The sequence below is a fragment of the Lipophrys pholis genome (genome assembly GCF_963383615.2).
Source record: "Lipophrys pholis genome assembly, chromosome: 4".
In the NCBI taxonomy this organism is placed as follows: domain Eukaryota; kingdom Metazoa; phylum Chordata; class Actinopteri; order Blenniiformes; family Blenniidae; genus Lipophrys; species Lipophrys pholis.
In genome coordinates, this window is record NC_137637.1 from 15,087,780 (window position 1) to 15,210,842 (window position 123,063).

At 42.8% G+C, this 123,063-nt stretch overlaps 6 protein-coding genes across 19 annotated transcripts; 2 read left to right on the forward strand and 4 right to left on the reverse strand.

The window, feature by feature from the left end:
* Positions 1-27,616: 27,616 nt before the first annotated feature.
* LOC308108995 (potassium channel subfamily K member 15-like) lies at positions 27,617-32,040 on the reverse strand (the record flags this gene model as incomplete). The annotated part of the gene is made up of 2 exons (XM_080462326.1): positions 27,617-28,548; positions 31,758-32,040. The coding sequence occupies 2 exons, from the start codon at positions 32,038-32,040 to the stop codon at positions 27,617-27,619; spliced, it is 1,215 nt and encodes a 404-aa protein (XP_080318452.1).
* Positions 32,041-40,572: 8,532 nt separating this feature from the next.
* On the forward strand, positions 40,573-44,838 carry LOC308108903 (opioid growth factor receptor-like). The gene is made up of 8 exons (XM_080462210.1): positions 40,573-41,230; positions 42,568-42,630; positions 42,779-42,817; positions 42,911-42,965; positions 43,197-43,275; positions 43,350-43,416; positions 43,502-43,650; positions 43,846-44,838. Exons 1-8 carry the CDS (start codon positions 40,589-40,591, stop codon positions 44,231-44,233), a joined length of 1,482 nt encoding a protein of 493 aa, XP_080318336.1. The 5' UTR covers positions 40,573-40,588; the 3' UTR covers positions 44,234-44,838.
* Positions 44,839-45,657: 819 nt separating this feature from the next.
* Positions 45,658-65,249, reverse strand: dido1 (death inducer-obliterator 1). Of its 4 annotated transcripts, none has more exons than XM_080462019.1 (16): positions 65,140-65,249; positions 63,373-63,438; positions 60,868-61,871; positions 59,937-60,360; positions 58,775-59,113; positions 56,649-56,868; positions 53,778-54,342; positions 53,510-53,669; positions 53,291-53,407; positions 53,071-53,184; positions 52,655-52,808; positions 52,032-52,548; positions 51,646-51,793; positions 51,411-51,500; positions 51,133-51,328; positions 45,658-50,165 (listed from the first exon to the last, which is right to left on the reverse strand). In XM_080462019.1, exons 3-16 carry the CDS (start codon positions 61,716-61,718, stop codon positions 46,255-46,257), a joined length of 7,806 nt encoding a protein of 2,601 aa, XP_080318145.1. In that variant the 5' UTR covers positions 61,719-61,871; positions 63,373-63,438; positions 65,140-65,249; the 3' UTR covers positions 45,658-46,254. The 4 variants fall into 4 exon arrangements, with proteins under 4 accessions (XP_080318145.1, XP_080318143.1, XP_080318146.1 ...); XM_080462017.1 differs by having other exon boundaries at positions 58,775-59,116; XM_080462020.1 differs by lacking the exon at positions 63,373-63,438 and having other exon boundaries at positions 65,140-65,225.
* Positions 65,250-65,814: 565 nt separating this feature from the next.
* Positions 65,815-83,089, reverse strand: zmynd8 (zinc finger, MYND-type containing 8). Of its 8 annotated transcripts, none has more exons than XM_080461984.1 (21): positions 82,966-83,089; positions 77,777-77,850; positions 77,477-77,622; positions 74,423-74,644; positions 74,117-74,230; positions 73,630-73,695; positions 73,338-73,430; positions 73,167-73,254; positions 72,947-73,002; positions 72,767-72,844; positions 72,550-72,665; positions 71,291-71,790; positions 70,159-70,251; positions 69,829-69,984; positions 68,938-69,471; positions 68,347-68,847; positions 67,938-68,128; positions 67,658-67,738; positions 67,477-67,555; positions 67,162-67,401; positions 65,815-67,006 (listed from the first exon to the last, which is right to left on the reverse strand). In XM_080461984.1, exons 1-21 carry the CDS (start codon positions 82,977-82,979, stop codon positions 66,831-66,833), a joined length of 3,618 nt encoding a protein of 1,205 aa, XP_080318110.1. In that variant the 5' UTR covers positions 82,980-83,089; the 3' UTR covers positions 65,815-66,830. The 8 variants fall into 8 exon arrangements, with proteins under 8 accessions (XP_080318110.1, XP_080318113.1, XP_080318111.1 ...); XM_080461987.1 differs by lacking the exon at positions 73,630-73,695 and adding an exon at positions 81,967-82,075 and having other exon boundaries at positions 67,477-67,579; positions 82,966-83,053; XM_080461985.1 differs by lacking the exon at positions 73,630-73,695 and having other exon boundaries at positions 67,477-67,579; positions 82,966-83,058.
* Positions 83,090-88,301: 5,212 nt separating this feature from the next.
* Positions 88,302-116,918, forward strand: ncoa3 (nuclear receptor coactivator 3). 4 transcript variants are annotated; one of them, XM_080461980.1, is made up of 23 exons: positions 88,302-88,377; positions 102,961-103,028; positions 105,046-105,150; positions 105,317-105,477; positions 106,585-106,685; positions 106,903-107,077; positions 107,220-107,411; positions 107,560-107,646; positions 108,937-109,080; positions 109,650-109,797; positions 109,914-110,488; positions 110,593-111,566; positions 111,669-111,777; positions 111,903-112,142; positions 112,337-112,549; positions 112,642-112,759; positions 112,856-113,027; positions 113,164-113,529; positions 113,679-113,789; positions 113,871-114,138; positions 114,236-114,428; positions 114,526-114,787; positions 115,230-116,918. In XM_080461980.1, exons 3-23 carry the CDS (start codon positions 105,065-105,067, stop codon positions 115,239-115,241), a joined length of 4,707 nt encoding a protein of 1,568 aa, XP_080318106.1. In that variant the 5' UTR covers positions 88,302-88,377; positions 102,961-103,028; positions 105,046-105,064; the 3' UTR covers positions 115,242-116,918. The 4 variants fall into 4 exon arrangements, with proteins under 4 accessions (XP_080318106.1, XP_080318109.1, XP_080318107.1 ...); XM_080461983.1 differs by having other exon boundaries at positions 113,871-114,129; XM_080461981.1 differs by lacking the exon at positions 88,302-88,377 and adding an exon at positions 89,405-89,477.
* A 2,426-nt stretch (positions 116,919-119,344) lies between these two features.
* Positions 119,345-120,860, reverse strand: id1 (inhibitor of DNA binding 1, HLH protein). Its single transcript, XM_080461993.1, has 2 exons — positions 120,393-120,860; positions 119,345-120,185 (listed from the first exon to the last, which is right to left on the reverse strand). The coding sequence occupies exons 1-2, from the start codon at positions 120,753-120,755 to the stop codon at positions 120,150-120,152; spliced, it is 399 nt and encodes a 132-aa protein (XP_080318119.1). The 5' UTR covers positions 120,756-120,860; the 3' UTR covers positions 119,345-120,149.
* Positions 120,861-123,063: the final 2,203 nt, after the last annotated feature.

Below are 123,063 nucleotides of genomic sequence, written 5' to 3' on the forward strand. Positions count from 1 at the left end.
ACAGTTTGGTATATTTTTACGTTATGGCTGTAAATCCTGATAAAAGCCGCTCGCGATACAGTCATGTGCTCGGGACGCACCGCTGCTGGAGACAGACGACCTCCTCGTCACCCTCCGCCTCCAACTCTCAAGTGATTGAGGATAAAACACAAAGTCCACTGAACCTTTTTACAAATCTCTGTTCAAATATTTAATTCAGACATTGAATAAACAGATAAAACTGAACTTTATCGGTCTGCTGTGTCTCCACCAAAATGTCTCCTTCCCTCTCCGACACTCTGACACACGCTGACAGCCATGGGGCCTGTTTTTGCGCCCAGCGGTGTGCTCGGGTGTTTCCCCCACCATGATGTCGCTCTCCTCTGACCTCCACGGTCCGTGTACCTTCCGGCCATTCGATTTTCGTTTTGATGTCGGAGAACGAAAAACCGGAAACCATCCGATTTTCGTTTTTCGATTTGATATCGGGAAACGAAAAACGGGAGACAGCTCGTCTCCCGTTTTTCGTTTTACAATTGAAAATCGAAAAACGGAAATCGGACGGTTTCCCGTTTCCCAATATGCGTTTCTTAAACAAAAATCGGGAAATAAAATACGACCGTAATTCTTTATTTCTAGTTTGATTTGCCGGAAAACCCGGACCCTCCACCTTAACATCAGATTCTTCTTCTCCACCTCTGCAGTCACTGATCTCTCTGTGGCTGTCACACTACTTACAGCGGTGATGACGCGCTGCCGATTTCTTTTATTAGTGAAGACACTAACTGTGACACCAAATAATATAATTTTCCTGACTTCCACCTCTTCCATGAGTATTTCACTCTCCCTAAAATTCCTTTTCTTCATCTTTTCTGTCAGGATTTAGCGTCAAATGCCGACGATCAACGGGCCTTGCATTGATCATTTACGGTAGAAAGTGGGCGTGTTGAGGGCGGGAGATGAACTGCGCAACTTTCCAGGTGGACTGGGATCTATACCTGGATGTTTACCGCAAAATACTTTCACTCCGAGCAAAGCTTTTTTATTTTATTATTATTATTATTGATGGAAAGGTTTTAGAGGACTCTTCCTTCTTGTAGTCGTCAGTACTGTATCAACAATAGTTGCAGATTCATGGAGCAGCCAATCCCAGACAAACTGGCAGTTCTATGAAATGTGCACCTCATCCAATAATTCCTTTCAGAGCAGAACGATTGATTTCAAACAGTTTGGAGATGATTAAATCCTTTGCCAGATTCAACAACAGTTACAAGTAGGGGTTTTTTTTTGTGTGTGTTTACTAACGGCCTTGGACAGTCCTTCAAATCTCAGCTTGCTGACACAATAAACTTCAAAAACAAAGTGGGAAAATAGATTTACTTAAAGAAATGAAAGACAAGCTACTATTGTGGAGGCTCTGATTCACAATTGTTTGAATTTAGAAGTTAAATAAAATACTGCTTTGTAAATTGTCTATAACTGCTAAGCTGCCATGAAGCAGGCCAAAATAGTTTCCAGCAAAAAAAAAAATAAAATGAATCATGTTAGTTTTAAAAGCCTGCCATTCTGTTTGTGATCGTTGCTGTTCTGCATCACTGGCAAATTGTCTTGTCTTGAAAATGAGAAGTGGCGAATTCTTTCTGTTTGTTTCATAAAGACAAGTTCCTGGCACAACGTTTTCCCGGCTTGATTCTCCAATTTGTGAGGCTCAGTGTGATCTGGGAGCCAAGGCCTTTGTTTGATTTCTTCTTTTTCTCTCCAAACGTCAAACTGAGGAAACTAAGAGAAAAAAATGTTTATCCTCAAAGCCTTAATGCCTGAAGACACCATACTTTGACAGAGTGTCATTAGTTTGCTTCTTTCAACATACGTTTAACTGACAAAACCTTTCCAAAGTAACTATGATTTGTGTGTGATCGCATCGACAACACTGACAATAAGGACTTATAATCCAAACACTGTGTGTTGTCTGAACGTATACGATTAAATCCAGCAAGAATACTGTATGTCTAAAAGGAAACTCATCTCAAGGCTCAGCTGGCTCTGGTGAGCAGGAGGAATTTGATCAGAAGGCATAAGCATTTCTTTCCATTAAAAATTCGCCTTTTATCAGATGTGCAGCAAACATAAAACAACTCTGATGGAAAACGTAAAGAGCTTGAATAAAGTAATGCCGTCACAAATTGTCCATAAAATCTGCTTCACGACTCACCCTAAATTTGTACGATCTGTTTAATTTGCGGAGAGATTACTTCTTTAAAATACTGCATTTATTTCTATCCACAGTCTTTAAATTTATGCATTCTGCATTTTCACTCTCGGTTAATATAAAGTGAAGTCTAACCCATAACACCCCAAAGCTTGTTCTGCCGGAGCCTGGCGAGCTGAGCCAGTGTCGTATAGCTTTCAGCCTCAAAGGTCATTCACATTTACATTCAGTATAATTTGCGAGTTGTTTGCATCAGCATATTGTCCAAGCAATTAATGCTCTCTTCACCCATGCTCTGGAGGAAATATCCCCTGTAACACACACAGAGAAAAACAAGTATTCAAATGTCTTAAAAGACAAACTTTACTGCAGAGGTGCAGATATAAAAAAAAAAAGAAAAAAAAAGTTTTGGTTTCAAACTATATTTGAATCCATATTCATTTTTCCTCCAGATTTGGATTTGATTACATTACAAGGGGGCAACATCTGACAGCTGTTCTGAGGCAGACAGACTCTTTAAATTACAGGAGGCTGTGCCTCTTAAAATCATCTATATAAACAAGCAACAGTAGAACACTGGGACTAACCAATTGTATAAAAAGGTGGATTTTGTGATCAGAAACTAATTACTACAGTCATTGTCAACACTCCTTTGTCACATAAAAGCCCAGAAAGAGTGTCAATATGACTTTATACAGCAATTTACAAGAGCGGATATCATGCTATTCACAATTGCGAGGTGTGGGGGGAAATAAAATGCAGCCGGCTGAATGTATTTACAGCATTCAACTAAATAGGCAGGTGGGCTGAGAGCAGAAAGTGTGTTATATCAAAGCAGTGTGAGCTAAAATGACCTCGGTGACATGCTGGAACAGTGCGCTACTGCAGCAGGTCAATAGGAATGAAAAGGAGACACAGCAAGTATCAAGCTGAAAGCAAATGCAAGAATTTTAAATGAATTTCTGAACTGAAAGAGGAGGCAGGGTAAAATGCGTGATTGCAAATGTATCTGCAATTTGCTGAGAGAAAATCATCTTTTAAAACATGACATTTCCACCTCTCTGTGATCTGTGTGACGGCAGCACTTGATTTTTGAGAAAAGGAGAGTCAGATAAAATAACAGTTATTCTAAAAATTATGTTCCCGTACAAGCAAACCAAATTTGGAAGGAACAAAAAAAAAAACTCTCTCGTACGATTTGGAAACAAAGAAAATACATAAATGGCAATGATGTGTTGATTTGTGACGTGTATGTGATACATCTCAGAGGTTCTCCGAGTTTCAGATACTGAGGCCACCTGGAAAGAAAATTAACCAAGTAGTAGTTTTAAAACGGTTATTCTTGTCTTATTGTCTCCTTTAATTCCATCCTGTCTTCATAATGTCCATATAATTATATTAATGTAGTGTCGCTGTGACTCATTAGGTGGGCTGCTGGCACCGTGCAGGTCAGTCTAATAACTGATTCATTTCCAGAACTTACATCAGTTAGTTCAGGGCCGGACTGGGACTTATTCTCAGCCCTGGAGTTTGATACCTTAGACCGGCCCACGTTAGATCACGAGTTATTAAAATCATGTCATTATAATCTTACATGTGAAGTCTATAGCGCTGTTCTGTAAAGCCTTGTAATTCTGTTTATTTTTCTAAAATATTTCCAATTCATTGCAAGTAAGGGTTGTTTCATAATGAAAAGTTAGTTCAACACAAGTACACCAACAGTATACAATACATCTTTTTTTTTTATATAATTTCAGAATCTATATTTCAAATAAGTGTTAACAGATGTCCAAACCTTAAAAATGAAGCAAAAACTAAATATTAGATTCAAAATATAGAATTAAGAAAATGTACTTTCCTATAACACCATCATTTGTTTTTCCAAAGAAACATGACCCACCCTGAAACATGAATAAACCCTAAACAGTGCTCTGGTCTCTGCCACTTTGTTGATGACAATATCATTTTCCAAAGACATGAGGATTTGTTCCTCAGTGCCCATGAGCATGAAAGCCTCAAGCTTCTTCTGATCAAAGTGCTCCTGCATCTGTTTTTAATGGAATGTACTATTGAGAAACTTCTTGTAAGTAATGCTTGATTGTTCACACACTGATATAACAGCTCAGCTGTTCCTTCTATAGGGACGGGGTTAATTCCCTTCATCACCTCTGGCTCTGCTTCTGACACTAAATCATTTTTTGAAAATGATCTAAGTTCTCAGTACACATCTCCCCTTTTTTTTTTTTTTTTTACAAAGTTCAGGTCAGTTTCTTTAATGTCGAGCATCTCAGGACATTTCTCATATGGAGCAGGTCTCCATCCTACTCTTCATTATATTGAATATAATTATTATGATCCATCCTGTGATCAGTCCTGCCTGCTTGGTGCAGCTGGATCTGGTTTCTGAGGAGCCGAAAGACAACATTTCCCAGTTATGTGGCGTTGCATCATATTATTATTCAAATTATATAATTCTATGTTATTTGCCACAAAGCCACAGAATTCATTGACTTGATAATTAAATTGAGCAGTGGTTTGGAGGCAAAGTTAAACATCCGTTCCATCATCATTTGTTGTTTCTAACCATGAGGCTGGTTTTAATGACAAAGTTGCCAATCTGAACAAATTTTGTTGCCTCTGTTTCCAGAGCTTTCCTCGTTTTAATTCTAGCCTTCTCTGCTCCACCTTGTTCTTTCTATTCATCTTTCAAACCCACTGACCGACTGAACGGATGTGTTACGTCATCAGGGTGCGTCTGCAAAAAAAAGAAGCTGCCAGTGGCAAACTTTAAATAAAGTTTATTTTAAAAAGAAAGAACACCGGCCCTAGCATCCCAAACATCAGACCGGCCCACCAGGAATTGTCCCGGTCCTCCCGATTAGCCACTCCGGGCCTGAGGTAGTTGGAGGAAAACACTCGTTGATCTGGACGGCAGATTCATGAACTCATGACACCGAAAAACAAGAAGCAACAAAAGAGCTCAAATATCGGACCAGCATGCAGACTGCAGACCAAATGTGTGTAATGAGGACGCGCTAACATTTAAGCTCATACGTCACAAGTGTCCATGTTCACAAAAACTGACATGTCCCTTTCCTGAAAATAATGTAGTTTTCCTGTAGGGCCACTAGTGGGTGCTGCTGGTTGCTTTGGATTCAGGTGTGTTGAACCAAGGAGAGAGCTAAAACATGCAGGACAGGGGCTCTCCAGGAATAGGGCTGGGCACCCTCTTGCTCATTGTTTATGGTTCTGTTCTTATGTTTTAATCACGGTTTAGTTTCTACACATTTTATGATATTGAGGTCTATGTTTGAGTTTGTGCCTGGTTTTAGATCGCATGTCTCCGGTCTGTTCACGATGTCTCCTCTCATCTTTTTTTGGTTTTGTGACTCCGTCTTTGTGCTCCCTGTTTGCCTCTGATTGTTTTCACCTGGGTCTGATTGTTTTCACCTGGGTCTGGAGTTTTTCCCAGTGACTTGCACTTCCTCCTTGATAAAAGATCAGTTTTGGTTTGAAATTGTGTGTTTGGGTCGTGTTGGGTCTGCCACCGCCACCACGCCCCTCCAGTGAAGGCTATTTTATGTTTGACGAGTCCGCGAGCTCCGCACGGCTCTGTGCGGCCGAATTACGTCATTTCATGCTCATCCGTGCAACCATGTTCACGTGGACGTCACAGCTCCGTGCGCTTCCAAATTTTTCTGACTACACGGACGGACACGTGCTGCAAAAAAAGGCGGAGCTGAGGAGAAGGAGGAGGAGGACTGGAGACTTGGTTTTAAAGATACAAAAAGCATAAAGCTACACATCCACACTGAAAACACAAGATTTGGCTCATAGATGCCGATTTGCTGTGTCAGACTTCAACAGAGGGAAGATTTAATTGGAAACAATAAGTGTGAGGTCCGGTCCACTGTCACCTGCTGGTGTCACAGAGAAGAAGTCTACTTCTTCTGCTCTAATTTAATACTGCGGTGGAAGTGTGTTTGCGATGCACTGCCCCCTGCAGTTTGGGAGCGGGAGCCTCTAGCACGCGCTCTTCACCTGATTAACGACTGTATCTATGGACCAAGATCTGATTATTTCAGATCAAATAATGAAGTTATGTTTAGTTTTTTTCACATCTTCCGTATGCAAATCATTTGTTTGACCCCTCAACCTGCCAATAGACAAGAAAAAGGCACGAAAGCAACTTGCTTACCGCTTCACATAACCAGGATGATCACATAGGCATGCAGACATTTTAAATCTAATCTAATGGAATGCCAACACTTTCTTTAAATCATTGACAACATGTGGGGAAATCAGTATCATTAGCTCGCAGTACGCTACTTTTAATCACTCGGCAGAAGGATTACTGTGGAACGTAAACAGCTGCAGTAGTCTGAGCAGGATAAAATATCAGCATGAGTCACCATCTTCTTCTTAAGTGCAGGAATAATGACCTCAGAGGCAAATTTTGTCTAATTTTGCTGTGCAGCTGGTAACAAGCACAGTATTTTAGTGTAGAAGGTGAGCCTGCATGTAGGACGTGAGGCTGATACTAATCAGAACAAGGTATTCAAAATATGGCGCCGGATTCCAACAGAGGAAGACCTCTGGCTCTCACCTCTTTGTTTAATCACTCCTCTGAGGAATACACAGCTCTGAGCCAGGTTAGCTGCAGGCATGACACACACATGCACTCACACACACGTACGTGCACAAAGCACCTTCAGAAACAAAACCATCTTACTTGGGATTTTGGTGTTTCGCAGTTTTTGTAACCGTTTTATGTGGGCAGATGTTTTTCTGTAATAAGTGTCTTTTCAAGTCTAAGAAATCAACTCCTTTGGGTTCAGGGGCCCAATGAAATATTGTGTAGGTTGAACCAGTGAAACAGCAGCAGACAAAACTTTTCGAATACAGTTTTCTTTTGCACAACCAAATGTTTATCATTGTTTTCGTGCAAAGGAGCGGGAACACGGTGAAAAAGTTTACACCGAGTTTAATATTGTTTTCACAAAAAAGCTGAATTTCTTTCAGAAAATAAGTGCAGTGTCAAGACGATTACATTTTAGACTGCAGTCACTAATGCAAAATTTTGTAAAAAGTGTTTTTTTTTTTACTCTCAAATGCAGCATTTTGCAGCCTGCATGTTTTATAAAATCATAAATAAGGAAAGTGGCTTTCACTGCTGTATTGCTGATCTATCAGCTACTAAAACACTGCAGCCCCCATATGAATTGGAATCAGCAACAACAACAAAAAAAACCTACCATTCTCCCCTTTGTCATTTTTTACACTTTGCAAAGTCATCCCATCCACTGGGTCAGACCTTTTGGTGGGCTGGTTTTCACCCATGGGCCATATGTTTAATGCCCCTAGTCTACATAAAGTGGGCCTACCTACATTTTACTACCTGCGTTTACTCATCAGTAGTAAATGTCTCCCAACCTAATTCAAAACTCTCAGGCTGAAGCTGCTTTGTGATTTTGGGTGAGTGATAACAATAAAAGATATTATTGGTGGGTTTTGGAATCCATAGACATGCGATAGGCCTCTGCAGCGAGAAGTTTAAAAGCTCCTCGTATAAAACCCTGCAACCATTGGACCTGTTTCACTTCAGGCTTCAGACTGCAGCATATTTCATACAGTAATGCTACAAGGACATTGAGTCACACTGATGATGTGATATATTAGTGGTTATGTACATTCACTTTAGATTTGAAAGCTGACAAACATGAAACTAGTGACACAGTAAAGTTATCTTTCTCACCACATTACTTGCATAGAGAGAAATTAAATGCAAAAGGTTCAGCACAGCAATTATGTGGAGTGTCAGTGGATGGAGTTCATATCAAGAAATTTCCCTCAATACAGCCAACATCGACATATAGACTTCCTCCGACAGGCTCACTAACCACTGTGCTAAAGACCTGAGCCCTGAATCTCATTCTGTGACCTTCTCCTCTGTGCTGCATGTCTAATTGTTAAATTCAAGTCAAGTTCCCATGAATTTAAAAGCCCAAAGTCAGCATCCTCTGCTGAAAGTTGCCCGACCAACACAGCTCCCCTGCTTCTCAATCGCTCTTCCACGTTCTTGTTAGTGAGAGCGAATGAGTTAAAAGAATCTCTGCAGGTGGCAAAGCTGTTTAAGGACGATGAGCGATGGTGTGTCTTAAACCCATCTTTAATTCAGATGCCTCATGCCTATCTGGCGGAGGGAAAACAAGAGACTTAAGATACAAGATTAATGCTCGAGTGGGAGGCGTGCACAGCCAGTGTGAGTCACGCGGCCGAGGCATCATACACCAAAAACAAGCAGTAGATTTGCGGTTGACATGTCAAGCCATATCTATTGATTAGGCTGTCTGATTATCTTGTTGTGTTCATAAATCACAGCAGAAGACCTCCCATGTGCGCAGTTGGACTGAATTAATCCTGAAACGTGAATAGAAGATGCTGAAACGAATATTTCAGAGTTTGCTGTGTTAAGGATGCCTTGAAGGAAGAAAAAAAAATACAGAGTTGGAAAAAATCCACCGGGAGGGGCCTGAGGCAAAGCTGATCTATGAGCCCCCACTGACCCTGGCTCTTTAGTGTATTGTATCACCTTCAAAGGTCGGACTGAATATAAAGCAACGATCGCAAACTCACCCACCGCCGCAGTCTTGTCAGTCATTCTGTGTTCTACTGGCTTACAATCCATTAATATCACACAGGATTAAAAAAAAAAAAAAAAAAAATACATGGAGGTCTACCTCTTTATGTTTCGCACTACAATGTGATATTTTTGGAAGAAATTTGTAACATACTGTCAATTATACCAAAGCTGAACCGTGTCATGTTTTACAAATGAACTGCTAAATTTATCATTTTTGGCTCGAGGAATATTGCAAATTATACTACTGGCATTTTAATGCACGTTGAAGAGAAGTCAAAGTCAACAACAGCAGTGTTTCAAGGGCAAACACCGAGCGTATATCAAAGCAAAGCTGCATTAAATCCCACTGTCACTTTTAATTGGATAGTCGGCAGTGTGATCCTTTACCTTGTACTGCATCAGGTTACACATAAACTCCAGCAAAAGTATTTCCAGTGTAACATCGCAACTTTCTAAGCGTCACATCAGGGGTCAAAGAGCTCAGATATTATTGGTAGGCATCCCAGTGTCAAAGCACTGACTGTCACCTGCAGTCCACCCATGAATATCCATGAATGAGAAAGATATCTCAAGAACCAGCTATAGCTTCAATTAAAACATCCTGCTGACATTTTGAAAATGTAAATCCACCTGCTGGGCTTGGTGCCATTTTTAATTTGCCCTCCATTCCTACCTATGTCTGCGTAGCCAAAACAAGCGGAGGGGTTTTTCAATGTAAGAGGTTATTCTCCTCCTCACTTATTGATATTGAACCGACAAGAAGCTTCAGACTAAAAGCTTCCACCATGACTCTGAGAAATCAGGAGGCTGAGTGCTAATACTGTATATCACACTGCATTGAGAAAGGTTTCCTCTTTCCATCCAACCCAAACAACTACAGTTTGATAGAGTGATGATCAGGGCAGAAATGTGATATAAAGTGATAAATATACGATGTTATGTTTACATTGCGGGGATGGGGAGCTGATTGAGCTGAGGCAAAAGGGAACAATGTCAGAAAAAGTCATTTCAAATCATAAGTTGAAACCTTGAAGTGTCTATAGGATCTTGCTGATAAACCTTTTCTGTTGCTCGTGTGGTGGAAGTTACTGATGATTAGCTATTGATTACAATCATTCCTTTGATGGGAAGAATAAAAACTTGACTAGTTACTGTAAATAAAAACCAACTTGAAACTTGAAACAACATGGTTATATTATTAAACACACATTAGCTGAGCTGTCCACACCGCATGGCTGATCTATTCATTAACTTTAATTCAGTTACATGTGTTGGTTTGAGGAAGTTTCTAATACAGCATTGACAACTACAGTCATAAGAAAATAAGCAGTACACAGCTCGATCACATGGATTGTTTGTTTCTTTGGTTGTAGCGTCTCTGTAGTCTCGCTCAAGGACAGTAACACGCCAACGAGGGCTTCTGCTATCAGGTGCCCGTTTAACTAAAGAGAGTGAAAACATCCCATAGAGAATAGGGGGAAGTGTAAGGAAGGAGTGCTAAGAATCCGACTGTTGCTTAAATTAATTGAACGTACACGAGTTCCTCTGTTCCCCCTGGAGACTGCATGCCTCAGAGAATCAGAGAGAGAGAGAGAGGTAAAGAGAGCACATAATGAAACAAGTCAGAGCGTACGTGACAGGCCTGATCATTTCAATATTAAAACCGATTCTTGCTCTGCTCAGAAAGCAAATAAAGTCACATTTTGGCAATCACTTCGAAAACATTTTCTCCGGACCTTAAAAAAATATATATATTTTTTTTTAAAACAAAGAAATTTGATAAAAGTACCAAAGAACCTTTTTCTGAAGGACAGATTACGCTGCGTTTTTCTTTCCAGAGACTGCTTCATAATCAGTCTAATAATATGAATCGTGATGGCCTTTTTTTTCTCATTTCATAATTGTGGCAGTTGAGCACACCACCACAGAGGTGTTCACCCACACAGGCACGGAGTCCGGAGTTTCCAAAACCACAAACAGAAACGGGAAACTCCCACAGACACACAGCACTGTCTGTGTCTGCCGCCTGTCACACCGTGTCTCCGGGCGGCTCCTCCTTTATGAGCAGAGAGGTGAGGCACACCTGATTCGCATCAGGGGCTCAATCACGTCTCTGCCACAACGATGTTTGAGTTTCTTTTTCACCATATCCACGATACGCTATTTTATTTCACGCTATCTTATCGACTATGGATGCAGCAGATTATGAATTTATCTGAAATATACTATGGTCAACATTGTGACCACCTGCCTAAGATTAGAAGCAGCCACTTATAATCTGATGCCTTTAATCAGAACTAACATCTTCACCGCTTTGTGGACGAGATGTTCCAGCTGCTGATGCTGCCTAAAATTAAACCGCACCACCATCAGGTGCAATGAAAGAAACAATCAGTGTTTGTCTGGACGCATTAATCCAACTGGGGATTCAGATTCAGGTGACGCTTTTGACAGTTTATTCAAGTCGAAAGCGGGCAAGGTTCACTGAACGTGTGATCAGTCAGACATTAAACAAGCAAGGGTGCTCCAAAAACAAGAGGTCAAGAAATCGGGCAGGAGTCAAAAACAGACCAACAATTAGGCAGACATGCGTAACAAACTGGAACGCAAACCAAACGTGGGACAATGACACACGACATTGAGACATTGAGGTCCTGTTTACATATTTTGGGTGAGTCTGTATTAGAAATGCAACTTCATTTTCTGTCCATATGAATGTCAGGGTAGTCGCCGTTTTTAATGTTTATAGCTTATTGTTCTCTCCATGCACGTATATGTGGTTTCATTACAGAAACAAACAACAGCACCCTCTAGTGGTCCAACACGAAAACTACATCATTTTAAGCGTTTCTGGTGTTTCTGTGAAAACCGACATCATTTTCAAAACGTTGTGGTGTAAACGGGAAGCGTTTGTAAACCGAGCCTGAGTTGAATTGACAGATGTACAGAGACACAGGATAGGGTCAACAAAACCCTGCTGGCAACAACCAAGGAGCATAATCAACGAGGGCGGAGCAACCAGACAGCAGAAACAAGCATAACTGGAAACGCATGACCGACAATAAAATAAAATAACAGGAACAAGAAATGAAACCATGAGAAAGAAGGTGGAAACAAACCATGAAAAATAGTAAGTCAAACAAAATATAAACCCAAAACCAACAGGACCATTATTCACATCTGTCAGTGATCATAATGTTATAGTATATGTTGAATGACTATTAACCTGTTACATTATCATTAAAATATGTGCTTAAATAACATAGACTCAATTATGAATATGATATACAAGCACTATACTATATAACCTTCTAATCCACAGTCTGTAAGAGACAGATCTGGTAGAAATGTACTTTATTTTTGACAATAATTGAGATACCAACACATTAAAGCATTAAAGAAGCAATTGCATGCAGTAATGAAACACATTGAGAGGAACAAAATGCCTGCAAGTCACGTCCATTATAAAAACGATAAAGTGGGATGATGTAATGCAATAAACTCGCTGACATTTTAAACACAGAAATGTCAAGAAGGTACCTCAGACTGTCGAAGGTGCGATTGTTTGTCTGTTTGACTTTTACCCACCCAGTCTTTTTCCCATCTGTAATCAGTGGATTGTCTTCATGCTGCTGCGCTTGTTGGTGTGTTTATCTACCTCCTTTTTGTCTAGTTAAACCGCTCCGTACTTGGTGCTCTCCCTTATCGCGTCCCATATGTTGGGATCAGCAGTGATGGACAACAATTGTTGCCCCGCGTTCGGCTCTTGCCATCGCAAATACAACTTCAGCTGCCAAACTAATTTACTCCTGCCGCCAGCACTCTTCATAGTTGCCTTGGAAACAAAACTTGTGGTAGCTGTTCTCTTTAGCGAAAGTGAAGTAATTGATGCATTATATGCTAATCAGAAATAACAGTGTGGGTAGGATGATGTGGATGTTCACCCGGTTGGCATACCAAGCAGATGCAGATGAGCATAAAGCTGTCTCTTTCCTGGGCAGACCTTTGATGATGAATGCCAGGCGCAGCTCTGCTGATGGAAACGTCTGCTTCCTGCTCAGTAGACCAGCAAAGACATAGTCTATGGAATATTAAAATCATTATATCTGAGATTGAAGAATAAAATGAGAGTGTTGCAGGCAGGAATTGGTGCTGCGATAAACAGCAGTGATTGTTCAAAAGGAACCTTTTTTTTTTTTTTTTCCGGACTGGGATTTTTCAATCGCTGCTTTGGTCATCACTCATATTCCCCTGTGAAGGTTGAAAGAGAAGGCTGTTTGCCGTTGGACAATGGATTTTCGCACTGAAGTAGATGGTTACTTTAATTGGTTGTGAGGCTCAATGAGGGCCTAATAGAGGGACATATGCACATGCCGGTGGCGCTATCACAGTAAAATCGCATACGTTTTATGCCACCATATTATTCAAAGGGATGAATAGAACATACTTTTTTCTTATAGATCGTTTTGTGTTTGTCGACAATATATATGGGAGAAAATACGGCAGTGCCTCCTGATACAGCAGCGGTGCTTCGGGCTGCTCGTAGCTGACAGGAACGAGAAAAAAAAAAAAAAAGGCAAAAAATGGTATAAAACTGAAGTGCAGTATTGTAAATTATTCAGTGCAGGGGCCATGCAAAGATCTGACTACTTGCTCATTTAGGAAGATTAACAGATGTGGCAAATCACTCTGTTGTCAATCTATTCCTCTGCTGAGCTACAGAACTATGAATAAATTGGGCTTCATATCTCTAGTGGGAACTATTCTTTATGAGAGTCCTCTATTCCTTTCTTCCCTCCACAGTCCATCTAACAAAAAAAAGAGGATATATTTGTTATCTAACAGCACGGCGGGCAATTGTGTTGCGTTCTCTCTCTCTCTCTCTCTCTCTCTCTCTCTCTCTCTCTCTCTCTCTCTCTCTCTCTCTCTCTCTCTCTCTCCTTATCTTCACTCATTCAAATTCTGCTCAAACAGCAACTTTAGAATCACTCTTACTTACAGGAGGATTCCAGCTACTGGAAGTTCTTTGCAGAGCTGCACGTAAGGTGAAAAACTGCTGGACGGGCGATAAGTGCGACCTGCGCCACAGCGGGCTACAAAGCCATTGATTTAGTAACAGAGACCAACATCTGTGTTGTTCTACGTTGCCGGGGCTTTTTGCACGCCATTACTGTCACGATAAGCTTTTTTGAATTCCACTTTATACAAGGTGTCCTCTAACAGGAGATCACTCCGGCCCGGATGAGGACCCTTTCACACAAACATGAATCCGCCACTGGTTCCAGCGTTGGCTTCATGGTCACAGAAATACAAGAGGAAGAGCGACACTTTTCACTACCTATTACTCGAACATTTTCTATCGTGCCTCACTCCATCTCCCACCCACTGCTCAGACAGGAAGTCGTGTGCGCTGAGGAGCTGTTTCCTTGCTCGATGGTACAATCACGGAGGAAATGGAAAGCTGCCAACCTTGATAATTTTACATTCCTCGCTTCCAACAAAGGACTAAATCACTGGGAAGGATTCTCTTCGAAAGCTCCCGTCTTAAACTGCTGTGGTGCTGCAGTGCCTTTTATGGATTTCACATTCATCTCAAAAGTACAATTAAACAAGAAACAAAAATAAAGTCAGCACTACAGCTTTCCTGTGAGACGGCAGCGCTTTGAGATGGTAACTTACAGAGAAAACTAATGTAACGCTGATCTGTGTAGGACACAAACAGTCACAATATTAAAACACTGATATTCAGTGAGGAGAAGTTACGATTATGTTAATATGCCAATATGTGTGTGAAACTATAGATCAGCTGCTCCACCTTGTGTGGACCTCATCCCACACCGTAGCCGGAGCCGGAGTCTGAGCACGTCTGACGGAATTACGTCAATACGTGCTCCGCTCGGACATTCAGGGATTTCAATTTCACGACCCCCCCCCCCCCCCCCACACACACCCCGAAACCACCTGTCATTGAGCAGTAAGTCAAAACTAAACAAAGAAACAACATGACGTGGAGCAGGAAAAGCATCAGTTGAACGCTGACTGGACTGAAAAGTTTAGTTTTACAGTTGCAAGAAAAAGTATGTGAACCCTTTGGGATTACTTGGATTTCTGCATAAATTGGTCATAAAATGTGTTCTGATCTTCATCGAAGTCACATCAATGGACAGACACAGTCTGCTTAAACTAATATCGCACAAGAAGTGATAGGTTTTCATCTTTTTATTGAACACAACATGTAAACATTCACAGTGCAGGGTGGAAAAAGTATGTGAACCTTTGGATTTAATAACTGGTTGACCCTCCTTTAGGCAGCAAGAACCTCAACCAAACGTTTCCTGTAGTTGCAGATCAGACCTGCACGACGGTCAGGAGGAATGTTGGATCTTTCCTCTTTACAAAACTGTTTCAGTGCAGCAATATTGGTGGGATGTCTGGTGTGAATCGCTCTCTTGAGGTCATGCCACAGCATGTCAATGGGGTTGAGGTCAGGACTCTGACTGAGCCACTCCAGAAGGCGTATTTTCTTCTGTTGAAGCCATTCTGATGTTGATTTACTTCTACGCTTGGGGTCGTTGTCCTGCTGCATTACCCATCCTCTGTTCAGCTTCAGTTGGCGGACAGATGGTCTTAAGTTTTCCTGCAAAATGTCTTGATAAACTTGGGAATTCATTTTTCCATCGATGACAGCAATCTGTCCAGGCCCTGAGGCAGCAAAGCAGCCCCAAACCATGATGCCACCTCCACCATATTTCACAGTTGCGATGAGGTTTTTGATGTTGGGGTGCTGTGCCTCTTTTTCTCACACACATAGCGACATGTGTGTTCCTTCCAAACAACTCAGTTTTGGTTTCATCTGGCCACTGAATATTTTTGCCAGTAGTGCTGTGGAACATCCAGGTGCTCTTTTGTAAACTTCAAACGTGCAGCAATGTTTGTTTTTTTGTGGACAGCAGTGGAATCCTGCATGGTGTCCTCCTATTAACTCCATTCTTGTTAAATGTTTTGCGTATTGTAGATTTGTCAACAACATAGTCAGCATGTGCCAGAGATTTCTCTAAGTCTTTAGCTGACCCTCTAGGATTCTTCTTCACCTCACTGAGCGTTCTGCGCTGTGCCCTCGCAGTCTTCTTTACAGGACGACCACGTCGAGGGAGAGTAGCAACAGTGCTGAACTTTCTCCATTTGTAGACATTCTGTCTTACCGTGGACACATGGACATCAAGGCTTTTACAGATACTTTTGTAACCCTTTCCAGCTTCAAGCAAGTTAACAATTCTTGATGGTAGATCTTCTGAGCTCTTTTGCGCGAGGCATGATTCAAATCAGGCGATGCTTCTTGAGAACAGCACAATCAAAACAGGTGTGTGTTTTTTTTATAGGGCAGGGCAGCTTTAACCAACACGTCCAATCTCATCACATTGATTGGACTCCAGGTCGTCTGAGTCCTGGCTCCAATTAGCTCTTGGAGAAGTCATTAGCCTAGGGGTTCACAGACTTTTTCCACCCTGCACTGTGAATGTTTACATGTTGTGTTCAATAAAAAGATGAAAACCTATAATTTTTTGTGCAGAATTAGTCTAAGCAGACTGTGTCTGTCCATTGTTGTGACTTCGATGAAGATCAGAACACATCCTATGACCAATTTATGCAGAAATCCAAGTAACCACAAAGGGTTCACATACTTTTTCTTGCAACTGTATATTACCGGCCCATGCTTGAGCTGCACGCAGACCGGAGCCGTCAGCAAAGTGGATCATCTAAAGCGGCACTTCAGCTCTCTGCATGCCGCCAGCTTTAATGCCAACTACCCTCCAAAATGGGACAGTCGCAAAACAGAAATTGAAAACACAACGTGATACAAGCCCTAAGTGTCTACGATATGTCGGCATCGGCAAAACTCAGCGCAAAAGCGGCATCATCGCATGTTTCATGGAACCTTGCCGAAGCTACAAAAATGAAAAAAAAGCACAATTAATATGGTTGATGAAGTTTTAAGTCACGACGAGAAAAGCAAGAAGAAGGTTGTGGAGCTGTTAAAGGTGCGTTTACACAGAACGACGACAAGTTTGGCACGAATCTCAATTCCTGACCGCGTATGACGAATTTGACCTGAATTCTACGCTTCAGGGCCGAGGTGTCACGACGTCACGGACAGTCGCCACCTTTTATCATGAGTTACAAGTGAGAGCAGGAAACTGTGGCGGATCATCACGAGTCATTACGCACCATCAGCATTATTTTCCCGCGGTGTTGCAAACTCAAGTGCGTCTCGTGGAGGCGGGTGTTCGCCCAGGGTGTAAAACTAGTCAGGTCTGCGTGGGAGATACGTTTTGAAAGGCGGCCACTGATTGGTTCATTATTCTCTATCTCATCCTGATGCATTCAAATGGCGAAGCTGAGGGGAGACATTTGGACGAATTTTGTTTCCAAGATGCTGAGGAATTATATCTGCAGAATCCACACCGGGGGGGCTATTTCTATAGACCTGTGATCAATATAATTTTTCATTTCTAAAATGTTGACACATGTTTGGATAACTGCACGTCATTCATGCTATTCATTGAAGAATAAAATATTCTTGCTGTGAAAATGCAGATTTTGATATAAGTATTGACAATCATGCTTGTTCCATCACTAATTTATGTGTGACTGTGGCATTCTAAAGTCTTGGAACGGAGCTATAGGTGGCCTGCAGAAAGTAAATAAGCATCTAATATTCAATTAAAAACTAATAAGAGGAAAATAGAAACTGTTTCACAGTTCAGATTCTACAGGTGCACAGATAGAAGCAATGTGAAACTACAGGGAGCATAAACAAGTACATGTAGTGAAGCTGGGAGTGAGGTTAGTCAGGTACAGGTACAGGTACAGGTACAAGTACAGGTACAAGTGAAACCATCACCACTGAAAAGAAGTTAATACCTTAAAAGAAAAAAGGCAACTTTTTAACAAAGCTAGAAAAAATATAGGACGCATCTGCCAAAATTTCAAGGACAAAAAAATATATATCATGTTAGGAAGCGAAATCTACATGTCAACAAGTTAGTTTGACCTCCATACATCGAGTAAAGATAAAACTTTAACGCTTGAGTTTTTGGATGATTGAACATTGATCAGAATTGTATCATATGAGGACTCCAGGAGAGAGAATATTATTTGATGAAGCTGCTAACTTGACTTTTAAAAGCTGACCTGAAAAACCTTTCCGTTTTGTAAAACAGCAGAAGACTGAACGGTTGCTTTAAATCTTTAATGATCCTGTGAAAAGCTGGTGGAGTACAAAGTAAACACATTTTCCTCTGCAAGGGAATAGATTTTTAATGCAAAAGTAAAAAAAGGTATCTGTATCCCAAAGTCAGCTTTCATGTCAGTGTAAAGGTTTGTTTGTACAAATGAAGGGGTGATGACACGTTACATAGTCTGAGGTAAAAGCTAACTGGGGAGGCGTCAGCGGAGCCTAACGGCCTGAACTCTGCTAACGAGCGTCTCCTCTCGGGAAACAGACGCTCCTGGGACAAGTTAATCTCCAGAGCTGGGCTCTACTAATTTACATTTAGTTAGGTTTGGCTCAGAGGATGACTCAAGACAGCAGATACGGTCGTAGGTGGAACAGAAGCTCATTTCTATTCCCACAAGAAAAAACAAAGTCCAGGAGATCACAGGAGAATCACTAAGACTTGTTTGACGGCCCAAAACACAGAAACACAGGAACACAGACTGAAAAGCTTCTCATTAAGGAAACACAGACGGACGAACAAGAAAAAAAAAAAAATATATATATTTTTTTTTTTTTTTTTTAATTACTAATTAATTGCACAATTTTCTGTAATTAATTGCAATTAATCACATTGTTTTTCTACTTAAGACTGAAACTTGTACTGGATATTTATTCAGGGAAAACCATGGAATTAATGTCGACTCAACACACACTATATCAGGCTATATAACTATAACTGTTTCTCTCCAAGATTAGCAAAATAATAAAAACATACATAAATAAATGACTAAACATCGAACACAAGTCTGGGTTTTGTTCGAGTGCAGGTCCACCACTTTGAGGATTTGAATATTTCTAGAAACAAAGTTGTGAACTTATTACATGAACAAAGTGGCAATAATATACTGTAATATAATACACATATGAGACAGAGAGAAAGCAGCAGGCATTGAGAAAGAGAGAGAGAGAGAGAGAGAGACTGCACTCTCACACACACACACACACACACACAGTATGCAGAAGAGCCAGGGAAAGAGAGAAAGAGGAGAAATTAATATTTTACCTGCAAGCATTTCCACCAGCTTTAGGATTTGGTGGCTCCTGGTCAGCCAACATGGCAACCTGCTGTTTTGCTGCAGAATTACTTCTGTGGTCGTTAAATTCGGCTTTTCAAAGTAAAGCTAATGACTTTCACTTTCTCAATCAGCCTTCAGGTAACTTTTAAAGTGAAACTTTCTGCCTTAATATTATTCCACTCGGTATTGTGCTGCTCTGGAGTCACAGTGCTGCGCCCAGAGACGCTGCACTTGCTGCTGCTCCGGTAAGAGAGTAAAAAAAAGAAAGATAAAAAGGGAAGTAAACAAAACTACGTTAATTACGTAATTTTTTTAAAACAAATGAAACAGTTAATTAAACAATTAAATTAAACAAACAATTTTGACAGCACTGATCTATATACTAGTGTGTGACACACGTCAGGACAGGAAACAACAACACTGAACCATGACAGATTTCCTCTAATAAGAAGTGGTGGAAGAGTTTTGCATGATGGATGACCCTTGGATGACGGTAATCTGCACTTTATTAGTAATTCAGCTGGTCATGTAACTTATATTAGGAAGTGACCTCCATATCAAATATTATACCAGTACCGAATTGGACCAGAATTTAAATTAAAAATAGACAAAGTACAAAACTGAAACAGAGCAGCAGGGGGAAGGTTCAGAGAGAAAAACCTGTGAGGAACTGAAGACACAAACAAACTGTTCCCTAATGAAGAAAACTAATTGACCTGTAAGAATAAATGCAAAGATGGTGCAAGAAGGATTACTGAGGGTGTGGTTACATTTGTTCATGGAAAAATGAATTGGTTTCAAACAGAAGTGTGACTTAATGTTTTATTTAGACAGATACAATTTACACTTATATTCCAGAAAACACAGTACTCCTTTCACTTTTGGTTTCAGCATTGCTTCAACTCTCTCTCAACTTTCCCTGTTTCAGACACACGTTCATAAGTTAATATTCCATGTATTTAAGAGTGCTGGCTCAGGCCTCCATGGACCATTTTCTAGTAAAGCTGCAGTAGGTTTAACCTTGTTTAATGTGCTGAGTTTCTCTCCCCTGCTCAGCGCTGCATGCCATTAACCGAGCGAGTTTGTCTCCTGTGGTCAAAGCTTTTTCCTCTCTGTCCTCGCTCTCTGTACCATCCTGCAGGACCTCCAACAGTGCAACTGGACATTTTTGTATCTGTGTACCGGTAGTCTACCTCCATCAAGTCTGCAGGATGTGGATTAACTTGCTGTCTGATTTAATCTGGTCTGTTTGTTATTCTGTCTTATCCTGTTCTCCCTTGCTTTCCCCCTAACTCCAACTGATACAAGCGGAAAGCCGCCACATCCGAGGCCCTGTTTACGCAACATTTTCAAGTGAAGACGGCAAACCTTTGTTGCTTTTCACTTGCTTGGGGTCACTCAAAATGGAACTTTTCGAAAACCCTGCATCTCCGTGTAAGTGTACATTTACTACACCGTCATCTGGATCATATACAGAGACACTTTTTTTTTCCTTTCGTACAACCAATTCTGAGGAGGCCAAAACAATGAGGAAAACCAGTTCAGAGGCACTTGACCGTTTAAACTTTACAGGCTCTGCATGCATTCATGGGTGGTCGTATTACGTAAACACAGCACCCACTAGCGGCCCCACATGAAATGGCCTTTCAGAGGAGCGTAAAAAGTGTTTGAGTCTGGTCCCGTCAGAGGCTTCTTGCTGGGAAAAAAAAAGAAAATTATAATAATTCTATTCCCACCAACTCTTTGGTTGGTGTTTTTTAAAGCAAAGTCCCATGAAATGCGTATGTTTTAATTGGCACTTTACAAATCAAACTGACTTGAATTCTATTGAATTAGTGCGAGAAGGGGAGTGTGCCACTCTTTTGACCCTGCACATTGATGATGCCCTTGGTCTTTGCCGTTTTGGTTGATTTTCTTCGCTGACAGCCCAGTGGTGGTCAAACAATGGTGGAGCGGCATTGGGCTCGGCACTGTGGCTCACACTACACTACACTACACTACACTACACTACACTACACTACACTACACAGGGGGTCCTTTTCGGTTAATAAATAAGTACTTGAACCTCTATGGTGTCCTGTTATGCTTGCGTCTTGTCTTTGTTTTTGTAGGTAGAGTTGTCCTCTGTCCTTGTTCATGTTTTCCCAGATTTGTGTCACTTTTAAAAAAAGCTGTATAAATTATCATAAATTCTATGTAACAGGGTCACTTTTCTTCACTGGAAGACAGTATTGTACTATTAAGCTGAAGGCTTAATGGCTCGCCACTCATCTGTGAACCTTTGATAAAGAAGTGCCACACAAAGAACATTTGAATGGTTCATTCAATGAATATTGACGCCCTCCCTGGTGACAGAGGCTGTACGGTGGTGCAGTGGTTAACGCTCTCGCCTCACAGCGAGAGGACCGTGGGTTTGACCCAGGGCCTTTCCGTGAGGAGTTTGCATGTTCTCCCCGTGTGTGCTCCGGTTTTCTCCCACAGTCCAGTCATATGCATGTAAGGTCAATTGGTGACGATATATTGCCCGTCTGTGTGAGTGTGTGTGGTTGTCTGTCTATATGTGCTCGTCCCGTGACTGATTGGCGACCTGTCCAGGGTGTACCCTGCCCTCGCCCACAGTAGGCTTGGGATTCGCTCCAGCACCCCGCGACCCTGAACTGGATAACCGGGAAAGAAGATGGATGGATGGATCCCTGGTGACAGGTCATCATCAGTGGTAAAATGAGATAGAGATGGTTTATATCATGGCCGGGCATGAACAATGTGGGTGATTTTACATTATAATGGTAAGAAGAGGGAACATTAAACAGCATGGTGTTTGACCTACAAAGGTCACAAATGGCTCCTCGAGCTGCACTGCCAGCTCTATTTAAGGAAGACACAGTCAATAATATGGTTATTATTTATCTTGCTTGTTTGCTAGTGAGGCTGAAATGTCAGATCACGATGTAGTAATTTTAGATTTCTATCCTCCCTGATTAAGGGCTGATTCAAGCTCTCCTTTAAGGCTTAATTTAAACCGCAATTAATGAAGCTGTGTGATCTCTTTGACAGGGAATGTCAAAGAGACACAGCATGTCAAACGTAGGCTCTGATTGGAGGAGATAACCACTGTGTAAAAACAGCCTTTTCACCCAGTTCGACAAGCAACAAATTGACTGGAAATTAAAACTAATGAGCAATTACCCCACCAATGAACTGCTATTAATGCCTGTTTTCTCAATTCTCCCCAACCGAATCCCAATTCCTACTGATTTAATTAATGTGAATAAATATGAGACTTGTTTTTTACTTCCCTAATCTTTCATTGTCTTCACCCCGAGCCACGGAGAAGGCGCTCTGCATTCATCCAGGAACTCATAATCTTACTGCTCCTCCTGAAAGACCGTGTCTACAGTATGCGCAGACGAATGTGTTCCTCCATAATCAAAACACACCGACCACTATTGGTTCAGTATATTTGTACATTCATAAATATTTCATTTGCATACAGCTTCTATTATGAGTCTCCTGCTCATATTTTTCAAATATTAAAGCTATTTACCCTTTCAAAAAAGTCGAGTCGCACTCGGGTTGAACCGGCGGCTTGTTTCCGATTTAATCTTGTGTCCCCTGCCATGCGACTGCACATGAAAGGCCCTTCAGCATGCAGCTGTAATGACTTAACAGGGTGTGTTCACAAAGAGAAATATCTAACAATGTAATGAATTATTCACCCACTCTCTCTCCCAGGCCACAACCACTACAGCTCTGGATAAGAGTGTGTGCAGGCCCGATACTGGAACTCAGCGCTGTAATCAATGGATGGTGAGGTTAATAGAAAGTTATCATTGTTTTGTATTATTCTTTTTAATGGGCTTAAGCACTGCTGTGCGTATATTAACATTTCATATTACAAGTTTATAGATTTGCAGTCTTTTTCTCTCCAGCAGAGCTGAGCAGTTTATTGAGGTGCCTCTGTGAAAAGTCATAATTAAAAAAAACAAAAAAAAAACATAATACCAAAACGAATGGACTTCCCACAGAACTGCATTCCCATAAAGTGTGAACAGATGTGAGTGAGTGTGGAGCCATATGAAGCCTCCTGCTCTGGGAGAGAAAGAGACCAACAGATCACTACCACCACCTTCAGCTCAGTACCTGTAAAATCCATTGCGTGCACATAAAATACTTCACTGTATTTTCTCATTAAAAGAAAACTGCCAGGGGTGACAGTTTTCTTCACAGTCATGCATAAGGTGACATAACAGCAGAACATTTCCACCGAGGGTCTTTGTTTTGAAGTGAAGCGACTCACTCTGTGCGTCCAATTCTTTCTTTTTTTTTAACCTTCATTCGCCTCTTGCATGTTTCGCTATTCGGTCGGCGGTCCGTGCACACACTTTCCAAGACTTTCACGACAGAAGTTTCCCCCAGCAGTGACGGCCACAGATGTGGGAAGGCATCCGAGGCATCATAACAAATAGGAAGTGAAACACCAATGCAATATTAATGGAGTAATTATGCAAATTACACAACCAACTTTCATCCCTCACACATGGCGAAAATTGATCCTTATGCCCCACAGCTCATTGTTCAGACTTCTCTTTTCTGCTGGCTCACAGATATCTTTCTAAATCAGAGTCAGATAAAACTGGAAGCCGAGTACAAGTCGGCGCCGCTGGACCGAGAAGCTCAAACTCACTTATCAAGTATCCGAAAGTCTATTCCCACAGACTGAATCAATGTAATAGTTCATACTGTCAGATGACAACTTTTCTTTTCTCTTCCCTTTTTTTCATCATGCAAGTGCTGGTGAGAGCCAGTTTTGGGAGTAGCATGTTACTCTACTGCTACTTTTAATAATAATGCACTAGTAAATAATCATATAGAGAAATAATAATACAAGAGCAATCAGATTTCTGACATCTGACAGAATTTGGTGAAAATCTGTCATGTAGTTTTGACGTAATCCTTAAAAGCTTATCAAATGAAATCCGGACCCAGAATCCGGCTCCGGATCCCCTCCAAAATTAATGGAATCTTCCATGGCCTGATATCCATCTGTGGTGAAAATATCAACAAAATCCATTCAGTAGTTTTGATGAAATCTTGCTAACAGACATACAGACCAACAGATAAATATACACCAATGATATTATTACGTCCTTGGCGATCGTAGTTAGTGACGCAAAAGTTTCATCTTTCAATGTTTCTGTAATACATGAGAAAACAGTTGTGTGGCTCGATCGTGTATACTGGTTTATTTTTTGTTATTTTGAGTCAATACAGTTGCTATTTCTCTAAACTGCTGTTGACAGGGGGAGAAGCACATGATAAATCCAATATCCAAATATAAGTATTCTTTTAGACTGTATACTTATAAAGGCTGCACGCTCCGGTCTGCCTGTCCGTTACTCATCTCAGGTTTGTTTTGCAGCTTCTCCTGGCCTTCATTAGATCCTCAATAGAATTCTCCCAAGAACCACTAACATTCAGAACTTACGGCCACTTCGTCCAACTTCATTGTCAAAGTTTAGCTGAACTTAATACATGGGTGTCAAACATAAGGCCCGTGGGCCAGAACTATCCCGCAAGAAGCTCCAAAAACATCCACCCACTGAGCGGATGGTAAAAAATGTCAATGATAACATAGATTTTCGAACAACTTTTCCAAGCGTAGCGGACACAACACTGTCTGAGACCCCTTGCTGAGATATCCGCGATGCTGCGATGAAAGCTTGCTACCTCGTAGCATCAAAGTCATGCTGTCAGGGTGAGGTTGTAAAAACATGAATAATGTAACAGCGACGGGAGACTTTTTACTGTATTTTGTCCCAGAAGGCATCACACAAATTGGCTTTATATTGAAATTGTTGGCATTTCCTCTGGTAAATGCTTGGTTTTGTGAAAATATAGACATTTTCATCATGTGTACTCTACGACACGATGAAGAAAAACCTCAATTCAAGGGTTATTATGGCACTATTTTAACAGTCGGGCCCACTCAAGATGAAACTGGGATGTATGTGACCCCTCACCTAAAATGAGCTTGACACCCTCTCAGTGTAGAGACTCGGTCTTTTTGGTGAAACACACACTTACCAATGCTAGATTCATGATCATGAATCACCAGCCAAACAGACCCAGTATGCGTTTCGGTGTTTTAGTGAGAGGCTGCAGATGTGTTTTTCTGTGGAGTAATACTGCTCCCTAGTGTGAGCAACAGGAAGTTGAAGTCACCGTCATCGCTTCAAAACTCAGAGCTGGGGTCATTGATTAATATAATGTAATGCAAAACTTGCGTATTCCTCGTGCTGACATTCACCAGAGATCAGAGTGCAAGTCAAACCACAGAGTGAGGATGAGATATGAAACTGAACTTTCAAACAAAGCCTTTTTGATTCAAAGATTCGATGCAGCCATGGTGTCTTTTCTCTGCAGTGCTTAATGGGGCAGATGTTTGCAATTATCACCCCGGCTCCTCCTGCTAATGGGCAGCTCCTGAGTTTGCAGTTCCTCCACCTGGTTTTTTCCAGTACAGCTTTCAGTGTTCATGGCAAATTGCAGGGTGATTTGCTGAAATAAAGAAAAATCACCAGGATTCTAGTAATTGAGGTTCGGCCTTTGAAAACTCTGAATAGTGCGTCACCCTGCTGAGTTCAATCACAAACTGAGGGAAGAAATCAATGCGAGGCCACAGATGACAGGACAACCTGTTAATTTGATTTGTACACATCTCAGATCAAATTAAAGAAAACAACTTCTTTTTTTCTTCTTCTTCTTTTCAATTTCATGCCTGTCTTGAACAAACATGACAGTGAAATCAAAGTTTAGTGATAAACTGAAAACAAATGCTGGCGGCGGACAATTAGTGACAGAAAGATCCCCCTGGTCGGAGACGCTTGAAAAAAAAACTGTCCACTCGTCCTAAAAAGAAACAAATGCAAATGTAAATTTGTAATTGTTATATTAATGCATGTTGCAGATGGGATTTTTATCTTGTCATTTTTATTTGTCCCATTTTGTGCCTCAAATAAATAGTTTCACATATTTAACGATTGGAGCATCTTTGAGGTTGTGTTGATGGGTCATTTGATCGTGCTGTGTTGGGTTTGTCTTCATTTTGTGGTGATTTATGTAGTTTTGCAGTCATATTTGCAGCATAACATTATGAAACCCTCTCTTACTGTCTTCAGCCTGAACACCTCCAGTTTGCAGCACCCGTTGTTTTAAAGGGAAGCCCCTTCAGAGACACAGAAAACACCTCGTACAGCCGCTGATCATTACTCCTCGAGACAAGTGAAACAAACTCCAAGTGTAAAAGCATTAGCGAAGTGCCACTTAAGTTAATAACTCTTAGAAAAAGGCCATGTTTTATTGAACAAACAAAACACTTTTGTTCCTGATATGAAAGAGATGGGATTAAAAGCACTTTTTGTCTCAGCAGTTTGTATGAAAATCTAATTAGAGTCATAACAACAAATGCACATTTAAGGCAATCAAACACTCATTTGGAGATATTTCTAATTTGCCAGCATTTTACTGCAATTGCTCATTTCCCATCCTTTGTTGACATACTCATTCATCACTGATGCCGCGGTTTGACAATCACGGCGCTGACTGTCTGCTGCCCGCAGACGATCGCCGCCGAGCTGCATTGCACACGTCCGTCTCCAGTTTCCGCAACACTGAGTAACGCTGGCGGTGACGTTACCAAGGGAACGGGTCGGAGTGATGGAGCGAGCAGGCCTAATAGAAAACAGCAATGATTACTGACTGTAAATAACCGAAGGTCACAAGCGGCATCGCTGTGGAAAGCAAGCCAGCTGGAATATTCATTCAGGTGACCACACCTTGCTCAGGCGCCAGTCAGAGAACATATTCTGCCGCTTGAGCACACTTTTTTTTTTTTTGTAAGTTTCCCACAATGGGCGGCAAAGTTGAAGGTACTATGGCTTGCAGATGCTGAGGGATAACTTACTTTTAAGCTATTTAAACATTGCACACACCGAAGTGTCTGGTTGATTTCCTGTGCATGCTTCTTTCCAAATTAAACATTATTTTTTCTTTGTTGCTCTTTCAATTTGGGACACTTTGTGAAAACCATGCTTTTGTGGGGTGAGCAGCAGAGCTAAATATGTTGGCTATGCACATGATATATGTTGATACTCAATCTAAATAAGCTATTTGGGATTTGCAAAGTAGATCCTGGATTTGGACACACACTCAGCTCTGCGACTCATCCCGAACATGCAGGCTCCTTACAAATGTGGCCCAATTTACAAGGGAAATATACATTTCTAATAGTGAATCATTTATTGTCACGACAACTGTCAACCAACAGTCACTTCCTTTGCCGTATTTAGAAAAATGAACTAAACTAGATAAAAATGTGGATGTGTGCTGCAGTCACATCTCATTGAGTAGTGGGTAAATTGTTCCATCAAACAGAAAATCAAAAGAGTTTTATCTCACTTGGTGGCATTTACAAAGAATCAACAACTGCACAGTCAGAGAGATTTCCGCCTGCTGTGCAGACTGTTCTTGCCCAGACATGGAGCTGTGCTGCTGGGCGAGGCCTGCGACGACAGAGTGCAGGAGCTACACCAGGCCTGCTCCACCCGGTAGGAGATGGAGTTGTAAAAGACAGGGTTGCTCAGGCCATTTGTTTGATTGCAGCGAGGCTCATCGGTCCTGCTGTATGTGTCCGAGCTGCAGCACACGCAAGAAAGCAGTGTTCTGAGTCTGCTGGGTTCTCCAAGCTCAGACTTAATGAGTCTGCGTTCCTCTGCAGGAGAAGGGAGGAGGCTGAGGCAGCTGGTGCCTCCCTCAATGTGAAGCGTGAGATTGCACCGGCTGCTGTGTCCATTGATCGTGTCTTTACTCCCAGCCTCAGTGTCGGACGCCTCTCTGTCCTCTCTGGGCGGCGATCCCTGCTCTCCTTCTACCTCAGCCCTCACATCGGGCTCATTGGAGCTCACGGTTAGAAACCGCAACACCAGCAAGTTAAGGAAAGCTCCAATGACCGTCAGACCAACCAAAATGTACATGAAGCTAAAGGCCACGTACGGGGGTCGCCTCTGCAGGGCGTCTTTCTTCTGCAAGGCCACAAAATCCCCAAAGCCAATGGTGGTCAGCGTGATGAAGCAGTAGTAGTAGGCATTGAAGAAGGTCCAGTCCTCGAAATGGGAGAAGGCTGCAGCGCCAAGGCAGAGGGTGCTCAAGCAGGACACCAGACCCATGAGGACCATGTTCCCCATGGACACCTCCGTCTCCCTTGAGCCCAGGCTCTGCTTGGCTCTATGAAGGAGGTATCGGACTAAGATATTGATCCTTTCGCCCAGGCTCTGGAACATGACCAGTGTCAGAGGGATTCCCAGGACGGCATAACACATACAGAAGGCTTTTCCAGCATCGGTGCGAGGAACCACGTGGCCATAACCTACACAGACATATATTAAAGGTAACAGTGTATTAAACAAATGCATCACACTGTGGGCTTTATCGCCATCTATAAAGATGCATCAAAAAATCTGAACATACTACAGTAATGGGTCACTGAGGAGTATAGATCCAGTGTCTGTTTTTTAGTAGAATTGCCAAACACTGCCTGTAAAATGTAATGGAGTTGTTTATCGTTTTTTTTTTTTTTTTATAATGTTACATAATATAACAACCAAGCCGGCAATGTAATAACTTATTTAATTATTGGCAAACTGTTATTATATCATTGGCTTTTGTACATTTAAAATCACATTATGGATTGTTTTATATTGCAACAAGTATGGCTGAAGCAGCAGGAATTACTGGAGAATCTTTGTTTTACTTAAAGTTACTGTTATTATGGACTTAATAGGCAGCATGATAGGTTTTTTTTTTTTTTACAAAATATTGTAGAGCAAAGTGTACATTTACAAAAACTGCTTGGCCAAATAGGTGCCTCCAGCCATGTCCTCTTTACTGCTGGATCTGACTAAAAGTCATTGGAGACTAGAGTCGATACCAGTTGACTGTGGAGGAAGCTTATGGGAAGTATGGAGAGAACAGTTAACCTGAAACACAAGCTTAAAATGCATCAGAACATACAAACTACACAGAGAAATCCAGGGGATACACCACCTTACGCACATATGTGAAATTAGAAACATTATTTGCCCAAATTGCAGAGCGTGTTCTGTACGTTTTAGAAAAATTTTAAGAGTTCATAGAAACATTATCAAAGCAATACTCTCAAATGTCATGACGAAATCATATTGATACCCAACTCAATAGCAGCTCCATTTTTTAATAATGTTGGAACTTTACCTCTGCACTCCACATATCTTCACTTGATTGTCCCTCTGGTGGGCAGCCTGATGGTGAAGTGAGCAGCATTGTCATCTCACAGTTTGCCTTTTCTCCCTCTGCTTAAGTGGAGTTCCTCATAGAAATCTGACTTCGTCTCATTATCTAAAAGCATGGATGGATGGATGGATGGATGGATGGATGGATGGATGGATGGATGGATGGATCGATGGATCGATGGATGGATGGAGGAATGGATGTTTACGAATCTAAACTTGACCAGGTTTCTTTGAGTTTTTAATCTAAGACTCGAACAGGAAGTCATGGCTTTTGGCTGAACAATACTGTCACCTTCATCACTCAGTCACTGACTTACTGGTTCATGGGCACTCCTGTTGTGTCACAACACACTTCCACACTTGCTCTCGCCACCGAATGCATAAGTGCATTTACACTGTCAAATATGTTCACAGTACATGGTGAGTACCTGCATGGTGTGCTCCTCACTTCCCAGACATTTCATGTAAACCTCTGTACAGATCTCGCAGAATATAGTGAATATAGTCATAAGTAGATATATATGTATATATACCAGCAGTGTCCAATTTAAGAGACATCCATGCCCTACATGCTGTATAATGAGATGGAAACTGCTGTTTCGGGGAAGAGAAGCAGAGCTGGATATGAATCACTTGGCAGATTGAACTTTAAAACTTAAGCTGTTTATGTTAAGCAAACTGTGTATCCCTCTTCATTCTATGATGTGACAAAACATTACAGTGAAACCACACAGATAAAATATCTCATCCCCCTCTTAAAATCATTTAGCTTATAAACAACTCTAAAGAAACTATACATTGTTACCTTGATGAAATCAGTGCATATGGTGGAATAGTTCTATACTATTCTATACATTGAGATGTGCAGGTTTAGCTTAAGTGCCAAGTAAATGCATATTTGAGTACAATCTATATTAAATAAAGTACTTGAATTCAAAAGTAAAGGTTTCTACTTCATACTCTGATTGTTTGAATGTGGAAACTTTAGTTCGGCATTTTTGAAGCCAATAAGTTGATTATTGTAACAGAGAAAAGTACTGCTTTATTTGTTTACAAAACAAATTCTATTGCTTTGCTATTGCCACTGCAATTAAATGCATTTAATGAAATGTATTTGAAAAGATTACTGTGTACTTTTTCTTTATTAATATTCAAACACACATTACATTGACTGAGTACAATTTAAGCAATGAAACAGTATTTATAGCCTATTTGAGTACAACATTCCACCTCTGAGTTTGTGTTACCTCTATAACTATGCTTAAAATGGTACATTACAGGTGGGAAAGTTACACTTAACCTTTTAAAGGTGTGAAGTGTTTCTAATGAACAGATGTGATGGATACGGCGAGTTAAGCCTTTATTGGGCAAGTGACCATGAATTCCACATTTCTTCTTCCAGTAAATCGATTAACATCATAAAATGTGTTTTTATAAAAATAGCTGGGCACTGAGATAAAATCTGGTATGTTATGTTTTGCTCCATGCTTTGGAAAAACAACTCTGAATTTAAGATTTTATACAAAAAGCAGGTTTGAACATAAAGGCAATCCACATAAACTGGTGCAATAACAGTAGGACAATTTTCCAAATATATGCCCGGTGCTTCTGCCAGGTTATATTTACTTTATTGTATTTCACATTTTAAAGCAGGACAGTGGTCTGTAGTGGGTGGACACAATTTTAATTTAGAGTTTCCTTTAGCTTGAATTGGCAATTAAGTGCGACCCGGGTCTGAATACTCCTAGACAGGTTATATCAAAAATAAGTGACACACACTGGACAATCAGTAAAACTTGCAAATAGTCTAAGAATATAATAAATGTTTTACAACCATGATTGAGAGAGAGTATGTATTGAATGAATATGATGACTATCCCATCCACTTAATCCCATTATTCTTGATATGGAAAACTGCACAAAGGTATTTAAGGTTTTTATTTCCTAAATGTATGTGTTATTACATTATTGGCTGATTTGTAATGCTTTAACATGCTCATCATTACATTATTGACATGATAATATATAATATTTTGATTTGATAATTTGATGTATTATTTTTATTACACTATTGGCAAGTTCATGGGCTTCATTTCATTGAAAAGGCCAGCGTTATGACATTATTGGCAGGCATTGCCATATTGATTGTTACAATATTTATTTATTTATTTTCAGTTTTCAAACTTTTCAAGCAGTACCACTTGAGTTAATGGTCTCACAGTGTTTACGCACTCGCACGCGCAATAAGGACTGTGCTTATTGTAACCAAGTAAGTGAGAAACTGTCACCTATCGTGTGTACTACTTGCCAATGGTGGTGATAACAGTGATGGCAAAGTAAAAAGATCCGGCGAACTTCCACTGCGTCCCGGCGCGGTGCGGCTCGGACTGCAGAACCACCCGCTCGATCTCTGCGTAATCCCCCTCGTCCAGGTCGTACTTTCTCTTCAGCTCGTCCAGCTTCTGCTCCAGCGACTCCTTCCTGGAGGACTCGCTCTCAGACTCCAGCGCGTCGAAGACCGCGGCTCCGACCAGCAGGTAGAAAACGGTGGACAGGATCAGAGAGAGGGTCCTGATGTTCTGCAGCTTCATCCTAAGTCCAGGGCGCCCACAGGGAGCAAGGGGGGGGGAGAAGGAAGAGGAGGTGGAGGAGGAGGACGCTCCTGATCCTCTGAGGGACACACTCCAAGAGGTGGACACAGAAACATTCTGTCTGACAGTGGAGGCCTCTCAGGCCTGCTTGGTTTACAGTGTCAGTGGGTTGAAATTTAAGACTGCAGAGGTGAGATGAAATAGCACCAAAAATAAAAACTGTCCATATCCGCTCGCACCACCTCCACTTTCCACAAGATGCTCAAATGATTTGTAAAAGGTGCTCATTCACTCGCGTGTTTTGACTCTGACACCTGAACACGTCCTGGTTTGAAATCCACAAACTAAACTAATCATACTTTATTAATCTCATCGGGGAAATTCGCTTTTTTCCACATTGACCATAGCTGCAGCAAGATTTTCAATCGATCTGATACCCAGTAAATACAGGGCCCATATCAGACACAGACATTTTCTAATATTCAAGGTTAATGCATCATCAAACTACTAAATCTGGTTGAATTTTCATGACCATTAAGTGTTTTTATGATTTTTCTTTTTCTGCGGTTTATTAATTTGTTAAAACCTAGAACCGAATTTGGGAAAAGCTTATAGGTAAACAGAAAATACTTCATAAACTTCAAATACTTTATCATAATAAAAACTTTACTTCAAACAACAGTAATAAAACCATTTTCTCCCATACATTGTAATGTCTGGATTTTTCTTCTTAAAAAAACAAAGTGTACAAAGCTATCACTCCAGAACAAATCATTAAGTTACAGAGTTCAGGATGGAGCAGCATGCATGAGAGAAACTGAAACTATACAAATATAGATATGCCCACCACTAATATCAAGGCACTCCAGGGAGCTGATTGGGGTCAAGCATCTTGTTCAGGGAGTCACATTTTCCACATTTGTCTTTTACAAAAAACTGGTGAAAATAAGAAAATCGGAGGGGGGTGGGGGGGGGGAGTGTTATTTTTGTTGAGAACACAACAATCAGGAATATTCAATGAAGTACTAATATATAGACACACTCACATCCGGCCAATTTAAAGTCAGCAATTAACTACCACTGCAGGCATACCTGTGGAGCCGTGGTTAGCACTCTTGACAATTCCAGTAGTGAAAACAAGGATAATCTTCAACTAAACGGTATTTAGTTGTAACCAAAAACAATTTAAAAAATCACATTGGATGGGTTTTCACAGCTGTTAGAAATGACAATGGCCATTAACACATGAAATATCAATAAATTATTCAAAGGAGAAATATTTAGTTTTTATTGCTGTCCACCAAAGATATGGTAACTGTTGTGTTAAAAAAAAAAAAAAGAAGCCATTTGGCAATTAAAAGCATGCTTTTGTACTGAATAACATCACAGCTGTCTGTAATAATCTTTGGCACTGAGCTTGTGGCCTTGTCTCCGACTGAATTTCAGTGCCGATATTGAGCACAACAGCACGCTCCTGAGTGCCACATTGCTCAAAGGCTATGTGGCGTGTGGCTCGCGCATGTGGCCTTGAGTCAATCTGAACCCGCATGTTCGCTCCTCAAAATAGCACTAAAGACTATCCTTTAAAAAGAACTCTGAGATCATCAAAACATGATTACAAATGTTTTAAAGGATCTAAAAGGTTTTAAAAGGCCAACAGCACCACTTCTGAATTCACAGACGCCTAGGACTCTTAAATACCATAGGGTCGTTAACATCAGGGGTGAGGAGAGTCAAAAAATTTATAAATAGAATAAATGTTAATTACAAATAACAACAAAAAAAAACATGATGTCTGAAAAGAGAAGTCTGACAAGTCCTTGAGCCCAAAGTTGGTCGGTGAGTCACTCGATGTCGATGTCACTGTCACTTTCTCTTTCTCTTTCTCTTTCCCTGCCGCTGCCCCTGCCCCTGCCGCTGCCCCTGCCGCTGCCCCTGCCGCTGCCCCTGCCGCTGCCCCTGCCGCTGCCCCTGCTCCCTGGAGTGTCTGTTTCTGGCTTCCCGCTTCCTCCTTTTATCTTCTGGAGTACCACCTGTTGCTTGTTGGTTAATTGGTTGACTGCTGCTTGGGTTTGGTCAGTGTGCATGTTGCCTTCAGGGGCGATGGGGAATAGAAATACTGCATGAAATAAATAAGTAAGTAAGTAAGTAAGTAAGTAAGTAAGTAAGTAAGTAAATAAATAAATAAATAAATAAATAAATATATATATATATATATATATATATATATATATATATATATATATATATATATATATATATATATATATATATATATATATATATATATATATATATATATATATATATATATATATATATATATATTTATATATATATATATATATATATATATATATATATTTATTTATATATATATATAAATAAATAAAAGTTTAGGTTACAAACCCACCAACTTAAAATGCAATAAACAGAATAAAACTTGCATAAAAACCCCTAAAATAAATAAAAAACCCTAGAAAAACCGACCCTGTCACAACTACAGTGCTGCTGCCTCTTCATAGAGCAGTCTACCTACAAATCTTGTATTGCGTTCAGTTTTTAGTTTATTTCATTGTTCCTATCTGTAGTTTATATACATTTTTAATGATTATACTTGTGCAAAAACCTTGGGTGGCATGTCGTAACATACAGGCAGACCTAGTGAGCCACTGTGGGAAATGACTCCAATTGGAAACCATCGTCTGCACCCACCCACCCACAACTCTCTGTGAGACTGAAGCTTATCAGAGCTGACTGTGGGTGGAAGGCAGAGCACGCTTTGCAAAGGTCGCCAGTCTATCACGCACACATTCACACCACCGCCAATTAACCCTTTATCAGACAAGTGACCATCTATATCCCCACACGTCTTCCTATAACCTTAAAACTAACAATACGTTCATTAAAGTGTTGGACGCTGAGATAAGTATTGTGGCAATACTTTTCATTCACAATTCTGGTTATAACCTTAAGACTCCTGTGTTTTGTCCCTTTGACACTTTGTGCTCATAAAACTAGTTCAAGTTGCAGTATGTTCATTTTCAAACAAACATCTGAATCCTCCAAAAGCTAATTTATATTTAGTGTTTTTCCAATGGACACATTAAACTTATATCAAGTTATATTAAACAAATGATTATATTCAAATTGTTAAAAATCCTCATTGTATGTTCTTATTCTTTAGGTATTTTAGTAACTGCCCTAAAGTCAACCCTTCATCTACAGTGGCTTGCAATAGTATTGATACCCCTTCAACTTTTCCACTTTTTGTCACATTACAACCATAAATGTAAATATATTTGATGGGGATTTTGTGTGACAAGCCAACACAACATGAAGTGGAAGGAAAATGATAGACATTGTTTTCTTTTTTTTTACATAAAAAACTGTACCATGTAACAGTATTCATCCCCTTTTAATCCAGTGCAACCAAGAGCCTTCAGAAGTCACCTAATCAGAAAACGGAGTCCGCCTGTGCAATCTACTCTCGTGATAAATTCAGCTTGTGTGTGAAGGCCTCAGACGTTCATTAGTGAACATTTATGAACAAACTGCATCATGAAGACCAAGGAACGCACCAGACAGGTCAGAGAGAAGGTTGTGGGGCAGTAAAAGCAGGGCTAAATTGTGAAAAATATCTCAAGCTTTGAACATCTCATTGACCACCATGCAATCCATCATCTGAAAATGAAAACAGACAGGCGAGGTAACTAGAGCATTGATCAGAGACGCAGCCCAGAGGCCCCTGGTAACTCTGGAGGAGCGACAGAGATCCACAGCTCAGCTGGAACAATCTGTCCACAGGACAACTATCAGTTATGCACTCCAACAATCGGGCCTTTATGGAAGAGTGGCAGGAAGAAAGCCATTGTGGAGACAGAGCGAGAAGAAGTCATGTTTGCAGTTTGCCACAAGTTATGTGGAGGAACGTGGTCTGGTTCGGTAAGACCAAAATTGAACTTTTTGGACTGAATGCAAAGCGCAATATGTGTCAGATAACACACCATCCCCACTGTGTATGGCGGTGGCAGCATCATGCTGTAGGGATGCTTTTCTTCAGGAGGGACACAGGGAGGCTGCTCAGAGTTATCAGGCCAAATACGGGCAATCTTGGAGGAAAACCTGTAAAGTAGGTGGTGCAGAGGTTTACCTTCCTGCAGGACAATGGGCCTAAATCTACAGCCAGAACTACAATGAGATGTTCAATCAAAGTACATTCATGTGATAGAATGGACAAGTCAAAGTCCAGACCTTCATACGTTTGAAATTCTCTGGCAAGACTTGCAAATCACTTTTCACAGACACTCTGCATCCAATCTGAGTTTAAGCTATTCAGAAAAGAAGAGAAATTTCAATCTCTAGATGAGCAAAGCTGGTAGAGACAAACCCCAAAACACTTGCGGCTGTGAATACAGGTACTTATACACAATAATTTTACTTTTAATACTTTTGCACACCACACTTTTCAGTTTTTCTATTTCTAAAAACAATCATTTTCCTTTCACTTCACAAACATTCAGCATGTCGTGTTGGATCATCACATAAAGTCCCAATAAAATACATTTACATTTGTGGTTGCAAAGTATTCAAGTATGAATACTTTTTACGGCCACTGTATGTTTTCAGATTTAGCCGGAAAGCCAAGAGAAAACCCATGTGTGCACAGGGAGAAAATGAAGACTCCCCTCAGAAATCCACACATGCTGGAGGTTTCATGCTGACGGGACAGCTCCGTTCCACCACGAGGCAGCCCAGACAGTTTATTTAACACTTTGAAAGTCTGCACAAGATTATATAAAAGACTAAAAGTGCTGCCTGTGAGACACTTGCATAAACAAAAAATAAATGAAAAAAAATATACCCAAAATGTCTCTCTTCATGGAAAGCAGTTGTGTCAAACAAAAGGCCAGTGGGCCAAAACTGGCCCAAAGTGACCACATAAAGCCTGCTATTCCCAAGTTGTCCACTGGGGGGTGGCGATTTAATACAGAACTGAGTACAGATAGTTGCACTGCCCAAACCATACCTGTGAAATAGCATCAGCAAAGCCATACCATGAGTGTGACTGTGTTGCATTGTCTGTATTTTCAGTTTGTTTCACCCTCTTCGTATGACTGCTTCAGCCCATTGAAATCAAACTGAGCTGAACAAGAATATCAATATCAACCAAAACAAGAAGACCAATGCCATCAGGAAGAATGATCTACAAGTGCCGCCATACTTGTATGATGTACTGCAACTTATTTTCTGCGACAGAAATATGTGCCAGGTTTTTTTTGTTTTTTGTTTTTTTTTTAATATTGTTCCCGATAGTGAGATTTTATCTGGAAACATTCGTGGCTGTTAATCACGGACGCTGTGGTTGGAGAGGCGTCTCTCAGCGTTGCGTCTCTGTCGGCCTCGCAGCAGAAACAGCTGGCCTTTCCAGACTCTACTCTCCTGATTGCTTTGCCCTGTGAAGCGTTCATGTGCGGAGCATTCACACTGCGCTCAGCTAAAGTATTACTCAGGGCGGTGAAGCATTAGCTGGCGGCTGCAGTGACCTTTATCAAGCACACTTAGTTGCTGGGTGATCCACCGCCCAGCCATCATCATTTAACTAAAAGTCCAACGTGCAGATCCAGCGAGGGAGCGAGAGCGAAGCGGGCGGAGACGATGTGTGTGTGTGCGTGTGTGTGTGTGTGTGTGTGTGTGTGTGTGTGTGTGTGTGTGTGTGTGTGTGTGTGTGTGTGTGTGTGTGCACGTATCAGTCAAACAGTGTGGCGGGCGCTCTCCTGGAGTCTGGCTGAGTTTTTCCTGTGGCATCTGCTGGGTTTTCGCTCAGCGTCGCACTAATTGGGTTCAAGGCAGTGCAACCAGAAAATAGGCTGACTGCTGTATGGCTCCATGCTGCAGGTTTTTTTCAGTTTCATATTCCGCGTGAAGTTCCCATCCATTTCACGAGGGCATTCCAATTTGTGCAAACTATTCATGCACTGAAGGAGGCCGTAAAGAGCCTGAAATCTGTCATTAAAAACCCACATTCGCCGCTTTCACTCCCCGCAGAACATATGGTTATCTTTACGCTGTGCTTTTATCTTCCAGAGACCGCGCAGGACTTTAACCTGCCTTCGCGAGCACAAGTGGATGTATTGCTGAGCAGATGTTAACAAAGCAGAATTCAAGCAGGCCTTGATTTCCCGCACAAGCATTTAGAGCAATTATCTACTTTCGAAAGGATTCCCTGAAAGATAAGAGTTTTGCCAGACACATCTTAGTGAGCGCAGAGTCTTTACATCGCCGCTATTCAAGATCAATTTCTTCTGTAGGTTTTGCATTGTAGAAAACAAATAATGACCACATACAGTCAGGAGCAGATGCTTCACTTTATAAGCTCAGTGTGCCACCGCCGCAATAGAAGGGACTCTTATGTAAAAGCTCCTGTGGTTTTAACAACTCTTCTCAATGAGATAATGTCGCTGCCCTATCTGATGTACTCATCTCATATCTCTTTGCCCTGCAGGATGTTTCAGGCATCTCTTTATCTTCCACAGGAAGACATTAAGAGCTTGATGTTCGCCGACTGCATGAAGTTGAGACACTCATCTGTCTAAGTGCCATTCCTGTTTAAAATGAGGCCGAGAAATATACAGCAAATATGATGCTATCGCCACCCCGATAAGAGCCGTTGGCAGTGATGCAGATAAGGAGTGTGGTTATACCAATCATGTCCCTCAGAGATTCAGCAGATTGGTGTCGTATGGATAAAAAAAAAAAAAAAAAGCTTACACTATTGAAAAGGAAAGTTTTATGTTAACAGTGTAGAGTTTGTGACTGTGACTTTGTAGCGGATGTGAAAAGTCCTCTGAGCCTTCCTAACAACGTTCCTACCCGTTTGACTTATTGGGATATGTCACGGCCACGGAAAGATACATGGTAGAATAATGGCTGTGACCACGATCAATCAATCACCACGAGACACTGAACTGCAGTCGTTGGGGGGGTTTTTTGGAATTATTTTTTTTCTCGGTATCTTTAGGTTTGATTTCCTCTGCAGGATCTCGATGTTGCACTGAGGTAGATTCATCTTTAGATTATTGCTTTATAAAATTCAGAATGCCACATACAAGATATTTTAGGGGTATGAAATACAGTAGAAAAATGATCAATTACAGGGATCCGATTGAAAACTGAACTCCAAAGATATAAACACTTGCTTCATTGGATTTTGCTTTCCCACAAAACAAATGCAGTAAAATGAAAGAATGCAATGACGTCCAAATCAGCTAAACATAAATTAAGAACACGGCAGCTATTGAAAATGATTGGTAAATATTGATTGATTGATTTTAAGGAAAAGCATTCCACAGTGGAGCACAAGGGATACAAAGTCTTCACATGGTTCGTATCAACATACATTTAACATAAAAAGAAAGAAAACTCAGATTTTGCCTGAAAAAACATAAACAGCCACAGTCCAAAAACATATGATTATCTGAGACTGGCAACATGTCCCGGGCTCTTTCGTCCCTCCGCTGAGGCTCCTTGAGCCTCAGTCCCACTGCAGTTAATCCCTGAGCGCGGCGGGCCGGACGGTACGGTATGGTACGGTAAGGCAAGTCACAATGTTTCCTCAACATCTGCTCAAGTTTTGCCAGGTTTTGCCTCATTTATTAATTCAATTGTATTTATTACAGATTACTGAATGCAGACCAATAAATGCAAATTGTAGAGATGCAACCTGGTCATTAAAATGGTTTCAAATGGGATTTTGTTTTTCTGTGGCGGTCAGTGCCGTTTCTTCCTATAGGCGGACTAGGCGAGTGCCCAGGGCCCCCTTAGCCACCAGGGGCCCCCCCAAAGCTCTATGTGCAGCCTCAACTGAGAAGAATGACCTGTTTTTATTCTGTAGCTTTCTTTAGTGGAGAGAATTTTGAATCTCTTCGTTATAGTTTGACTAACTACGAGCCCCCAAACGTCATCTCACCTAGGGCACCCGCATAGCGAGAAATGGCCCTGAGTCCGATGTTGGGTTCCTAAACTGGCCCTCAACAATCCCCGAGATAAAGCCGTATAAAAGAAGACTAAATGGACTGTGGGACGAAGTGGTGCTGAATCTCATATGGCATTATTCACTCAACAAAAGTTACGATGAATTTACTGAAGACACTTGAACTTGAACATATTTGACAGTGAGTTCATGGCTAAGTCAGATTTTTTTTTTTTATTGCACTTTTTTTATAAACGTTTATACGTATTAATCCCCAGAGGATTTTTTTTTTTTTTTGTATTTATCTATTTTAATAGCTGTTTTAAACTGTATTCATCCCCAGAGGGGAAATTCCTTCCTGAATTATTTATTTCTGGCCAGGTATCCTTTTCATTACAAATTAAAAAGGTCCCACTATTTCAACCATCAAAAACGTGTGATTTATAGTATATCTGTAGAGAGTGGAATACATTCTGTCTGCATTAATACATAAGAGAAGGGCTAAGGTACAAGAGTGAGTCGTTTGTTGTTGATTAGGTTTTGTTTTCCTGGAGTGCTTCAAAGTGAAAGTGAAACATGGTGACTCTCGCGCGGCTCCTCCGCCCCGTGATGAGACCAGTGTGTGTGCTGTATCGCCTGGGCACGCGGGAGATGGCGTGGTTCGGCTCCACGGTGCTGGAACGCACGCGGGCCCGGATCTGGCACGGACTGGTCCTGCTGTGGCGCTGCCTCACCCGGTTCTGCTTCAGAACCGCTTCGGCACTGGGCCTGGTCGGCAGACCGGCCCTGCTGGGCCGGGAGGAGCAAGAAGGAAGCAACTCCGAGAAGGGCTACGGAGACTCGGACGTGGAGGACGTAGAGCAGGTGGAGGACGTAGAGCAGGTGGAGCATGTGGAGCAGGTAGAGGAAGTGGGGGAGGTGAAGGCGGTAGAGGAAGTGGAGGAGGAGGTGAAGGAGGTAGAGGAGGAGGAAGAGGAGGTAGAGGAGGAGGAGGAGGAGGAGGAGGTGGTGGCGTCCCACAACGGGGCTGCGGGGGTGAAGAGGGCCGGGGCCCTCCACTGGGACGAAGTCCGTAAGCGGCCCAAGTATAAGGAGGACGAAGAGCACGGAGGAGTGGACACCAGCGACGAGTTTTACTGCGACTACGATTCAACGTGGGAGGATGAGAGTGAGCAGAGACCGAGCAGGAGGTCCAGACCACCGGGAAGCTCCAGGAGTGTGAGTTAAAGAGTTCAGGCCGAGGGCAGCACCGTCTACCGTGGGAATACTTTCGGTTCGGAACATCAGGTGTTATGGAGAGTTCTGCATGACCTTCAGGAGAGAGTGTGTGCGCGTGCGTCATTTTATAAACTTTATTTATAGTTTTGGGACGTACAAACGTAAACAAAGTACACAATAAAGATTATAACAGTAAAATGGCAAAGATAAAGGAAGAACCCAAAAACTAATGCAAGAATACGTTGGTGTGGCAGGCTTCGTTGTGATATTTCTTATAAAATGAGAATTATATAAGTGACAATGTAATTATTGAATACCTCTGGGTGGATATTGATCATTGATGTACATTTTTTTTATTTGTAATTAACTTAAGCGACTCAAAGTAATAGTACTTGAATAATGGAGTAGAATTTTAAGTGTACTTTTATGGGTTTAAAATTTCCCTAATAAAATATAGAGATTAACAATTGTGCTTAGTTTCTTGTCATTAGATTCAAAATAAGTGAGAATGTTTTTCCCTTCAATATTGACTTTATGTGTGTGTATAGAATATAGTTCTCCAGTTCTTTCCTAAATGAACTACTGTATGAGTAATCACAAAACAGGTGAGTTACACTTTCAGATTCAGTTCCACCAAAGGTTCATTAGTTATGAATGTCAAGGAATGGAAATCAGTAATGTTTTAACCATTAAAGACACAGGATGATGTCATTATATAAATACTAAAGTTATTATTCAAAATGTGCCTAAAGCATGGGTGTCAAACATAAGGCCCGTCGGCCAAAACCGGCCCTCAAGATGCTCCAATCCGGCCCACCAAGCATCGTGTCAAAGTTTCAAAGAAAATGCTTTTTTGGGTTTCTATTAAACAAATTACTTAAAAATGCTCCGAGTACACTTTTGTGTAAATGGGAGAAAAGCAACTTTTCTGAAAGTCTGCTACTGAGCATGCGCACCACGGCCGTAGCAAATAGTTCTTCTGCACATGCACGAGTACATGGGCAATAACAACAATGGCGGCCTCCAGAGTGACGTGACTCCCAGTCCAGCTTCGTCTGGGTCTTGGTAGTTTACAGTTGACATTCACCGTTTCCATGTAAACAGACATCGTTTTCAAAACGTTGCCATGTAAACGTGTAACTTTTCTGAAGCAGAAACACAAAAGCAATACATTTTCACTTGAAACCCTGTGAATGTTCTCCAACTAAATAAAAGATTCTCTGCAGTCACGCAGAACTCAGCATAACACCTGTCCTGAGGTCGTCCTCAACTGCAACTTTTCCTTTAATTAATTCCTGTTGTCTTATTCTGAAAGGTCTGTTTTTTTTGTTTTTCAGTACAACTTCAGGAATTTTGAGAGAGCTGCAAAAGACATGCAGAATTTCAGGCACAAGTACCTTGTAAGTCAGCCACTACACACACACACACACACACACACACACACACACACACACACACACACACACACACACACACACACACACACACACACACACACACACACAGTCTGTGTACACTGCAGATCTTCATCTTTGTGTTCTCCAACAGAATCAAGGCAGGGCGAAGCACTGGAGAAGCAACAAACGTGTGAGTAAACAGCAGTGAGCCACTCGCATGACTGCGTTCTCCAAAGAAGAAAAATCCATCAAATTTAATTTTCTTTTTTTTTACCTGGAATAGGACGACATGCCTAATCTGAAGTTTTATCTTGGAGAAGCGGCTTCGCAACCAGATAGTAGGTTTAAAACACTATAATGATTCAATCATTGGGATCAAGGGATCAGTCGTTTAGACTTTTGGGGATGTACGTGACCTGACAAAGGAGACAGCTGTGTGTCGTCACCTGTTTGATGTTTAAGTTATGTAAAAGAACATACATGACCATAGAAAAATAGTGTTATTGTAACTTCAACTTTACCAAATCACATATTACTCACATCCCTTTCACACTTTTTTTATGAACTAGATATTTTCATTTCTGACTTCCACACTCAATGGACTGGAAAGTATGATCAACTGGAACATGTGCACACCTTCATTCAGTGGTAAGTGCTTCGCTAATCCCAGTGCCTTTGGAAAGCCTTTCCTCCCTGTTAGTAACCAGACGTGTCTGTCGAAGGTTGTTCCCTCTGCAGGAGCCCGGGATGAACTACCAGGCCAGTCCACTCACAGCAGAAGAAGTTGAGGTAAAGTGGTAAAAATCTGCTGAGGCAAAGTTCCTGGAGAAAGTTTTTTTTTTCCCTCTGATGGGAGTCGTGTGTTTATTTCCAGGAATTTCGTGAAAGTGAGGTGGCGAAGGATAATCTGCTGAACTCATACAAACTCATGTTGGACTTCTATGGTATTGAGTTGTGCAATCTGGAAACGGGGGAAGTGAAGAGAGCTATAAACTGGAGAGACAGATTCCACAACTTGAACCGGTTCGTAAAAAAGTTCATGGAAAGCTAAAAGTTTCTAAATATGCATTTTCTGATTTGGTTCAGCCCAACTGATCCAATGGCTCAATGCTTAATCAACGACAGTCAATTCTGAACTGAAATTCTGAACTGAAATAAGTCTGACACCCCTGACGTTGAGTAACAATCCTGCAAACTATCCATTTCATCATTCGACAGCCACGGACACAACAACCTGCGCATCACCCGCATACTGAAGTGCCTGGGAATCCTGGGATTCGAGGACTATCAGGTCCCTTTGGTCCGCTTCTTCCTGGAAGAGACGCTCATCAGAGGAGAACTTCCCAGGGTCAAGGAGAGTGTCCTCAGCTACTTCGTGTTTGCTGTGCTTGATAGGAGAGAGCGCAGGAAGCTCATCAAGTTTGCCTTTTGCAATTACGATCATCGAGATGAGTTTGTGTGGTGCCCAAAGAAAATTCAGACAACATGGTTGCAAAAGCAAACAAATGTTGGGGGCGCTCGTGATTCCAGTCCCTCGCCGGACTCATTGAGCCAAAACACTGAAGTTCCAGATGATGCTGATGAAGACGACACTGAATCTTTGTAAAAGATCTGAGGAGGACGTGAGTCGCTTGGTGATTCTCCCTCCCAATCACCCAAATGTAGATCAAGTGGATTGTGTTGTTTCTTTTTTAGTCATCTAAGTGGGGTTTTTTCCTATTTGTATGTTTGAAATAAAGATTGATAAATAAAAATATTTTTAATAATGGATAATTAACAAACACTAAACTGCCACGCTACATATATATGTATGTGTGTATGTATATTTTTTACCTATTACCTTTTATTGTAAATTATATAGCACCACAATAACACCAAAGTTGGGCTTTTTCAAGGGAGTCAGTTTCTTGTACACATTTTGAGAGTCTAGTCCAAACGTATTTTAATTCCGTTACATTCTTCTTCTTTTTGGGGGGGAGGGGCAGCTAATGTGCATTGAAAAAGCATCTGCAAGAGTGCATTCATAGTCTTTATCAGGTGAGCGCTTCAAGTAGCACAGTAAATTATACAAAACTGTTTTCTCACTTCAGTATTTCTATTTGAGTCTTGAACTTCTAGTTGTATTTTAATATTCTGGTTGTCAAGACAAAAGTGGAAGATTGTCTCGTTGAAGACATCATTGCAATTACTGTAAAGAAATTGACTATAATTAAAAAAAAAAACATTCAACAAGTTTTAATGTTTCTGTCCTTTTATTTAACATTTGAACTTTGTGTTTTTATTTGTAATACAGGAATGAATTTATTTTTAGATACTTTTACCAGCCAGACTGTGTCGGTGTTGAATTGAATAACAGATTTACATCCTGGAAGTGTGAGGACACACACAACTGCAAATCAAAGTTGCGACTGATGGTTCTAAATTGCATGTTGGTATGAGTGAGTGTGAGGAAGAGTTGGTCATATAATAGAGTGGTGACCTTCCACTACAAGCCTGACTTGGATAAAGCAACTATATGGAGAATTAATGAAATTCCTCCGATAACTGCCAATCTGACATTCCCACATCAGACCATCAATTTAAGTGGGCGGAACTCTCTTGGCAACATTTCATAATTATTACCAACATTTTGCTTTTGGGCTTATCTGTGAGGAGTTTATATTCACAATATTAGACTTTTTCCAAGACTTAACACATTGAATTGTTTTATTTTGAAATTAGGGGTAATATGAGTATTTTAGAAGTGTTTATAAAACACCCTGTTTTCCTGAAAATTCTACTGCCACATGAGTATAAATCCACTGAATTAGACCAATCGTTTCCAACCTGTACCCGTCAAGGGGCACCAACAATTATAATCAGACACAAGAACGTAGCGCAGATCCACAACACTGCTTAATTGTTTGTAGGTTGGTGACAGTGGGTATAAACCACAGTTGGCTTTACTGTAATGTTCCGAATTATAGGAAGCGTCTGCAGCCATTCCAAAAAAAAAAAAAAGAGGGGAAGCACAGTAATACAAAAGAACTTCATCAAACAGGTTTAATCGTTTGAGCCAAAACAAAATTAAGAGATTCATCAACAACCATTTATGGGGTGTATTCTGTAAATATGTAGAAGTCCTTCAATTCAAAACTGCTCAACATACACACACACACACACACACACACACACACACACACACACACACATTTGTGTCTCAACAATGTTGCCTTAACCATCGCATTTTAGATATATGGCTTTTTTCTCTACTTAGAAAAGTATTATTAAAAACATCAGTATATACACAAATACAATACTATTTACACATTGCAAATAGTGTATTAATCAATTAGATTGTTGTTTTCTTAAAAAAAAAAAAAAAAATGATGCAGCAAAGGACAAATTTGGACTGAGTAGCGTATTTATAACAGTTTGTACACAAGCAACTAAAATGTTCTTGCGGTTCTTTGCGCTTCAACTGTGATTAACTTAGAAAGCCTCCAGTGACAAAGAAAATACAGTCAAAGGTGTTTTGTTCTGGTAGGAACACGTGTGAAATTTTTACCAAATACTGACTGTCCACATTTACAATAATGTTTTCAAACTGGCAAAATGTTTTATAGCCACAATGTCCAAGAAGAGCAGCTATGAGTCCTTTTTCACATTCTCTGCAGGTTTACCACTCTCCTTGTGGGCGTCGTGTTTATGGTCCTTTTTCTCTTCTTTCTTTTCCCTGCTTCTGCTTTTTTCTCGACGATCTTTGTTTTTGTCTCGATCTCTCTCCCTCTCCCTCTCCTTGTCTCTATTCCGGTCTCTGTCCCTCTCCCGGTCTTTGTCCCGATCTCTCTCCTTCTCCCTCTCCCTCTCCTTCTCCCTCTCCTTCTCCTTCTCCTTGTCCTTCTCCTTGTCCTTGTCTCTGTCCCGATCTCTTTCCCGGTCCTTGTCCCTCTCCCTGCCCCGGTCTTTCCCACGGTCCCTGTCGCGGTCTCGTTCTCTGCTTCTTGATCTGTCTCGTTTCCTGTCACGATCGCGTTCCCGATCTCGGTCACGATTTCTGGCTCTGTCACGGTCGCTGTCTCTCCTGTCCGAGTCCCTAGTTCTTTCCCTTTCTCTTTCCCTATCTCTGTCCCGATTGTCTCTCCTTTTGTCTGTGTCCTGATCTTTGTGCCGCTCTACCTCAGTCTCCTTGCGCCGCTCGCCCTCTCCCTCCCTGCGCCGCTCGCCCTCTCCCTCCCTGCGACGCTCACCCTCACTGCGCCGCTCGCCGTCCGCTTCCCTGCGCCGCTCGCCCTCACCCTCCCTGCGCCGGTCGCCCTCACCGCGCCGCTCGCCGTCCGCTTCCCTGCGCCGCTCGCCCTCAGTCTCCCTAGGTCGCTCACCCTCGGCCTCCCTGCGACGCTCGCCCTCAGTCTCCCTGCGACGCTCGCCCTCGGCCTCCCTGCGCCGCTCGCCCTCCGCATCCCTCCGCCGCTCACCCTCGGCATCCCTCCGCCGCTCACCCTCGGCCTCCCTACGCCTCTCACCATCGCGACCCCGGCTGCGGTCTCTCTCTCGACTCCGCTCCCGATCCCTTTCACGCTCCCTGCCTCTGTCCCACTCTCGCTCCCGGCTCCAGCGCGTTCCCTGCCCCCTGTCCCATGAGGGCCTCCCTCCGTGAGGACCTTCCCTCTCTTTTTCTCTATGGCGGTCCTCTGATACCTCCCTCTGTCTGTCTTCAGAGGGCTGCAAGGAACCAGGACCCAGGTCACGGTTTCCTACTTCAAAGCGGCTGAAACGCTCTCCACTGCGAGGTTCAGAGTCCCCGCCAGTAGAGCTACTCCTCCTCCTCATTTCAGGAGAGTGGCGACGCCAGCGGTCCTCCCTGTGTAGGTCTGAGCTATGGGTACCGATGCGACTCGGGAGACCAAGTGGGGAATCCGTCGGGGTTGGCAGCAGTGGCCCACTGTGCCGGACTGGTCTATTCTCATCAGAGTGTCTATCGAAGCGATACACCTCCGATCCTCTGAAGGGCTGAGAAGAGAGAGGTCTGTTTTCCTGAGGCAGAAGACCTCGGTGCTCCTCATACAATCCTCGGTGTGGAGGTGAGGATGACAATCTGGAGCCCCCGTACTGATTATGAGGACTGAAGAGCTGTCCAGTTAAGTCCCCACTGTGAGGTGGACCTCTTCTTTCCTCATACTGGTTTGGTAGAGGTACCCGATAGAGTTGACCGGGTGGATTGCCCTGACTGTCTTTAAAGATATGGGGAGCGTTGGGATTGTGATCCACATTCATCTGCAAAGAGATATTAGGGGAATCTTTGTTATATTGGTCTCCAGGTCCTTGAGGTTGGTCACCCATAGGAGGCCGAGTCCCATGGTCACCATAGATGGATGGAGGGGGACCTCTGGAACCAGGGAAAAGGGTTGGAGGGGGAAGCTTATTATCAAAGTGACCAGGTGGCAGTGCTGTAAAAGGTGGTGGAGGGCCTCGGTTAGCAGGAAAATTAAAAGGTGGCAGAGGACTACCGAATCTTGGAGGACGTAAGTTGGCCTGTCCGGCCAGATTAGGAGGTAGGGGAAGGCCTGGATGTGGTCCTTGTTGTCCAATGTGCTGTGGGGGAATGGAAGGTTCAAACATTTGAGGAGGGGGGCCTCTTTGAGCTATTGGAGAGAATGGGGGTGGTCCTCTGGGTGGCACAATATTCTGAGGTGACGGTCCAGGAGGCTGCTGCTGCTGCAGCTGGGGTTGAGTTCCTGGCCACTGATTCTGATAAGGAGTGTATGAAGAATGAATTGGGCCATACTGCTGACTGCCGTCACCATGCATGGGAGGACGACCGTGTCCAGGGAGAGGGACGCGTATGTGTGGGGGAGGACCCTGCATTGAAACGGGGGCTGACATAGGGGGAAGACCCTGCATGCGTGGCACCATGGATGCTAGTGGAGGCCTCATTATCAGGTTTTGTCCCTGCATGGAATGGGCAGGGGGGAAGTTGGAGTGTGACGGAATGTCAACCGAGGGCCTGTACTCCTTGTCAAAGCCTGACGCTGACATTTGATGTGCCATGTGATGTGAATGGGTGTCGACTATCGTGCTCTGAGCAAGTACTGGGATTGTGGACGTTATTGTGGAAGTATTCGTAGGTTCATTAAAATAGCTTTTAGCTGGTGTATCTTGGTTGGTCTCGTCATACTCAGAGTCTTCAGCAACTTTTAAAATACTGGCAGCATTAGGCCAAATACTGTACTTGTCCAGTTCTGTTTCAGCTTCAACTGGCTCATTTTTCTGAGCTTTCACTTCTTTTTCATCCATATAGCTGATCTCCATATCAGGATCTACCTCCTCTCCTAATAAAGGAATAGAGACCTCGGTCTTGTCCGAGTCCAGGAAAAGTGACGTCTCACTTTTCTTTTCCTCTTGAGTCAGTGATGTCTCCATGTCTTGTGACACCTCCGTCACTTCAGCTGTGTCGGGGAGCTTGGGCTCTTCAACCACAGGCTGCGGCAGAGAAACAGGTTCGGTCGACGAAGCAGATGTCTCATCTTTCTCCTCAGACGACTTCCTGCTGTCATCAGCCTGGCGAGGATCCCTGGTCTGCCTGGGATCTCTCCGTTGGCTGATTATGGGAGCAACTGATGAGGATTTAACGAGTTCTTCAACCTTTTTGCCAAGCTGTAGTAGCTGAGTGTTCACCAAAAGTGATTTAGTGGGTTGGGTGGAAGAGATTTGCTGCTCTCCTTGTTTCTGGGAGGTTTGGTCCCCGATCTGTTTAAGGCGCTCCAGAATTTTTTGTGGATCACTTATACATTCAGGTGCCGCCTTAACTTGACCTGGAACTATCATTTTGACCTCTTCAAATATAGAGTCGTCTTCCGGGTCATATGCCACATCATCTGCTTCACTCGCTCCAACCTCAGGCTGCTGAGAAACTGCAGCTTTGGTTACCGTTTCAGTAGACCTCTTGGGCTCATTATAGCCCCGGCTGGGATCGTATTCCTCTTCTGGGTCGTATGGTCTATCATCTTCATCTTCATCCACCGATGTCTCTTTAGAAATCTGTGCAAACTGTCTCACAATGGGATCTAACAATGTCGAGGTCGGAGCAGATTGTTCTGAAGCTTGATCGGACGGAGAGTTGGAAGCATCCGAGTTTTTCTTCCAAAAAAGGGTCTTGAGAATGGTCTGAAGAGGACTGGCGTTGGCTGCAGAAGAGGCCATGGAAGAGGTGGAAGTTGTTGGCGAGTCCTTGCCCGTGGTAGCGGATGACACCGGAGCTTTGATAGAGGATAATAGGGAAAGAACAGAGGCGGTGCCGACAGTGCTGCTTGAAATCTCAGAGGAGCTGGATGGAGGTGACCCTGGGGGAGTCGTACTGAAGGGGATTTCAAGACTCTGCCTCAAGCTTCTTTCTGGTTTGAGTGAGAGAGGAACCTTTGGAAGACCAGTCTCATCGGCATCCGTTGTCTGAATCCTGGACCGCTTTTCCTCAGTTTCTATGGGAGCACCCGCACGCTTTCTGTCCTTCTGGCAGATCAGCAGCCCCAGGAGGAGGTTGGGTCGAGCTGGTTCGAGTCCTGCAAATAGAAAAGAAGTTAAAATATTGAGAAACCGTTTTAAAACGGAAACGATGTTTTCATTTTAAAAAAATGGAAGACTTGTGAACAGAGGACAAAGAATACAGGTAAACGGGGGAAATCTAAAATGTTGCTGCCATTTCAATTATCTCGCCGATTACTTAATTCAACATTGCGATGACAGTGCAGCAAGTTTCTGTGTTTCCTTTTAAAGTAATAAGTATGCAGTTGGTAAAATTTGCCAAGATTCATTACCCACACGCTTGTGTTTTTATGATAGCCAAATGCTAATGAAGCCACTCCAAAACATCAACCTGGGGGGGGGGGGGGGGGGGGGGGGGGGGGGGTGGGACAGTGCATCTAAGACAGCCTGTAACTGTGGGATGTCACGATCATCCTGCCTGGACATAAATGTAAGGATCTTCTGAGACAGACATCTCGTGGTATTTGCCATTCTGAGCGATGAACAACCTTCTAACCTTCCACAGCCACACTGGTCATGTGGGGCTGTAGATTGTAGGCTCGAGTCATCCTTGACACTTCAAGTGTGAGGATAGGTGTAGGACCATTGGTTTATACTTCAGTGGTGCAGTAAGTTCCTACATGAACAGCAGTTCAGTGACTGACAACTTAATTCAGAGAGATGCATTGATTACGAATTCATTCAATGTTTATATTGGTCAAGTCTGGAGAAACAACAGGCTGAGACCGAACTGACATGGCACCAACCCTCTATTCAAACTTTCTTTATTAGAAATGTGTGGTACAAGTCAGATACATAACACAGGACAAAGGAGCCGTTACATGCACAGTCAGAACAAGGGGCGCCGGCGCCCTCTACAGTTCAACTCCTTAATAACCTCATGATAATCATACTCACCACAAGTAGAGAGACAAAAAAAAACCAAAACAAACCAAATTACACTGAACTGAAAATTTGCTTTTGTGTAATCCTCTAAATCCTTACCTGGCCCATCAAATGGTAATAATTTGGAGGGTAATGGGTCCTTTGAGCCCAGTGGGATGAGATAGAGGTCTTTGATTCGGCGGTTGTTTTTTTCCACCACGCCAAATCGCTTCCTGCTGCTAAAGTATGAAAAAAGAGAGACATATGCCACCTCCTCTTCCTCTGTTGCTGGGTGGAAACGGATCAAGCACAGCTCCTGCGAGGTGGAGGGACAAATGTTTATAGGCAACATATGGCATTTAAAAGTAAAACACCCAGTCACATTTGTGAGAACGAACCTTGGAAAGAGATGTTTTTAGCTTCCCAACGTAGTCCCACACTGTGTTCGGAGGTATCCTGCCTCCGACTTGAATCGTGTCTGGCAGGTCCTGTACAACATCGACAAGAGTGTAAATCATGTATTTGTTTCTAAGCTTTGCTATTGACAAAGTCTACGGATCAACTCCAAACTAGAAATTCTAAAGATAGAATTAAAAAAGAAATAGAAACTCCGGACGTGTTCGCAAAAGTTACCTCTTTCAGGTATTCAAAGGACCCAGAGACGAGGTACGCCTTAGTCACAAACTTTGCGACTAACGGCATGTTGATGAACCCTTTCCAGATTTTCTCTTGACCATGGAGGAAGATTGCGGTTTCCCCCTCAGGAGGAGGCTCAGATGTACTAAGAAACACACAATCATTTTCATTTTAGACATGCACCGACACTAAAGCCTAACAATGGATGAATAATTCACTCATGTGCAGTAGGTATCTGTCAAAAGCAGAGCATGAAGGAACCAAACTGTTCTAACTGACCAATAGATTTGTACTCTGGTGGTAAACGAGCAAAAAACAACCCGGAGAAAAGTGCTAGTTTACGACAACTGTTAGGAAGGTTTAACTAGAAGGAGATTAAGCACCTTGATTTTGATAGTTTGGTTGTAGCCGCTGGAGGCGGGGGTGCTGGCGGCAATGGCAAGGGGCCTTTTGGTCCAACCTCGAGTGGAGCGGTCGCTGCAGCTGGAGGCGCCTCAGCTGCAGCGCTGGTGGGTTTTTCTGGGGCAGGGAAGCTGACAGTCACCGCAGAGCTGTGCCTGGCCATGCGGGGATCCCTGCGAGTGATGGTGACAGAGGAGACGGCGGGGGCGACAGGCGCAGGGGCCTGAGCTGGAGGAACCATCATGTTGAGGTTCTCCTGATAAAGCTGTGGCTGTGATTCAGGGACAGCTGGCTCCGCACTGGACTGGTAGGATGCCGAGGCTGAAGCCGGGTGTGCCGACGGCTCTTGGTGTTGGCTTGCTGCAGAAGCTTGGGAATGGCTGACAGGAGAAACGTCCCCTGACCTGAATGAAAGGGAATCTTGTCCCGACGGCCTGGATTCAGGCTTTTTAGCGAGTCTGGCTTTCTTAGCTGCAGGATCATCTTCCATTTTCTGCCCTAAAGTGCAACATAAGCATTAATACAACATTTTATAACAACAAAAGAAATTGAATTCCCCTGGAAATGTTTTGGTCAGACACTTCAAACCAGCATGTTTACTTACCTGTGCATATTTTACAGTTAAGGTCAAACAGGTGAGCTTTGTGTTCAGAAGTGGTGTCTTTAAGCATGCTGCTGAAAATGTCTGGCATGCTGTTTCCACTCTTTGGCTCAGCGGAGGACTGAGCTGAAGGTGTGGAGCCAGAGTCATCCTGGTCCTGTGAACACATGAAGATTTCAGATTTTACACATGAGCTAATCCGAATGGATAACAATCTGCAGTGTAACAACCACAACCTCAGATTAAAGTTTAACAAAGAGAGGAAGTGTAAAGGACAGGTTAGAGCGCATGTCGGCAACGTTACTCAAATTGAAGCTCCATGCAGATTGAAAAGATGAGAAAGTTAGGAAAAGCAGCTTGCCACAACTTACTGTAGCAGAAGCCACGTGAGAAGATGAAGTAGTGCTAGTGATACATACATCAGCATCAGACGTTGGTGGAGCATCGTCCGTGTCAACACTGTGGGAGCTGGAATCGTTCCTGTTGCCCATTTTTGACTGGCCTGAATGGGCCCTGGAGCCCGGAGACTGAGTCTGCACATGGAGAGGATGTTAATAACTGCCACCATGCAGAAGATCTCAAAGTTTCAGTCATCACTCTGACTTGCAAAAAAGGCTTATTTAAGAGAGCGGCCTTTACCTCAGCAGCTTCAGGTTTTTTCCACTCGGAGAGCTCTTTGGAAAGCAACTCCTCAGCACTTAGTCTCACTAGTCTGAAGGGACTAACCTCGCCGCCTATAACCCTGTAGAACAAGCCCTATACAGAAACACAAAGGGAGAATCTATTAATATCACCAAACAGGCTTTATGACACCACTTAACTGCTCATTTGAGTGCTTTCACATCTGTAGTGACTCACTTTATTTTTGGGATCCTTCAGGTTGAACATGAGGGATCTGTACTTGTTCTTGTACTTGCTGTCTGTGCTGAGGCAGATGTTAAACATCTCTTTCTCAATGGCGAATGCCAGCTTTGCCACCTCATTCTCTGTCATTTTCAGATCATCACTGTCACTCACCCTTAAGGCAAAAAAAACAAACATTTATAAAGATGTTCAGCCGATATTATACGTCAAAGTATCGGGGGGGGGGCACGTCATTGGAAGGTGAGCTTTGTGGGACACTTACCTTTTGTAGAGGATGTCTGTCAGTGAGCGGCGAATGTTTGTCCTCATCTGTTTGTTGTGTGGAGGCGGCATTGGGGGAACATGAGGTGCCGAAACTGCTGGATGTGAAGGTCTAGAGGAAGAGGAGTGGCTGGGCGGAGCTGAGGAAACTGGAGACGACGGTACTCGGGATGACGAACTGGACTGACTAGTGCTACTTGATTCTTTCGGTTGGGGCTGCTTCTTGGGAATGGTGAAGTTGGACTTCTGGACCCTGAGTGCTCCTGTGGCGTGGATGGGCCCAGGAGGGAAGGGGGATGAGGCCTGGGCTGGTGCCGAGGCTGTTTTTTTAGACTTTGCAGCATTTGCAGTGGAAGCTGAAGCAGGTTTTTTGGGTGAGGTCTTAGAGGGGGCAGCTTGAGCGGGGGGCTTCTTGCCCTTTGGAGAAATCTTGGCTGGCTTCACAGGTGGGGGCTTCTTGTTTGCTTTGGCCTGCGATGAAGATCTTAAGGAGGGCCTTCCAGGAGGCGGGGTCAGGTCCTTCTCCTTCTCCTTCTTCTCAATTGGCTTCTCTTCTCTGGGAGAGGCTGGAAATCAAAAACAAGAGCCAACATTTAGGGAACTGTCAGCTTTTCCAGTATCAGCAATGACATAAGGGCTGGTATCATTTTTGCTGGATTAGACACCCTCAGTAATGTCACTTAAAATAGCAGCCACATGTCACTGCCCACATTTCTGAGGGAAAAGAAGCACTGTTGACCTGCTGATGAAGCTTTACAATGTAACATTTATCAAAACCAGAACAGTGAAGGTCGTAGTTATGCACTCTACAATAAACACACAAAGTTAACAAATGGAAAACCCTCTTCTTTATATGAGTCCATGACCGCAGATAGATTGTGCTGTTCATCCAGGTTCTTTGAGGAGTCACTTCCCGCTCTCCAGTGGAACCAAGAACCACCACGTTGGACAGGTTGACTGTTTTCCATATTTTCACATCGACTGAGGCACAAGCCACCTTGTGGAAACTGCCAATGAACCCATTAGTAACAATAACCTGGAGGGGGGGGGGGGGGGGGGTACTAGTGTGTCCATTTCATCTGAATGTGAGACGTGACACCTGAAGAAGCTGCCTTAATGCCACAAGTCTTACGCATCATTAACAAATGATAAAGACACAGATTAAAAAAATCCGACATGCAAGTAATTTCAATTTAGCATTAGAGTTTTCCCTATCATTTAGAGTAGTTGTATTTTTAAGCAAGATACAGGAACTGTACTAATAGGATGACCTCTGACCCAAGGAGCAAAAAAAAAAAAAAAAAAAAAAAAAGTCTCATTTATGAGTCATTGGACATATACAGGAAGATCCTCCACTGCACACCACTTCAACCGCAACAGTAAAATCAATTGCAACTCACTTTTCATAACTCATGGCAAAGACCTTGGAAACAGTCTCCTGAAAAAGCTTCACTTTCAGTATGGTTGCATTAACTCCACTAAATGTCTTTAACAAAGGTTTGTGAAAAGCAACAATAAGGCACCAAAAGCAATCAAAATAATCTAAAAAAAAAAATAAGTATCAAAATATCACTCAACCAAAGACCCAAATGAGCAGAAGTTTCTGAGATAACGATGATTTTCCGGTTTAACTACTCTACCAGAGAACATCTGGACTTTTCTTCGATTGGCCCTTTATCAAAATTAGAGCTGTAAGAAACCAAATCGCCTCGTTAAACCTAATTCCACTAATCCCAGTTCCCAATCTCATCAGGTGCCAAATGTGTAGCAAAAAAATCTGAAACAGGATCTTCTTCTCTGTGGTTGTCGTCTCCCAAGTTCCGCTCTTCGGCTTCTGTATCCAGCGGTGGCCTTCCGGACGTCTGCTGCGTTCAGGTCTTCACAGCGGAGGGTTCTTCTTGCCATCCGAGGCCGCCACACGTCCGGGTATATGTGCACGTCTAATAGTTCTGTATGTCGCATTGAACTGGTAAGGATGTCCCACAGCAAGCCAACACTGCTGACAATCAATTGAGCCATCCAAAAATCTGTTTATCACCTTTTATTTAAAAGCCAGTTTCGTGCAAGTGATGAATCATATTCAATATGCGTCAAAAACAGCTTGAGAGCGACAAAATGAACGTCCGAATCGATCCATGTCCATCACCCTCATGAACATGAGACTCGGACACCTACCTGCTGAAGAGAGGGAGGGTGGCATCTGTTCTGTCACCCACAGCTGAGGTGATGAACCCGGGAGGTTGAGGAACTCGTACAAGTAAATGAAGCAGGTCATTTTCCCCCAAACACACGCACACACAAGCCCATTTCATTCGGATCCGTCCACACAGGCTGCAATTTTGTCGTTTTCCATCTTTTTTTCTCCTCCCGTGAGCACTACATCTACACTTTCTGGATTCATTCAATTCAGGCTTTGACTCCACACTGTGGATCCTGATTTACAATCTGCTCATTTCAGTCGTCTGCTGGCCGCTAGAAAATCGTACACCTCATTAACCGAGGCCAAAAAAGTCTCCAAGTTTAAAAGGAGCAGAGGTGATTCTTTCAAAAAAACACAATGTCTTTCTTGACCTGGAGCCACTTGAAGTAAATGAAATGCTCTTGTGTGTCGTCGATGGAGCGCTCAACAGAAGTATCTGGGAACCGCTGAATACTTACCAGACTTACCTGTTCTCCAGCTGCCAGGAATTCATTAACATTCACTTCCTGCAAAATCCCCAAACCTTTGCAGACGATGTGAATAAACTAGTGTACACACAAGTTCATCAGGTTGTTTCCTCCCCCAAGAGTGTTAGCACGACAGGAACTACATTTATAACACAAGAGCAGCACTGTGGTAGGACCCACTCAAGACCTTCAAAGAGATACATACACTTTTTGTTTAACACGGTTGATGATATGGGTGTAGTCTTTTCTGGTGTTACTGCAATGTAATTATGGTCGCTGGACCAGGATGCAGTGGCCGGCGGGGGCGGGTGCTCCACGGCGTGCTCGTCTTCGTCGTCCTCGTCTGGATCGGGACTCTGGTCCTCCTCGCTGTCCGACTCCTCCCGGGCCGTCTTCTGTGCTCTCTTGCCACCAGCACCACCCCTCTGGGGAAAGACGAGAGGCAACATGAGCGATTTCAGTGGCCGAAGTATTGAAGTTTGACGAGTAGTGTTCAACAAATCAATACCTCCAACAGTCTTCTATTTTCATTGCTGTCTGCAGTGTTGACAGCAAGCAAATCATTGCTTTTCCAGCACTCGTCATCTGGGGGACTCTCGGCCTCTCATTGAATTTCTGTTAAGTTTATCGACGCTATTCTTGGACGACTTGCGAGCAAAAAACTCATTTAATGAACTGCTTTCAGCAGTACTGCAGTACCAGCAGTACCAGGTGTTAACCAGGTCGTTTTTCAGCCCAATGAAAATCATTTCCCTTGATGGAATATCACACACAACTTGGAAAATGTGGAAGTTGGTGGACCTTTCACCCAATACTGTGCTGTAAGTCATCTATATTCAAATGTTTAGGCCAGGAGTCTGCAACCACATGCAACTCTTTAGTTCCTCTATATTGGCTCTATGAAGCTTTCTGAATATTAGTGGTTTAACAATTTTTATCCCATTATCTTGTAAATTTTTATTCCAATACCTGGTTAATTTGGAAAAAGACTCCTGGCTAAAACTTCTAAAATTGCCATTAAAAAAACGACGAGAAAACAAAATTGTCAAAATTAGTTTAAGTAGGCTAAAAATCTGGCACAGTGAGTCTTTGAATGGAAAAAATAAAATAAACCCATTAAGGTTCTCAACAAGGCGAGCCCACAACAAAGTCAGAAAACTCACACCAGACAGCAGCATATTGACTATGACCACAGGCCAGTGAGAGGCTGCAGTGCAATGATATCCAATGAAACAATGCAAAAGCTTCTGGCTTTATGACGACTCATGCAGGATGTCCCAGTCCCAGGCAGTAAAGAAAAGCACAACAACGATGGCCACATTGTTGAGCAAGCATGGAAACCCATGACAGATAATTGACATATTTTATTTTCAGGGCAGCATTTATAAATTCTCATTGGAAAAACTCACCTCAAATCTAAACATGTTGGGGATCATCAGCAGCCTTAATTGACTCACATTTGTGGTTAAAGTATGCAGTCAGCTTAGGAGGAAGACCACCAACATCAAACCTGCACAGCGGGAGTTGCACTGTTTCGTGCTCCGCCATGCCAGATTGAAATTAACGCTTCGTTGTCCGACTTTGGCAAAGCTTCAGTCCTTCATCTGATTTAGGTGCATTAGAGCAGGGAAACCTCTGACCCAGTGGTTTACACCTTTTTGTTGAGGGTCCCAAACCGTTGTTAACTCAGGTGACCCGTCCACCACAGCATGTACAATTAGACACACACACAAAAAGTAGAGGGAGCCTCATTACGCTCCATGTGAAATACAGTTTCTTTGTTATATTCTGTAACCACAACTTGTTTTTCTCTTGGGATTAACTCTTTGGGTTCACACACCATCTCCGGGTGCTGGGTCGTCTGGTGCCGCTTCAGCTTGCAGTTTCAAACTTTCATTCACCAGTTTTTCACCCCCAAAAAAATTCAGCTCTAATCTTGGCCATTGGTTCTATGAAGACAGTCCATGTAAATCTCTCAGTACACATTTATCTTTTTGACCAATTTACCTTTCTCTTTAGCCTGACACTCCAATTTTCTCTCAAACTGCTTACACTCTGTAACAAATTAAATACTGACTGACCCGTTTTTAAGACAAAATGCTTCACCTGATAAAATCATGACCCACCACCCCACCCCAGCCCACCCCCTCTATGGAAGCTATGGAGGGAAGAGGCTTTCAAAAGTAAGAGCTGAAAAACACTGATTACGACACAGATTCTTTTACCATTGTAACTTAATAAAAGGTTCTATGCGAGCTACATTGTACAAGTTTGCACATTGGGTGAAAGGTGTCAGTCATGTTGTGAAATCATTTCAGGCGTCCATGTTACCTGTGATGGGGACTTGTTTTTCTGAGCGTTGGTCTTCTGCTGAGGCTCTTTGACATCAGTGATGGACTTCATGGCTGCAGCAGCATGTCTCAAGATGCAGTCGTTTCCGCAGTACACCGAGTCGGGCTGGGCGTCATTGTCGCAGCCGGGGCCGATGCATTTGGGAAGAGAGGACTCTTCCTCAGCGACTTCCCCCGGCGTGGTTTTCACCTCCACGTTGGAAGCGATCTTCGGCTCCGCGTCTGGCGCGGCTCTCTGGTTCGATGAAGACGCGGCCTTCTTTTCCACCGTCGCTGCAGCCTTCAGGTCTGCTTTAGGCTCTGCTGGCTGCTGCACTGCCTGCTTCAAGTCGGTACAAAATAACATTAACAGCTACTGCTTATCACGGTCATTTTGCTCACTGCTGCAGTACTGCCCCGATTCTCAATGTTCGACTGGCTTCACTGTTCTATTCATTGTCAAATCCACACAACTTTCCTGGTGAAGCTGTCAGGTTCAAGGAATGGTCGACCATCTTCTGCCCTGCATTGTATTCATTTGTTTCACCTTATCGAGATTCAGTTCCTCAAGCTTTGCATTTATTATGAAATATCTTCACCACAACATTTGAAGAGCACAATAAAAAAAATGCTGACGTAGCATAGGCTAGTAATTTATTACATACATGTATACTTTGTCAGCATGTACTAAATACTGCTAACATCTAAAATCACAGTGATCAATGATGAAACAAACTAGTCTCGTCATATTAAACACTTTTTGAAAGCAAAACGGGCCAGAGGCTTTTATTGTGAAGCTGCTCCAGGAAATGCTCGTTGCACACAAGTAAAAGTAGACATTTCCCTTAAATCTGCCACCACTCGCCTGTGGTATAAAGTTTGATATGATACCAAATCTGATGGTCATTTTGCCCACAAATTACCATACTGGTTATAGTTTGTTGAAAACTGTTCTCAGAGAGGAGGTTCTCTCTAAATGTGCATTAAGGAGCCAATATAGTTTCACATTTTGTGCCATTATCCATGAACTGAACAGACATAACCGCACAGCAACCGTATAAATCGCTGAGGCTGTTACAAAAATATTTAACAGCTATTAAATGCCCAGTGAGACAACTGTTGAGTGAATGGAAAGTGTTTTCATACCAGTTGCTAAGACCTACCGGCTGAAAGATCTTGATCTTCTTTTTCCCAGTTGGATTGGTGGCTTTCTCTATCCTGCCCTTGATGCCCATGTCCTCGGAACCCTTCTCTTCAGGTCCGGCCGAAGCCAAAGCAGCTGCTACAACCTGAACAGCTAACAAACTGGACCCCGCTCCGCTTGTGTTCGTCCTCTCAGCAGTTGTAGGAGTGACTGCAGAAGAAGCAGCACTGCCTGAAGAAGCAGCGTCAGCTCTGGGCCTCCCAACGTCTGAGTTGGTGGAAAGGAAAGATGTAGCAGGCCGGACCACCTGGTTTTTCTTAGCTGTGCAGTTGGGGCAGACGTAGTCTTCCCCGTTTCTCTCCATCAGACGGCCTCGAGCCTCAGTGATGCCCACACAGTCCCCATGGAACCATTCCTCACAACGGTCACAGCAGATCATGAACCTACAAAGTGCAGGAATTTCACCCATGTAATGGTCATCAAACTTTTTGTCCAGCAATCCTTTGACATTTACACTTGAGCATGAAATCAGTTCCAGCACTATCCAACAGCAGTCCTAGTTTAGCGGCAGCTCGTACATTCATGAGTGTTCAGCAGCAAACTGATACACTGTGCATTTCGGCACTTTTCTTACTTAAAACTTCGACACAAATTGGAGCTCCGGTAGCTTGTCTATTGAATTTTACCAGAGGCGAGCCTCAACTTGAATGAGTGAGTGAGCTAAGTCACTAATTCACCACCTGCTTTGTCATTAGACCACTTTTGATAGAGAAATGGGAGCAGACTGGAAGCCCCCCACATTAGCTGCAACCTGCTCTAAAGTCAATCCCTTTTCCCAATTTTCTAATGAATTTCCTGCCTCACATTCCCCGTCCACTGAATGATATAATAAGACGTATTTGTGAAGTCACATCACCTCTTCATAATCCAAAAAGCATAGTGGAACATACCGTTTGTTGTGTTTCTGACGACAGATGCAGTAAAGTGCATTGGGGTCGTAGCCTCCCTCATCGGACTCAGTTGAAGATGAAGAGGAAGACGTTGAAGAATCGTCGTCATCATCTTCATCGTCTTCTTCATCTTGGGCCTGGGGCTTGCGTGTCTTGACGGCACTTTTGTTGGCTCTATGTTTTGTTTCAGTAACAGGAGATGAAGCAGCTGGGGTGGTGTTCCTCAGTACTCTTTTTTTGTTGATATATGTCTTTATTGGTCCCCTTTTTACAGGTGTTGCTGCAGCCCTTGTCTGCTCATCAGGCTCCACCTTCACATCGTCTTTATCAATACTTTCACATTGGTTCTTCTCATCTTCTTCTTTCTGCTCAGAGTTCTTTTCTAACCGAGTCTGTGATGCATCATTGCCCTCTTCAGAACTGGGGTCACCCTCTATGTCTTCATTCCCCTTGCTGATCTCCTTTTTGACAACATTTCCGCCGTCGTCCTCGTTCTCTGAACTCCCATCATCTTTGGCAGCAGCTCGACTGCGTCCCCTGGTCAGCCTACCGCCCCGGGTTTTCATTTGAGTCTGACTCCGTGTGCTACTTCTCGTCCTCCTCTCTGGGTAATCTACTTTGTCATCTGAAACCGCGGCATCCCCATCAAAGCTGGCCTCTGAGGCGGTTTCTGCATCAGTTGGTGTTTGGGAAGGTGGATCCCCACTTTCAATGCTGGGTGGGGCGCTTCTTCTCGTCCCTCTCTTGGTGGTTAAGAGAAATTCTTCTAGTTTGTCAGTACGCTTGGGCTGTCTGCCACTTCGTCGGACAGGACAGCGGCTTTCTGAGTTGTCTGTCACTTCCACGGGCATCTCTGTTTGCAACAGCAGACGGACAGAAACCCCAAGTTGTCTTCACGGATTTTGAAGATTTTTCTGCTTCCTCTAGAAACGTTTTAGGCACATTCTTCTTCTGTTTCACATCAGTTTCAGACTGGTCCTCATGCCCATTGTCCTTGCCAAATCCTGGAAGCATACAAGAAAATCAAGATGGATCCATTTAGGATTAAACTTCCAGTAAACCTGTAGTAAAAAAATATCTAAAATAAATACAAGTACATTATAGTGTGTTAATGTTTTTCAGGGCTGTATACGTGACTAGAAAATGCTATAAATAAAAGCTCATACGCCACCAAAAAGAATCAGAAAAGCTGACATAAATGCATGAAATGACACTGATAAATAACTATAAATTCAGCTAATGATGCTTTTCTATAACGGATTGAATAGCGTTGTCAAAAGTAACAATTCTTACAGATGCTGCAAAGATCAAATAAAAGTAAAGAGGAAAAATCAGCTCTCTAATGGGACAGTGGCCCAACTATAATGACATTTTTTCAATATCCCAATGTCTGGTTATTGCCATGACTACACAGGTGGTGCAAGAGTAATCTGACAAACTCAAAAACAAAATTTACAGTCCAATCTACTGCAGTTCCTTCAATGATTCATTTGATGACAGCAAAAGATGAAAATTCTAAGGTTTTCCTATAACAAATAGTACATCTTTGTCTGCTGGTCTGTTGACAACCATATGCCGCCCTCTTCCTGTCACCTATGCCCTCTGCAACCTGTGTCTAATTACAGCCAACAGCTGACCAAATAATGCAACAAAACAGTTCTACACCAACAATCAACACCAAACTGTTTTGAGATCAGGTTTACATGGTTTTCCAATAAAATATATTAAAAATACCAGCTCGACATACATCTATCCTTGACCAACGCTTTATTCATTCTGAATCCCTTAAAGAGAGAACCTTCATCCGAATTGTTGCCCAAAACTTCAAACTTATGTGGTGGTGGGGTAAAATTCATTCAAGATACTTTGAGAACACACACTCTACAATTCCGACATTTTCAACCAGAGATCATGGAGTCTATTTTCAAACAGATTGTGTACAGATATGAGTACAAGAGAAATACTATGAGTCTTTATTTCAAATATTAATAATTGAAGGTTACCATGTCTGGTGCTACGTCAATCATATTTAATATTCTCAGTATAGTTAACACGACTGACTAATGAGTGTTTTGTATTCAAATCGTATACGTTCTCTGTGAAGGGACACAGTGGCCTCACTTCATCTGATCCCCATAGCACTGAGCTTCGTGGCAAAATGAATATAGCTACTCCGAATTGGAACAGCTACAATATTCAGATAATTGAGAAAAGAAACACATAGAAAACAAAGACGTTGAAATTAGAAATTGTTTGTACAAGCACCCCCAAAACCCAAAGAACATGCTTGAATAAAGATGCCTGAAAGGAAATTATGCTTAAAATGTGTCATGCAAATCAAGAAGCCCTGCCAAATGACCATAATCTGTATCCAGGATTCACTTTTTCCCCCTTTTTTTTGTGGCCTAACATGCAGAATCAGTCTTGGGTTTTAATCGAATGCATCTCCTCAGTTGAGCTGCCGCTCATTCATGCAACACATACTGAAAAAGACAACATTCGTACCTGAAGCTTAGCTCTTCCTCAGAAAAAACAAAGACTTCTCATCAGTTTTGGTACAGGTTAAAGGCTCTGCCAGAAAGAGGAAAATGCAAGTTAAGATCAAAGTGCTCTGCACTTTGGAGGATCACGAAATAAAGGAGTGTTGTGTTTCTCAATTCATCCATTTCCTAATCCTAACCAAAGTTTTAAGCTCACAAAAAAGGGCTTCTACAGTGCTACATTAAGCATCAGGATAACAATGCAGACAAGGATCTAAATAAATGTCTGGCGTTTTTAGGTGATGGGGGTCATTAACCGATTGCGCTGCGCAAATAATTTATCTTATTTAGCGCACATATTGGCTGATCGCGCAGCCATGGGGTAGGTTAGGATTAGCGATCGATGGATCTTTGCGGAAATGACATTCAGTATTCGCGCAAATCGCTCAAAAGCGCTTTTCATAAACACTTCAAAGCACAAATGAAATGACTTGAACACACTGGCGGAGCGTTTCCACTAAATCCTGACAGTACACAGCAAATCTGAGAATGAGTTAAATCCTTTAGTGAAGCTATATTGTTAAAACAACGCACGGGTGTGTCTACACCGACAACATCCAGGGAAAACGCACGAGGACCGCCAACAACGTGAGTGCAGTCACGACAAGGTGCCACGTGAATGAAAGAATAACTGGAGCCAAGAAATATGAAAGGAGGCCGCGAAGAACATCAAAAATTGGCAACATCTTGCTTGTTTCCAAGCACTTAGTCGATTCACCAACGTAAAAACAAAGGTTATTATTAGAATGCGCATGTTAACGGCGCGAAAGGGGCGTAATCGGGCCCAGTTGCTGCAGCTTAAAGTCTTAAAAGGGTAGAAACAACGGGCCCTGATGGGCACGATCGAGCCAAACGTCACACATGTAAACTATTAATGTTTTGCAATAAAGTCATGCCCGCTTAATACCAATATCTGACGTTAGCTGAAGCTAATGGCAGCATAACGTTATATAAAGTGTACCTCAAGCACTCCCGACTCCGACGACCCGGCCGCTGTTTCGGATTAACTGGCTTCCTTGGTAACTGGTGACCGACTTCATTTAGCGTCCGGTAATAGCATATGTTAAAATAATGCCTAAGAATGGGGCTACGCTTTGAAGCTTTATTGTAAAGGCGTTTTAAACGGCGTTGCCAGGAGAAGCTACGTAATTCTGCCGAGTTTTAAACATCCGCAGTTACGAGACGCAACAACGACGGCCACTAAGGAAGTCGGGTCACCAGGTAACAGGGAAACCACTTGATCCGAAACACCGCGGATCAACATTGCGCCAATTCCCTTCATTTTAACCCGTAGCCTCCTCAAGTGGGTAAATTACCGATTAAATAGCCCAGTGGAGAACTTGGTATAACAACGAAGAGATATTAAAACTCAAAATTATCCGTCTCTTCGTGAATAGTTTAGCATTTTATCGAGGAGCTGAGCGTGCGCTGCTAGCTAACCCACGAGAGCTAACGATGGCTAAATTGCGGCAAGCATGGGCAAGCTAGAGCAAATCCCGACCTAAATGCAATTCTTACGCATCCCTCGCACATGAAACCAATGCCAAAGTCACGACGAGTGCGAATGCGAAACTTTTTCCAAAAAGAAAACGAATTCTGGTTTAACGTAACAGGAGATACGTTATTGCAAAGTTGCTTGAGTTACCCGCTCGGGCACAACAACATCGGTATTACGGACAACAAAGAGACAGCACTATGCAGTTGAAATATTAACTACTTGCACTTTACCCACCTAATAGCTAGAAATACCGACGGTATGCCCTCGCTCTTTCTCCGGTCAATCCTCCATTTTCCGTTCGTGTTAACTCAACTGACTGCGGCAGATGGCTGACCGTCCCGACTAAACTGCTCCGCTCCACAGCGCCCCCGCTGGCCAGGAGGAATAATGAGCAGGCTCAATAACAACACCCGGTTTGTTTGCTTTGGGGGCCGAAAGTGCGTTTTTTAAAATCCAGAATAAGGAATGTATTTAACGAGAAATGTAAGTATATTTAAAAAATATCAGCTTCTGTAACCTTTATACTTAAAACTAAATGTTTTTTTTGCTCTGTAAAAGTGCCTTAAGATGACGGTTGTCTTCAGCACAATATCAATAAAATTAAATTTTTCATAGAAAACTTCAATTTGCAGACAGTAAGACAACATAAAGAAATAGGAATGTGTTTCTTTTTTTTATCTTAAAGCTTCTGATGCATAAAATACTCCATATGATAATCTGCAACCATACTGTCATACTAAAAATAATCCATCCATCCATCCTCTATATTGGATAAAGGACATATTTATCCCGTGCAGGGTCTTGGGGTGTTGGAGCCAATCCCAGCCAACTATGGGCGAGGACAGGTCACCAGTCCATCATAGGGCAAACACAAAGACCGACAATCACACATAATCACACACACCGATGGGCAACATAGGGTAGTGTATTAACCTTTCGTGCATGTTGTTGGACTATGGGAGGAAATTGGAGTCCCCAGAGGAAACCCAAGCACACACTAGGAGAACATGCAAACTCCACTTGGAAAGGCTGAGCCAGTATTTGAACGCATGACCTGCTCGCTGTGACCACCGCGTCACTGTGTCTCTATAATAATACAGTCAGTGGCAAATATAGCCTTTTTCAATAAGCAAATACCAAAATCAAACCAAGACACACAATATCCTGATGAATCTTGAGACGTCTCCATAATGACTGCACCAAGACTTTGCGTGTCACCGTTTGCGCCAAACAATTCATGATGGTTATCTGTAATCTGTGTAACTTCAGCAGTCAAGATCTCTGTCCCAAACCTTTTAACTTACTCAACTTGAAGCTGAAATTAGTTTTTTTTGCACCAGGTGGTGGGGGCATAGGTCTCAGTGTAATCATAGCACATCTTCTTTTAAACATGTGTATTTGTTATTATCTTTGCAGTATACAACCAGCAACACTACAATTACAAATAAATTAACACAACATACAAAAAGAGTAATATACAGACATTTCTGTCAGATTTTCTCTGATCTACATCAGAGATGGTCCATTAACATCGGTTACATTTCTCCCGTCGTAAACTGTTGTCCATTACACTGTTTATGTTTTGTGATACTGTCGCATGCTCTTCAGATTGATATACTGACAGCTTTCTGTACAGATCAGTAAAGAAGTGTGTGAATATGCGCTATGGATTTGAACTGCCCTCTATCTATGGTTAGTGGTTCCTGCTTTCAGTCTTTCTTTTTATTATCCCACTGTGCACTGCAGGTACTACGTATGAGCTCAGACAGGCAAATAAAAATAAATAAAAAATAATTTCAATTATTAATTTGTAACAATCTCCTGAAACCAACAATTTACATAGACTCATTCCACTATATATCATAGTGGGCCCAAAAATAACAAAACAATATACACATTTACATTTTCAAGTCTGGTGGGCTTGGTTATGACAAAGTCACAGCAACACTGTCAGTGCTCTTGTCCACTTCGCAGTCTTTGTCTGGTGGTGCAGAGGCTGGCGGGTCTCTGAGAGAGTTTGGGCCACTGCTAGTCTGACCTAAACCTTTGTTTGGGAGGTCTGCAGTTGGTTCAGTCTCTGGTTCCTGCTGTGGTGCTGTGGCTACAGACAGAACAAAGAAAAATACTTCACATTTATGAAACCATCATCAGCGATGTTGATTAAACATCACCGAAGACGTCCACAGCGGCTCAAAAGACAGGAGTTTTTGAGGTTTGACATGTTATTGGCAGCATGCTACGAACACACACTGTTACCTGACTGTGTGCAAGACTTCATGTGTTCTGGCCAGTGGGCTTGCTGACAGGGGTAATCACAGTAGCTTGTGTTCCAGCAGCAGTAGAAGATGGCCTCTTTTCTGCAGTTGGCGCACCACTGTTTCTTCTTCGTCTCATCCACAGCCTGCTGCTTCTCCCCCTCCATCTGCTTCTTCACCTCAGTCACCAACCTCTCCCTCTCTTGCTCCAGACTCTGCCTCATCTCGGCCATTGTCAATTCTAGTTAGAAGAACACACGTAGGACTCATCACACAAGGAGATTGCTGATTAATCTCTGACTAATAAATTTCTCACCAAGATTGTGCTTCATTTCTGACAACTCCTGTTGATGTAACCACTGCAACTTTTCTATTTCGATCCTCAGACGTCGTATCTGCGAGGAAAGCACATGGGGAGGCTAGAATAAGAAAATAAATATAGGAAACGCCGAGGCGAACACAATGCAGCCAATAAAGTACCAAGAATGAACTCCTACCTCTGCTATTGTGTTCCCTGAAGTGCTCTTTGAAAGGTCATTGTAGATTTCAGTCATTGTACCTTTGATTGCATCCATTATCTGAAAGAGAGAAGAGCATGTATCATTCCATACAAACATTTCATTGTTGGAGCACACTGGCAACCAACACTGGCAACCAACACAAATGGAGCATTCAAGAAAATCCTCTCCACCACCAACGTGCCCAAGGAGATCAAGTGAGAGCTGAGTGGAGTTGATTCAGAGCATTACAAGCAAATGTAACAGTAAAATGACTAACTTTGTTTGTGTACTTGGCGATGTCTGCAGCTACATCTGCTGAAGCAGTGGGGATGTACAGGTCTGCTGCCAGCGGAGAAGTCGTAGCAGAGGTGCCTAAACTTGATGCTGCCATGATGGCGACAGGGCTACTGGACACCAGGGTGACAGCTGATGTCGTTGTGCTGAGTGGAGCATCTTTTTGTTGAACAGCTAGGTGGGCAAAAAAAGAGAAATAATCTATTGCTTAAAAAAATTAGCAGTAATAAAAGTAATGAAAAGTTTGGAACACATTTTTATAATGAACTCATCTTGCAAAATCTCCTGACATGGATTCATATCATGTGCCACATAAGTGGAACAATAATATGCAGGCTCACATAATGTGTAATGTAATTCTTTGATGCTGTGTCCACAGCCATGTCGTTCACCTTTGACAGCCTGTCTGGTCTGATAGCGTGTGCTTTGTGCAGAAGAAGAGGGGGCTCCTGCAGAACCATTTCCAGATGCTTGCGTCTGGGTTGGCACTTGAGCCTGGCCTTGCCTTGGAGACGATGGCTGCGTCTGTGTGGCCGAAGCAGGCTCCTGATTCTGCTGCTGCCGCTGCACCTTCTGCATGTGCCACTTCTGAGAGGAGGTCTGAAACTTGGCAGCGGGATTCCAAACCACGGCTCTTTGTACCACTGGCACCGTCTCTCTGGGCAGCAGGGGGCGCTGTTTCTTCAAAGCAGGAGTGGAGGAGGCAGACGAGGAGGGAGGAGGGGTTGCAGTGGCACTGGACACCGATGTGAGGCTAATGGTGGCAGGAGAGGGAGCAGTGAAGGAGACCATTGAGACAGGAATGGCCACAGTGGACTGTGTGGACACACTGGAGGGGGTGGATGGGGCCGTGCTGGTTTGAGATTGGAGTGTCGACGTGGTCTGAGATTTACCTACAGGGGGGGAAAAGAAAGCACTGGCAGTTATCAGATGAAAAATGACAGTTCAATTCAGTGGATCAGCAGACAAAGTATAACTCTCACCTTCAGGTTTAGCACTAGCTGATTCTTTAATTGTTGCGCTGTTCTTTCTGCTCCTTTTCCTGTCCTTGCTACCCTGATCCTCTCCGAGGTCTATCACCAGCTCCCTCTCTGAATCAGAATCCTCCACTGGCACAGTTTGCTTTGTCTCTTGTTTCCCGTGAGACTTCTCCCGAGACACAGGTGATTCTGGTGGTGCTTTGGTCTTCTCTGGGATTTCTTTTTCTGAATCGCTGTTTGATTTCTCCTTAGTCGGAGACTCGGACACAGTTGCACCAGCGTTGCTTGCTTCAGACTCGGACAATGCAAGAAAATCCTCTTTCGCCTCCCCGTCTGGGCTCGGGCATGGCTGGCCTTTGACTTTACTTTTTTGTGGTTCTTTCTGGGGCTCTTCACTGGGCACCGTGTCTTGACTGTCTTTTGTCTTTTGTTCCTCATCACTGGCGTACTCACTGTCGCTGGAGTCAGATTTATCCGAGTCCTCTGAGTCGCTGTGCTCCACACCCTTATATACATCCACAGAGATGTCGTCGATACCTGCAAAACAGACAGCTGCTATTGCATTGTAGTTCGCAACCAAAATGTCTTCAAAAAACCTATACTGTGTGTTTTACTCAACGACTTTCTGAGAATAGCTGAATGTCCATGCATTCATCCATCCTCTATACCCACTTTATCCGAGTTAGGGTCACATGGACTGAAAACTCTCTTCACGAAAGGGTTCAGTGGACACTCAGTACAGAGCGCCAATACAGAGAAACGTAATGACACACACCTCTGGGCAACCAACTAGTCACATCACTGTGAGTGGAGAATATTAGCACCCACACACTCGTGCCGCCGTCTGACTGAACGTCAGTCACAAACACGTCACAAGTTAGCGTGTGTCCTCACCCAGCTGTGCCTTGCAGCTCTCAATGGTTTTATCCAAGTTCAGCTGGAAACGGCTCTTGATCTGTCTCTTTGGAGAAGTGAGGACTGGTGCGGCTCCTTGTTTCTGCTGAACTGTTTCACTGAGCTCCTTTAGGTCCATTTCTGCTTTACTCCGATCTGATAAGACAAAACGGAGAACTCTTATCAATGTTCAAGTAAGAGAAATGACTACAATATTGTAGAATAAAATGAAGGGCTGTTTTACTTCTCAGAGTAAAATAACATTGTTCAATGCATGCAAGCACATATTACAGGTTATTGTTAAAAAGACGTATAAAAAAAAAAAATCACCCAGATTAAGGTTCAAAATGCTTCCTGTCTGTGGAGCTTTCTCCTGCTTTGGACCTTGGGAGTGGAATGTTTTAGGGCTGTCCAAGGAGCTGCCTGCAGGACCATGTTGAAAATGGGCAGGTGAGGTTACATGGCAATATTAATTTATACATTGAAAGTTCCCACTTGCAAACAAAGGTGATGCAACAGTGTAAGTTCAGTGACGATTAGTCTTGGCTAGTTCACGCAGATACTTCATAAAGCTGAATTTACATGGGTTTAACAGGATTAAGACATTACTTTACAGTCTTATCTACTGTCAATACAAAAGCCAACTTCTATGTTCTGTTTAATAGAGAAGCTGAAAAAATAGGTTATATAGGGTCGGAGCAGCTCCTCAGTCAAATCACTGTGATCAACACACTTTGACACGCTGGGGAAGCAACTTATGTGACGCTGATGTTTTTGTTTGTTTTTACGTTTTTCAACATGTTGGCTGTGGTGTAAATGTTTGCTCATCCAAACGCTTGTTTGTTTAACCCAATGTTTGCTCACCTTTAAAATGGCTTACTTTTTCATCATTTTCATTCTTAGTCTACTTTTCAATGCCATTTCGTCCTCAGAAAGTGTACGATCATGCAGCAGCTATACTAAACCTTTGATATATTAACATTTTACCACATTTCTTCCTGTTTCCTGCACATTATTAATGGATAATTTCATCTCAAACAGAAATATTGTTGTGGTAGAATATTTACAATGTACATATAATACTTGCACCTTCCCGTTCCAGCACATCAGGCCCATAAGTTTAGTTATGCTACATGGAACACAATAGCCAACACTGAATCCATCTTTATCCTTTGTCTGTACAGTTATCATGCACCCTGTCTTGAAGCACTTACAAAACACATCGAATGTTTATTGAACACCTATCCAACAGTAACAGAACTATCACTGGTTCTGCTACTTGGCAGGAATAAGTTAGAGACTCCCTACTGTGTATTTTTTTATGTTCATTAGGCTTAGATCCTGAAAACTCACTACTAGTAGATGAAATGATGAACCAGATAACTGTCACATGAGAATAACGGCAACACCCCGTCTCATAAATGCTGCTAGAGTAAATCAGACACACTAAAACGTTGTGTACCTGTGCAGTCCATGGACTCCTCTCCTGCACTGTACTGGCTGTTTGCTGCTTTTGTTTGGGATTTATCTGCTGTTTCCTGTTCCCCATCCGAACCTGTGTGGGCAGAGGAGTTGGTGCTCATGGGTGAGCGGGGCATGTCAGTGAGAGGGACCCGCCGCCCTGCAGCGCTCACGCCCACCCCCGTCCCAGACAACACAGCCCTGGTCAAGGGGATCTTGGGCGATGCCGTCATATCGAAGCTCAGTTTGATCTTGTCCTGCTTATCAGGTTTGATGGGCGTAGACGAAGGGTTGGAGGGATCCAGCAACATCTGGTAGTTATTGTCAGGAGTGTATGGTGTCCTAAAGGGGGCGTAATTAAACACCCCAAACTTCTTTCTCATGTTTTCCACATAGACTTCCATCTCTTGCATTGCACTATTGAAGATACTTTTGGTTTTCTTCACAGAGAAGGGAATCTCTTTGGACATGAGGTAGCAATTGTTTAAAGGAACCCAAGCCCTGAAAGACAGAGATCAACAAAATCATGGCTATGACAAATATAGCTTTAAATATAGCTTTAAGTCACTAGCCATGGTTTACATGGATCATAGGTAATCCAATTAAACACAGAGCCCATTGAAATAACAGCATGTAAACAAGTGTATCTGACTAGCTTAGTCCCATCCCATTGGAATTACTATGGGATCAATGTATGTGGTGTAACTGTATATCAGATCTGACCTGAGTCCATGTAAACTTCACACCAGATTGGAGCTTTGTGTGTAGGTATGTTATTTAACATAATCCCATGAAGCTTCATGTCAGTGTTATTCTAAAAAATATCTGTGCCAATGTATGTATGTATGCCAATGTAACAGGTCAATGCAGGTGACACACACACACACACACACACACACACACACACACACACAAAAATAACCCAACAAAAAACGCTCCATGCTCATATCTTCCTGATCATATGATTGTCGTATTTCTTAGGCGTTAAAAGTTGTAAAAGAAGCTTGAGTAGTCCACCTAACACATGTCGACCACCAATACTGGATCCCAGAAAATACTGAATGGGAAATCATGTTTGCCAGTCACACAGCTGTTATCACAGTGTGTGGGATGATATTCTTGGTGCATAGGAACCTGCGCATTGATCTGATCACTTTATCCAATATTCATATATCAATCTGATACCTCAATTTGAAAGAATTCTACCAGACAGACAAAAAAGTGGCCATTTAAATGCAGCTAGTGATACACAAAAGGTACCTGTCATGCTGACCAAAGAACCGAGCATCCACCTGTCCATCTTTGTCCCGCAGAGCTTTGGCAGGCCAGAATGGAAATCCTTTAAGTTTGGCCCACACTAGTGGGTGCGGATTACTCTGTAGAGATAAAGTTGTATTCTCATCAACTATATCAAAATAAAAAAAAATACTGATGGAATCATCTACACAGAAAGTGACAAGTAACTCAGCAAGCTTACACAAGGCTCACAGAACCAGTTGTCTCTCTTTTGGCAAGCAGAGAGATAACACTCGGGACAAACTTCAATCTCATTCATCTGCAAAACAGAGCGAGATGAATCAAACAACGTGTACGATGTATTTTGGTATCAGAGTGTAAGTGTCAGTTACACTAAAACTTCAAATGTTGTCATACTGACCTCATGTTCACAGATTTTCACAATCACTTTAGCTGTAGCAGTGAGTTTGTGATTGCCTGCAATGTGAGTACACGATTGTCTTAGACAATTCATATCATCCTGTTAGTTATGTTCCTATTAGTTGTTAGAAATGAGCACTATTGCAAAATTATTTCAAGGGTATTTACAGTAATATTAAAAAAAAAAGTATTAGACTTTGTAAATATGATATGCAACTTACCTCCGTTGTATATGATACAGTTGTGCAAAATCCATTTTGCATCTGCCAAAAAGGCCTCTGTGCATCCATACATTTTCTTTTTAATATTCTGTGGAAAAAGACATATACGCAATGTAACTATCTATTTTGTCCATTCTTCAAGTGTCAAACAATCGTGTGAGGACGTTCTACCTTCTCCAGTGTGCAAAGGTCCATAGGATGAAAAATGTACTCAGCATAATCGGGGTGCTGTTCCAGGGAAACAGGTTTCTGGAAGGGTTCAGTCTAAAAAATAAATAAATGATAAAATGAATGTAGACAAACTTAAACTCTGCTCTCCAAACACCACCGTCCCCTGCAACGCACACCAACATGCTACCACCATGCTACTACTAAAAGCTCTAGAAGCCGCTTCAAACAAAAGGAGGAAAACCAGTGGAGGAAGAAATCATGACGGGGTCTTGTTAGTGGTGTAATTGATTACCCAATTAAAAGTCTTTCTCTGCGTGGAAGCTGCATGGGGGGAGCGAGATGACAAGCGGGGATGATCCTGAAAGAGAGCGAGAGGGGCAGCTGTATCCTCACCACCGGCTAGCACGTTTGCTATCATGGTTTTCCAGCCACAGTCGGGCCATTGTAATGCAATGAACGCTGATTTGTTAATTATTAGAAATTATTCAACATGCAAATCAATAGTACTTCATGCTGGGCTGATGTGTTAATATTTAGTGCTTTCAGGAGATGTTCACATCTGGCACGACTGAGAGGAGTACAAGGTCTTCAGGCTGCGTAAGCAATGTAGAAAATCAGGACTGGCCTACGAGGAATTCATGCCAAATATTAAAGTGATGTATATTCGAAAGAACCTCCAAATAAGAATAAACAAGCTCATTTTCACAGCGTACATATGCTTCATCACAGTTATCAGTTTTGTAAATTCCTCACACTGACAGAGGTCACTGGATACTTACGCCTGGCTGTTTCATCTTCTGCAGGGCAAACTTTAGTAGGTAAGACAGCTGGTCTATAGTTAGCATCATCATGGCTTTGCTCTGAGTCTCTATACACTCGGCAACTGTTATTTTCTACAAGACACCAGAAGGAGATGAACACTTTGTTTATATCCCATCATTGCACACAACATACCAAGATTGTAACATGCGTGTACCATTTACGTCCATACTTACTGTCCGGCCCTACACAACTACATATGTATATATACTATATCTTTTGACTACATGTATCTTACAACACTATTCAGATTCCTGGGTGAGTACCTCACACTCCGGACAGAACCAGTCGCCCTCGGGCTCGGCTGGTAGTTTGAGACACTTGGCGTGGTACACCCTGGGGCAGAGCTCACAGCAGAGCACCTGGCCCTCGCGGTGGCACAGCCAGCAGTAGAAGTCATTCCTGCCGTCCTGCGGTACAACATCAACAGGGTCTGTGGTGAGTGCTGGCTGCTTCACATAGTAAAAGGGACCATGTCTTAGTTCTGACTGGAATGCAGGCAAAAGAAACACAAGGTTGGGGAAGGTCAACATTAGAGATTAGAGAAGCCAAGCAGACATGCAAAGCATCAACAGAAGTCACACGATGACCGTCCAAAACACAGACTCACCTGAGCCCCATGTGGCACAGAGTAACTGATAGTTAATTAGTTTTATTCATCAGCATAAGTCTTTTGAAACATCTGACAGGAATCACATAAACAAACAACAGATCTCAGTGTTTACCCTACGAAGCCATGTAACCTATTCAGTCTGTCTGATACAACACAGCCATCATCAGGAGGGAAAGCAGTGTGAGCGGCTTGGATGAATCAGGAAAATATCCCTCTTAACAAAGGTCAACATAATATGTTAAGTGATTTAGACTGGCTCAAGCAAGGCATGAGCATATAAAATGCAATCTAAATTGTCAGCCAGGATTAATCACATGATTAGATTCTGATTGCAGATAGTTTTATCAAGGTATCGGCAACCATGAAAACATTCATTACAATGTCAGTGGAAGAACATATGCTTTTTTTCTTTTTTTTTAAGCTTAGTACTTGCACTGAGTATTAAGAAAAAAAATGCAAAGTGAGTATCTGACTGATTACAACATTGTATAAGATCGGGTAATTACTTTAAAGTGAAGAACAACAAACATGATCGACAATTTGTAATCAACAATCAATTACATCCAACAGCTTCAATAGTCCCAACTGAAATAAAACACTTTGCAGAGCAAAATCACACAGTAGCTATCGCAACCTCTCAACCTGGATGAAATCAACAGTCACATGCACAACAGACAGATGAGACACTGGGTACCAAAGTGCAAATATTTTAGCTGCATGATCACTTGGTCCATTATAGCAGGTGTGGGCCAGTGGTTTTTGTGAGGAGCCGCACACTCATATAGTGATTAGCACTCTCACCTAATGGTGAGAATATCATGAATTTGAGTCCTGGCCAGGCCTCTGAATGAAATTATCATGTTCTCCCTGTGTGCATGGGTAGATTTCTCAGTTTGGGAAGAAAAAAAAGAAAAACGGGTTGTTGGAGGTGATTTGGCATCTTTGACCCGCGGTGTAAATGTGAAGGCGTTGACTGTCCATTGTGTTTGTCCCGTGATGGACTGATGGCCTTGTCCAGGGTTAACCCTGCTTTCACCCAGTCCGCTGGATTTGGCCCCACAATCCTAAACAGTAAGCTGAATAAAGCAGTCCGAAAGATGGATGGAAAACTAGCACTACCAAGGAGGGTTTACTCAGTTATGTAGAATAGGAATATCTCTGATTAAAAAGCAACTTTACATTGTTCATTTTAGCTCCTGCTCATTCAGGAGTCTTTTGTGTTTCAAGGCTCCAGTAATCAAAAGCCCACTCCATTGTATGTGAGTGTCCCATTGCAGCATTTCAGGCTCATAGTTCAGCTTTCAGAAATGATGCACGAGCCCAAACATTAAATTTATTTTGTTTTTAAGGCACATAGAGGTTTTGTCATTGTTTGAATGACTTGAACATGCAGTACAGTTCTGCCTCAGAGTTTTCTGTGTAAAGTTTTTAACTTGTATTCAGACAGTTAGCGCTTCAACAGCTTCGCTGGAAAATGTTCACAATGTTGTCTTAATTGGAATGTTGAGAAAAAGTGGAATGCTACAACCCTTTTTCTTTTTTCCAAGAAAGACATTCTCAGTTAGGAAGTCTGAAGTGATTCAAAGTCGCTATAAGAAGAATACATGCCTGTGGAACGCATTCTAACCAAAATAATGTGCCTGATGTTGTTTTAAGAGAAGGTAAAAGCAGAACTAAATCTAACTTCCCCCAAAGCAAAGAGACAGCAGAGTGGTGATCAAAGTGAAAAGCAATAGTATGATTTTCAGCTACATACACAAAAAAGACTTACATATATTCATTGCAATTTGCTCCAGTGAAGCTGCTAAGTGGCTAACTAGTGTAACTGTGGTTACACTGGACAGCTTCCAGCCTTAGATGTGTTTAAACTGTGTGGGATGTGGAACAGGGCGTTCCTGCAAGCGAGCATTCGTTCTCGATGAATAAATACGGGCCTTGAAATATTGACTGAACACAATGGTGAGTAACTGCTTCGTCTCTACTGCGAAAGAGGTTTAAGTCATCAGAAGCATCGACAACGGTGTGTAAAACACACCTCTGCCGGAGAAGTATTTGAGCTTTGTCAGCGCCTACATGAAGGTAACAGGTCCTGTAATGTACTGTAGGAATCTCTCACATTTAAAGGGCCGAATGTGCACAATTGCGATATTTTGACTCCTCTGTTATATAGTCCAGTTTTATGAGTAATGTTTTTTTTTTTTTTTTTAAAAAGCAGGGTAAATGCTGTACATTATTGATAACTTGGTAAAATTGTTTCATAACATTACATAACAATTCATGTCAAACACCTGTAAAAATGTGGGATTTGTATAATCTTCATATGACGATACCTTTTATCAGGGTGCCTGGATTTATTTTGATTTCATGGCAGTAGTTATTCAATGTTATTGTGTGTTTAACTGTATGTTGCGACTGGATGGTCGGACTGCAGGAGTTCTAGCGATCACATAATGACTAGTATATGGAAGCAAAGTTTTATTTCTCCGCTTTCTGGTAGTTTTTTGAATGATCAAGATCTAGAAGTTATGGTTATGAGACACTCAATCCTATCAGGCCAGGAATATAAAGGTTAAATCTTTTATAACCAAGCAGGACTTCCTCAATTTCACAATGAATAATTTACTAAGGCATCATTTGCCTTTGACTGACATTTCAAAGATCACAGCTTTAATAAAGGTTTGAACTGAATCGGGTCTTTGCTTGGTACCTGATCTCTGTTGCTGCCAACAGCACCTGGTTTTTTCTTCTTTTTTACTGGGCAGGGTGAGGTTTCAGTCGAGGAGTGGCCGTTGGATGAGTGAGAAGGACTGGGCATCTTTCGTTTCGGGGCCATCCGCTCTGTTGATCCCGTGTCTGAAAGTGCAGAAAAGAACCAAAGTTTTTCTTTGCTTGTCGTGAAGCCAGGAAACAGAATTACAGTAATCCACAGACACAGACCACATTCACAGATCTGATGAATCTGCTGAAACAAAAAAGCGTTGCCACCTTATTTATAACCTCTTCTTACCTTTGGATCGTGTTGAAATCTCCATTTGATCCGTTACTGTTTGCTTTTCTGTGTTACCCTCCTCCTCTCCCACACTGAAACACAAAGGAATCAAGAGTCAATGTAATGTAACTTTGCTTTATCTGAAAGTTTATCGTGTTTATTTCTCAGTTAGTCACGAAAAAGGTTAAACATAAACTACACTATAGGGAAAACTATTGGTTTTATTGGGTGTAACATAGGCAACCATCATTTATTTAACCCCAAACATCAAGGAAACCTATACTTTATTCACATTTGTGACTTCCTCTCATGTGTTTCATTTGCAGCCTGTAAATAGTCAGACTGGCACTAAGACTGCAATATATTGCAGCAGAGGTTTGTTATATAATAGTCCAACCTACCTCTTCAACACATTCCTCTTATCTTGCTCTGATGCAGTTATTCAAAACAAGAACATTTAATCCAGCCAACAGGCTCGCTTTTACACTAATTTCACTCTGGTTAGAGTTGGGAAACATGTTTGTCACAAATTCATTCTTAAACCATCTTTAATGGCTTTAAAAGCAGTATTTATTGAAAATTACTCTCAAAAGGTATGTTTTAATCAAAGTTCATATAGTTTGTGTTTTTAAGTTTATTTCAATTGGGTTGGTAAAATACTGAATAACTGTAGTTTGTCTCATAAAGTCAATAAACAAATAATCTCACTGCTTGACCTCTTTGGTTTCATTGCTTCAACAAAGAGACCAAAAGAAACAAGGCAAAATAATCTCCACCTAAATAATGTGAGCTTTTAAATCAGCGATCTTTTTTTAAATAAAAAGCCGTTTGCCTTTTTCCAGACTTTGTCAACCAGGAAATGTTACAATGACATCAGACAAGTAAAACGCTAACAACCAAAAGACAATGCGCACATCTTTGACATAAGAACATTTAAAAAAAAAAAAAAAAAAAGAACTGACACTGGAGCAACAGCAGCTCAATGTGTGGAGTCATTCTCCAAATATAAAAAGCCGGCATCTTTCTCCGCCGGCCCGCAGGTCTAAAAATAGTAAACATGAAAACACATAACAGTACATTCTGTAATGTCTCAACCTTCTGATACCTAGCAAGATGACTAGATCAAACGGTTACATTACTAAACCTGGGACGTTACGAATAACCCCACAACTGATCTCAAAGCTTTGCACCATCACAGCTGGGTGAGGGGGAAATTTTGTAACGCAAGCTTCAGTATACACCGAGCAACCCCGTATGCAAAATCTGCCCAACAGGTTTTTTTCTAAGTATCAGTTCAACATGATTCACCTTGGCTTTCAGGCGTCCTGTTGTCGATCCGGTTGTTTTTTTGTTACCAGATTCTCTGAAGCCACAACAGACGCTGTGGCCTCGACGCTCAGAGGGCTTCAGTTTTGACCATTTTCCCTCCCCTCACACTTGAGGAACGCTGCATATCAATGTGCTGCTTGCAGGCACTGAAAACTAAAATACTGCTTCCTTTTCAATTTCCCTGCTCACCAACCCCCACACCTTTCATCCCCCTCTGTCACAACAGACTGGTGAGATGGCACAGACAGACAGACAGACACACAGCACATCTGCAGACGAAATCAGGAGAGTAGTAAAATGGCTTTACTGGCTACTTCATCTATAACCTGTCAAGACAACCTCAGACAGTTTAGCAGAGCAACATGCTGCCCTGTTCAGGCCAGGAAACACAGCAACATGATACAGAGAGAAAGAGAGACACAGGGACAGAGGCAAAGCAATGACAAAAACACATCTTTCAATCACAGACCACAGAACATCCCATACAGACTGCTGTAAACCTGCTGATACATCCCTCTCCACACCCACCACTGCCATAACAATCATGCCTCGATGTAGGAAATCAACAGCATACCTTATTCACACACAGATTCTTCAGCCTACTCTTTAATCTCTATCAATTATTGAGGACGTTGGGGGATGAGGGAAAAAAGATGGGTCCAGGTTTCCCAGAAGGCCTTCTCTCCCTGCTGCTCTCTCCTGCAATTGTCAATCTTTAACCTCGGCTGCGAGCTGCCGATTGGTTCGGGCACCACACGGAGGTGCCTGATTGGGTGCCGAGCTCGATGTGCCACACAGGCTCTCTTCTCCCCGCTCTCCTCAACCACAGTGCTGCAATGCAGAGAGGACTGATCCTTGTTGTTACTGAAAAACTCCCGCAAACCAAGTCCCTCATTCCCATAAAACCCCGAGCAGACACACACTGCCCGTGCACCTTCTATCAGACATGGATGATGATAGCCCTACGGGCTTGACAGGGAGAGGATCACATTCCTTCTCCCGCTCTGCACTCAGCTCTGTGTATGGCGTCCATTTTGAAGACTCCCCCTCTTTCTCTCTCTCTCTCTCTCTCTCTCTGTCTCTGTCTCTCTCTCTCTCTCTCTCTCTCTCTGACCAGTGTGCGCACTGCACACAGCACGTACACACGGCACCAGTCAAATCTGTTGTACAGGACCACATGCAGCTTATTATGTGCCCCAGCATGCTGATCTGCAGCCCGGGCCCTAATAGTGGACACAAAGATGAAGCTGGAAATGACACCGACCTCCCAAACAGGACCAAAAATCACTATTGGCTCCTTGTAATGCTCCACTCACATTGCAATATATGGTTAGATATGAGGAGTTTGATAGAATCAGACTCAGATCACAGGTACTGTAGATTTTGTGACTGATTTGATTAAATCATTTTCAGCAGTCTAAAATATTGCAGCATGAAACCCAACTGTGTACCCATTTTGAAGCACAATATACCTCTTAAAATGTTAAAAAAGCATAGATTCCAGACAACCATGTAGATTATCTAACAGGTTTGGGACAGTTAGGTCAGAACGATTTGGTTGTTGAGCTCTTCTCTATTAAGCAAAAGTGTCCTTGACTTTCACTGTGGGAAGTTTCTATGCATGACTGTGAATCACTCCTTTAAATGGTAAATTGACTTCCATTTTTCCAATTCAGCAGTCTCAAGCAGCTTTCACTTTCACAAACACACACATGACAATACCAATAGATGCCATGCAAGCAAGCAATATGGGGTGATTGAAGACCACTCATATGGACATAGTTTTGTATTTCAATTGAAGCAGGATTGGAAGATTGGCAGATGATCCATGTTAACATGTGAGCCATGGTAATCCTCCAAATTTACTTTCTAATACGAAAAGAGAGAAAGTACACAACAACAAGGGGATTTCATAAGGACACTACAATATACATTTTAAGTGTGATAGAAGATGGATGGATGGATGGATGGATGGATGGATGGATGGATGGATGGATGGATGGATGGATGGATGGATGGACGGACTACAATATACATGTGACTATTGTAAAAAAGAGTCTCCATTACCCAACATTCAAATCAAGAATATCAAATATTTGACACTACTCCTATAGAATGTATGGGCTTAAATAGCTTGACCTGGGATTACATATGAATATTTGCCGATTGTAAAGTATGAACTTGTTACATGAAAGTAAATACTAAAATAATGATCATTGTGCATTGTCGATGATCAATTAATGTAAAGCTGAAATTAATATTGAGAATAAAAATGAGTGTTTTCCTGCATCTCCTGCTAAAACAGGATGTTTTTTTCCTACAGCCACGTAAAATATGAATGTAAGGTGTATACCTGCTGCTGTGACTTATAATATCCTGATGGAAAACTCTGAAAACAAGGTAATTCTAAATATATAAAGTACCCTGTGAAGACCTTTAAAGACACACGTCATACTGAAGAGGATATGTGTGTGTGGGAGTAATGTAGATTTAAGTGTGTCTGCACCAATCCTCACTCCGTGGTGGAATGAGGGGATTAAACGCATTACCAGGCCCCATTCACAAAGCACTGAGTGGTGGATTTGCTGTTTCACTCAATGAAAACTGCTCCTGAACCTTGGTCAAGCAACACTGTGTGCACCATTATACCCAGGCCACAGTTTCCTTGGTTGTATTTCACACAGTCTGTCAGGCATCATCCAGTAATAAATTTTTTTTAAAAATCACAAATTCTTTCATGAAATCCCTTAAAACCGTGAAATACATTGTGGATGAGCAATCAGAGAAAGACACAGTCACTGAATAAATGTAGCATTCTTCATATGATCCATGCACACAGAAAACCAACAACATTGCATATAAACAGAAGTGGATCTAACCTGGTTTTTTAAGCCTCTCTGGAGGAGATGAGGTTTCAATGCAGAGCCTGTTCAGAGGAAGTCCTTCCCTTCTTCTTTCCTTCTCTCTCACACACAAATACCCAGTGTGCTTGGAGCAGAGGGACAGAAAGGGGAAGCTCTCTAAAATGGCTGACACTCGGCAGCAGAGAACAACACTGGGAGGCAGCGCACTCCATGAGGCTGAGGCAGTTTCTCCAATCCGCTGATAAATATGCTGCTACAACACATTTTGTTTTCAGATCATTGGTATTTCACAACACTCTTGAACAGGTTAGTAATAGATTAGACTCTTTCATTGCATTTTGTTTATATCCCCTGAATTAAAAAAAAAAGGGTTCAGGCAAACTGGGTTTTAGATTGAGAAAAAAAGAAAAAAAGACTGAAAATAAAACAGGTGATTAGACCATCTAGTCTTTTCCTTGTTGCCATGTCAGCCTCTAATACAATTAACAACAGTCCTCTGCTGCCTTCCTCCCATTCCAGTTTGAGGCCTAAATTAAACTTGCTGTGCTGTCAGTTTACCATCTGTTAATTCCTCTGGGGACTCCCCTCTGCTGCTCCCTGTCGCTCCCATCCTGCCCATTTCCCTCACCAGGCCTGTCATCTTGGCAGCACGGGCCTGGGACACACACACACACACACACAAACACTCACTTCTGCTATGAACTTTAACCAGGGAAGCAGGTCTTCTCAAACAGTACACTCATGAAGACCTTGCACTTGACCTGCGACCCCCTGTGGCAGAGAGCCGCCCCACCCAGCAAAAAGAGGCTGTCACTGCACTGCACTGCACTGCACTGTGCCATGCTATGCTCTCTTTCCCAGCTCCTCTCCTGTGCTGTGGGTTGACAAATGCTCTCCCCCCTCCCCCTCAGCCTATCAGACAAACCTGTATTGTTAGTCAGGCACGGATCAACCACAGTGGCTGGTGCCTTATCAACACTGTAGCATGTGTGAAAGAATAAAGATAAGGCTTACCTGTGTGGATGCATGGTTAAAAACTCAGTGTGATATGTCAATGCTTATTAAAACATGGAGGACAGCCCTGTCAGCCCTGAGCCTGCTCAGAGCACAGCCACGGCTCTCCAGGCTGTCCAACTCCACTGCTCTGATAAAAGCCACGCTGAGACTGGCCCCGCGTGCTGTCAAAATGTAAGGCAGCTGCTGATTGGCCTCTGCATTTCCTGGCTGCTTGTCTTTTGTTCAGTACAGGCGGACTGGAAGGCAGTACTTGAAGCAAGACGAGCTAGGACTACATCGAAATGATCCGGCTGTGTACACATCAGCTGCCCGGAAGGGTGCGTAGAGTTGTTAGTTCAAAAACCTGTTCAGGAGACCATTGGTACAGAGTTGGAGAGACGTATGCTGTTCAACAAAATAAAATAAAAAACAGAGCTGTGTGTTCTCACATGTCCCACATGGTCTCACCCTGAAGTTCCAGAAAGGTTATCTACATTTAAGCAACATTCAGTGAAATTTAGTCTGTTGGACCTGCAAACTGTTGACTTGATACCAAACCGTTTTTTGATAATGTGAATCATGCCGACTTCATTACAGTCATGTAATGTGCTTCCAGATTTAAAAAAAACAAACTGTGGCTTTCATTTTCTACGGCCTTGTTCATCCACAGAGCATGACTCAACAAGACAAAAATGTATTGTGCTGCAGTAACACTCCCTCACATCAACTGTGACTTTACTATTGGGAATTGTATTTACATTGTGTGTGTTTGTCTCAAATTGAGGATAGGAGAGGTTATTGGCAAGGATTTTCTGAAACATTTAACACAGTGGTAAATGATTTGGAATTGCTATGTGCATGAAGCATTTCAGTTTAGAGTTTGCTCCATGCTTCAGTAAAAAAACTAAATACTGTGTTTACTCTGAATAAAGGAGGGAAGAACTAAGATTAAATGGTTTCTTAATGATGACTTAATAAACACACCACTCAAAGATGAACTACAAGTGCTTTAGATCTCCGAAAAGAATAACACAAATATAATGACTGGATGAAAACTGTCCACTTAATGTATTTTATGTCTCTCAAAATCTATTGTTAGGGAAATCTTGTTTTTGTCTCAGAAAGAATGATTTGTACTTTTGCAGTCTGAGGTTCAAGGACGATTTGTGACTTTTGGTAACCTTCAGTGCAGGAAGCACATGGATCTTTCTCAAAACAATTCAGCCTTTAAGAAGGCACTATCTAACTTCATAGTTAGGCAAACTCCTGGACAATCATGCAAAGGTTGTACTGTGACATTGTCTCTTCTTGTAAGAATAATGTACGGTGATAAAATGGTCTTAAACATTTTTAAATCGCTCTCAGTCTGATTCCTGTGTATTCTGCCTCCCTGAGCTTTTTTTTTTACTGGGAAATTCTCATGACATCCGAACTTTAAACATCAGTGGAGACACACTTGACTCCGCAGTCCTGTACGGTGAAGCTTTGTGAATTTGTAAAGCCAAAGTCACTTGGCGATACAAACCTGAAACCTGGGACAGGGAACTCAGTGGACAATAAAGCATCTACCATACGGTTACTGACCACTTGGTACAGTCATGCTTTCCTACTCTATAAATTTCAGAGTGTGCATGAGAGGAACAAACATTACATTCATAAACTGAAGATTGTTTAGCTGCTTGGATCACCTGCCTGTATTATTTATCTTTCTATGGCTTCTTCTACAATGGGGAGAAGACAGCACTGGCCTCTTGTGGGGGAACTTCATCACAGCATAGATAGTGGCATGATGTCCAGAGCAACAAGATGACTGAAAACTGCTTTATCTGTACAGTTTATTGTACTGTTCTTTAATGTAGCCTGTACTTCTTTGTTCGGTTAACATGTAGTCTACCTTTCAAAAGAGATTATCTCGATTGGACTTCCTCATAAAAACAAAGATAAAATCTCTTCCTGTTTGCACTTTCCTGTTGAGGGTTGCACACAGCAGATCATCTTCACCACGTACCCTCTGTCCCCTGTGTCCCCTCTCCATTAACATCCTTCCTTCTCTACTCTTCTGGCAGCTCTAGCCTCAGCATCCTACATACTGTATCTATCCTCTCTCCTACATAAATGACCAAACCTTCTCAGTCCCGGCTTTCCCACTAAACTGTCTAGTGTAGGTTGCTCCTCTAATGTCTCTCCCATCTCACTGTAGGGGAATATCCCTTATCAATATAACGGGGACCCCTGTTTCCTAGATCACGCGTTGTCTCCATCCAGCCCTCCCTGCCTGTGCTCTCTTTCAGCCGGTTTGGACAATTGGCCCCAAGTACATAAACTCCCCCCGGCTGAAACGCTGCAAATTGTTACAGGGTTGAGTCTCACAAACTTGTCATTATCTCAAAATCAACATGTGCAACATCCATTCAACTTCCATCCCACTTTTTATCCTGTTCACAGTAGCGGGGCGCTGAAGTCAATCCCAAAGGCAGGGTACACTCTGGACAGTTCGCCAGTCCATCATGGGGCAAACACAGAGAGACTGACAACCACACACACTCACATTCAGATCTTGGGGTAATTTAGGGTCATCAATTAACCTTATATGTATGTTTTTGGGCTGTGAGAGGAAACCCACCCACACATGCTAAATTACACCAAGATGTAAGTGTGTGTGGTTGTCTGTCCCTGTGTGTTCGAGCTGTGATGGACTGATGAGTGGATGGAATATAGATAGATAGATAGATAGATAGATAGATAGATAGATAGATAGATAGATAGATAGATAGATAGATAGCGAGAGAGAGAGAGAGAGAGAGAGAGCGAGAGTTTGTATTTATCATATCTTTATCACAATATCCAATAATATTGTTGTAAATAGTATGTTTGCCTGATATCAATCACAATGTCTACCCTGGAAAAGAGAAAAGTTAAAGGCAGATTTATTTAGCTTGTTTCTCTGCCGCTGAGTTGTGAAAGGAAGGGAATTAAAAAGTGAGCACAAAAATATTGAACATGTGTTTCAATCACGCTGCAAATTTCATCTGTTAATTATTTACAATATCCACACTTGTGGTGTGTGTATCATTAATTAATAAGCTCCGAGGGGAATCAGCGGTTCAATGTATCTAATTAGCCTCATGAACTTTCAACACAAACTTTGCCGTCGACTTAAAAAAAAAAAAAAGAAGCTTTGCACATCATAGTGCACTGTCCTAAAAAGCTTATTCAGTGTTAAAAGTGTTATTTTGCGCAGTACCGTGGGGGGGTTGTCCAGACGGCAGGCGGTGGCCTGTGACCTACACACCTCGTTCGTCCTGGCGTGCAGACCACCTGTAACGAGCGTCTCTGTCCACCAGATGGCGCTCCTGTTAGATTTTCCGTGGTTTCACAAGAGTGCTCAACTTCGTCCCCGAATAGTACACTGACTTTAAAGTTGACGTAAATCTTTCTAACTCACAGTATCATTGTTTATCACAAAGCCTTCGTATTCAGCAAAACATCCAGCGGAGCAGGTTAAAGGTCATGTGTGCCAACTGCCAGTGCTTGAGATGTACTGAAATCAATCAGGAATCCTCTTGGCAAAAAAACTTTTCTAAGTTTATGAAATAATGACCTCGTAGATTACTCGTAGTTATTTGTGACACTGGGTCATACTTTTGTTTTTTCATGGCCAAACATAAGTGACAGTCCACGGACACGAATGGTCAGGCCATCTGAATATGAATAATTAGTTTTCATATCTTGCTTGTGCATTTTGACTGTTTACTGTGTTTTAGTAGCTTCACTGAAATGAATTCACAGCTTAGTTTAAAATACAGTTCATCTGAAAATTATTGTCCCAACCCATCCTCTTTCCTCTTTCCTTTTTCCTTTTTCCTTTGCTTTTGACACATTCACAGTTAAATCTTATCAGAGAATCAATAGTTTATAGTTTCACATACAACACTTCAAACGAGCATATTTTTTTTTTATTTAATGAACTTTCCATTTGAAATTTGTACAGGTAATTTTATGACATAAATCTGTGAAAACGTGTGCAGTGTTGCCATGTTCTTGATCGTATCTGATACTGTGGGAGGGAATGGTGTGGGCCAGAGAATGACATGCCCTGGGTTGTTTGCAGGTAAACCAATCTGAATACATTAATGATTATGGGGCTATCTCCTGTCCTTTCAAACTGTTATCTCCTGTCCTTTCAAAGAGAAGAAGGGGCAACAAGGGAGGGGGATGGGATAAAGGGTCTGATGGGGGAGGCCAGTTTGCCATGTTTAGTGGGGGAAGGGACACAAACAGAGGGCCACAGGGCCCCTCTTTTGGGTCTTGAATACATCTGAGGCTCTGTCTCACACACAGGCAGTCCTACAAACAAACACATACACACACAACAGACATACATTTTAGTCCGTTTGTCATCTTGTGATTCATGACCAGTCCCTTTACAGACAATGCTATAAAATAATTTTTTTTATTGTGTGACAATAGAGCATACGATAAAATACAACAGTAGTAATGAACTTCACTGCAGATCTGCATTAACCATCTGTACATGCACTCACTCACCCTTCGTTTTTTCCCCCCAACTTAATTTTTTAAATAAACCTCTGGAAGGAAATGTGTTCAGACAGGAAGGATCAAGTAAGGGGGTAATTACCAATTGTAATACCACTTCTTGTTCACTCTCCCCACTCCTGTCCTGCTGCTTTTCCTCTTTCTTTGGCCTTCACAACCAGTGTGCCTGAGAGATCACTTGAGTTTCCTTCAGGGTCACGGCAGCTTGACAGGAAATTTCAACTGATGTGATTGACATTGACCTAAGACTACTGAGAAAATGCTGTGTTGTTTGTAAGTATTACATGTGATGATACTGCTGCTAATTAATAACAATTGTGTCATTACCCAAGTATAAGATGTTCTTCTCTAAAGAACAAAAAATTTGACCCTGGAAGAATATCCCGTAGTTGTATTTATGTATGGTCAACTCAAGCCACATCAAGTACAATATATTTGAAATCCCTGTTTGTGTTTTGCAGTAATTCAATCAATCACAAAATATTTACACATCATTTTAAATATCGTGTATGGCGAATGCCACTGTAATAAATACTCCGTGGTTATTAAAAGCCGTTCGTATAAAGCTGCTTTTCTGACACCCTATAAATAAGAAATTAAATCTCTCCCCTAATAATATCAGTGACTGCTCTTCCTATCACCTCGGGGTTCTGGTATACTTGTAGTTCCTTTGGTTAGAGCGCTCGGTCAGTTAAAAGAGCTGTGTGGAGTCGATGGACTACATTACCCAGAACCCCCCGCGGCCTGCCACAAGCTGGCTCCCTCCGCTCTGGGAGTGTTTCCCATTTAAACAAACACGGTACTGCCGAAGATGGCGGAGAGTTTGTAGAGGCGTTCAAGAAACTGCTGTAGTCAATGAAAGCGTCGAAGCCGGTAAGTTTCCTGCTGCATGTTCACTATTCGGCTAAAGTTGAGTTACAAACACCGCAGTTCGTGCGTGTTTTAAGGCGGTAGTTTGTTCCAGAGGGCAGTTTGTGCTGCCTCGCTCGAGCAGGCTTTCTAAGCTGCCGTGATACAACGAACCACCTCGCCGCTGTGTGTTTGTTGGGGAATGTTTGTTGCAATATTATCAGGTCCTCGGCTGGATATAGAAGCGTAACGAGGGTGTAATTACGCTGGATTGTGCCCCTCTCCCCGTCGCTTTAGTTCTCTGTTGGTGTTTTCATTGTCCGTTTGCCACAAACTTTACGAGACCATCGGCTGTGATTCGCCTGCCTGCAGTAGCAGTATCGCTCTTAATTCCCAAACGGAACTCGTTTTGTGATCGGAAACGGTAAACGTTAACTTTGTAAGCGCCGTTAAGTCGGTGTTTATTGTCCACAGCTTGTAAATAGCTCCGGTCACCGTGCTTTCGGTCTTTGCCGTTCCAGTTTCAGTTGAACCGCCTGGTATCGTCCGAGTTCACCGCTAATGTTAAGAATACAGAGGCGGTCCGTCCTGTGGAAGAAATGTTATAAAAAAAAAAAAACCCAACAACAACCAAAAAACAAAACCCATTCATTAGCAATGTTTTGTCCTAAATGCATGTTTAGATGTTAATAAATACAGCGTACCATGTCTATTTCTTTTATGTTTCACGGGAATACTTTTTTCATCAAAGACAAATATATTTAAAAAATAAATAAATCTTAACAAACCCATTTTCATGATGTGAAAATCTACTTTTCTTTATCTGGTGCTCACGTTCTGTCAACAAACTGCCAGCCACGAGTAACTACGTTGTATTTACCAGTATCCTCTCTGTTCCCAACTTGAACCGAGCAGCTCAGCTCTGATCAGAGACTCTACATCTGTTCTGTATCTGCAGGGCTCTGGATAATAGTGACTGGAATAAATGTGGGCCCATTGCTGAGGGATGGCATTCAGGAGGACTGGTGGAGGTGGATGGATGTGATTTAGTGCAGGGGCAGATCGACACCACCACGCAGGGTTCAGGTGGAGCTTGGCTTTTCTTTCTCACCGTGTCCGACAAGGTGAATGCTGAGCACTGAGTTTCTGAGGCTGCAGGAGGACATTCTTGGAGAGCGTGCTCATGTGGAGGCAAACAATGTGTTGGTGGGTTAGTCACTCTGCTCAAATGGTGGAGGTCGAGGTGTGTTGTCACTCTCAATGCCCGAGGCCATCCCTGCCTTTACTTGCGGGGCGTTCACGTTTTAGAGTGCATAACGAGGCAATACCGTGAACAATCTAATTTTAGTCATATTGCAACACAGCCATGGCAGTCTTATGAGTTTCCCCCACATATGGAATTCCCTTCAAGATGCTCATTATATAGACTGATATCCAAATAATGCCAGCATTATTTGGTGTGTGGCTGACTGGGAGGGAGAGTCGTGCTGCAGGCAGTCTTGAGCTGTCAGATGAGCTAACTTGTCTTTATTATGAGTCTGATAGAATGCCATTACTCAAACCCACGTATGTGGTATTTTTTGCAAGTGGTAGAATGACCACTGTGGGAACCTTTCCAATGAACTGTTTCTGCTCATATTCTTGGCAAATGGAGCCCCTTGTCCCCCATTCTCTGTCCCTTTATCTACCACTTTCTTTCTCCCTCACACAGGGTGTCAGGCTGTGTTAACAATGAATCAATCTTTGGGGGGATTCTTTGACTGCAGATGGGGTGCAGAAGTGACTGCGATGCATGGCTTTCCCTCTTTGTCCGCTGGCCCCTGTGCTCTCAATAATTCATTAACTTATCACTTTTTCTCATGGCTCAGGAAGAAGTCTCTGTGTGGTGGCTGAGTCGCAATCAAATCAACACAGTTTAAGTGGCATTGCTGATAATAAGCAGTCATAGAGAATTATTTTACTCAATAAAGTTTCATTGCCTTGTCAACAGTACAAAAAACACCTAAATGGCATTTATTGCCTAACAGTTTATAAGCATGGTAAGCCAATGCAAAGCTCTCTTGTTATTCTTAAAAAGCGAAGCACACTGTAAATGCTTTCCTCGGTTCAACACTGTCGTCAGCATTTGGTTGAAGCATAAATGTACAGTTTTTGTGACACACGATGTCCAAACCGCTCTCTCTAGACTCAAATCCTTAAACTATGTTAGATAAGTGAAGACTCTTTAACTCAAAAGCAAAACCAAAGTGGAAAGATTACACTAATTGAATATATTCATGGTAGGATTTTATTTACTTCCAAACATAAAGTGGAAACAGACAGAAGAAGAGCCAAGTGAAGAGTTTGGCACTCTTGTGAGCAAATTTCTGATGACTGTCTAATCTGTCTCTGTCAAGCGGCATTTTTGTGTTGCTGATGTCTGAATAGATGGCATTCTTTGACTGTTTCGTCAGCCTGTGTGTCTTAAGAGAGGCCGGGAGTTGAAGATAAAATGTTTAGTTTCGAGTGACTGCCAGTGTGTCATGTGGTATGTGTTCAATTTAAGATTAATACCTGTGTGGATGAGCAGTGGCTCTGAGGGGACACTCAGCTGAAAGCACCGCCTGATTGTTTGCCCCTAATTGAAATATGACTCCTTGGTCTTGGTACCTTCTTTTTCTTTTTTTTTTTTTCTTTGTCATGCAGCCGTAGAAAGAGTGCAGTAATAGTCGGAGAAAACAGTTCCTCTCTCTGACTGAATTTCTTTATCGAGGACCATTTTAGTACTCTGTACATCTTTAGGTTTCCTGTTCCAATTCCATGTATTTTGGTCTGGTTCATATCACTTTTACTTCATCTGACATGATATGATTAAGACTTTTGTTCGACTTGTGACCCAGAGCTGTTTTTTTACAACCAGGTTTTGTCCCCTCATCTCAAGGTCACTCGCAGTGACAATGACTCCCTTTTGTGTTTCATTGAAAGTGTACTCCACTCTGCTGTGCTTATGTGGCAGAATCCAACAGGTAGGTTCACTTCATTCCCGCCTACCGCCATAGAGCTAAATATAGCAAACTCTGCTCAACAAGACAGTCGTGTTTCCACAGTTGAAATATTTACAGTTGCCCAAACAAGAAATGCTGAAACCAGATAAACCAGAGCGAGTCACAGCACCAGCTTCTCGGGGACCTAATTTTGGCGTAGTTTCTTCTCTTCTCCAGCTTTTGAGGCAAAAACCCAACTATTGGGCTGGCTGAGCCATATGTGAGCCATGCACTCTTCTAAAAGCCAAACAGGCAGCCTGAAGCAATCATTGCACCCAATTCTAGTTTATAACCAGCAAAGATTTGGAAAAGTTTTCTCGGTAGTGCTCATTGATTGGATGGAGGCAGGAGTTTATTAGGCAAAGGAGTGCCAGGAGCTTTGTCCCCCTCCCCTCGGTGCCCTTCCTCTTTAACTTCAACTCCCCCTTTAACTTTCGCTCCCTCAGCTGAAGAATGCTCGTAAAATGGGTTCACCTGAACAAGCCAGTGGGAGGGTAGGACCCGGGCTTAGTTTTGTTACTATTGTAAAAAGTTAGTCAGACCTTGTTTGTGTTTTGTTTAGGGTCCCCTGTTATAAAAAAAAAGAAAAGAAAATAAAGAAAATGCTTTCAGGAGAGACTGCAAGGGTGAAAAAAAGTTTGGTTTGAAAGATAACTGCTACCAGATGCTCAGTGTGTCTGTTATTCAGCATAAAGAGCAGGAAAAAAGGAGGCTGGCGAGGAGGGGAACAGAAGAAGACATACTGTCATTTCTGAATGAACTTTTCAACTGGTACACACACGGCTTCCATCCTAATTCAAGCTCTTGTCTTTGTCAGTAGAAACACATTTTTAAAAGTTGTCATATCACATTAAGATCAACAGTGTCTAAAACCCGATGTGGCTTTCATTGTGTGGGGCAGTTCAGTTCAGTTGACCATCATTTCGTCTGTTGTTGGACAGTAACAGGAACAGATAAGTTAGTGTTTCCATTCAGATCGGAGAAAGGGACAGTATGTTGTTTATCAGTGAAGACAGGAGGGTAAAACTGAGTGTTGGGTTCATCAACAGAGTCTATGAAGTTACACGTTAGAGCAATTGTCATATCCGCCGCCTGTAAGTGATACGAGTTTGTAGCACTAACCATAAGAGGCTGGGTTTTTGACCACCGCGGTCTGTGTGTGTTTCCAGATTCTCCGAACGCTTACCTTTACGGGCCTCTAAGCTCAGCCCGCATAATCTAGGGGCGTCACATACTTGGTTGCATACTCTTTCTTTTTGTTTACATTGTGTTGCTATTTTCCTGCACTTCTCCAATCCGAAACAGCTTAATGCAGAAATCATGTGGCAATGGGGTGTGATTTCTGAGTCCGTCTGGATTAAGAAGCAGCTGTGGCTGGCATGGCTCTGCGAGTGGTGAGAGGATATGATCCGGTGCAGGCAGAGCCTGTATGGTACCGCCTGCTGCTTCATCTGTAATTTCAATTCTCCCTTCAATAAGAAAATTACTGCAGGTTTCTAACACTGAGTAGATTGTTGCTCACAATGCTGTGCTGCTGGGTTTCTATTTTCCACTGCTGATCCCACTTTAGTGCAGCCTCGAGTTCAAAGACGAGTCAAAATCATGATTGACAGACCTCCACGCCATCGTTTATGGCTCCAGACTTAATACAACATGTCAACACTGGCAGCGCATGTGTCTGGTAATTTACTACGCTCATTTTGTAATTGCCATGCTTTTTTGTGTTTTTTTTTTTCTTCTCACTCTTCACTGGTTAAAGTGGAAAATGTTCCTTTTCACGTTACTGTTCTCACTCCGCTTGGTGACGTCAGTCTTGTTTATGTGGCTCGTCGTTAAGGCAACACTCTAATCAAAAGGTTACTGCTCTGAAGCTTTCTGTTGTCCCCAGAATAGCAGAGCTAACACTTGCCTCCTGACAGTGCCACATCACATCAAACTTTGCATTGTCCTCTTCGTTTGAGAAGCCAACCACCGCCACTAAAGTTCAGCATTAACCCGATCCAGCATTTCATATAGAGGCGGTGATACTTTGGCAGGCAGTTGGCCATGTTTCCATACTGCCTGTTTTATGTTGTGCTCCTATACGCTCATCCAGCTGCACATGCACTCCCGGAGTGAGTGAGTGTGTATGACCGTGGTATGACGGAAATAGTAGAGGTGAAGGTCCCCATTCAATTAGCACCACTGTAATAGTCAGTACAAATCCTCCTCTGTTCCCTGTCAGCTTCTTGAAATATAATTAACACTGAGCATCGTTCAAAATAAAATGGGAGTTTGGTTTTGAGGATTAGCTGAGCTTTGACAATTGTGGAGAGTAAAAACACACAGTGGGAGGACTATTTTAACATTTCTTATGTAAGACTAGGTTAAATAAAGATGGTCATTGTTTAATAGTTGTTTACAGTAACTGCAAAAAAGACCTAGCTTGAGGGGGTTCGGGGGGAACGGGGGGGGTAGGTAAATGTAATATATTTCAACTCAAGGTTTTGAATTGTGGATTTGGTGAAAACACAGGATACTAGAGCCAAACCCGCATTTCATTGGATTAGTTGTTTTTTTTAAAGTGTTATTTGCATGTAAATGTGTAAAAACTTTCTTCACTGCATTTTGCGCTGTATAAATGTCACTATTTTTTACTGCCATATATGTTGGTGCTTGTGCTTCGTTTCCTCAATAATAATGTTGGAAGAGACATACCTTAAGTTTGAAACCTTTTGAAAAAGTCAAGTTGGAGTTCCCTTTAAGCTGCGTGGGCCTGCAGACAATTATGTCCACATTTGTGTTGCCTGACAGCACGATAAACTTGAGGCTGACCGGTGTGCACCCCTCTCGGTTGGCCTGTGTTGTTCTTTGCCGGCTCCCTTTGCTGTGCGAAGGCCTTGATTAGCTGTGCAGGGTTAATTACTCAGCAGATGGGACAGAGAGCACTGCCACCACGACTAAAACAAATCCACAGTTGGATTACGGCTGTGTGTGTGTGTGTGTGTGTGTGTGTGTGTGTGTGTGTGTGTGTGTGTGTGTGTGTGTGTGTGTGTGTGTGTGTGTGTGTCCGTCCGTCCATCCGTTCGTCCGGTGCCCTTTCAGACTGAGCAGCTCTGATTTGGCTGCTCAACAGATTGTGAGGTGTTGTGATACAAGCCCAGCAATAACCTCTATGCCCTTTATGTTTTTAGTCTTTTTAATCATACTTTTAAAGTTGTGTGTTAAAATTATTATTTTTTGTTTTAACTTGTAGCAGCGATGACTAAAAAGCAATGAAACATTGCATTTATAGTTTCTCAGCTTCTACTCTGTTTCCCCTCGTACCTTTCCTCTGGAATCTTTTCCACCTAGGCTCTGTCAACACATGACTCTTGCCGGTTGAAAGAAAGGAAAAGTAGTAGTAAGGGGAAAAATGGGAGATGGGAGGGGCCAAAGTTGTGAAACTGGCGTCAGACCATCTTTTGAGTGGAATTCTTTGCAGGGGTCAGAGTTCAGGCGCTGCAGTGTGGCGCTGTGATTGGCTGAGGAAAGGTGAAATGAAAACCACAGTAAACTTTTGACCCCGGCGCAGGAGCGCTGCAGGAACGCCCAGGCTCAGCTCTGGCGTGGTGGAACAGAGCCCGCTCTCTTCCTGTGTTTACTCCACCAATCCAGCGGGGACGGCGGGGAGAAGAGGAGGAGGGGTTGGAGGCAGCACAGAGAGGGCGGGGGAAGAGTGGCACAGTTGAAACTTGTACACAAAAACACTCAGAAAGAGAACAGTAAAATCAAGAACAATATTTTACATTAACAAAGGGCCATTTATTTGAAAATGCTGCCAAAAGTAATTACAGTAGTGAACATATCTTCACACTGAATTATGTGTGGCTGCATGAGATTTGTGAGCGCTCTGCATCTGCATCAGTTGCATGTGAAGATGTAAGTGTTATCAGAGCGGGCAGCATGGAGGCTGATCGGGCCCCGACGCTCTGGCTCCCCAGATAAAAGGCTGTTTGGCCATTGATTAATGAACTCATTTCCATAATATTAGGCTTCCGCGATCACAGCCCAGCGCGTTTTGTTTGGATGCTGTGGTCTCCTCTGGACGAATCTGTTATCCCCGCGCTTATCACCTCGCTGGATACACCAACACGTCAAGCTTATAGAAAATGAAAGGATTATGAAAGATACTACATCACAGTGGTGCAATGCATTGGGTCGAATTAGTGCCTGCATTGGTCCCAACCTATCCCGCTCCTTTTTGTCTTTGTATTAATGATGGATAGTTGTAGGACACACACACACACACACACACACACACACACACACACACACACACACACACACACACACACTGCATGGAATCTGCCATCTCTTTGTTTTCACCTTCATTTATTTTCCCTGGTTTTTCGACACGTTGCAGTTTGTGTGAGAAAAATGGAGAGCTACACACGCAGCTTACCCAAGCTCGTGTGTGTGTGTGTGTGTGTGCGTGTGTGTGTGCGTGTGCGTGTGCGTGTGTGTGTGTGTGTGTGTAGTGGGTAGTGGGTGAGAGTGGGGGATGTTTTTCCTAGAGGAAACAAGCAATCCTATGAAGGTGGCTTTGCCTTTGCTTTGAAACACCCCGTTTCTCAGCTTTACCTCAGGATACCTTCTACTTTTACATTTATTTTATGAGGATGTTTCTCAAGCGGTTTACAGACAGCATCTATTATGCTTTATTAACTCATAAAATTGTGTGTTTTACAAAGTTGTCTTTTTTTAAAGTTGATGATTAATACTGTATAAAGTCATTTATAATTTAGGTTGAATTTTTGGGGGGAGTTGGTGTCATTTTTATACATATGGCATCTTCATGGAATTGTCTATCTGTATACAATATATCCATATATAATATATCCATAGTAGCTCACATTTGTGTCTCCACCATGGATTTAAAGGTTGTGCTGTAGTCAACTTTGAACTGCTCCTAATACGAATGGGACATTAACTGTGATTCATTTATACCTTTTGAGTGTTTTTCTATTAAGGAAAACAATAAAATTCTGATTTATGTTTGTAATTTTAATTCACAATGCAAACCTTCACGTTAGCAATGGAAAGAGGCAAAAGAAATGACTTGCTCCGGGGTTGCAAACAGATGTACGTCCCGGCCTGTATTTCTAGTCTGGTTTCTGAGCCTTGTTGGAATTTCTCTGTGTTAATGAAGGCTTTCTCTCAGCAATTTACAGCTTCACTTTCTCAAAAATCCTCACTTGTACACACATGCTTCGCATATGTCTTCCTTATCCCCATTCCTGAATCTCATTGTGTGGCGGCCCTCCCCGTCTTCCCATCAAAACCAGACACAGTCTAGTCCCATTAGCCAGATTATTCGAAATCCTGCCCAACAGAAACAGCTAAGAAACAGAAATCGCCAATCAATTGTCAGGTGATGAGAGTGAAGCAAAAAAGTGCAGGCGCCGAGTATGTGTCTTCAATTTGGAACGAGCTGGATCTTTCCTGCTTGTCATTACCCTTTTCCCCGTGTTGTTTGGCCACAATTCCACTCGGTTGACTGTATAAAAGTAATTTCACCTAAATAGTTTAACGCTTGGTTCAGAGAGATGTCGTCCGGCTACACCTGAGCAGCTTGTTTGAATGTACAGCAAGAAAATCAAAGCATGTTACCATTAAGGCGACATATTGTTCCGTTACACGGTTTACACTCACGATAGCAGCACTAGTTAGTTACACTCAGGCGAGTTTGACATTGTTTAGAAGATCTGAAGCAGTTTATGATGTTACAGTGTCCTGGAGAGTTTTAGTTTCTGGATACTCAAGTGCTTAAAATAAAAAAAATAACACATACACAAATGAATGCTTCAAGTTCTCCAGATTTTATTGAAATTTTAAGGTAGCCAATCGCACGTGCGTTACACACTCCTGTATGTGGGGTGAGTTTTCTGATTTTTGATTTAACTGTACAGGTTCATGGAGTCTTCAGGTAAGGCAAATCCATATTCAAGGTATAGAAAAATGAACAATGTCAAATCTATTTCAGCAAAACTGCAGTGACCCTGCTGAGGAGACGCAGAAATATGTTGAGTACCTGTCATAATGTAATGAAAACCCGTTTTGCAAATGACCCCACATTAAACCCCTCCCTTCAACAATAATTGTGAGATTTAGATTGTTCAAGTGGCACAGAAAGTTCCACTAGAGAGTTCAAACGATTATAATCAGTGAGCTCCATTAGCTGCTGTTTGGTACGAGTTCAACATTAAAACAAATAACCCATTTCACACGTCGACACTTCGCTTTTCTCTTTCTGGAGGCATCTCACGACAAAATGAACCGGGCCAACTCGACTTGGTCGTTTGTCTTAGAAAACAGTCCAACCCTTAATCCAAATGGCTTTATTAATTTGGCTGTTGTTCACTGGCTACACAGTTTAGTCTGGGGACAAAACGTCTTCCAAGACATGCGACCGAGTCCAGTTCATCTGATTCAGTGGCTCTTCTGTAGCGTGTCTGGCATCTGTCAGTCTTCAGAGCCCTAAAGCCCCCCCCCCCCCCCCCCCCAACAAATAATCAAGATGCCATCATCCATTCTTGATGATTGCTAAAATCTACCAAACACCAGAAATTCCAATTTAAGGCCCATAATATGTATTCGAAAATGAAGGTAAATGTTTGACCGTTTGGTTTTATTTAAATATTCTTTAATTTTGTGACAAGATTTTGGTCCTGAGATCTGAGCTGACATTTGATTTGACCAAGCATGGCGTTAAATTCCATTACCAATAAAAACTAATGTTGTGCTTTGGCTTGGTGGAAGTTCCGGTTGCACTTAACCCGGTATACGACGAGGTTTTATGGTCGGCAGGAGGTGGAGAAGTTCTTTGAAGAAAACAGGAAGTCATTCTGTCCTTTTGTTTCTTTTTTGGACTTGATGTCCCAGACTGTGGTGGACACCTTTTGTTACTTTATGGCCTTACTTCTGTAGTGTCTGCATGCGTCTGTGTATGGATTTGAATGCAGATAAGTCCTGGTCCTAAACGTTTTACCTGAAATTATTCTTATTATAGACACAAACACACACACACACACACACACACACACACACACTATTGGGGTTGCTTGCTGATTGTGTGGCTGTGTGCCCCAGTTTGTGTGATATTTGTTTTGGATGGGCCGGTGTTTATTGTTGGGCCTGCCACTCTTTGTGCAAGAGAGCTCAGATTGCAGGCTTCGTTTCAGACTGAGCAGGAATGTCCTCCTCACTATTCTGGTCCTGACTGACTGACGCTGCTGCTGCTGCTGCTGCTGCAGGCCTCTCGCCCTACTGTTGTGTTTCTCAAAGAATATATGTTTGTAATTATTCGTTTGTACAGATAGAAACATTTCAGTCCGGAGTTGCTCTTTATCCGATCAAGCAAACCCGATTTTTTTTTGCACGCAAAAACACGTCTGCCTCATTGTGAGCCTTTAAACAGGTTGGTTCAGCTTGCAAACATTGCCCAATTAACTTTCCCTCCTCACTGAGGTGTCACAGCCGCTGGAATTGTTTACCTGAAACCTTTGTGTGAGGACACAAACTGCGTCCCCACTGGGTGGGTGACTAATCATGACACTGATGATGTTTCAATATTTGTTTTATAACAACACATAACTGGTTTGGGAGTGGTTGTGATGTTGTTTGGCAGTTTAGAAGTTATGTGGAAGCCCAGTCGCTGTCTATGATGTCTGTATTTTTTTTCTTTGTTTGACAATTTATTACTGTCAACTGTCAAATATATTGTTTGGATTTTATTAACAAAGTTAACACTAATCTTTTCATTCACTGTCTGCATGTCAGCATATGTTTGGCTGATCAGATGGAGTCCTTGATTGTGTCGACAACCATCATTAACAGTTGGATTCAGCTTTTATTATTTCAACATTACTTCATATCTGGTGGCAACAGGCAGAAATTGGAAGCACGAAAACAGAAACATCAATAAAAACTCCACTTCTGAACAACTACTACTAGGAAGTGCGGACACAGGGGTGATAGAAAAACAGACACATTCCAGTTTTGTAAAATTAAAAGCAACAACCAAAGACGTAAACATCATATACTTAAGTGTACTACAACATTCTTCTGTAGTTCCTCAACTGCTCTATAAGACCTTTGTTGTAAATTTCTAGATGTAACATTTTTTAATTTAACCTTTATTTAACCAGAAAAACCTTGTTTAGATTAAGAATCTCTTTTTCAAGAGTGTCCTGGCCAATACGGGCAGCAGCACATCAAAACGTTTCAGACAAATCAGGCACTGAAAACATATAAGAAAATGTTAAGACTTTTAAAAATACAGAATCAAAGAAAGCAATTTTTAGACGTGCACATTTGCTAAATGAAATTGACCATGAGTCCATTATTCAAAACATCTACAGACAGGTGTGTCTCCAAGTCATTAAGCAACTTCTTAAAAGAGTCCAGTAAAACCAGGCTTTTGAGTTTCAGGTCTTTTTGTAAATTGTTCCAAGCAAATAGAGCCACAAACCTGAACGCCTTCTTTCCCCAAGTTCAGTCCTGACTTCAGCGACAGACAGTAAAAGAAGATCCTATGAGCGAAGATGATCAGAGTCAGTGTTTCTCTGACTGCTGCAGGTCTGAAGGGAGGATGGGAGCAGACCCTAAATACACTTACCAATGAGAACACACCAATGATGTCCGAGCATATAAAGAAGACCTTCCAACTGGAAGAGACAGCAGACAATGATGTGTCAGACATTTAAAATTGGCAATGAACCTCAGAGCTCCATGATAATCCATATCCAGGGACTGTGAACTACGAGTGGAGTTCAACAAGTTTAAGTTGAGTCACTTTAAGTTCATTTGTTGTTGAGGCCGACAATAAAAGGTTCATTAGATCAAAAAGAAGCCGACATGTTAAAAGTGACTATGTGTGTATAGTTAATGTCACACTTCACAGCAGAACTTTACAAATAGACTAAACATAAGCTGTTAAACATGCAACTTTACCTTTTTTATAAACTGCAATCTAACATCGTTAAACCTCCGGAGGCCCACTCAGAGGAGCCACTATATTTTCGTAGTTCACCGTGTAAACATACATGCACCAACAGAAAATCCATAGCTGCTCTGCCTAAACTGCTCATGTCTGTCACCCAGCGGACAGAGCGACAGGCCCGTCTACACCACAATCATCTGCTGGAAACAGAATCGTTCGTGTTTCACAGTTTGGAAAAGCCTTCTTAACTCCAAAAGTGTAATTTATTCATTTCCTGAAGGCACTGGCGACATATGCAGATAACATACAGGATGACGTGGTTATTCTTACATATTGCAGTACATACTGTACATGATTTAATGAAAACTGACATGCAGTCAAAACTTCGCACAGTCTTGTAGGGTCTTGTTTTTTAGCCTTTGCTTTTATTCTTGAGGGCGAGAGTGGATGGACTTACAACAGAGCCATTTAGACCAAAAACGGCTTCTATTTTTTCAGCTTTATTGCAGATAGTCATTTTGATGCTTTTATGAAAACAGAGTGGCAGTCCAGAGAAAACAAACTTGACGAAGGTCACTTCAACAGGTCATTCGAAAAGAATTTAATTGGTTGAGCTTTGATCAAATAATAGCACGAGTGATTATTTTTTAGTGTTGCTGTTTTTATCTCATATTTATCTCTCAGCTGGTTTTTGACTGAGTATTGCCTCTCAATACATTTTATAATATCCGTCTTACAGCAGAAAGTCTCTATACACAGAAAACCCCCGACCTCAGCAGTAAAGTTCTTTTCAGATTGATGCTGTTGCGGCTTCTCCTCAAGAGAAATGATCATTACTGTTACTTCATCACATCCATGGCTTCGAACGTAGGACTGAAGTGCCCATTCTGACGTACACTCCATTACACATGCCTATTTGTATGCAGCAGGTTTTCCTTGTGAACGCTTTTCATCAAGATTGAGTGGAAATGAAGACTTTACGCTGATGGTTAGACATGCACTGATGATGCTGTGTTTTGCAATTTTGAAAAACATGACCAGTCACAGAATACTTTAGTTGATATCATTATTATTTATTTGTTTGCTACGATCTTAATATTCAATTGAATGTCAATATGTTTGGTCTTTGAACAGCATTCAAATAGAAAACTGAAATAAATACGTTTATTACATTTCAAACAGGTACCGTCCATATTTTCAAAACAATATTGATTTAATTAACGTAGTAATTTCTGAAAGTGTCTAACATAGTGTGGCATTGAAATATAATAAACAAAACGATCAGCAATGATAACTAGATTCATATTTTCCATGTTCACATGGGTGCTTGTATCTCCAGGTCTGAATTACATTGCAGCTCCAGAAGCTGATCATAAGCGTCCTCAGTGTTTCGGTAAACCAGGACAGGAAGATATGAATGAAGTTCAACATGAATAAAAACACGGTTATGAACCACTGATCAGTTAGAAAAACACTGTGGCTCAGTGATGCTGATGAATTGTTGATCTGTTGTTGTATTAACTGTTAAAACGTCCTCTGAATGATCTGATTATATCCTGGCAATTTACAGTAAAGGATGAAAAGTGAAGACTTGTCTTTTCTTCCCCCTTCTGTGTTTAAATAATTCAGCTGCAGCATTAGCTCAGTTGCAGTCCTGCGTTGGGGCCTGATGTGATCAGTGGTCTGTGGTGGAGGATCGCGCCACGCTGGCTTCAAGTCTCATACTGCTTGTTTGTATGACTGTGACCGAACCAGAACAGATTTTTTATTCTCCCTGTGTATGATCATTTCTGAGAGATCTGTCCTTTTTCTTTAGCATGTTTTAAGGAAAAGCAATATTCTAAAAGTTTGTTTGTTTTCCATCATCTTCACAATCAATCGTCACTGAAAATGAAGAGTTTCTGATTATTCTTGGACTTCATGATGGAAAGAACATCTGACTGGCTTATCTGCAGCAGTCTGATGATGTTGCTGAAGGTCAGTGGTTTTGGGAATAGTTTTTACCCAAACATTGATCCCCAGACTCTCCCAGTATCTAGAGAAACCCTCCAGAGGCCTTTTTGGCCAGTGTGTATACACTTAAAAAATCAGTTCTCCGATGATGATGAAAGTTTTTAGGTGAATTTTGCCATGTCTTTGGTGATGAGAAATATGACTGCACATTCACTTTCTGACAGACTCTTTCATTCTGTGTCAGCACACGTGTAAATAATACATTTACAAGAACGAGTCCTACCATACGCCGTCTCGTTCCCTGACAGCCGTGGAAAAACCTTTGACAGCAAGGAGAAAACACAGAAGGTGTGAGCGAGAACTAAAGCGGCAGACACCCAGACTGATAAGCAGAATATGTAAATAGGGTGGATGAGTGGTCACATTTCCAGGAAAGGGAAGTGGTGACGCAGTGGAAGAGGCTGAGGGGAGGACGCAAACAGGATGCTATCTGCTGTGACTTCCTGTGTAATTTTAGAAAATACGTTTTCCCATGATTTTCTGTGGAGAAAAAAAACAAAACATTTCCAGAGCGTTTTTTTCTGGAAGCCTGATTCTCTGTCGTGTTGCAGCTTCCAGACATCCAGTGCAACAGTTCGTGACCTTTTGCTTTTCTCTTTCTGTTTTCAGGAGATGTTGAGACATTGAAATCACACCTGACCCTGAATGGAGTTTACCTGGTCCTTGTGCTGGCCAAGGTGAGTCTGCGGTAAATGGGAATACACACACCCGCTGATCCTTTCACCATCGATGGACAACCCCTGAAAGATTCTGACCACTTTGGTTTTAGCTGTGAGATGTGATATTTCTCACGTTGGCAGCTGCAGTCTGGGCACCTAATGGTGTGTGCTACATCTTATGTGGTCGCTGAGCAAGTTTCACATTGTCAGATAGAGCTGATTCAGTTCAGTGGCATGCTGCCAGACCTGTTGAGACTCTGTAGTTTTGGTGGGCTGCTGCTCGCAGTCTCTCACCCTGCTGAAGACATGTTGTCTACTCAGTGTAAAATGTCAGCCTTAGTGCTCTACTGAAATATACAGACATAATAACCTCAGTAGTGTGTGAGCTGCAGTCGTCTAAGGCTCCTGACAGCAACAAGTTTTCCCCTATTGCAGCCTGTTTTCATTCACTTTGGTTTTCTGCGTAGCCTTTCCTAGAGTATTGCCCTGTTCTGAAAAATGTTCCCCGCAGCTCTCTTGTTGGACTGTTTCAGGATGTGGGGCTGACTGAGGGCTGATGTCATCTTTCTCCACTTCTACAGAGGTGAGCCTTAGGACAGAAACCAGGAAGGAACGAGAGGAGGGAGGGCAGTGAGAGTCACAGCCGGAGCACCAGGGGCAGATTTAAAGAGGGGTGCTGAAAGGTAGACAGACAAGAAGCATGCACTGCAGATTTATGGTTTAGAGTGTGTGTGTCTGAGACGTGCTGTTTCCCTAATAGTAGTAGTAGCAGCAGCAGCAGCAGCAGCAGCGGTGGTAGGTGATTGGGCTGCAAGTCCCGGCCTGCAGTTGCAGAGCAGAAGTTGCATAATGGCTCCCATCCGTTCCACACTTTTCTTCACAGGAATGAGCTCACTCTGAGCATGTGTGTGTTTGCAGATCCTCACACGAGTAGAATTGGGCCGTAATAGAACAGTCTGGTTGTGCAGCCACACGCCGCTGCTTGTGTGCGTGTCTCTGGGTGGGAATCGGAAAGAACAGTGACCTTAGAAGCAGGCTACAGGGGTTTCCTCTTCTGTGAACTCTTGGGGGTCAGACACAGGGCAGTGCCAGATCAGGAAAACAAGGGCAGGGTCCTCAGCTCAGTGCTGCTTCACCCAAGGAGGGAGTGAGGGAAAGAAGGGAGGGGTTTTCTGAGCATGATATGGGTGGGATACCAAAGTGAAAGCCTATTGGAAACCAGAGCGGATGTAGCAGAATGGAAACTGCAGAGGAAAGGGTTTGTGGAAGAGGGATATTTCTTTATTTCTGTGGGAACACATGGCGGAGACTCGCCTGGATTGTTTAACAGCTCCACAAGCCTGAGCACCGTGTTGTCCTAGGCAGTTAGACAAAGAGGCAGGCTGGTGCATATATGCCTCTCTGGGACAGTAGCTACAAGCGCTCCTCTGTCTTCCAGGTCCTGCTGCAACATGCCTGAGCCTGTAAGTGTGCTAGAAACGCTTTGTGTACACGGTGTGTTGCCGCTGTTAGCAGAGTGGTATCATTCTAGCGGGCAGGCTGGCTGAACGCAGGATGACCCATCTCCCCCGAGGCTCCAAATCACTACATCATCATCAGTCGCTCCTCGCAGTGCAGTGGAACAGATGAGATTTCATTCTCATCCAACACAGCAGAAATGAAGGCTGCTTTACCAAGTGGATAGCATAGCCTTATAAATCTGCAGGAATCTCCAACCTACCGTGCCGTTGGAAATCCCTTCATTTATAACCACTTATTTCTGAAGGGGAAACACACACACACACACACACACACACACACACACACACACACACACACACACACACACACACACACACACACACACACACACACACACACACACACACACACACACACACACACACACACACACACACACACACACACACAGCTGAGAGCACTCTTACATTTTTTCCGGTCTTGCTTTTCATATAAAGCACACCTTATTTCCTTTATTGTCACCATGCTACACCTCCTGTGAGTAGAAATGTGATGATCCTCTGTGTACTTTCAGGTGCTGATATGCGCTGAAGATGAGTGGCATAGGAGACAACTCATTGGAGCCGCTGTGCTCTGACCGCAAACGTAAACTGTCCACCTGTGACACTCCGGGTTTGGGGTAAGTTCTGCCTTCTGTCTGTGCTCTCGGTTCAAACACGCGTCTGCTTCGAGCAAGATGTCTGAGGCACACGAGTCCCACATTACTGTATGGCCTGCACGTGGATGGAGCATGGGGAGGGGAGGTTGTCATGGCAACGTGTCTAATCCCCTTGGCGCCCCGGCAGGTGTGACAAGCGTCGGAGGGAACAGGAGAGCAAGTACATCGAGGAGCTGGCTGAGCTCATCTCTGCCAACCTCTCAAACATTGACAGCTTCAACGTCAAGCCTGATAAATGTGCCATCCTCAAGGAGACCGTGAGGCAGATCAGACAAATCAAAGAGCAAGGTACCGCCTCGGTGCAGAATCACACCTGTACACTCTTGTTCATCAGCAGGGCCACTCGAGATCACGGTTTACCTTTGCCTGTGTTATTTCTGTTTGTCTGTGGAGAGTGAACAGTGACTAGATGTAGGCTCATCAAGCACCCTGCTGCAGGACAGATGATGCCAGTGATGAAGTGGTGTGTTTGGTTCATGGCCAGGCCGCCTCACACCGACAGCCAGTTCGGCTGTTTGTATCGCTGGGGGTAAATGAACACCAGTAATTGAGACCAATCCTTGGTGGTCATGGCTCAAGGCTGCCAGTGACAGTGTGTATCTGTTAATGCCAAACCCGGCTTCTCTCTGGGAGACTAATGACACCGGAGCCTCAGAAATCAGACCTTCTAGAGAGTCGCTCCCATCTCCCAGCCATTTTCCAATTATTTTGCAGGTCTGACACGATCAAACACACAAAGTGCAGTTATATTCTCCAACCTGTTTCTAGCTGAGTTGACACTTTATCTATGAGGATAAGTGGATCAGGAAGAAAGAGAGCAGTCATTTTGGAGTCCACCCAGAGGGTCACAGCTGGCTACTGTGGGTCCTGGCGTTCTGCAGCCAGGTTACCATGACTACAGAAGGAAGATGACGACGAGCCTCTGCTTTCTAGTTAACTCACCTTTTCTATCCCGTTCACACATCTGTCGCTTTAAAAAAATGTCTCGCTTCATGTAGACTTCTTTCTCATATTTTGTTTTTACAATGTCTTTGATTTAAAATGACTTTAGCTTCCTTGTCAATGTGTCTCATCTCGCCTAATGTCACGCTACAAATGGCACTGCTATATAGAGTGGGATCCAGCAAAGCTTCAGACACATGCTGGTTTTAAAAATAGAAAGGCATGCCAGCCATGCATTCATAACTTCTGCTGCCCTCTAGTGGTGATTTTGTTGTGGAAGAAAATTTAAAGGCAGGAAATAAAAGTTTGCGAACTATAACACACAAATTACACATTTCAAAAAGTGATTTTAAAGTTTCCATGTAAATAAGATGCTTTACTTGCATAAAAACTGCAAAAAATACAGAATTGTGGTTTTCTTAATAAAACGCGATAAACTTCATCTGCCCTCAGGAAAGAGCTCTTGCAGTGACGACGATGTTCAGAAGGCGGATGTGTCCTCCACTGGTCAAGGGGTCATTGACAAGGACCATCTGGGACCACTGCTCCTCCAGGTCAGCTTGAGGACAGTCACCCAGGGGGGGTGGGGGGCAAATGACAAACACCAATTAGCTGATCCTCCATATGGTGGACAGCGTCCTCACTCTCATGCTCTTAGAAACAGTTCAGTTTTATTCTAAAAGGTCAAAATTGCAACAAAAAAAAGTGATCATATTTGTTTGGACTTTTTTCACTAATTTACCCCCTACTTCTACCCCCTGCTCCTCCCAGGCCTTGGACGGCTTTCTGTTTGTGGTCAACAGAGAGGGCAGCATCGTATTTGTGTCTGACAATGTGACGCAGTACTTGCAGTACAAGCAGGAGGAGCTGATCAACACCAGTGTGTACAACATCATCCACGATGATGACAAGGAGGAGTTTCACAAGAATCTACCCAAGTCTAATGGTGAGACATGGAGTTCTGTGCTGATTGATGCAAAAAACATACAGGATCTCACTTCCTACTTCGTAACACATCCATGAATGCATAGATTATTGAAAATACACAACAAATGGTCACCAATGTCTCTGTTTCTGTTTTTTCGCAGCTCCAAATGGAGCATCTTGGGGTGGAGATGCCCCCCGGCAAAAGAGCCACACTTTCAACTGCCGGATGCTGGTAAACTTAGTTCATGGTCAGAGCCATGGGCTGCCAGAAGAGCGGTCCGGGGTGCTTCGCTATGAGACAATGCAGTGTTTTGCACTCACCCAGCCGCGGGCCATGATGGAGGAGGGAGATGGTAAATGTCTTCTTTTTTTTTTTTTTTTTATCAATTTGGTCACATTTTTTACAATAAGAATTAAAGGTAGAAGGAAAAAAAAAGGAGAGCGCAACACAAGTGATTAAAAAACTATTTTCTGAAGCGCTTCCACCGTGTCTTTTCTCAGATTTGCAGTCGTGCATGATCTGTGTGGCACGACGCATCACTGCAGTGGAGAGGACAGAGAGGTTTAGCACTCGCCATGAACTCTCTGGTAAGTAACCAACAGACACACGTACATACCAAAGTTTCTTTGCTACATGAAAACATTGGCTTTAAAAGATCAGCTATAGTGTAAAAGTTAGTTGGTGTGAAAAACCTATATTAACATTTGCCAAAGTATGAACACGCTAGTAAAGTTTTAGAACTCGATCAAATCACCCAACTTTATTTGACTCATTAACAGTCAAGCGCTGTCAGCTCATGACAGTTCCCAAGCTTTCCGGTAAGACTTAACAACCCTGGGCTCGTCTGAGCTACAGACAAAAATGAAAATGAATCTAATTTATGCCTCCAATACAGGAGAAGGCTGTCAGAAGATATTAAAGTGGTCCTCGCATGTAAATCCTGCTGTCCATGTTGTCATTAGGAAATGTTGTTTAGTAGAAATTAAAACAAGTTGTGAGACACCTGGACAGCCTTCAGATAGAAAGAGCAAATTATTGTAGGACTGCAGAGGAGATACAGGAAACTCCAGCTGACATACGACTGCGGCTGCGCTGGTCCTCTTTGCAGCAATTACAACTGTCTATGTTAAAAAAAAAAAAACTAAAAGGAGAACCGATTATGCTCATTTCCAGGCTTTTATCAAACTATGGCTTTCCCCTAGAGCAGCCTTTTCTTTATTCTGAAGTCAAAGAATTTAAAAGTTTTTATCTTGTTTTAGCTTCTTAAGCAGCCTTGAAGTTCACCTGCTGTGTGAAAGAAGTCGTTCTAAGCTTTTGTCTTTTTTTGGCCTTTCCTCACACGAAAGCCAACGTTCGGGAATCCACTGAGCTCCCAGTAGATACACTCCCCCAAAAAAAGATTTGTTCACTTAATGTAAATGAATCACGTCATACATTTCCATCGGTTCAGATGAAATAGATTGAATCCCTTTTAATCATGTTATCTGAACAACTTGTATTAGAATGAACCATTTAACAAAGGGAAACTCAATATGCTGATGTTAATCAAACGTATCTCTGATATGTAAACTAAACAACTGCTTAGTGGATTGTTTTCACTGTAGCATCAAGCGACAAGTACCTGTAATTTGAAATCAATCTTCCAGATATAGATACCAAGCAGTCTTCGCCTTCTGTAAACGATGTTCAAATTACACACTCACTGAGCTTTTATACATGAAACAGTAGAAAACTTAACAAGTTTTGATAGGTGGCATTTGTCCAACTTTATCCCGTCACTTCTGAAGTCACAGTGCGGCTTTGTAAGCGCTCGTACTCGAGCTCTTGGTTTACTCAATGACAACATTGTGTAACTCTGTTCATGTCTGGTTTTGCAGGTAAACTGATTGAAATTGAACAGCAGAGCTCTCTTCACACCACGATGCGTCCAGGCTGGGAAGACCTTGTCAGACGCTGCATGCAGATGTTTCTCCATCGAAGTGAAGGACAACCATGGTCCTATAAACGCCACTATCAAGACGGTGCGTTGTACTATTCCTCCTTACGTCTAATGTCACTGTCACTCAGTCACAAACCTTATAGTCTTATGTCAGTATCTGCTGGGCCGGTGCTCCACCAACAGATTATTAACTGGTAACTGGTTTTACTGGTTTCCTTTCCTTCTTTAAATCACGGTCATGACTGCTTTTGCACTTACATGTTGCCAGTTGTTTTATAGAGGACCACCTCTGATCCAGATCGGTGCAGTCAATCGGTCGTTGACTGAAACACGTTAAAACATAAAAAATAAATGCTGTTTTACCCAGGATGAGCTTGCAGGCAAAGCAAAGCTCAGATGCAAAGCTTCTTGAACTTCCTTTAGTTATAAATGAATTATTGCTCTCCGATGATGTTTGATGAGTAATTGAAACATCAAACATGTTTATTGTGGTGTTGACTTCCTGCACCAGAAGTTATTTGTCATGCGGATAACGGCATGTTGGTGTTTGTGTCTAATGAGCAACACATCAGTACGTTTGTAATGTTGATAGTATCTCTGCTTCTCATGTTGATGGGCATTTAAATGTTCTTTCTCTTTTTCTTTTCGTAGCTTTCCACAGTGGCCATGCGGAGACGCCGCTCTATCGCTTCTCACTCTCAGATGGCACTCCAGTTACAGCCCAGACAAGAAGTGACCTTTGCAGGAATCCCAATACAAATGAGCCCCACTCCTACCTTTCCACACACTTGTTACAAAGGTGCAAAAAACAGCTAAAATCAATTATACAATCTTACAAAACATTTTGAGTAATATAGCAACATCCTACAGCTGCACCTTTCTTGACTTTATATCCATTATTTGTTTTGTTTTAAGGGAGCACAACAGCTATCGTGGGAACCAAGGTGGCGGCATGAGGCCACAGAACATGGGTGTAAACAACCCCAACCAACAGATGAACATGGGCCCCGGAGGCGGCATGGGCATGAACCGGGGCTATGGCATGGCCGAACAGGGCAACATGCCACAGAGAGGAGTGCCGTCATATTCTGGTGGCAACCGGATGAATCCAATGAACCAGATGAATCAAATGAACGCCATGCATCAGATGAATCCCATGAATCAGATGAACACAATGCATCAGATGAACAACATGGGTCAAATGAATCAGATGAATCAAATGAATTCCATGCATCCAATGAACTCGCCCATGAACTCAATGAACCAAATGGGGAGCATGAATCAGATGAGCCATCATGGCATGCATCAGCAGCAGCACCAACATCAGCAGATGGGCCAGTTTCACGGACCTGCAGGTGGAGGTTATGGCATGGGGATGACGAGTCCTCCACAGGCCAGTCCGGGGATTAACGGTCCTCCACACAATGTCATGGGCTCTCCCAGAGTCCGAGGTAGTCCCAAGACAGGTGCCAGTCCATTTTCTCCTGGAGGTATGAGCCCTACTTCTTTCTCCCTATTTTGTTTGCTCCGTACTTCACTGCAGATATTTGGATTGACTTCTTGGATTGCTTCTGATTGTTTGGTCTGATTGCAGGTATGAACTCTCCCATGAGTTCCACTCACACAGGGAACTCTGGAGGTGGAGGAAGCACCACCTTTTCCAGCAGTTCGCTGAATGCTCTCCAAGCCATCAGTGAGGGAGTGGGTAACCCAATGCCCTCTCCACTCACCTCTCCCCCTCCCCACAAGCCTGACAGCTCCCCAAGCATTAACTCCACCAATCAGACAGCAGGGGGCCCTTGTAAACCGGGACTGCCGGCCTATTCAGACTCCAAAAGCCCCGGCAGCTCACTGGGAGCCAGCGGAGAGCAGCAGTCTCAGCAACACCCACCACACACTCCCAGTAGTGACGGCCCTCCTGACAAGCCAGATAGCCAAGCAAGCAGAGAGGCGGGGCTGCCCGGTGGAGAATCCAACCGGCGGGTCCCTGAGTGCCACAAGAAGCTCCTGCAGCTCCTCACCTCCCCTACAGATGAGTTGGTGCCACCTAATCACACACCCAACTCTGGGCCCAGCTCCACGCCTGAAGCTAAAGACGGATCAGCTGGTGTCACCAGTCCTTCCTCAACAGGAGTGTCGTCCTCCACAAGCGGGAATCACAGCTCTGTGTCCTCTGGTGCCACGGGGCATTTAACCAGTCAGTCGCTGCAGGAGAAGCACAAGATCCTCCACAAGCTCCTCCAGAACGGGAACACCCCGGATGAAGTGGCTCGCATCACAGCTGAGGCCACCGGGAAGAGCAGCTTGGATTCTGGCGCTCCGGAGCCAGGGCCCGCAGCAGCTGGAGGAGTCAGGGGATCAGAGTCAAAGCAGGAGCAGCACAGCCCGAAGAAGGAGAAACCTCACGCCCTGCTTCACTACCTCCTCAATAAAGACGACTCAAAGGAAGGTGCTGACATGAAGCCAAAGCTGGAGGACTTGGATGGGAGAGGAGCTCAGGGGGCAAGGGTCAACAGCTCTGACCCTCACTGTATGGATGGCAAGGTCAAGTTGGAGCCATCTGATGAGGTAGGGCAGTTTTACTTGCATGTACATCATTATAATGGAGTTCAAACATTACAGTCAGGGTTGTTTGTTTTTTTTAATCACATTTGTATTTTGATGATTCAGACTCTGGAGTCTATTCTGGGGAACAGCTCTGGCTTTTTCCCTGAGCCAGATTCCAGAGCTGGAAAAGAAGTGGCAAACAAACAGGGAAATCATCCGGACAGTTTACACGGTACGTCATCTTATGAATATGTGCGTCACATAATCTAACAAAAGATGCGTTTATGGTATAAAAACCACCGAACGATGGTAAAAAGTATCACGCAGAAGGAATCACAGGTTGTGTGTGTGTTTCAGATGGAGACAGAGTTCCCATGCTTCCAGCTCAGCGTGCTGTCTATCAAAGAGCCCTGTCCATGGATGCTAAGGCCATAGGTGCAGAGGTGGCTTTAGGAGGTGGGCTCGCCACAAGGAGGGGTGTTCCCAGTCCAACATTGATCAAACAGGAGAACATGGATACACCAATCCGACCTGGATCTCTCCCCAATGGCTTTCCTGCAGGGATGGGGGGGTGTCCGCCAAGGGGAAATCCAACAAGTAATTTGAATACTTCTACACTATTTTTCAAGTATTTCTGATAACATACTTTGAATATACATAGTGGGAATACATTTTATTTCCTTCTAAATTTTTATTCCAACATAATTCTAAGAAAGTATGAGAGTTGTATTCCCTGTGTCGCCAACTTTATTCAAGAAACACTCAACATCTGTTGTTTCCATGTTGTTTAGGAGGTATGGGCAGAGGCATGGGTATTCACCAGCGCCCCCCCATGGCAGGGCCCGGTGAATGGGTGATGCCGCGGCCCGCCGGAAACCCTGTGGCTGGACCAGGACACCCGGGTATGGGTCGCTCTGGCCCAATAGGAGGGCCCATGATCAACCGATCCAACAGTGTACCTGGAAACAGCAGGTCGATGCTGCAGCAGCAACTCATGGATATTGGTATGTGACAAGGAAACAGTGGCTGTCTCATGTTCCCATTGTCTGTAATTTAAATAGTAATTTGACTACATTTTCTTCTGTCCCTTCATTAGGTCCTAATGAAGCTACTATGGGCATGAGACCATTTGGAGGACATGGGCCCCCACCTCAGTCCCCCTCCTGGCCGGAAGCTGCCATAGGAATGGACAGACCACCGACGAGCACAAACAGGTCTGAACTTTGCACCATAGACAAGTTTTATTTTCTCCTGATTCTTTTTGACTGCACTTTAAAATGTTTGACCTTGCGTGTCACGGGTTGACGTAGGGAGCAGCTTGCACACCCCCTGAATGACCTTCTGGGGCCCCTAACCAGTAGCGAGGGCCCAAGTGACGAACGCATACTTCTGGACCAGCTGGACTCTCTGCTCAACACGGCTGATGTCATTGCTCTGCAGGAGATCGACCGAGCCCTGGGCATTCCCGAGATAGTTGGCCAGGTAGATCACATCGCTCTCATTGTTTGCACCAGTTCTCTAGCAGTTGCATTGAATTATCTGAATTAGTCTTAGCCATCTTTGTAGAACAAAATCGTTTGTACGACTTTATCGAACCTGACATCTCTTTCTCCAACAGGGCCATGGACCTGAAGGCCACGACCAGGATCAGGGTCAGGGGCCGTGCCCACCATCAGAGCCTTTCCACGGGCCAGACTCGTCCATTGGCATAGATCAGAAAGCCATGTACGGCCATGGCTACCCGGGGCCCCCCGGCCCCCCTTCCATGAGCATGCAGCCTGGTTACGGAGGCAATGCAATGCAAGGCCAGTCTCCTGCAGGTTTCAACCCCATGATGAACCAGATGGGCCAGTCGGGGGGCTTCCCCGGCATGGCAGGAATGGGTGGCATGGGCAACCCACGTGCAAACATGACGAGACCCCGCATGATGACCGCCACCAAACCTCTTCGACTGCAACTTCAGCAAAGACTGCAAGGACAGCAGGTGATATCACACACACACACACACACACACACACACACACACACACACACACACACACACACACACACTCACACATTAATCCTGTAGCTTTTTGCTGATGAACAATGTAACAACGTGATTAAATGTTTGAATTTTGTCTCCTCTGGCAGTTTATGAATCAGGCCCGACAAGGCATGAAGATGGAGAACACCCCTGTGGGAATCCCTGCCATGCGCCCGGGTATGCAGCCTGGCATGCAGGCTGCAGGTATGAGCGGCCAGGTATGTAATCACCACCTCACATCTACCATGTTTTTAACAAAGGCATGTAAATAACTTGAAGCGCTGCGTCTCCCTCTGCAGCCCGGGTTCCTTAATGCACAGATGATGGCTCAGCGCAGCAGGGAGATAATGACCATGCAGATGAGGAGGCAGAGGATGATAATGCTGATGCAGCAGCAGCAGCAGCAGCAGCAGCAACAGCAGCAGCAGCAGCAGCAGAGTCAGGGGCCAGCAGGAGGCTTCAGCCCTCCTCCCAATGTCACTGCACCAGGAGGCATGGACAGCCCCATGGGAGCTCCCCCCATGAGCCAGCCTGGACAACAGGGCTTCAACTATGGAGGTAACTATGGTGAGTTGATTGAGACATGGACAGTTGTCTTCTTCAGTCCTTCGTGCATTGCTGTTCAAGGTTTCTGATCGTGACTCTTCCATTGTTGTTGTTGCAGCGATGAACCAGCAGGGGGACCCATCCTTCATGGCCCCAGGTAGCAGCCCACCAGCAAATATGATGCAAGGACGAATGGGAGTTCCTCCGCAGAGTGCCATGATGCCTGGGATGCAGGGGAACCCACAGGGAGGACACATGTACCCGGGTACAGAAATGAAAGGCTGGCCACAGGGCGGGATGCCACGAAACAAGTGTGTAGCATCACAGCATCAGAATACCATTTGGATATTCAATCTTTTTTTATAAATGACCTGTATCCAAACATATGTCATTATTCTGGTTTTGCAGCTCGTACCCTCAGCAGCAGTTCCCACAGCAGGGCAGTCAGGGCCAGTTTGGATCTATGATGATGAATAACTCCATGGGTGGACCTGGACCAGTGAGCGGAGTCGGTGTGGGACAGATCCCAGGACAGATCCCAGGACAGATCCCAGGACAGATCCCAGGACAGATCCCAGGACAGATCCCAGGACAGATCCCAGGACAGATGCAGGGCCAAATGGCCATGAATCCTATGGGAATGGGAAGAATCCCAATGGGACCCGATCAGGTAAATGATGTGCAGACTCACAGGAACCTTAAAACATTGCAGACATTCTCATATATCCAATACATCATACAATAACAACACTGAAAATGAACTTAAAAAACAACAATCTGAGAAAACAACTCTTATGACATCACTTCCAAGTATTTTACTATGCTTTGAGTAGATCTACTGATCTTAGCAGGTTAAGTAACTAGATCCAGCCTTTCCTCTATTAAACCACTCTGTAAATGTGGGGAATCCAACATGAGAAGAAGCTGTCTATTTTCTGACTTGTAAATAAGACAATGAATATATTAATGATGAAAGCTCTTGGTAACTTAGAAGTTAACAGTAATTGGTTCTGCCCGACATGTTGGTGAAAGAGTGAACTTGTTTCACTCTTCATTCTGGTTTGACAGCTTCTTCCAGTGTTTGCATGTCTAACTGCTTTCTGTCTCTGCAGAAGTACTGCTGAGTACCTGCTGGCCAAAACCGGCCTCCTTCGGCTGCAGCAGAGTGCGCTAGACCGGGAGAAAAGCTGGACGCACACACACACACACACACACACACACACACACACACAGACGTACATTCACCTCGGAGGACGTAGGATACAATGACTTTGAGGTTTCATGTCCAGTAAGCTGAAAGGTTGTGCATACACACACATGCACAAGATGTGTGTGTGTGTGCATGTGTGTGTGTGTGTGTGTGCGTGTGTGTGAGTGTATTTGTGTGTGTGTGGAGAGGGCTGGCCTGAGGTTGTGAGGCAGTATTCAGCATCACCGCCAGGCTGGGGAACAGGACGACGGTACAACTGGCTGTGGCTGCACTTTACCAGAAGGCTTCTGTTCAGGCGAGGACAAACAAACAAATTGATGCAATATTTCTTCATCATCACAGCCTTACTTGAGATTCAATGCCTTCACAACAATGGGTTGCTTTTCTTATCATTTTTGATAGGTCTCATTCTGAAGAGTCATGGAAAGGTATAAGCACACAGTTGTTATGTTATGCAGATTAAAGCAATAACTCTTGCCTCTATGCTTTAGACTGTAACTGAGCATCATAATCCCAGTTGAAAGCAACCAAACAAATGGTACTGCAGTATTAGATGTCTCAAATGTCGTCTGTGAATATGAATTGTAAATATTTTACAAAATATATCAAACCTGCTTTTTAAAGGCCCATTCTTGCACAAAGTATGAAACCTGGTTGTATTTTTGTGTCCCATAGGTCAATACTGTTTTTTTTTTTGTTTGTTTTTTTTTTATGTTATGCTTTAGTATATTTTGGGTTGCTGTTCCCTTTGTTTCTCATGTTCTGAATGCAAGTGTCCAAAAAAGAAAAAAAAAAAAAAAAAAAGGTCTGTATTTTATGTTATAGCAAGGCACTTTTGACTTGTGAGTATCTGACGTGTGGAGGGATCAAACCTGCACGCCATCGGATGTTTTCGTCCAGAACGGGACATGTGGGCCCTGAATATGTAATGTGGGTCTGGTTTATCTCTGGTTGTGGACCCCCGACCCCCCAACCCCCTCCGACACCTCTGCCTCGTGAGTGTATTTTTAGCCATAACGCATCCTTATTGACTGTTATCAACTCGCTAAATCTACCTTTTCAACATGCGCAATCCAAAGATATTTTTCCATATCTGTATAGTTTTTTGGAGGTTTCTGGTGTACATTTTTTTATATGTTATATTATTCTATTGGTAAATGGGTACATACCATGGATCTGTAAAAGCATAGGATGGCGTGTGGACATGGGATGGACTGTTCCACAATGGAAAGCTCACAGTGCAAGACAGAAAGGACTGGAAACCCCACAGCAGCAAGTTTTTACGTGGAGAGTTTTTCTTTTGTTTTTGTTTTTTTTTCATAAGCATGTTTTTTCATAAGCATGTGATAAAGACCTACCAATGGAATGAAATCCACTCAGACATATCAATATCTCATCTTTTCTTCAGGAAATGACTTCATTTCATGTCCACTTTTTGTTACTTTAGGAAAAGACAAAAGGTTGCAAAAAGAGGCAGGAGATGGTTTGGTTTTTCTGTGTCTGGAGGTCAAATAAGCTGTCATTTTGCAGGATGTATATTACAAATATTTTCTGTTGATGTTGATATTGATGTAAATACAAATTTCTATTTAAACAAATTTGACTCTGGCTCTGTGATTCTGTTCCAACTCTTGATGTCTCTTATGTGTTTCACTTTGGTGTGATTGTGGGTCTGTGTGATCCGTGCTGACAGCATCACTGATCAGACAAACCAAAACTCCTCTCAACTTACTGGAAGAAACTAATTTAGAATTGATTCTTTTTTTTTTTTAGATTAGCTGCTCTGTCAGCGGAAATGCTGCTTTAACTTACAATTAGATTCCTTAATCTTTCAAGTTTAATTTATTTTTGCAACACAGGATTCGAGGAGGTTCTGCAGCTGAACACGGCTGACTTTGACCGAAAAGCAAGAATTAGAAAGCATTTTTGTAATACTATAAATCTACATGAGTGTGTAACCTTTCAGAACAAAATACATATTGAAAAAGACAACATGTACAAGATAAGGCATTTATACTCCCAAATATATAAAGATCTGGGTAGATATTTAAAAGTCTAGACTAAAAAGATGTAAGACATGTGAATGTTATTGTTTTGCAAAGTGCATATAAGTATGAATAAATAACGGCAGGAGTATGAATAGGAAGTATTGTGTTGATGTTATTCATCTGTGTCTTTAGTGTTGTGTGTGCTGAAAAATGAATAAAAACAAACATTTGGATATAGATTAATTATCACACTTTCCCAGAAGGATTTGGTGAAATATAATTCAAAACATCCAATAAAGAGCCTGTAACGTAACATCCAAAGTGCTACAAAATATACTGCACACTTAGGATATACAGTAGGTCTACAGGTTTTCAATCATATAGAACATTTGCACTTAAGTACTCCTGTCACATGGTTACACTACTCAATTACAGGTGACGGTACTTTTATTAACACGAGTGACTTGTGAACTGATCAGTTGTTTTGGATTGAATGTTCATGTGTAAAACATCGATGTTTACACTTTTCTAAAAGATTTGGTACGTAACAGAACATTGTAAGCTTACTGAGTAGAAATGTGTGACGCTAAAAGAACTTTACATTCTGCAGATTAAATTAAGGTAAGACTAAAATCACATAAAGTTGTCGTGATATCGGAAATACTGCTTTCAATTACAGCAATGTGAGTATTCGTTACCTTCCACATCCAGAAGAGGGCGCTGCTGTCCTTACTATGAATACAGCGGCTTAGTCAGGCCTTTCCACGGTACATGAGGCTGCAGTTCATCTTATCGTCGCAAGAGGACGCTAACATGCAAAGGCATGACACTAGGTTCACTTTTTACACTCAGGAGATTAAAATAATAACAATTATCCCATTTAAGCAAACATTAAATCCAAGGTAGGTCTTAATTAGATTTAATAGCAATAAAATGTGGAGTCAGGACCTTTTTATGAAAACCACAGAGGTCTGGTGTCACTTTTCTAATATTATGCCAGTGTCTGTCTACAGTGGATCAGTAAATAATGGGAGGGGGGGGGGGGGGGGGGGGGGGGGGGATTTTGGTTCTGTAACGGAATGTTTGGAGAGATTTGTGTTAAAATGGTAATAGAAAATACACGTGGACTCAATGGGTGTAAGTGTCTTTAAAAAAACAAACAAACATACATATTGATAGCAAACTGGTTGTATAGGATGCACTGTGGGAATGCTCTCTCTCTCTCTCTCTCTCTCTCTCTCTCTCCCTCCTCCCCCCCTCCCTGACTCGGTGTTGGCGTGGTTCCCGGCCCATCTGCGGCCTGGCCCGTGGATTACTGTTTGTTAATGTTTCAATCAGCTGTGTGTTGAGGAATGTGGAGCTATTTAACCTGAACTTCCCCAGGTGTGCCGAGGCGCCGCTCAGTCTGGGCCCCGCCGCCCTCCCCTGCCCTTGGCACAAAGCTATCACACAAACACAATCACACACTGGCCACGCCGGGGCTGCAGCTGTGCGCATCGCACCGCAGGGAAATGGGAAAAACATTGCACCAGGGAGACAGAATAAATCTTCGAGCGAATCGCCTCGGCCGAGGCCCTTCTTTTCTTAACCCCTGCGGCGCCGGGGAGAGGCGCGGAAAACTGCTGATTTATACTTTGATAGATTGAAACGGCACATTTAAATGGAAGCTCGTTGAAGTGAAACTAACCTCCGTTTAGTTGTCTATTCATTTCTCGGGAAAGCGCAATTCATCTTCCCCGGTGAATTTGTCAAGCACACGGTCTCCCCCAATGAAACGCATCTGCTGCGATTTTATTTTCAAGGTTTTATGTCAAAATTCGGTCGTGTTTGTCAGGATCTCGAGACAAGAGACTTCCTCTTGTAATGTGATCCGTTAATGACCCATTGAGAAGCAAATGACCAATTTAACTGGCTGCGAGCCATTATGTTTACCACCAGCTTTTGGTTTTATGTTACCCGAGAGCCTTAACAGCTTCTGGCATCAAGTGATCACCGTCTTACACTCTGATAAAAGATACCGGAAACGAATCAGCTGACGGTGATTTATTATTACAATCATAATGAGGTTCTAACAGCTCGTGATGAGCATTGAAGTGGGACTTTTCACAACTATGGTTAAAGTGGAGAAATCAGTGCTGGGAATCCACCAACTGGTATCACACACACACACACACACACACACACACACACACACACACACACACACACACACACACACACACACACACACACACACACACACACACACACACACACACACACCCAGAGAAGGAGACGCAGGAGAGTTGTTCAAAAATAATTGTCTTGTTTTAATAAAAACACCAATAAAGTACATTGTAAGAAAACAATATCTTCACATAATGTGGCATTGTAATATACAATACAGTTTGTCGCTCAGGAATCTGAGAAAAATAACTTTTTTTCTTTTACAAAATGTTGGAATTCTCTATAAGGTTTACACAAGATACAGGGAGCTTAACGGAATAAAAGGAACTTTTTCTCTCTCTCTCTCTTAAAACTCTACAAGCAACAAGCAATGCCGGTTGCAATGAACTTGTCTTGGTCCCACGGCTAACCCAGTCTGTATCTGGACACCACCGGTCCTCTGCTGCTCTCCCCAGAGCCCTCTGATGAATCGAGAGCTGTGAGTGGCAGGAGACCCTCGCTGCATGTCCACACAACGACAATCTTTAATCTAGCGTCTGGGAGTTTGAAACGTCCCTACTCAGTTCAAGGTTTAGTCTCTGGATGTGGTGGAAGAGTCACATCAGGTAGCCTTGTTCGTTCTTTTGCGTCGCTCGCTGTGGATTGATGGGGCGATGCTCCGCGAGCTCTTAGCGGCACATTATCCTGTCGTCCGAGCATCCATTCTGCGGGGGGAGAGAGAGAGAAGCAGAGATGGGGTGAGTACATGAGGCACGGGAGGGTTTCAACACAGCAGCCACGTTGGAACTCATGCGCTTTTACGCACGGACTTGGCAACTTTACGCACGTTGACCGACAACAAAAAAAACACATCCGATCACACAGAAATGCCCTCTAACTCAACACTCAAGACACTGCTGGGGGATAATTACCTCGACTGCGATGCCGGCGAGCTCTGCGTTCAGGGTGGTCAGCGGTGTGCGGGGCACGCTGCCGGCGGCGTGCTGACGGCTCTTCTCCGGCTCGTCCAGCTCGACCTGCAGGTCCCAGATGTAGTCGATGACGTGCTGCAAGATCTCCACTTTGCTGGCTTTCTTGTTGGTGGGCAGAGTTGGCACGAGCTCCTTCAGCTTGCTGTAGCAGCTGTTCATGTCCTGCAGGAAGGCGCTCATCTGCTCATCCAGCAGCGGGATCTTGCACTTGGAGATGGCCAGGCTCTGGTCGGACAGGCAGCGCACCACGTCCTCGCCGCCGACCTTGCTCTTCAGGGCACAGGTAGATCCGACAACCTTCATCTTGATTAGTAGAAGAGGCGTAAGCTTCCAAAGGTACGAGAGCGAGCAATGAGGCTTTTTACTCCTTGTTAGAGCTGACAGCGCGCAATGTTGACAGTTTCCAACATGCACATGGGCAAACCTCCTCGGATTTATAAGACAGAGAAGACGGAGGCGTATCCAAGCCGTCCCGTTTGAAGGAGGACAGCCAATCAGCGGACGGCGTTTGTATTGACTGGGCGGCCCCGAACAACCACCTCGGCCAATCGCTGCGCTCGACTGGTTATCGGGATTTACAATCTGTTTGAGGGATGGCGTTACAAATGGAAACAAATGTGTGTCTTTTATGGGTAATATGTGGGAATCCAGCTGTCCATGGCTTGGGGACTCTGCAGGTGTAGATTGCCTGGGGACAGTCGAGGGGTGGTGAATGCTTGGGCATGTGCTGTGAGAATGTGTGTGGGATGGGGCGGGATGAATGGGATGAATGGCTAATGATAATTAGGCTACCACAGTGCCCTAGATTTGCCTTTCACAATTGTTGACGGCGCTGCAGATGTGGATGACAATGGTACAGTAAAGTTAGAGAATTAATTAGGCAGAGTGGCCAAACAATTGAGGGGAAATGGTTGAGGTTTATTAATGAAGTGAGCCGTGGAATGCACAGACAGAATAATCGAAGGAGCTGACCCTGTCGTTAATATTACAGAGTTTGACGGGAGGTTTTAGAAAACATGCCGCGCACGCGCTCGTGCACGCCGCTCCTTCCCTGGATTTCAGTGGAAGTTTTTCTTGCTGCACACAGTCGCTGTGAGCAGCAGCAGCTTCACGGATTCCTTCACATGTTCCTGCAGTGTGTGCTCAGCCTCGCCGCGCTCTGTTCTGAATCTTCCCCCCAGATTGTCCAAACAAGCCCGAGCAGACTGGCAGGCGCCAGCGCGCTGACGTCACCCATTCATCCGAGCCTTGACGCCTGTCAGCCTGGCGCCGCTCGGGCGGTCTCCATGGAGACGTCAAACAAGAGGCTCTCGCGCTCGGCACTGCCTCCATTCACCTGCGTGGCGCGGAGCTTTTGTCGTTCATTTATCACCTTAAAGCAGCGGGATGAGATTACCGCCCCGCGCACCTGCAGAGCAAAGGCTGTCAGCCGGAGTGTTACCGCATTTTAACGCAAACTAACCCCGCATTCCAGCAGACTTTCCCAGCTCTGCTCCATTCTGACCCTTTTTTCTTTTTTTTTAATGCTGCTGTTTTTGCAAGAATGCAGTGTAGAATTAGCCTGAAAACATTCTGTGTATTGTAAGTTCAAAATATGCTTTTATTGGAAAAACATGAAATAATAAACAAAGAAAAAAACATTTTAATTTTATTTCAGTTTTTCAAACTATTGTTTCCAGTAAGATAAACTGCATGAATCATCTCTGTTTACATGACAAATTCTGCTTAAAAATGAATTTGAGACAAAACCATGACAAAGTAAACAGAAGTTTCAAACTTTCTTTTTTGTTCTAACCTCAGAGTTTTTGACCTTTTTTTTTCACAGAAACACAAACTCAATTCCAGGAAAAGACAACATCTGACCTGGAATCAAGATTGAATTACACTGAACATTTCCTCTAAGATGCCTTGCAGTTTTAATACATTGGTAGTATACTTCCTATGCAATCAGTTATAATATCTCTATATGACTGGACACATACACTCATCCTTTATTGTGCTTGAAACTGTCTCTCTCATAATAACAAATAAAACATCTCTGCAATTAGATAATAATAATAGTGATTATTTCTCTGTATGGACAATCAAACACTAAACAACAACAATTGCTATCTTGCTGGACATATAAATAAATAAATCTGAAATAATATTAGGAATCTTTAACATCTTAAACTAAATATTTCTAGTTGCCTTACAAAGCATGCAACAAACATTTTAGGTATACATTGGAAGCAGTCTACTACCTGTGTATCACCATATATTCTGTGCAAGGTGGCAGGGAATTTACTTAGATGCATATTAATCCCTGTAAACAATGTGAACACCAGACATTTTCATGAATCTATGACAACTTTTGGACTCTGGACAAGATGTGAAAAGTGAGCATGTTCACCCAATGTTAGTTCAGTATTTCTACTTTACTAATGTTATGAACTGCTACTTCAAAGAAAAATCACATTATATAAAAAATTGTTAGGAAATGAATCCCAATTCTAATTCTTACATTTGCAGGAAATAGTACAATATAGCAAGAAATATATTTATACCAACTTATATCAAATACATAAAGTATAAATTATGTAACGAAAGTTAAATAAATGTGAAGCAAAGT

What these genes read in the sequence shown, in the direction of transcription:
- LOC308108903 (XM_080462210.1), top strand. Translation starts at nt 40,589, where the DNA reads ATGGTGACTCTCGCGCGGCTCCTCCGCCCCGTGATGAGACCAGTGTGT. An exon ending in GTGCACACCTTCATTCAGTG is followed by an intron (nt 43,276 to 43,349) that starts GTAAGTGCTTCG and finishes TGTCTGTCGAAG; the next exon opens with GTTGTTCCCTCTGCAGGAGC. An exon ending in TCACAGCAGAAGAAGTTGAG is followed by an intron (nt 43,417 to 43,501) that starts GTAAAGTGGTAA and finishes GTTTATTTCCAG; the next exon opens with GAATTTCGTGAAAGTGAGGT.
- ncoa3 (XM_080461980.1), top strand. Translation starts at nt 105,065, where the DNA reads ATGAGTGGCATAGGAGACAACTCATTGGAGCCGCTGTGCTCTGACCGC. An exon ending in TGGGACCACTGCTCCTCCAG is followed by an intron (nt 106,686 to 106,902) that starts GTCAGCTTGAGG and finishes TGCTCCTCCCAG; the next exon opens with GCCTTGGACGGCTTTCTGTT. An exon ending in GCAGCAACTCATGGATATTG is followed by an intron (nt 112,550 to 112,641) that starts GTATGTGACAAG and finishes TCCCTTCATTAG; the next exon opens with GTCCTAATGAAGCTACTATG.
- zmynd8 (XM_080461984.1), bottom strand. An exon ending in GGAGTCCATGGACTGCACAG is followed by an intron (nt 70,252 to 71,290) that starts GTACACAACGTT and finishes ATGGTCCTGCAG; the next exon opens with GCAGCTCCTTGGACAGCCCT. An exon ending in AGAAATGAAGCACAATCTTG is followed by an intron (nt 67,402 to 67,476) that starts GTGAGAAATTTA and finishes TCTTCTAACTAG; the next exon opens with AATTGACAATGGCCGAGATG.
- id1 (XM_080461993.1), bottom strand. Translation starts at nt 120,755, where the DNA reads ATGAAGGTTGTCGGATCTACCTGTGCCCTGAAGAGCAAGGTCGGCGGC. An exon ending in TCGCCGGCATCGCAGTCGAG is followed by an intron (nt 120,186 to 120,392) that starts GTAATTATCCCC and finishes CTCCCCCCGCAG; the next exon opens with AATGGATGCTCGGACGACAG.
- dido1 (XM_080462017.1), bottom strand. Translation starts at nt 61,718, where the DNA reads ATGCCCGTGGAAGTGACAGACAACTCAGAAAGCCGCTGTCCTGTCCGA. An exon ending in CGTCAGAAACACAACAAACG is followed by an intron (nt 60,361 to 60,867) that starts GTATGTTCCACT and finishes TGCACTTTGTAG; the next exon opens with GTTCATGATCTGCTGTGACC. An exon ending in CACCAACGTCTGATGCTGAT is followed by an intron (nt 52,809 to 53,070) that starts GTATGTATCACT and finishes ATGTGTTCACAG; the next exon opens with GACCAGGATGACTCTGGCTC.